This window comes from Erinaceus europaeus, chromosome 2 (assembly GCF_950295315.1).
Source record: "Erinaceus europaeus chromosome 2, mEriEur2.1, whole genome shotgun sequence".
NCBI lineage: Eukaryota > Metazoa > Chordata > Mammalia > Eulipotyphla > Erinaceidae > Erinaceus > Erinaceus europaeus.
The window spans coordinates 39,087,191-39,231,369 of NC_080163.1; the positions used below are offsets into that span (position 1 = coordinate 39,087,191).

General features: G+C 43.7%; 1 protein-coding gene across 12 annotated transcripts; it reads right to left on the reverse strand.

Annotated features, from left to right (window-relative positions):
• Positions 1-19,679: 19,679 nt before the first annotated feature.
• On the reverse strand, positions 19,680-100,383 carry LOC103110724 (core histone macro-H2A.1). Of its 12 annotated transcripts, none has more exons than XM_060178295.1 (9): positions 100,292-100,383; positions 89,654-89,858; positions 60,752-60,858; positions 60,141-60,338; positions 44,334-44,444; positions 36,767-36,866; positions 29,998-30,087; positions 27,732-27,906; positions 19,680-20,427 (listed from the first exon to the last, which is right to left on the reverse strand). In XM_060178295.1, exons 2-9 carry the CDS (start codon positions 89,823-89,825, stop codon positions 20,262-20,264), a joined length of 1,119 nt encoding a protein of 372 aa, XP_060034278.1. In that variant the 5' UTR covers positions 89,826-89,858; positions 100,292-100,383; the 3' UTR covers positions 19,680-20,261. The 12 variants fall into 12 exon arrangements, 9 of the variants coding, with proteins under 9 accessions (XP_060034278.1, XP_007519956.1, XP_007519954.1 ...); XM_007519894.3 differs by lacking the exons at positions 36,767-36,866; positions 100,292-100,383 and adding exons at positions 34,959-35,049; positions 99,571-99,852; XM_007519892.3 differs by lacking the exon at positions 100,292-100,383 and adding an exon at positions 99,571-99,852.
• Between the last annotated feature and the right edge of the window lie 43,796 nt (positions 100,384-144,179).

Here is a 144,179-nt window from a genome sequence, read left to right on the forward strand (position 1 = left end):
CTTGCAGCGGGGCAGGGGGCTTCATAAGTGTGAAGCAGCACTCTGGTGCTCACTCTCTCCTCCTCTCTAGCTCCCCCATCCCTCTTAATTTCTATCAAAAGATTAAATAATTATTATTTAAAGTATTAAGAAATAGGCCCTTTTAGAGTGGCAAATAACTCCCCCACCTGTCTTCTCCCCATACAGTTGGGAATGGGGTAGGGAGAGGTTATGGCAGTGTTTTTGGCAATCTGGATCCTTCAGCTTTATGTTTAAATGTTCATTTGCCTTTATCCTACTTTCAATATTTTATAGTAATTCTTTTAAAAGTAACCATGAGTCCTTACTCCCTAGGTCTGAAACTACACCTACATGATTCTATTGCGATTTTGCTCCCCTTCCGCAGCCCCTTAATTATAGGTATTTTGAGTTAATCAGGCTTCCATGAGAGGAAAGCCTGGTTTTGTCCTTAATCTACCATGCACAACCTTAATCATGGGAGGTTTCAACAAATGTGCGATGGCCACATCCGTGATTTGATCCCTGCTCTGGGGCAGGGTCTGAAAAGTGGTGACCTTGAGTTGCCCTTGCCCTAAGAATACATCACTTCATGGCCACATTCTAGTCTGGTAGGGAAGTTGCCATTCTGTAAACCTGTGAATCCAGGCACTTTGGGATCTTCTTCTCATTTCTGGCTGCAAACTGTTCAGTTCTTCACTGAGCTTGCTCATTCTTGTAGCAGCTTAGGAAGAAGTGAATAACAGCTTACTCACACAAGGAATATCTCTTTCTCTATTTCTCTCTCTGTCATTCATTGCCGGGGCTTCACTGCTCTGAGCTGACTTTCTGTTTTTTCTCCTGCTAGAAACACTGGAAGAGAAAGATATCATAGCACCAAAGCTTTCCTCCAGTGTAGTGGGGGCTGGTCTCAAACCTGGGTCCTGATGATGACAAAGCAGATACATATTCAGGGGGAGTTATCTTGCCAGCCCACACAAACAATCTTTTATAGACCTTCTTCAGCTGAAGTCACAAATACGTTAATTGTATTTATAGTGCTTTCACCATGATATAACCAGCTGTTGTTTTTCTTTTTCTTTTGTTTTCTTTCTTTTTTTGGTTTCTCATTAATTTTAAAAAATTTTTATTTATAAAAAGGAAACACTGACAAAAACCATAGGGTAAGAGGGGTACAACTCCACACAATTCCTACCACCAGAACTCTGTATCCCATCTCCTCCCTTGATAGCTTTCCTATTCTTTAACCCTCTGGGAGTATGGATCCAGGGTCATTATGGGGTGCAGAATGTGGAAAGTCTGGCTTCTGTAATTACTTCCCTGCTCAACATGGGCGTTGGCAGGTTGATCCACACTCCCAGCCTGTCTCTCTCTTCCCCTAGTGAGGCAGGGTTCTGAGGAAGCAGGGCTCCAGGTCTGAATTTTCTTATTTTATTTTATTTATAAAAAAGGAAACACTGACAAAACCATAGGATAAGAGGGGTACAACTCCACACAGTTCCCACCACCAGAACTCCGTATCCCATCCCCCTGAATTTTCTGTCTCTCTTCTAATGTCCTTCCCACCTGCTGCCCAATCCCGAAGTCAATGCCACTTGTTATAGGTTATAGCAGTCGCCCATTTCTAGGTAGATACTAATTTCTGTATTAGTTTCTGCTTGTAGCAATGACACGTCCCAGTAATCCCAGCGATTCACAAAACAAACAAACACCCTTGCTGTTTTACTTTAGGCTCTGCAGATCTCTTGCTTGTCTTTGGCTGGGGGTCAGGGGTGGGTTTGCTGGGTATCTCTGTTCTGAGCTCCCAGCTGAGGGGGCAGCTACTCAGCAAGGCATGCTGTTCTGTGGCAGCATGTGAGCTCTGAATGACTCTCAAAGTTTCTCATTCCCTCATCCTCTTCTAGCTTTGTGCCAATGCTTGATTTCCCCTCCTCCCTTCTTTCCTTCCTTCCTTCCTTCCTTCCTTCCTTCCTTCCTTCCTTCTTTCCTTCCTCCCTCCCTTCCTTCCTTCCTTCTTTCCTTCCTTCCTCCCTTCCTTCTTTTCTTTCTTCTTTGTTTCTCCCTTTCTTCCTTTTCTTTCTTCACCTCCAAGGTTGTTGCTGGGGGGCTCAGTGCTAGCACTACAAATCTACTGCTCCTGGTGACCCCCCCTTTTTTTTTTAGTGAAACAGCAAGAAATTGAGAGAGGAGGGGAGATAGAGAGGTAGAGAGAAAAATAGACACCTGAAGACCTCCTCCACCACTTGTGAAGTATTCTCCCTATAGGTGGGGATCCAGGGGCTCAAATCTGGACTCTTGTCCACACAAAGTCCTTGCTTGATCTTTCTTTAGATCTCTTCTAGTTCTTATTTCATTTTTTTTTATTTTTAGAAATTCAGATATGCCTGGATAATACTGAAAATTTCTCTCATTTTTTCTTATTTAAATGGTCAAGTTTTTATTTCATATCTCAAATCTGCAAGTTTTACTAACTGGCTCTTGGGGCCAGTTTTGCTGCTGTTTCTCTCATGGCGGCTTCTTTCCTCAGGCAGTTGGTAATATTACATGGTAAGCACATCTCTGACTGTGACCTGCAAGATCCCTGGGCAGCCTGGGTGGGGGGCAAACTCCACCAGAGAGATGCTGTAAGAGCTTCTGTCTAGCACTCAGAGATGCCACAAACTTAGAATAACTTTAGCTCCTCCCCCACCCCCCTTAGAGATGCTCAAGTTCAGAAAGCATTGCAAATTCATACCCAAGCCTGAAAGAAGGGACTCTCTCTGGGGTTTCCTATTCTGAGCCAAGGCTGGACATGGCCAGATATCCTGGTGGCCTCCTGTGGCTCAGTTAATGGTCAAAGTCTTTCCCCGGGGCCTGGATACAGGGAGAGATCTCAATTCAGATCATCCTGTTTTGCTAGACCAAAGACATCGCTTACAAACAGAGCAAAGGTCTTGCTCTATTTCTGAGATTAGCAGATGTCCACAGAGAGCTTGTGACTTCAAGGTTTCTATGCTCTGGCTTTGCTGGGATTTTTTTATGCTACGATTTTCTCAAAATTTCTGCTTTCCTCCTGCCTTCTCCCCCTCCCTTCCTTTAGCTTTTAGAAGTTATATTTCATCCCCTTCACCCCGTCCTCCTCATGCCCCAGAGACAAGGAGTTCATAGTCCTCTGTTATATCCTCTGGAGGATGGCTGGGTAATAACATAAGTGAGTGGCCACCCTAAAAAAAAAGTTATATTTCAAACCAAAATTGGGGCTGGAGAGATAGCTCACCAGGTAGGGCATATGGTGTGTGTGTGTGTGTGTCTGAGGTTCCAGCTGCAACACAACATGAGAGGTGCCATAGCACTGGAGGAAGCTCAAGTGCTTTCATGTCTGTCTGTCTGTCTCTGTTCCTGTCTCTTTATCTGAATGAAAAAGCTGACCAAAGCAGTGAAACACAAACTTTTATACAAATAAAATAGTCATGACTGACTAACATGGCATTGGTGAACTGGGCAAAAGGGTCACATGTGTGGCAAAGGTTGGAAAGCAGATGCTTCCTGAGGATCATAATGCACTGTGTGTAGCTGTCCAATCACAGTGCTGCAGAGGCCTGCCTATAGTCATAGGCTGCTTGTTGGTGGCACTGTTGAAGGTCTGGTGTGAGAGACAAGCCCAGGCAGAGGAGGCGTAACTCAGTGTCAGTGAGGTGCAGAGTCTCCAGGGTTGCTGAGGGGCAGTCCTCCAGTTCTGGGGGAAAAAAAGTTTTCAAGCTGAGTTGGGGGAGCAGGGAGATAAAGAGGAGGAGCTCTCCCTACAGCTTCCTCAAGTACCTGGAACTTGAGGCTTCTGCTCCCCGTGCAGACAGAGTTGCTGTTCCTCACACAGGAGTTCTCCCAAGAAGTCATGGGTAGGAGCCTGTGCCTAGAGGTAACTGGGGTCTTCAGGGTTCTTTTCTGCAGGAAGGCTTCCTAGGAGCCCGGATGGTGATCTGGAGAGAACACAGTTACTGCAGGACCTAAAGGGCATTGGGAGGAAGCCACCAGGTCCCAAGCTATGCTTCCCTCAGGCCACACCTGTGACTGTGGTCCTGTGGGACCTATGAACTCAGCTGCAGAAGTCAGGGGAGCCTGGTGTGAGGGCTCCAGAGCTCTGTCCTCACCAGCATGGGTGGGTGGTGTGGGGGCTGAGCCACAGGAGCTGCACTAAGTGGCCAATAAGAGGGGGCTGCAGAGAGCCCACTCCCTGGATCGTCAGTGGCTCTATGTTGCCTATATCTGCCCTCCCCACCCTACAGCTGCCTCAAATACCAAGTGTGCATGGCCTACCTCTGGAGCCATATTAGGTGGTGCTGGAAATGCTCTGAGTGGGGTGTAGCAGCTGGTGCAGGGAGATTCAGGTTAAGTACTGGAAGCCTGGTCCCTGATCCCCACAAGGCTTGGCAACCCTAGGTCAGTCCAACTACAACAGGGGAGTCATGTGAGCCCTGGACAGCAGATGCCCTCACAGTCACATCTCTCTAGGGGGCTGGGATGCTACATGAAAAAGCAGGGCCACCAAGAGAGTGAGCCACTCTGTCGGAAGAGCTGCATGTCAGCGGCTGTGTTTTCTTCCTCCTAGTGACCAAAACAGATTCCACCACCCCTTTCTGGTGACTATAGTTCATCTTTCTCTCTGGCTCCAGGGCAGTCAGGAGTACTCATGCTCTGAAGGCCTATGAGGATGCCATCCTGGGTAGGCATGATGCCCCACAAAGTGTGCACATCTCAACCTCAGCACCAGTGGCTGTGTTCGTTTTCATGGTTCAAGAGACTCAGCAGGTAGGATTTAGTTAAGAAATATGAGATAGCTAGGTGATTCCCTGGACCCGGTATAATTCCAGGAGCCCTTAGAATGAGCAAGGGAGGCAGACATGAACTCTGACAGTGACAACAGAATATATCAGTGAGGGGGCTGGGTGGTGACACACCTGGTTGAGTGTACATGTTATAACGTGCAAGGTCATGGGTTCAAGCCCCAGTCCCCACCTGCAGGGGGAAAGCTTTGCGAGTGGTAAGGCAGTGCTGCATGTGTCTCTCTTTCTCTCTGTCTCCCTCCTACACTCTTGATTCTGGCTGTCTCTGTCCAATAAATAAAAACAATTCAAAAAATTTAAAAGTACAGAAAAATATCAGTGAGAAGGGAGCAATGTCTAAAGATAGAACTCTGAGTTTTGGTGGTGGAGGCAGAAGCAGGAGCCATAGAACACTAGTGGCCTCTAGGAGCGGGGAGAGATCTTCCATCCTAGAGCCTCCAGCAGGGATGCAGCTCTGTTGACACCTGGCTTGTCAGTATCTAGAGACTCACCACGGGCTTCTCACTGCTGCGTCTGTGAGAGGACTTGTGTTGTCTGACAGTGCTGCATGTGTGGGAAGGGGCTATGGCAGCAAAGCACAGACTAGTACAGACACTGAGAGCTGCATGTGGGTTTCCTCTCTCTTCCTTAGTGGTGGCCGACACTTCTCAAATGTCCTCCATTTTCATTTCCTTCAGACTTCTGTCTAGGAGCAAAGAGGAAGGCTATCATAACACGCCACTTGAGGGATAATCTTTGACATGACTGGACTGGTGAAATAGCTCACTTGTATGATATGCAACTTTGCCATGTGTGCAACCTGGGTTCAAGTCCAGCCCCTCCTACACTAAAGGATACTTTGGTGCTGTGGTGTCTTTCACTCTCTCCATTAAAAAGAGAAAAGAAAAGAAAAAAAAAGAAAGAAAGAAAAAAAGAAAATTCTGACTTGGTGACATGGAATGGTACCTTTTCCCATAGAATAATGACTGTGGACTTTGAGAAAATTTGTCTCCACTCAGCTGCATGTTTTTCTTGCAAGAGAAAGATAGCAGAGTACCACTCTGGCATTTGATACAGTGTAAGGCACCTGCATGGTCCCTCCCCTGCATTTCTCTACCCCTCCAACCCTCTGGAGTATTGTGCTTACATGATTTCACTGTTCCCTATGGACTTGTTATTTCCCTTTCAGTTTCAGATAGAAAGAGACAAGGACTATACAAAGACCCAGGTTTGAGCCCCCGGTCCCCGCCTGCAAGGGGAAAGTTTTGCAAGTGGAAAAGCAGGGCTGCAGTTGTTTCTCTGTCTCTCATTCTCTCCATCTCCCCCTACCCTCTCAATTTCTGGATGTCTCTATTCAATAAATAAAGATATTTCAAAAACAACATGAAAGAAAGAAAAAAAAGCAATTACACAATCCAGAAAGAAACAAGGAGGAAGAGAAGCAGAGCAAGGAATCAAGACACAACAATCACGCTCCATCGTTCATACAATTTCCTCACGGCGCTGTGTATAGTGCTCCTATGAGGTGCCAGGAGACTCAAACTTTGACCCTTGTGTGATAGAGTTTAAGATATTTCTTAGCTTTTCAGCTGCATTTGCTACCAATTTTCTGGGGCCGGGTGGTGGTGCAACCTGTATACACCCATGTTACCATGTGAATGATCCAGGTTAAAGTCTTGGACCCCCACCTGCATGGAGGGAAGCTTCATGAGCAGTAAAGCAGTGCTATAGGCATTTCTCTTTCTCTCTCCCTCCCTAACCCCTCTTCCAATTTCTCTCAATTTCCCCTTTCAATTTCTCCTATATTCAAAAATGAAAGAAAGGAGGGAGTCGGGCGGTAGTGCAGCGGGTTAAGCACAGGTGGCGCCAAATGCAAGGACCGGCATAAGGATCCCAGTTCAAGCCCCTGTCTCCCCACCTGCAGGGGAGTTGCTTCACAGGAGGTGAAGCAGGTCTGCAGGCGTCTGTCTTTCTCTCTCCCTCTCTGACTTCTCCTCCTCTATCCATTTCTCTAGGTCCTGTCTAACAATGATGACAACAACAATAACTACAGCAATAAAAGAAGGGAAGCAAAAGGAAATAAATATTTTTTAAAAAGAAAAATCACTTTAAAAACAAAAATGAAAGAAAGGAAAGAATAATGGCTTCTAGAGTTGTGGATTTGCTGTGCATGCACTGAGTCCCAGCAACAAGCCAGGTGTCAATAAAAATAATAATAAGCTGGTTCTTCTAGAAACTAGAAGAAACTAGCACAAACTGTCAAAAACACCTGGAACACTGAAGAAAATCTTAAGAGTGAGTGCCATGTGCTACCAGGGAAGGTGGGGGAGACTTTGCTCCAATTTCAAGTTAGCTTCAAAAGCCAGAACAGCAGTGTGCTCTCTGCATCTATTTATTTATTTTTTCAGAAAGACCTTTAACTTCAGTGTGCTCAGAAAACAAGTGCTCAACCAGTATCTCTTCATAGGCTTAGAGGAGTGTGTGGTTTGATGAATGACTGTGTTAAGAGAGTTTCCAGACTGTGGTGATAGGCACGGATGGGCATGGGGGAGGGCAGCTTTCTTGTCTTGCTTTATTAAGGCTTTGGGAATCTTCTATGAAGAAAGTAGTCTTTGCCTGGTGCAAGACGGGGCTCCCAGAACCTGACTGACTGCACATATCAGAACTTTTAAGGACTTAGGAAAGCAAATTAATTCTTTTTTCCAAGGAGGAATTTAACCCAGACAGTCACTATGGGATTGGTTATTTATTTATTTATTTATTTATTTATTTATTTATTTATTGGATTGAGACAGAGAAATTGAGAGGGGCAGGGGAAATACAGATGGAGATATAAAGAGAGATACATGCAACACTTCACCACTCATGAAGCTTTCTCCCTGCATCTGAGGACATCTTAGGGGTTTGAACCTGTGTCCTGTTACATAATAACATGTCTGCTCTAACAAGTGTGCCACCTCCTGACCCCAGGGATTGGGCATTTCAAGGCACTTAGGAGAAAAGCAGACATACCAAGACTGACAGAGGACTGGAAGCTGATTGTTGAGCAGCCACTCTGTACTTGGGCCTCAGTTTCTCTACCTGCTACTCCAATGGTTCTTTTGCTTGTGATTTATGCCACTGACCTATTTCAGGCTTGCACCATACCAGGCTTCTGCTTCACAGGACTTTCCACTGAAGAGTTCTCAATCTGTTCAGAAATCCAGAGAAACATTCACAAATGACCCCAGAAAGTTCTTCTAGAGAGTCAGAATTCCATAGAGGTGGTCAGCAGTGAGGATTTTGCCAAGAGAGATGAATTTCATAGACAAGAAGATGGCAGAGAGATGATAACCCTTTGAGAGAGAATGCCAGCTGACTGGACTCCTCCTGTATTCCCTCCCAGCTCCTTCCCTCCCTTTCAGAAAACTCCTAAAGTCCTGGCCTTCCTGGGATGGGATGTTGCAGGGTCTGGTGTTCAGCAGCCAGTCTGCTAACTGCCCGTGGAGTGAGGGTTTGAACTGCAGCAGCAGAGAATAAATTTGGTCCCATGCACCAGACAGACCCCCGAAGCAGGGAGACCATTATAACATGACCCCCCCTCTGCCACCACAAACACACGCCAAGGCACAGCACCAAGCTGTAACGCTGAAATAAAAAATGTTTATTTGTAGATGTGCTGATTACATACTTCTTGGTAAGTTTCTTTGCTGAGCTTTTCTCATCGTTTTTGAAGGCCTGTTTTGTTCCCATGTTTGGAGGCTGGGATTCCACTATAAGCACTTATGATTGTGGCTTTCAGAGTATGAAAAAAGTTGGATTTAAACCTAGTTTTGTTTCTTGCTCCCATGTGACCTTGGGCATGTCATTCAACTTAGTAAGTTTTGGTTTCCTTGTTCTCCAAAGAGAGAAAACACTACTCCTTACAGATTTGTTAGGGTTCTAAGTTACTATATATTGACACTTGCTAGGTCTGGGCAGATGCTCCGCATCAGTTAATATTCACAATAAGTGTGTGTGTGTGTGTTTCTATTTATAGATAAGGTGCAGACTCAGAGAAGCTCAGTGACTCATTCCAATGATAAGCTACCAAGTGGCATAGCTATAACTGGAACTCAGAGACTGAATGATCATTCCTTTAAGATTTATTTGTACTTATTTATTAGAGAGAGACAGACAGAGACAGAGAGATAGAGAGAGAGAGAACCAGAGCATTACTCTCATGCTGGGAAATTGTGCCGATGCAGTCACATCTGCCATGTTGTCCCCTTAGGCTACTGCTAGTTCCTGAGAGAGTTGGGACATTCTCAGAGTGCCTGTTCAGCCATGTTGTGCCCTCAGGGCATTGTCTATATCCCTGCATTCTCACGAAAGCTACTCCTATAAAAGCCCTTCTTCTTCCGCGCCTCGCTCTCTTGCCAGCGCTTCACTCCGGTGTTCAGATGCAGGAAAGGTTACTGCGTGAGGCGGCCATTCTCGCTACCTCCACGTGGCCCAACCTGCCTCTCTAGCACCCAACTCTGAGGTGCCAGCGCAAATAAAGATTTGTGTTTCCTCTTCGCTCTGGACCCCCTCTCTCTCTTCTCTGCGGCCCATGCACAACAACACTCTCACACATATAGTGCTGGGGATCAAACTTGGGAACTCATACATTCAATGCTTTATCCACTGTGCCACCTACAAGGCTGCACCCATTAAGCACCCTGTAACATGGAACCCAACAATTTGATGTTAGTATCACTAGTCTGTGCCTTGCACACAGTAGGTGCTTATTGCAAACAAGCTGAGAGAAAGTACCACGAATAGTATCTGTAAACCCATCCCCAAGGAGCATAGAGTGTTTCTGGCATGAAACAAACCTGATTGTTGAATCCTCGTGTGGTGGCAGCCAGGCAGCTGGCGTCATAGGGGACTGTGCTAGGGCCAGGCCAGCCATCAGGACCCCCACACTCTGGGGTGCCTGAGTCGTCTCTTCCTCTTCCTCCTGGGCGGGAAGCTGATCCCGGATCCAGGATAGGGAGATGGGCACAGGGTTGGTTAGATTTAAGGGGTAAGTTCAAAGCAGAGAGGAAGCGCTCTTAAAAATGAAGGGCAGTGTGAGTGTTGGGCCAAAGGAGGATGATTGAGAATTCCTAGTAAAAGTTTACAGCTTCCGTGTTTCCCTCCCTCTAAATCTTCCCATGAAACCGTGCATCTGGGGGGCCGTCTTGGCTGAGTGAGGGTGAGAGTCACCCCCTAGCCCAGCTGGGGAAGGTGATTGGGCTTCCTTAGACCTGCCTAGAGTCTTGTGGCTGGTGGTTTGCTTACTGGGTTCTGCTTTCTAGGCCCCCAGATGAGGAGTGGCAGGCAGAGATGTTCATGGCTGCCATCATGGCATGGACAATGCCCTGCCCCACCCCACTCACTAGACCACATCTGGACAGAGGAAGCTCAACTGCTATCCCTTTTATGCGTATTGACTTAGTAGAGTGCAAACATGTTACAAGTTCACTTTCTCCTTTATAGGAGTCTATAAAAAGCCTCTTAAACCGGAGTCCTAGGGCTTCAGTGAGACAAATGTAGGATCAAGCCTTGGGGAAGTCAAAGCCTATCTTCCGCCTTGGGCCTGGAGGTGGATATTGCTTCAGCTTGGAGCCCACTAGGGATGTTGCTACAGCTGGGAGCCTTGAAGCCTGGCAGGGAAGGCCCTATAGGCAGAGGACTCTGGATGCAGGACTGGGCCTGCAGGCTGCTTCTGCTGGGCCCCCCAAGGCCGGCTACCCCATGGGCCCTCTGGGCTATGAGAGCCAGAGAACCCTCTTTCTGGGTATGTTTCCTTGAGCCTGGGGTGGGGGGTGTCTGAGATCCTGAAATTGTTAAACAGGTAGTTTCTGTAAGACAGGAAATGTCCCAGGGCTGGATGGTGGTACACCTGGTTGAGCACACACATTACCATGTGCAAGGACCCCCGTTCAATCAAGTAGCAAAGCAGAGCTGCAGATATCTCTCTGTCTCTCCCTTTCCTTTCAACTGTTCTAAGTTCTGTCAAATAAAAGAAAGGCGGGGGTGGGGGGTGGCTGGAGAGGCTTTTGCAGTTGTATCTCTACTGCTTTTGATTGGCCTCAGAGGCACAGAGCTCACAGCTATGGTTTGCCTATGTAAAAAATATTTATTTCAAAGAGTAACTCAATAATCAGGCAATGACAGCCAGAGGCAGCCTACAGGCTCTAAGAAAACACATTTGTTATTCTTGCCTCAGTTTCTCCATCTGCCATATTGGTAGCTATCTCTGCCCTGCCTGTCAGCCTCTTAGAACTGTCATGAGGCAGCAATGGCAGAGTGGTTTTGAGAGGTGATGGGAGGAAGGTTTGGTAGCGTCGGGTCTTCAGAAGCTCACACCTGACACTGGCTGAGCTCATCTGTTCAGTGGAAGCTAAAAGGTGAATGAGTGACTGGGGGCTCTGGGTTTGAGGCAAGGAAAGCCTACTGAGCAGGTACTCTGGGAAAAGAGGGCTTGGTGGGGTCAGATAAGCTACAGTGGCCAGTAGTAGCCTCTCATTCTCCTATTCAGGCCACAGGATTTTGCACAGCTCTTGAGGACTTGAATGGCTTCCCTGTCCTCTACCTCAGGCTCAATAAACCTTTCTTGAGAGCAGGAAGAGTTCAAAGGAAAGTGAAAGGCATGAAGGGGACAGTTGCCTTTTGGAAAGCACCGTCATCTCTCCAAGTTCAGTCCAGTCTAGTCACAGCCCAGGTCAGAACGGCTATATACTTGAGGACCAGGCTGGCTTTATCTCTTCACTCTGCTTGAGTTCCTTTGTTTTTCTGAGTCCATTTAATCAGAAGTAAAATGGAGGTATGGCCCTAACTTTGAATAGTCATGGTGGGGTTTTAAAAACACAACACTGACTGAGCTTCTCAACATGATGCCTGAAACACAGACACAGTCACCACCATGGTGACCAACCACTGCTGCCACCACTGCCGGAATTGGATATGTCAAGTCCCTCTCCGAACTCTAGCAACCCCAGGTGGAGAAAGGGCTTGCCAGTGGTTCCGGCACCCTCACACTCAATAACAGTTGGGTTCGACAAATTCATAGTATTGATGACCATGTGGCCAGGTTCCCTTGAGCTTAACCCACATGGAGATAAACTGACTGCTCTCTAGCACTGCCGATAGCTAGAGTCTGGATTTTAGCCATATGAGGTACATAATTTCTAGCCTTCATGGGAATCAGAGCACAGAAGGAATTAGCTCACATTCATTAAGGCTTAGGTCCTAGCAGGAAGGGGCCAAGTCTGTTTACAGGCGAGACAGCCCAAGATCAGACATGGCGGTGAACTTTACTCATCTTCCTCTACCAGTTAGTTCCTTAGACCACAGGGCCAGTGAAATAGCTCATTTGGATAATGCACTGCTTTTCCATGTGTGTGACCCAGGTTTGAACCTGACCTTCACCACATTGGCAAAAGCTTCAGTACTGTGGTCTTTTTGACTCTCTCACTCTGCCCCTTTACCTTCTTGGTCTCTATCTTAAAAATGTTTTTTAATTTAACTGAAGCCTTAGCTATCAAAGTTTCTCAAACCACAGACATGAAGGACCAGTCAGAGTTTGTACTGACTGAGCCTGAGTAAAGAGACTCAAGGTCAGGGGCTGAAGGATAGAGATTTACTGCCTGGAGCCCCTGTCCTTGCCCATACACCTCCTAGTGCTTCCCCACTTTACAGCTGTTGGAATGGAGGCTCAGAGGATCCAGGCCTCTACCCAAGATCCCACAGGACTTTCAGAGACAAAAACTTCTGTCTCTGAACCCCCTTCTGCCACCTGACCACCATCCCTACCTTCTCTTGACTTCCTGTGTCCACTCAACTGAATGGACAGGCCAAATCCATGGGGGGGGTACATTCAACTGAACAGGACCCAGAGTAGGGTGTTCCTGCTTTGGCAGGGTGGGGTGCAATGGTGGGGGACTGACAGCTGACAGCCTTAATGGGCACATTGTCCCCCCTGCTCCTGAGCACCGCCCGGGCACTTCCTCACACACCGTGTACTGGATGAGCTCATGTCTGAGGCTGAGGGAGGCTTGGGGAGCCCTGCCTGGCTGGGCTGCAGGGAGGCCCGGCAGCCAGGGAAGCCTGCGCGGGCTGGGCCAGCGGAGTTGTGAAGCGGAACGTTGTAATGAGCGACGCCGGCTGGATTTATGGGGCTGTACACGTGTGCCTGGCCTTCCTGCGAGGGCCTCTGCATGGGAACAAAAACAAGACCTGGACCAACATCGGCGCGACTGGGACTTAACAAGAGCCCACTAATTACTGGAAGGTCCCGGCGGGGACCCTGGCGCTGAGAAGAGCAGAGCATGGGGACTGTGTAGGCCTGGGCTTTGCTGGGGCCCTTGGTCTCTACTCTGGAGCCCAGGAGGAGGCCGGAGGTGTTGTAGGAGGTGCTGTGTTTCTCCTGGCTTTTCTGCACCTGTAGAGTTGGGTCCCATGCCTTTGGAGGCCACTGGGAGGCAGGGTGACTTCAGAATTACCCTTCTCAGCTGTGTACCCTTGTCTTCCCAAACTCCTGCTCTGTGGCCTGGGCAAGTCACTTCACTTCTCTGATCCAAGCTCCCCCACCTAAAAGCAGGGATGCTTGCTTGTGGGGTGGTCAGGAGGGCTGGGTGACAAGTGCAGATTCCCTCATCTCCCTGGCTCTCACACCAATGCCACTTCCCAGTGCAAGGTCACTCTGGGATAGCCATTTGTTTCCCTGAACACAGAGGTGGCAGACGGCATCTCTATGGCCCTGGTCTCTGGTGATTCTGCCTCTGTGCTCAGGCATCTGTCAGGAGAGGGTTGGACATACATGTGCCAGCGTGGTGGCCACTGGCCTCTTTCAGCTGGTGTGGAAGCCTGGGCTGAGCTGGTGCAAGACATAGTCTTCCTGTCCCAGACCTAGTGTTCATAGGAGGTGTTTCCAGGCTTGTGTCCTGGGGCACTAGGAGATACTGCTGTTGGCCCACACAGAACATCTCCTCTGTGGCTGATGTCACTGTGAACTTAGTGCACCCAGGCCTTCTGGCAGGCAGGCACATGCTCTCTGGATGCCAGAACTCACAGAGAAACCTCCAAAAGTTTCCCTTTTCTCTTCCTTTTTTGGTCATCACCTGAGCTTCACTGGTCTGGACCAACATTTTTAGATAGACAGACAGATGAAAGACACCATAGTATCAAAGCTTCCTCCAGTGAAGTGGGAGCCGGCTTGAACCTGGGTCAGCACATGGTCAAGCAGGTGCACTATCCAGGGGAGCCATCTTGCTGGCCCTCCTGCAAACTGCTTCCCTGATTAGTGCGTATTTAGCTTTGGCCAGGAAGGCCCACATCTACCACCTTTACAAATCAAGAACCAGGAAAGCAGAAGCACCTGATACCATGGGAGCTGGGATGCAAGGAGCACTGTGGCAAGAGGGTGCTGAGCTGGGCCCTGGTGCCAACAACTGAGCTCAGTCTGAAGCCACCATGTGCCCGCAGGAAGCAAGAGACTTGGTGGGATGTCCCCTGGCTGGTTGCAGAGGCCGAGCATCAGGAATGGGCACGTCCCATCCAGTCTTTTAGCTGCTGGCTCAGAGTAAGGCATTTAGCTTGGTTCAAGGCCTTTGAAAGGCTCAGAAGGCTCAGTAATTCACTCATACAGCTACCAATTTTGCCTGTGCCCTCTGAGTAGGTCACCGAGGGCATAGCTGGGTGGATGGCAGGAACTGCTTTGTTCACTGCCACATACCTGAGGGGCTAGGGAAAGTGTGTGTGTGTGTGTGTGTGTGTGTGTGTGAATGATGCTCATGGTCTGAAGGAAGACAGTCACCATAACAGCTGTTTAGCTGTCAGTACCGTGACAAGCTGGCTATGTGAGGTGCACCAACAGAGACCACCTACACCATACCTTGGGGTCAGGGAAAGCTTCCTAGAGGAGGGAATGAAAGGGCAGAGTAAGAGTCCTCTGAGAAGCCTTGAGGTGATTGGGACACACAAGGAGGCACAGGAGGGTCCAGGGGTGAGTCATTGGGAATAGAAGTCACTTAGGTGTCATCTCAGTGGAATCTGGTCACAGTATGCCGGTTGTTTGGATCCGCCTATAACTCAATAGCTATTGACACATCTATTATAAACACTTTGGCTTTAGTGACAGTGCCTTCAAGTTGGCCCAGTCCTTGCCCTAGGTGGCATTTCCCTCTGGAGAGCATGTCATGGGGCCATGTGTGTTCTTGGTTGGGGGAGAGAGGCCCCGCAAAGTGGGAACCCATAGCCAGGGCCTCTATGGCACCTAATGAGGAGCTGCCAGGTTTCAATTATGCGCCTGGCCCAGTCTCCACGCCATTTGACTGACAGCTCATTACCCCGCTGCCATTTTGGGGCAGTGAAATTTAATCTCCCTGATGGGAAGCCAATCAATTCTTCCATATGCCGCAGCTGAGTCTTCTTGAACTCAGCTCTAATTTACTCTCTTCTGCTTCAGTTGCCTAGTGCTTCCAAGCTATAGATACAGCTGGTTTCCCCGCCAGCCTGGGCAGGGAGAACATGGGCAACGAATTGAAGGTGTCATCAGAATTGAAGGTGTCATTGGTTTGGTCCAGAGGAGCTATGGTTCTCATCAGGGAGGCCAGGTTCTCTGGTGGGATTGTTTGTGCAAGAATGAAGATGGCAGCACACCCCGAATCACTGGGATGAGAATCACCTGCCTTGGGGCTCAGGACTGGGAACTGTGGGTGAGCAGCTCACCTGGCCAAGGCTGGGTTCTGCTGTGCTGATCTGGCTTTGGTTGCTGGGCTTTGGTCACAAGATATGGAAACTGTGAGGCTGACACTCTGAGTTTCCCTCCCTCTATAAAATGTGGTCAACCGGAAGCCAATGCGGTGACCTTTCTGTTATGACTCCAGGGCAGTCTCCATAGCACCTTATGTCTGTTCCCCAGTGAACAGAGTCCCAAGATGTATGCTCCACATGTATCCTCCACGGAGACTCTAGAGTACGGGGGAGCAACCAAGGCATCCTCTCTAAGCACCTTCAAGGGGCTGTTAGCAGAAGATCCATGTTCAAGGCCATGGAGAACCACTTTGAGAACCCTCAGCTATGTTGTTAGAGACAGAGTCCATGCATATTTCTACCCAGGGAGGGAGGCTGTCTCACTGGTGCTCTTTGATTCTCCACTTTCCTAATCAAAAGCTCTTGGGTGTCTCTAGGAGTATGTAAGTATGAATGGAGTGGCACAGGTGTGATTGTGTGCATATGCTGGGCAGTGGGTGGGGCAGGCAAGGTCTGCTGGGGGGAGAGGGGGAGGAGGAAAGTGCCCTCTGTGGAGTTTCTCAGAAGCTCTCTTTTCTCTGTGGGACAAAGCAGCCCCGGCTGAGTTGGTTTTTAGGGGTCAGGGAAAGTCCAATCTATTTGCACACCTTTGCTAAGGAGCATGGAGAGGCGGTGGTGGGGGCTGAGGTTAAGGAGCAGTTTTATTGCCTCGCCTGTCAAGAGGGTCATGTGATATTATTTTGATATCAGGGGGCCCCAGAAGCAAACACAATAGGCTAGGTTACAAAGAGAAGAAAAACCAAAGAAAACAGCAGCCTTGCCCCCAGCCATCAAGCATTTCCCTTTCTTCTCTGAAGTATGCCCAGGACACCCTTCTAGCCTGAGCCCTCAGGTGGATGGCTGGGAGGGGACACCAAGATAATGGAACTGCTGGTGCCCCAGCAGTGCAAATGAAATGGCACAGTCCCTAAAGGAAGCAGACAGATCTGGGCCACCCCAGCCTCTGTGGGAGTTTGATGCACTGGCAAGGGAGCTGGCAGGTAGCTGGGAATGCCTGGGCTGCAGGGGACACAGGCAGCCCCCCATGCTGGCACTGGATGTGTGGCATCCTGACATACACCACATATTGCTTTTGCTCTCCGTTTTAGAAGATTCTAGCCTTTCTTGCAGAGTCCAGTACTAGGTTGCCTGCTCCAAGATCCCTGCTGAGCCCAGGGAGCCCCTGCTGTGTCGCAGGCAGCTCTACTGAAATGAACAGCATAGCAGCTGCCTTTGCAGGAGGCCCCTGATCTGCAAGTACCTCCACCCCCAACCCTACCAACTCCAGATCCCTGCTGGTCAGTGGATTTAAGCACAAATTTGTCTGTTGTTTATGCCCTCAGGGCTGGCATCACAGGAACTAATAGGCTAAATTTGACTCCCTATCTAACTGGAGTTAAATTTTGGGGTGCACATAAAAAAAGAGGCCAGCTTGTGGGGGGAGTAAGGTTATAGAGTGAGGCAAACTCTAACTGTAGAGTCAGACAGCTGAGTTCAGATTCCAGCCCCCACTGATGGCTGTGTGACCTTGAAACATATGCTGTACCTCTGTTGTTCTGGTTTGCACATTTGTAAAACAGGGAATTACTGATCTCATAGGGTTGCCATGAGAAGCAAATGCACACACATCCATAGTAGTTATTACTTCCAGTTTAGTCACAGTTGAAGCCACAGTGCTATTAGATCTGATGTGTTATTTATGGGGCTCACTGCAGAGCCCCGAGGAAGTTGTCTGGATTATTCAGGGCAAAGCCCAGTTGTTGTTTGCTGCAATCACTATGGAGGAACACTGCTCAGGGCCCCTCTGCTCACAAGGTACCCCCCCTGTACCACACCCAAGCTGTGAGTTAAATGAGAAACTCACTGCCAGTCTGAAACAGCCCACAGAAAGAAGTGACCTGAAGATTTTTCCCAAATCACAGAATGTCAAAATTTCTGATAACTTTCCCTAACTACAAACTTGACCCTAGAGTAGAGGCATTTGTGCATTTCAAGTGGTTATTTGCAGTTGCACCATTCCTCCAGTCCCCCAAAATAATGAGCTGTTTTTCTTTTTCCCCTCTAAACATGAAGCTGACATTGGAAAACAGCTTTTGTGATCTCAGTTTAAAACAACTACCCGGGTGGTTGAGAAATGATGGGAATCCCAGGTGGTGGGTTGGCTCTCTTTCCCTTAGTTTCATTGCAAAGAATTTCTTCAGTTAGCCCTCACCTCGGGAGCACAGTGAACTGTGGATTATTGAAAGTTTAGAAATAGTCAGGTGATTATGGTAAATAATTCAAGCAAATCCTGACAAATGCAATTTATTCTTTAGTGCAAACACAGGAGAGCAAACACTGCCCTTTCCTCCATTTACTTCCCAATCCCTTTAGCGACATCTAGTGGAAGTTCTCCGCTACAGCCAGCTGATTTGCTTCTTCGCGGTTACACCGTGGCTATAGTTACTGAGAGAGAGCCCTTCACGCCTGTTTCATCTACACACCTCAGTCTCCCAACTAGAAATGCTAACGAGGCCAATACACTTTCTGTCGTTCGCTAGAGCGTCCTACCAGGGTCTGTGTCACAGTGGTCAGCATCTCTGTTGTCACTCCCCATCAGAAGTGCAACCACAAGCAAGTTACTTAACTTGTCCTGGACTCTTTTCTGTAAAATAGTTCCAATAGGGAGTTAGGCGGTAGTGCAGCAGGTTAAGCGCAGATTGTGCAATGCGCAAGGTCCAGCATAAGGATCCCGGTTCGAACCCCCGACTCCTCACCTGCAGGGGAGTCGTTTCACAGGCGGTGAAGCAGGTCTGCAGTTGTCTTTTTCTCTTCCTCTCTGTCTTCCCCTCCTCTCTCCATTTCTCTCTGTCCTAGCCAACAACAACGACATAAATAATAACTACAAGTACAATAGAACAACAAGGGCAACAAAAGGGAATAAATATTAAAAAAGAAAATTTTAAAAAATAAAAATAGTTCCAATAACAGGACCTGCCCTGCATGATTGTGAGAGCAAGTGAAATGTCCAGCAGGGACTCAGGGCAGTTCCAGGCAACCAGTAATCAATAATATTGTCTACTTCTTATCACTTTATACTCTGTTGTTTCTACCTGTAAAAACACTGCTTACGGGAGTCAGGCAGTGGGTTAAGCACAGGTGGTGCAAAGCACAAGGACCGACGTAAAGATCACGGTTTGAGCCCCTAGGTCCACACCTGCAGGGGAATTGCTTCACAAGTGGTGAAGCAGGTCTGCAGGTGTCTTTCTCTTCCCCTCTCTGTCTTCCCTTCCTCTCTCCATCTCTCTGTTCTATCCAACAATGATGACATCAATAACAACAATAACAACAACAACAAAAACCAAGGGAATAAATATATAAAAAATGCTTAGGGGGTGAGTGGCCCCATTGTATGGCTTTTCCAAGCAGTTTGTAGATGATATTTCTGAAGTGAAAATTACTTTTAAGATACACCACTTCAGAAAGGCAATGTCAGCCTTAAATTTCTTTCTTCCAAACTCTAATCGAGGTAAAAAAGTAAATTGTCTAGACGTCTACCAGTAAAAATCCTGGAGAAAATGTTAAAGGTTTAATAATATTATAGATAAACTTAGGAACATTACTGTTGAGGTTTGAGTTAGGAGCAGTTTGCCTTTTTCATTGACAGACTGGTTATGTGATGACTCAGGACCTTCTATTTTGATTTCATGAGGCTTAATTTGGGCAGGAAAGACTATCTTTTCCATTCAGTCATGATATACTATGCACTATATATTTCTTCCTGCTGCTGTTGAAGTCCATCTTAGAAGTAGGTATATTTATTCTTTTTTTTTTTTTACATTCTTTAGATACAGAGATAAAGCAAGAGTGATAGTAGACCATAGCACTGAAGTTTCCTTCAGTGCAGTGTGGCTGGGCTGTAATCTAGGCTGTTCACATGGCAAGTCAGTACACTATCCAAGTGAGCTATTTTGCTGGCCTCACATTTCTTTTCAAAGAGATAGAAGCAGGGGACCAGGTAGTGGCACACCCAGTGGAGTGCACCTCTTACCATGTACAAGGGCCTCCCCTGGTCCCTCTTCCCTGTGATGGTCATCCCTTTGGAAACAAACCAGTCACAACAACAGTTTAACATTTTACTAAATCAATTCACACAAATTCCAAAATGCAAATATAATTAAGAACAACAAGATTCTGCTCTTCCTTTTAAATCTTCCATCTTCAAATCCATCATTAAGACAAAAAAAGTAAACAAATTCATGATTTTTTTTTCTTTGTGGAGGAGAAAAAAAGAAGGAACATTATAGTAAAAAGAACGCCACTGGGTGTACAATAAAGCACCACGACACAGGGTTACAAAATGGGGCTTCCTGGATGCTGCCACACGTAGAAGACGCTGCTCTACATTGGGCAGGACTTCATTAAAATAAAACTATAAAATCTCCTAGTTTATGCTAAAGTCAGACACGGTCTGGAACACAGTGCTTAACAATAGTAATGTCAACTATCAGTGCTAACGTAAAAACATTTTAGAAGGTCAAAAACAATTAAACTGGGAACCAAAACCTTATTTTTCCTAGATGAGCAAAACTGAAAACAAAAAGGGCTCCTGCCTCCTGGTAGGACTGAAGGGGATTTTTTTTTTCCTTTTCTTTCAAACTGGAGGCAGGGGACATAGTGGGGGCTGATTCTTAGTTCCTCAGCCTAGTTGGCATCCAGCTTAGCCATTTCCTGTACATAGATGCCTATACTCTCACTGTCAAAAAGCACAAAGTACACTGTTTTGATGGATGAGGACATTGTTGACACGAAGTAACTGGAGATGGCCTTCAGGATCAGCTGTGCTGCCGTTTGCTTGGGGAACCCATTCCTGTGGGAGAGGAGACATGTGCTCAGTAATCAAAAAGGCCCTGGACATACCCACTCCATCACCTCCCTCCAGAAGCCCGTCTCAAGGCCATCCATGCTGGCTGCCTCACTTGGGCTCAGTGTCTGGAAGTGGGGTCCTGTGGCTGATCTCATAGGGTGTAGGAAAGCCCACTGTTCACCAGACAGAAAGAGGGACAAGGAGGCAGAGAACCAGGACCTGCAGAAGGTGCTTTGTACTTTCAGAGAAAGGCAGCTAGGATCTTTGTTGTGATGGGTGACGTGCACTGAGTTTCCCAAGGGCAGTACAAGCTCCTGTGTCTCTCCTTGACACCATGGACAAGCATGGGACCTGGGACAGAGTCCAGACTCCCAGAGCGCCCTGTGAGTCTCAGCCCCAGGGGTGGGCTGGTAGTGAGATTTCCTCGAGGGAGATCCTGAGTCCTGTACACATAAGTACAAGAGTTACATCCTTCATACTAGCTTTTAGATTCTCTCAGAGCTGGGTTGAAAACCAGGAGCCCACACCCCAGGTAGATACTAGCTTGTGCCACCCCCAAAGCAGGGGTGTGGGAGTTATGAGGGCAGGGGAATAATTTCAAGCCAAACTAGTGTGAGTTCATACAGCTTCCATGAAAAGTAAATGCACATGTAAGTTGGAGGTGGGAGCTCAGAACTGAAGTAAAAACCTGAACTCAGGACTAGAGAGTTCACATGTGTCCAGGCTGTTCCTGGCTGGCCCTCACTACAGGTTCCTGAGCCAGGACAGAGGGAGAGACGTGGGAGTGGCCTATTCTGGCAAATTCTATATGGACTTCAGTGCTGGTGGCCCTGGATTCTGATCCTTTGCTGAGCCAGTTGGTAGTTAAAGTAGTTAAGGATGGTAAAGGTGTGGGGCCACTTTCCATGAGGATTTCCTTGTTTATTGACAGAGCTAATCTGTAGCCTGTCTGGAGCCTATGGACCAACTGGCATCAAAGACTCACCTTCAGATGACATGCCTGCCACAAGGTGAGAGGTTTTTAGGGGCAAATGGTGTGGTTGTTTTCTTTGGGGGGTGGGGTGAGGAGGCAGGAGCATTGGGATCAATATGGGGATTCCATGCCTGCACAATTCCTCCACTCCTGGTGGACTTTTTAAAATTTTTTTTATTAAGATTGAGGGTGAGAGACAAGGGGAGGGAGAGACACCCCAGAACCTCTCCACTGCCATGAAGCTTCTCCATGTAGGTATTCCCATATGGAGGCCAGGAGCTCCAATCCACACCTCATGCATCAGGTAAGCCGTCACCTGGCCCCCATTGTGGGGCTTCTCTGGCATATCCCTAGCCTTACTACTACATGCCTGTGAGTCCTGAACTACTTTAGCTGGCTCCCTTGGAGAATCAAATTTATCCTGTTGTTAGGGCACACAGCCTGTCAGAGCCACAGGAGAAACCCATTCTTAAAACCTGCTTTAGATCACACAGGACTTCATCCAACTTGATGGCAAGCCCCTAGTAATGTCTGAATGTTTCAGAAAGGGAGAGCATTCCTAAGACAGAGGTGTCACCCTCAGCTATATCCCCAGCTTGTGCAGAGGAGACTGTGGGTGACAACGGGGTGTGGGTGGGTGGAGGGCCAGCAGATCTTCCTGCAAAGCAGTCAGTAGTGAAGTGTGCTGCTCACGGCCTCTACCCTCCTGTGTTTGTCCAGTCTGAGCTGGTCCTGATGGGTGGAGCTGGGTGAGATACAGTGTGATGCAGACACCCTGGCCCTATGTCAGTCTCTCCGGCCTGTGCCCACCATACTCAGACAGAGACCTGCTCTGCCTCAGACCCCTGAAGCAGTATGACTGGGCAAGAGTGCTCCTTCTGTTCCTCCACATCACTGACACTCAATTTTAGCCTCTCGCAGGATCACAGAGAGCTGCTGAAATGCATGTTGCTGGGTTCCTCCCAAGGAGTCTGAGTAGCAGGTCTGGGCACCCTCTCTGAGAACCACTGCTCTGTAAGTCTTTACCACGCACCTATAATCTTAGCTTACTGTGTGTGTTGGGGGGGGAGGGGTAGATATCACAGGTTGCAGGCTTGCAGGGCCTTGTCCTTCAAGGGTGTTGCTGGGGGAATGTGTCCCTAACTTGTTTCCAGTAGAGCCTCTTATTGGCAAGCCCAACCTCTGTCCTCACAGCTACAGAGCTGTATGTATCCTGGGCCGTGGAGGAGACTGCTTTCCTGATGTGTTCAGGTAGGACCCCAAATATTTGCCAGTAGCCACAATTTGGAGCATTTATGATCAAAGGGAAGCATCAGCAGATGCTCTCAGCAGAGCCCTGCACCCTTTAGACAGGAGCAGTCCCAGTCAGGGAGGCACACAGGGCTGGAGTGCTGGGCCTGCCCCGTGCCTTGTAAAAAGAGTAGGTGGTGAACGAAGTGCTTATTGGGGGTTGGGAGAATTGTGTATTGAACAAAATAATGGAGAGAGGGTAGTCAGTTTATCAGTGGTAAGGTGAGTGGTTTCCAAGGGTCTTCTCAAAGGCTTACCAGTGGGAACTGCCTGTCTCCCCCAGGGTCTGGTGGCTACTGTTGTCATTGCAGTTGGCCCCAGGTAGCTGCTGAGTCTCAGGTGCCCAGAGCTCTGGAGGCCAGTCACTCACCCTCTCTTGTGATGCCCTTGTTAACTGCATAACCAAAGTAACATTGAACATCCATGCCTGTGTGATCAAGTCTTTGTGCCTTTTGTCCCCATCTCAGGCCTACTGCTCTGTGCCTACTTTCCAAGAAGGACTAGGTGCCATGTCCTCCAAAATATAGTGGAGAAAGGGGGGTCAGGGCTTCATTTCTAAAGTCAAGATTTTAGCCTGATTCCTAGCTGTTCTTGGGTTAGGGGTGTTTGCCTCTCTAAGCACTGATGTCCTTGACTGAAAAGTAGGTGCCTAACAGGCACACATGGTTCAAATGACAGTGGTGAAGAGGCTGTGTTGTCCCCAGAGCTGGGTGTCTTCAACTTTCACTTTTCTCCTTGCCTCGAAAAAATTAAGGGAATGTCTAAGTTCCCTTTGAAATCATTGCAATTGTGTCTCTTTTTTTCTAGGCAGGTGCTGGGGGAGACCCTGTGAACTCTCTCTATCTGGTGGCCTCTGGGTGTTCCTGCTTCACCCATTATCCCATCTGGATGGCAGTGATTCTGGATTCATCAGGGCATGGCACAGAGAAGGCTCAAGGGAGATACCACCTGCTCCCAGAGGGTAATGTAGACACACAGGAGCCCAGTCCAGGAGCTGTGCTGAGCAGCCCACCTGTGACCTGGTGGGTCCCTGTGGGGAGAGGCTGTCGCCTGGGGCTGGGAAGGTCCAGGTAGATTTTCTGGAGAAAACAGACTGGAAGCTGGCCCTTGAAGGCTGGGTAGAAATAAAAGTGGACTCAAGATAGGCTTTAGTTTTTCTACCAGGTCAATCTGTCTAGATGGATAGAGACCCCAGTAAAGAAATTGCTTGTGCTCTTGGGCCTTCTCCATTTTCCGATTCTGTCTGGCTTTGAAGTAACTACCTATCTGAGGTCACCTTAGTTAAAGGTTACCATTTTCAAGGTAAACATGAGGCCACTGGGAACCTGAGCCAAGAACAGTGGATTTCCAGAGGGAGAAGCTAGCATTCAGACAGGAGTAATATTAGGCCCAATGCCTCCCTCGTGGATTCTGCCCCTTGAAGCTAGAGAGGAGCAAGAGCAACAAAGCCAGAAAGTGGTCTCTTACTTTTTCATACTCAAGGGCTCATGTGTTTTGGGCTGATGAATTGTTACAAATTCATTTTAATTCTGTCCTCTAAGGGCCCTGGGGCTGGTCGTTATTCCTAGACAGGTGGGGGAATCCTCTATGCAGTGAGATGAAGCAGGTCTAGTGACCAGTGCAGACAGGAGACAGAGTTCTTTGAGTTCTCAGTGCTGAAGTTGAGGGCCTCCATCAAATAGAAGCCGTGTGTCCTTAGATGACTGATTTAATCCCTTTCTGCTCCCATTTGTTTACCTGAGTGGAATTAATACCAACATCCACCTTCTAGGGTTGTAGTGAAATCCAGATAAAGAGTTTAGCACAGTGGCTGGGACTTAATGAGTATCCACTAATAGAAGCTTGAAGGGAAGAAAAAAAATGCTTTCCTTTTAAACTCATAAATTTAAGGAGAGTTTAATCAAAGTCCCAAACTAGCTACTCCCTGTATATGCCCCTGCAGAGAAGGGTCGTCCTTAATATCAACCAGAGCTCAGGGGGCCAGGCTATCCATAAATATTGTGACCAAGTGCCCAAGGACAGGATGTCCAGATGCCAGAGGTGGTTTCCCAAAGCTGGGGTCAGACCTCAGGGTCTCATTTGCAGCCAGTGGGCTCTGAGCTGGGCCAGGCAGGGAGAGTGTAGGGCTGTGGTCACCCTCCACATTCAGACACAGGCACTCAGCTGAGAGAAAGAGAGGCCATGGCTCTTTACCAATATGTTCACCTGTATATTGTTTTAATTCCAACTGACTCTTATGCTGGAGACACAAACAAACCACAAACAAGCTGCTTTAGTTCCCCTCCTTAAACCCACTGTGATTTACTGGCTGGCTTTGGTGTGATCCCATTCTTTCCTCATGAAAGGAAGGGCAGCTGTTTACACAGCTCTCTGGGGCAAGGTCTGCCTGACAGATGTGGGGCCGGGTGGCTCTGTACATGTGCTTGCCTTTGGCATTCTGCCTTCTTAAAAGCTTTCAATTGATTATTTTTTAAAAGTTTTTACTCCATGAAAAATGTAAATAAGAGGTAATAACAGATGCTCTTTTAGGGGAATTACTTTTATGCTTCAATTAAAAATTTCCCAATAGCCATATGAAAAGAGCGTGAAATTATTACCTCCAATAAAGGCTCCTATTGCTTCTCTCTTCAGAAGCAACTTTCATCAGAGTAGATCAAAGTGCATCCAAAGCACTAATTAACTGAGCCTCTGAACCGTCTGTAGGGAAAGGCTGTCCCCATAACTTCACTCACTGATAAGGCTGCAAGCACAGAGAGATTGAGTCATTTACCAAAGGTCACACAGCAGTGTGCCAAAGAACAACCCTGCTGTGAGAGAAAGGGGGCACAGGATAAGTGAGGGAAGCAGAAGCTTGGGTGTTGGTGCTGATTCAGTGGCACTTTGTTAAAGATGAGTCTTGAATGGACCCTTGGACTGACCCTGGAGCTAGCAGGATTTATTATGTATTGAGTTGGCTTTTAGATGTTCTTCTTCTTTTTTTTTTTTTTCCTGCTTCACCTCTTATGAAGTGACCCCCCTGCAGATGAGGAGCTGGGGCTTGAACTGGGATCCTTATGCCGGTCCTTGTGCTTTGTGCCATGTGCTGCTTTTAGATGTTCTACTCCATTAGCTTTTTCTTCCATCCATGTGCATTGAAATGATATTGACTTTAAATTGATGTTCAGCATATGCTCTTGGCAAAATAGAGTGGACTAAAGCAGAAGCACAGTGCCCAAGAACAAAGGCAGAAGAACACAAGTGTGATCTATCAGCTCTCTGTACTTTTGTGGTGAGATGGCACTGAGAATACAGTTCACAGTCAGCATGGGTGTGCACTGAGGGCAGGGAGGGTGCTAGCATGAGCTTCCCATGGTGCTCTTCTCATACTCCTCAGAATGTGGCTGGTTTGTTATTCTAGTTTCCTCTTGCCAGTAAGACTGAGGAGAGAGAACTGAGGCCCTCACTCAGAGGAGACTACACCTGAATGCAATCAGGAGCTGCAAGGAATGGACAAGGGCTCCAGAGACTGAAGTTCGGGTATAGAAACATTACTTGGCTCAGTCCCTCTGACGGGCTCTGCATTCAGACCTCTGGGGAATAGTGCTGATATCTGTCTGCTTGTGGAGACAGGCTGGGAATCCTGTCCAGCTGTATCAGTCACTTGAGGCAAAGACTTTGCTGATGGTGGTGTTTGGGGAGACAGGTTTAGGAGCTGTCCTAAGGTAAACATCACAAAATTCATTTGAAAGATCAGCTTGCTTTAAGTATGTGAGGATTGTGACTCAACCAGCTCATCTGAGAGGAACTGGTATGCTGCAAATCCACACTGCACAGCTCAGCCTTCCTAGAATTCTGGGAAGACTGAAGGCAAAGGCCTTAGCAGTCTGGCTTGGGATACCCAAGATGCCAATAGCTGTGACCTCTGAAGGTCAGCTTCCTAGAGCAGGCCCTGACTATGACAACTACATGACACAAGCTCAGTGTAGTACTGTCCTAACAGAAAGGGGCCTGATGGATTATATAAATGTACTTAAATATTATTATTATTATTATTATTATTATATTTTATTAGTGATTTAATATTGATTCACAAAATTACAACAAGGGTACAAGTCTGCACCATCCCATCACCAGCATTCTGAATCCCCAACCCCTCCATTGTAAGCTATAGCAGTTCCCCCCAAGGTTGCAGATATAGGTCAACTACTATTTTTTCAACCATCTGTCTATATTTAGCCTTTTTTTTTTAGAGGGGTTCCCATCTTCTCTTCCTTTACAAGTCACATATATACCTATTATTACATCCAAATGTCCCTGCCTTTTTCCTCTTCTCTCTCTGGGTTCCTGATGGAACTGGAGTTCAGAGTCTTCTGGTCATCTTCTTATCATTTCTCCCCTACTGGGAATATGGATCAAAAGTGTTTTGGGGGTGCAGAAGGTGGGAGTTCTGGCTTCTGTAATTGCTTCTGCATTAGACATTGGCACGTGGATCCATATCCCTAGCCTGCTTCTGTCTTTCATGATGGATTGTATTTGATGGTGCCTGGGGGTGAGGTGGTTCTACAGTCCAGTATATGCTAGTAGCTACTGAAGGATGGAACTCTTCTAGTGGGGGCCCACTGGGTTGCCTGTCACAGGGACTGTTCCTCAAAGCTAGGAGGTAAAAGGCCCGGCAGCCCCTTTTCATTATCATGGAACTGCCACTCAGCTTCAACAGGGAAGTGAGACCAAGGCACAGCAAACAGGTTTTGGAGAGAGAAAAGTATTAGGGGCCCAAAGAATGCTGTGGTTTGGGAGCCTGAGGGTGTTTCCTGAGTTAGTATCCCTGCATTCACACCTGTCCACGTACCCTGGTGTTCTTCAAGTACACTGAGATCTCCTGTGATGACATCTGCTGTCACAAATGAAGTTTTGGGCTCATGCCCCCAATCTCACCACCACTTAGTTTTCACTCTTCTATTCTTTTCCATCAAGGTAAGTGCTTGGAATAGGCAACACAATTAAGGGCCAAATATGCAGAGAAATACATCCATAACTGATGTAGTAAGAAGCTGTGTGTCCTTACCTGCCACTGCCAATGGATGGAAATGCGATGGATTTTAGCTTCTTATCATCTGCCAGGGCCAAGCAGTTCTTCACTGTCTTTTCCAGAAGCTCTTCACACTTGTCTGAACCCCAGACAGGACTGTTACAGTGGATCACAAACTTGGCAGGCAGGCCGTGACCTGCACTGACAACAGCTAGAGGAGATGAGACAGAAACAGTGAGTTCTGGCCCTCCACAAAACACAGGACGTGAGATGCCAAACGCAACGCCCCCTTCTAGCCATAGAATGTCTTCCTGGGCCCTCCAAAGGCTGGTGTCCAGGAAAGAGGTAGGCAGCTGCTTTGTAATGCTAACATGAGCTGGAGCATAGTTATCACTTATCTTTGTGCTGAAGGGGGTTATAAGCTAAGGTCTGCTGCTGGAAAGTTTGCATCACCAACCAGTAATTTTAGCCAAGATTGTAGCAAGTCTTTACTCTGAGAAGACAAATACTTACCTATCTCACCTGGACCAATGCTTCAGAATGTTAGTACTTTGAGATGTATAATGTGCAGATTATTATAACTACAATTCTCCCAGACATAGTTCACGATAAACCTGGTAGGCAAACAATCTGACTGGCATCTCTTGCCTTCTCTGTAAGTAGTCCTGCTTAGTTTTGACAGTGGTTTTAGGATGGCACTGTTGTATTTCCGGCTATACATCTCCACAGATTCACTCTTTACCCCTTGTCACATCTAAGAACACTAGCCTTGGCTTTCCTCCCCTCCTGGAAATGAAATGTATCATCCCAGTTTCCCCCAGAGTATGTTGCAAAAGATGTAATGAATTCCAAGACAAAATTTCTGGGTCTGCCTGCTTTGGTAAATGCCCCCTGCTGTGCTTTTAGACAGACACACACTGCTAATACACTAATTTTTTTTCTGTTTCATTATTCCCTATGTCCATTTTGTGTGGAAGACTCACTAGTACCATTGAAGAGTTAAGACTGTATTACCAGTACATGCTGAAGTGCATCATGTAGACCATGATAATCACCTATGGACACATGAGACTGGGGTGGGGGTTACTTCACTGGTCTGTCCACATGAGAAGCTACTGCTAAACTATGTATGGAAAAAATTACTCTAAAAATGCTAAGATTATCACTGAGTAGCAGAACAGGGACATATCTCTCTTCTTTATGTTTTTAAAGCATTTTCTAAAATAAATCTTAAGAGAAAGAACAAAATGGTACTAAAACAAGTAAACATCTAGTCATGCAAAGTATTATGAACTCACATCAGCTTTGGGCTTGCCCTCTATCAGACTCCAAGCTGAGGGCCATAAAATGATGCACTAAAGGAAAGGGCCCAGAGTCTGCTATGGAAAAGCCAGGAGTCCTTGGCTGACTGTCCTGATTCAGTGTGGAACATCCATGGACGTGTCTGATAGAGCTTTATAAGTGGTCTCTTTCCCTCACTAATACCATAATTCTTGGAGGGAAAACAAATGGCAGAGCCAAGGGACAAAGGCATGACAACAAAGAACTCTGCCACCCTACTAGAGTCCAGGATGGGTGGTCATGTGTGAAGTCACTGGGGAAAAAGGAGTAGGACCTGCAGCCCCTCAGAGAGTGGACGAGCATGGACATTACATAGAAATTGTTGATGCCTGTGTCCAATAAGCATTCTTTTTGAAAACAGAATGGACATTGAGAAGCATTGAGTAAGAAGAGAAAAGGGGCCTGGGAGGAGGAAAAAACAGCCTTTGAGCAGCCTGTGAGCTGCCTTAGCCCATATGGGAACTCTAGGTTTTCTGTCCTGCATACTATGCTCACTCAACACCTAATTAAACAGAATTCTGCCCTGGAGCAGCCAAGAAGACATACTCTGTTTCTTAGCAAGGATTTGCCCCACATCAGATTCCAAGTAGAAAGGTGTAACTGACAAATGTACTTTTTTTTTTCCATTAAAAAGACAAACAGTAAATGGAAACGACTTACTTGTGCTTCCGGCCAGCTCATTCAGTATCACTAGAATGTTTAGCTTCTAAATATTTGTTTAGACCTCAAATTTAAGAGCTATTTTAAGTAATTAAAAAAAAAAAAAAAAAGGAAGGCTATTTGCACCACCAGGAAGTCCCCCAAGCCATTTTCATGTGATATTAGTCTAGGTTGTAAAGCTAACAGGCTTTCTTCTGCCTCATATTGGAGATGTAGTTGCACTGCCACAGACCTCTGGAGTCCAAGCTGTCTCATAAAATTATTTTCCACACCCAGATCAGCACATCACTTCTCTACTTACCTCCAGCTACTTCCAAGGGCCCGTTCTTTTTTCGAAGCTCCAGAACAGCTTCTACAAACTCCTTGCCGCCTTTCTTCTCCAGCGTGTTGCCTAGACAAGGGTGGAGTGAGGTCAGACTGCTGTTCTGGTGTCTTGGGGGCACACAGACACTTAGCATGTCAGGTGATTACATATTTTAAATGACCTGCCCAGCTGCAAAACAGGATCAAAGCCTTGGCTGGATCTGTAAAGTGAGATTTAGGAGGGATTCTTCATTGACCAGATGCCACTAGGGCACTGCTGCTTCACTGAGCTGCTACTTATCTAGGGCAGGCTCTGTGTTCTGGAAATGCCAGATGTGAGGGAGAGGGAAATGCCTGCTCTTTGCAAGGACACGTGTGTAGTGTGCTTTCTACTGGCATGAAAAAACAGACGGCACTGGTTTTCAAAGGCAGATGCCACCCCTGGATTTTTTTCTGTCTCCAAAGAGAAGCCCCAAATAAGAAGGCTGCAGAAGCAGCTAGTTCTTGGCCAAAGACCCAGAAGAAATCATCAGACCTGTGCACCTTTGGGCCAGGCATCATCGCCATACTTAGTTCCTATTTTGCAGCTTTGGTGTCGTATGAAAATACAAAAAAAAAAAAAACAAAAAAAAACAAAGTGGCCTCAGACAGTAGTTCTTGAAATCACATTAATGATTCAGAATCATTTTAAGTAAAGGAGAGCAACATCCGAAGCAGAGCTTAAAGATGAACTTATACTGTATATAAATTTGGGAAGAAAATGGCTAATTGCTCAAGATCAGCTTTTTAGAAAAAAAAAATCCACTGCAGGTTGAGTGTACTGTGTTGTGAAAGTCATGCTTACAAACAAGATAACCCATACCTAAAGGTTTGGGTTAAGTGCTGTACATGGGACAATATCATCCTTTAAATTTGACCAGAATTGGGTCTGGGTCTTCCTTAAGCTCTGGTTCCTCAGTTTTGCACATTTTAAAGTACTTTCCTCACAAGAGGATATATACTCCCCTTAAGATTTACCATCTGTCTTGGAAAATTCAGGGTGCATCTTGCACATTCTAGTATGGATCAGTCAGGATGCTCTGGAATGCACCAGCCCAAATTCTCATTCATCCTGTTAATGTCTGTGGATGATTATCTTAGAGAAATCTGTCTTTATTTGCAGGCTTGTTCTAGAGGGGTACACTAAATCCCAGGAAATGGCTAGAAGAAAAAACTGGCACCCTGGGCACTGTCAACTAGTAAGAGAGAACCAGAACTAATAGAAGGAACTGACCTGCAAGCCACTCCACTGTAGAAGTCTGGGGGGTATGAATGAATGTGAGCCACAGGGTACTCTCAGCTGAGAAGGCCTGGCTTTCAGAGGGAGAGGATTTTAGAAACCCTGAGGTGGGACCCAGAATCCCCCCTCATTAGCCCATTAATCATACCTTCATGCCTTTACCTATCTCAGAAGAGCATCAAGGAGAGTTTTAAAAGGCAGAGGTGTCAGGAGGGAAAACACATCCACTCCAGAAACTTTTCATGCTGCTGTAGCAGTTTTATGATGAAAAAAACTCAGCATCAGAAACAGCAGGTCCCTGGGCTGGAAAGAGCCACCCACAAGGAAATAGAGACTTTGAGGCTCTAACTCAGGAGGTGTGAGACTGGATTACAGGTTCACCCCAAGTATTCAGGCCACTGAGGAAAGCGTGAAGTCTGAATTTGTTGCATCTCACACACTGCTGTCCCACTGTGCTTGTATAGTCTTCCCTCTTGACCTGTTCTCATGCTTGAGGACAACGAATTTGCTCTATATAAGATAATTTCATGTCCTCATTACTTACTTCTTGGTGAGAATGGGTAATTTGAAAGGTACTATGATTAACACTACCAACTCCTTTCAAGAAAAGAAAATATTTAAGAAAATGGGCTGATTTATAATGAATATGCATAACAGTAATTATATATTGATATATATATATAATCTTAGGAAGAGTGTTTACTTTAAAATTTTTACTTATAATTAAATCTTGTTTTAATTAGAAGTGATATTTACAAGTTAAAATACACTGAATGCATTTCCCAAACTTAAAAAAATTTAACCCTAGATTACAAGCAATCAACCCAGCCAGGACTGGACTCCTACACACACATATGTATGCACATGTTCATGTAGACACACATGTACTTTTTAACAAGAAACAGGCCCATTTCAACTGTATTGTCAACACTCGTAATGTCAGGCTCTTGCTTTTTAAGCTTAACTTCAGGGTTAATCATAAAGCAATTGGCTTATTTGCCCCCAAGCATAAACGTGTTACTCCCATGAGAACAAGGACATTATTTCATGCTTAGAAAGCAGGCATAAGTATCAGTGTTCAAAACAGCCTAAGCGAAAATTTAGGCTTGGACAAATGTCAGGCTAAGCCTGTGGTCTATTTCACTGTTAGAAAGAACTTCGGATGGGTAAAAGTTAATCACTGGGGCTAAGCATTCCTGCACTCGCATTCCTTCTTCCAGCAGTCTGGGGACTCAGGAATTCACACCAAGTATGAGAAATGGAGTGATTATCCTTGTTTCCTTTTTTCCCCCTCTCACACATCAAAGAGGGAGCTGGAACCAATCAGAGACCATAAATGAATCTGGTTTGTTATTGTTTTGGTACTATAAAAGCTATCTGGGTCCAGTCCTAGTTTGGATGGTTCACTGGGCAGAATAAGCACTGAGGGCAGCGCTGGGAGACCTGGTTCTAGTCCTGACATAGTCTTTCCCTCCTCGGACACTCGGGGGATCTGGGATCTGGATCTTTTCCCCAGCGACAGATATGTGTGTGGGAGTGATATGTACTATGACATTGGGCCAGTTCAAGGACCCATGTTACTTGTATGTCACTGAAGCTAATCCTGCACATCAGTGTTCTGAGGGCAAGTATGTCAGGAGGAAAAGCATCAGTCCTGTCATTATTCAGATGAGAACAGCTATATTTATAATGCAGAAAGGACTAAGCTCTTCCAGGAGGATGCAGTGGCTCCTGCCCCATGTCAAAGTCTCCAGCTCTATCTCTTGGCGTGGCTAATCCTGCTGAACATGTGACTTCTCAGTTGTATTACATGGGCCAACTCCCTCTTTTCTCTGGGCCTGTGCTCTTAAGATACTTTTGCCTGAGAAGTTTAATAATTTCCAATTCACCCAAAGTCCTGGATGGCAGGAAGAACCCACACTTTTAGTCATTCCTGGCTGAAAGATAAGCCCTTAGCTGCCTGCTGATTTATTTTTCTTGAAGTATTTCCTTCCCACTTACTTTTCATTTGGTTAAGAAAGCAAGCATCTTCCTCTTAAGCTACTTGACTTAGGAGCGCTTAAACTCCTCCAAAATCTTGTGAATGGGGAACTTAATTGCCTGCAGCCTGATTTCATTTTGTCCTGGCAGACTTGGTGAATCCTAACTTTCCTTCAATTTTGTCTTTCCATCTGTGTCTGAAATCCAAAATACCCAGGAGAGTAATTAGTCCAAATCACAGTGGCTGGCACAGGCTGCAAAGTAGTGACATCTTGCTAGTAATACTAACCAGAGGTGGACAGCCACAGACTGCTGTGCTATTGTACCTCCCGTGCCCTGGACACTTAGAAGGGCCCAAATGACCTCATCCTTCAAGAAGACTTAACTTTTGTGCTTGTTAAGAATGTAACCATTCTCTTTGGAAGCTGATGTTTGAATCTAAACTCAGAATACTGCTCTCAGGGTCAGCAGATCTATGCTAGGAATCATATATGCACACATGCAAGTAAGACCATATTATCATGCAGCTATCATCAGCCAGACTCAAACATGGTGCTCTGCTTACAATACTTAGATCAATATTCATCACTACTACTGTTTTTACAGAAAAGGAAAGTGAAGCATTGACTTTTTCAGCTCTCCAAACCAGTAAGTGATAAAACTGGGACTCAAGCTTCTTTTAACCCAGCTTCACATTTGTGCTTTTATTTTTTTGCCACTGTACCAAATACCACTTCATTATACAAGTACTTCACCATGTTGATAAGCAGGGTGCTATCTGATGTTTGTGCTACAAGCATAGCTTTGACACCCTGAGCACACTCTCTGCTGTATCAAACCCGGACTACACGGTACCAGAAGCCAACTGATGATTCACATCAGTTGCCAGGGGGAGGGAAAATGCTTTCTGGGCCTAGAGGAGTATTGCAGGACGTTCTGAAAGTTTTTTTTTTATATAAGTTTTTTTAAAAAATATTTATTTATTTATTCCCTTTTGTTGCCCTTGTTGTTTTGTTGTTGTAGTTATTATTGTTGTTGTTGTTGGATAGGACAGAGAGAAATGGAGAGAGGAGGGGAAGACAAAGAGGAGGAGAGAAAGATAGACACCTGAAGACCTGCTTCACTGCCTGTGAAGCGACTCCCTTGCAGGTGGGGAGCCGGGGTTCGAACTGGGATCCTTATGCCAGTCCTTGTGCTTTGCGCCACCTGCGCTTAACCCGCTGTGCTCCAGCCCGACTCCCCTGAAAGTATTTTCATTTTCACTGAGGTTCTAAGGCTGTTTCTGGGGATGAGCATGCTAACACAGGCATATGTGGAGCAGAGAGCTGTGCACAGGCCTCCTGGTGTTTCTGGCCCACAGAATACCACTGGCTGCGTCTCCTGGCTGCTGAAATCATGTGTGAACCCAGTCTCCAACAAAGCTGTGCCTCGTGAGGCAAATGAAGAAAAATGATAAATGATGTAGCTGAACCAGATTCCAAACCAGAAGTGGGCCCACCTGAGAGTTGCTGAATTGCCCTGGTCAACAGCTAGCTGTAGTTCTTACATTCACAACCCAGGGACAGGAGACCTTGGGAAGGTCAGGACAGCTGGAAGTGTGAAATGAATGCAGCCCTGCATAGCTGTCAAAGGATCAAGCTGTCTGCAGCGGCCGACTGACCATGCACACACACACTCGGCAGCACCCGGCTAGGCATTACCTACTTCACCACCGGTGTAGAAGTCAGTGTTTGTCGGGTGAACGACAGCATCACTGTCGATCGAGGCAATGTCAGCCTGTACAACTTGCAACTATAACAGGTAAACAAATGTATATCAACTGTGTTGGACTGAGACCCACGCACAGGCACATTTACTAATGCCCCAATGGCAGGGCTGGCCTACCTGGTCGATTCCAACATATGAGCCAAAGAGGCAATCAGTCCACGAAGTGTGCGCACATGTGGATGGGGGTGAGGGGAGGAGGAAGAGGAGGAGGAGGTGAAGGAGGAATATCAAATGTGACATGTTTAAATTAAACATTTGAATGACAAGTACAAAAAAAAGAGAAACACACGCATGAGATCATTTTCAAAGGTTAAAAGAAATAATAAAACAATGAATGCCCATTTCACTTTGTAAGAACCTATGAAACTGGCACCCCACTGAGAGAGCTACTCAAACATGGCATCTGTTTTTAAAGAAAATATGGACTATCAGGCCAACCAAAATAACACGTTTCTCCATTTTGTTGGCAGCAGTCAACTTCCAGGCTTTGATTTTTTTTATTCTTGTGACTTTCATCACTTTGTCTAACTTCAATAGCCACCTCTTGAAAACCCAGAAAACAGTATAGGTATGCAAAGAAGAAATATTTTTCCAGGCCTCCCTCTTATTCTTGCCAATGTCTCTTCTATATACTTTATACATGCAAAAAGAATGTATGTATTCTGGATGAGTTACTTGTTTTTTCTAGCTGGTGCTTTTCTTTTTAAAAGAAAGCATCTGTATAAGCAGTTTCCCAACTCTTAAATTCAAGCAGGACATTCTTGAGTCCCAGTTCCATGTCGTAGACAAAGTACTCAGTTTGTGTGGGTTGGGCCGAGATCGGGAATAAGCATCTCTCCCAATAACAAAATCTGCCATCTTACAAAAACAGGGAGAGGGAGCTAGCAGAACACATAACATACCTAGCTCTGCATCAAGCAGGAAACTACCTGGTGGACAACTCTTGTAGCCTGCTGGCCTTGGCAAGGCTCATATCCAAGCAAACAGGAGTCTCTGGCCTGACCCTGAAGAAGTTCCTCTTTGCAAAGACAAAGCCACAGAGTGGCTAAGGGGCACCCCCTCCTAAATAGTGAGATACCATGGCTCTGGGGCTTGTTCTAGGAACTTACTTAGTAAAAAGGTACTGCCCTTCTATTTAATATAATCCCCTAGTCAAATAGCTTATGCAGGTAATACTTCATTGTATACTGTTTTCAGTTGTAGAAAGCATTGACAAACTGATAGGAGGTGGTAAATTTGGGAAAAAAACAATTTGGTTGTGAATTAAAGACATCTCAATGCCACATTAATGTAGCTTAGTCCTCTCCCTTTTCAAGTACTTCCAAGTTTTATTTCTGGGTCATTTCTAATTAAAGGCCTAAATGGAGAAATTATTATTTTGTAGTCACCTGAGATTTTTTTTCAGATCTAAAACAAAACAAAACTAAAATAAATAAACAAAAAGACATTTATAAAAATGTCCCCCCCATGTAACCAGCAGTCAGTTTGATCATTATGGAAGAGAATTTAGATGGCAAAATATTTACAATCTGGGGAAAGCATCCAATTGTACTTAATGAGATCATTTCCATTTGGGAATGGCTTGGAATAAGTGGACATTCAACATCTACATTCAAAAGTTCATCTTAGATTTGGAAATTTGGCTTGACCATCTGATGTTTAAGATGGTGCAGGGCCTAAATTCTGGGTTCCATAACTTTTCATCTGACAGCTGGTGGTGCCAAGCCCCAGCCCCAATTACCTAGGTCATCTTTAAGGTCAATGTCAGCATTGGTAGGATTGATTATGGCCTCCACCTCAAAGCCGGCTAAATTACTGATTTCACTGTGAATAAGGTTCAGCTGAAAAGAAAAGCATGAGGTGGGAAATAACAGGACAGCCGGGAAGTTATAGAGAAGTGAGCCTTGGCATACAGATGAAAGGACACTCCATGTGCACTGAGCACAAAGGGGGATAAGGGAGTAGTTGGCAAAAATGAATCCATTTCAGTCAAAAGACTCAAATGCCACATGGGCTGCTGAATGAAAGCAGTTGAGCTGTGGGTTCAGAACCTGTTGGGTGATGCCTCAAAAAAAAAAAAAAAAAAAAAAAGGAGGGGGAGGCAAGAGCCATAAAAGGTTGTTAACTTCCCTTTAAAAGTCTAAGTTAAGCAGCTATCTGGATCCAGAATCAGTATCCTCTACTGGGCACAAGAAGGAACATGTCTTCTTCTTCAAGTGCTGGAGTGATGCAAAAGTCCTAGCTGGTTTGGTTTTGGTCTGTTGCCTAGAAACATCTCATCTTATGTGCCTATTAAGTAAAGCTGAAGCTCTGGTGAAATTGCAGGAGTCATTCTCAAGCAAGACAATATGGCTTTTAAATTGTTGTCACCTTATGGGGAGGTTACTCCCAGCAGGTTTATTTTTAATATAAGTACCCAACCACCTGGCTCTTTTGGAATAACCATTAAAGGTACATCCTCCTCAGTTAGTGTTTTGTTTGTTTGTTTTGTTGTTGTTGTGGGTTTTTTTTTTTGTTTTTAATAAAGGAATCCCTAGTATTAAAGGGATCCTAAATTCCAGCTTCAGCTAAAGACTGCTGTTCTGGGTCCTACATGTCCACTTCCTGATCTCAGGTACAAGTGCCTCAGCAAAGAAGTTTTCTCAATGAAACTCATTCTTCACTGTCATAAATTCAAGGCTGTAGCAAAGTGCAATGTCCGAGCAGTCCCCAGAGGAGCTGGTGGCCAGGACTGACTGGTGCAGGCTGAGAGGGTTGACTGCAGCCCATAAGGCCCATCAGGCAGAGAGAGCCCTTATCCAGGCACTAGCAACTGAGCTCCATGCTGCTGAACTTTTGGGACCAAGTATCTGTGGAAAACAAAAACCTGATATTCTGTAGGCATCAGAAATATACACCCATATTTTCTGATTCCCAGAGACAGATGGTGGATGTTAAGAAAATAATAAAGGGGGGTGGGGGGAACCTACTTAGACTAAAAGTCATCCTTTGGGAGAAAGTAGTCATGGGACCAATCATGTGGCCAGAAAAAGGACTCTGCCTGCTGAAAAGCAATGAGTCTGGCCTGCAGTTAAATATTTGAGTTAGATAAAAGGGACAAATTTTCTCTGGGTTGTGGCTCTTATCCTTGCAGAGTGATTTAGGATCACCCCTATCCTGAGCCTGTGGGGTGATATCAACACAACACAGTTCTCAGAAGCACAGGGTGCCAGAGCGAGAAAGAGAAACAAGCAAGGAGCTAAGGTGCTACCTGCTATACTCAGGGCAAGGGGGGTGGGTAGGACGGCTGGAGGTCTCAGGGCAAGGCCAGTGAATGTTCAGGAGTAGGAAGAAAGCAAAAGGTACTTCCTTCAGGTCCCAACAAATTCCATTTATAAAAACTCAAGGTCAGTCAATACTCCCTGCCCCCACTCCACCATATATACATTTGGGTGAAGTGACGTGCTGTTGATGGGAAAAGGAAAAAAAAAAAATGAGAGGACATTTAGTGTGGCATGGATGTATATATTTTCCAGTCGTTTCAGAGATTTCCTTTTTATTGTTAACAAGCCATATCAGGACTGGTGAGATAGGTCACCTGAGTGAGCACCTGCCTTGCCATGCATACAACCTAGGTTCAAGTCCTGGCCCTCATGGCAGTGGAAGGAGCTGGCAGGAATTTCAGTGGCGTAGTCTCTCTGTCTCTGTCTCTACTTGAAAAAAAATGGCCAGGAGTGGTGAAGATCTAGCAATGACCAAAAAAAAGTCAGATGCTTCTGCATTTGTACTTAGAAATGCCTCGGAAAATCACTATTCCCTGAGCTCTGGTTTGGCTAGTTGGGAAGAAGACCCCGGGAGACTCTCTCTGACTCTTCCTGAGAGAGCCATACCTTTAAGTAAATGGGCTTCCCTGGGGAAGCTGTGGGGCTTCATGGCTTTGCAGAAGTGAGGCTGTGATTACAAACAGCATTCACATTCCTCTGGGAATTCCTAGTTCCCTGACTCACTGTCTTCCCTTCTGACCAGAGGCAGCAGCCTCCATCCTGGCACACACAGACCACAGCATGCCTGGGAGTCATTATGACCAGTAGTGAGAGTCCCAGCTAGCCAAGTGCTGCTTTGCCCTCTCCCACACCTAAGCATGGGGCTATAGCTGTGCCTTTCTTACTCTGCTCTGCTGTGTTGTGCTGAGCTAAACCCAGCAGGAGTACTCAGGCCAAGCCACAGTTATATTTTTCTGTTATTAAATACATAAAAATACTTTTAAAAATCTTGTCTATATAAGCATGAGTTGGGAGAGAGAGTGCCTGTGTATATTTCAGAGGGTAGGGGAGGGCAGAATACACTGCTTTAGGTAATTTGGAGAGACAACCAGGTAACCAACTTGGTTTGGGCAGGCTAGACTAGTAGGCAGAAGCCAACAGTGAGATTCATGAACAAAGATGGTAACTTCTTGAGACACGAGGAAAAAAATTCGTGAGCATAAGGTGCAAATGGGCCATGTATGTATGTGCATGTCTGAGCAGAGTCCTGTAGTCCTAGAAGGTCCTAAGCCCCTCACACCTGATCATGGTCAAATCCACCTTGTCTCTCAGTCAGAGGGACATATAGTTGTGTGAAGCACACAGCAGAGTAGGCTACAGCCCACAGAGCCCACCAGGCACAGCCTTTGTCCAGGCACTAGCAAGTGAGTCCCGTTATCACTGAATATCTAGGAAAAACCTGAAACTGTGTAAACATCAGAAATATATACCACATTTCTGATTGCCAGAGGCAGTCAGTGAATGTTCAAAAAAGGTGGGGGGGGGCTACTTAGACTAAAAGTTATCCTTTGTGAGAAAGCAGTTCTTACAACTTTCTTATGGGGCAGAATAGTGTATCAGATTTCTGGGAAACTGAAAATTCCCAAGTCTGAATTTCCAGGAGGAGGAGGTGCATAATTCTCTACCTCATCATTGATTTAAAAAAAAAAAAATTAAATTTTAAACAACAGCAAGAGGAATTTAAAGTATCTGTGAATAAAAAAGTGGCCAAACTGTACACAGAAAGGTGCAAGACCATGGTTAGAAGAAAAGGATGTAACCAAGTGCCCTTCAAGAGCCCTTCTACCACTAGGATTTGAGATCTACAGTACCTAAGTCTTCCCTTTAGCTGTTATGCCCATAGGAACATGTGCTCTCTGGTCTTTGTGTGATTACAGAAGCAGCTCCCTGCAGACTGAGTGAGCTGCATCTTAACCCTGAGTGCCACAGTATGGCTAAGACAGGCTTCTCTAAGCACATAACTAGAACTGAAATTAAAGGCCAGATATCAGTGCATAACTGAATATAAAATGAGCATCTTCCTGACCTTAAAGCAGGCCGAATGAAAATTTCAGAGGTCAGGAACTGGGCTCTTGGCCTGGCTAAGACAAGAGGAAGCTCAAAACCAAGACAATTTTTTGGAAGGGAGGCTGGCACCCACCATTTAGGGTAGGTGAGAGGACAGGAGGACCTGGTGTCTTGGAATTACTGGACAGACATCCAGGTTGCCATGCCCTGGCCCACTTGGCTAGAAGAAATGGTACAATGCTTTATTTTTGTGTGAAGTATGCTTATAAATTTAATACTAGGAAATGAAGAGGCAGACACAATCTGAGTGGCATGTTGTTTAACCTGTATTTGTCAAATTTGGTGTGTCTTTTTTGCTAACAGACAAGGAAGGAAGTAGAATTTCCTGGTCTCATTTCTCTGTGCTACCTACATAAAACGCAACTCTTTTCCAGTTCTCAAAGGCCACTTCCACTAAGGAGGATGGCAAGGGTGGTGTTTTCAATAGAACAATTTCTAATGGAGGACCATGTTTACCCCTGAGGCTCACCTTAGGGCTTACTCCTACCCTGCTGCTTCTGGGGCCCCTAATCTGTGCTGAGCTGCTCACTCTCCTAGCCTGAATTTCCTCAGAGACTCCAGTCAGACCTGGCAGTTGCATCTGGTGAGTCTTGGGCTAGAATGTGTACACAAAGATTTAGACACATGGGGGGCAGGAACTGAGTCACTCTCCATGGCTTCCTCAGTTTCCTGAACTATCTCAGAAGCTAACTGTCATCCACTAGGTAGAAAGGGAAGGGGGGTGACCTTTCTTCCTCAGTGCTGCTTTAAGCCCTCTCCTTCTGTCTCCTATGCCACCAAGACCCTGGTGTACAGTGTTTGGGTCAGAGAGAGAACACCCACAATCCCCTTCCCCTCTAGTGGCCTACAATGCTAGGGTTATAATTCTGCTGCTTTGGGAGGCACAGACTCACTCACACCTCCTTCCACAGTCTTCCCTACTGCTTCAAATAGCACTGGCCCTACCAAGGAAACTGAAGTCATTTATAACAACTGATACAGATTTATAGACATACACATTGGAAGTGTTTTTTGAAATAAAACCATTAGGTTTTTAAATCTCTAAAAAGGACAAGCCTCTGTTCCTTTGAACCACAAAAGCAAAAGCATTGAGTTGATTCAGATTCATAGCTCTGCTTTCTTTCTGAAAACAATAATGTGTGTGAACACTGGGTAAAACCAGAGAGTAATGAGGCCGATTACTCTTGAGGCCCCAGTATGTGAAATACATCATCAACAACAACAATTAGATCCCAGGCTCCTAAGCTCTGGGCCGGCTGCTCTTGCAAGTAGCTTAGCAACCATGCTTTACAGGGCTGGAGCCAGACAGTATCACCTTTCTCCAGCCCAGCTTGCTTGCAATAGTCAAGCATTGGTTTCATCGTCACAGATGGAAAAATAAGATTCAGAGAACACAGGGTACCATACATTCATCATTCTAAAGTACCCTTTCTGAAACATTTCCTAAAAGTCAAGTCAAAATTAATGTTGGTAGTAAAAACATTTTAAAATTGTGCTTTGTATAAAAATTCATGTGTATCAGTCTAATGGCTCATGGTCCTTTTGCACTTTCTCATGGTTTTCATCTGATAGTAATAGTCAATAAAGGGTCAGAAATTACTGCTTCAAAACAGCACTCCCAAGGATAAATGTTCCCTTACTCTCATGCTGCAGGGACAGCACAGGGCTTCAGACAGTGGCGAGCAGACTAGTGTCTAGCACTGGTGCCCAGGCAGACTAAGACCCTGCTTTACCCTGTGACGTCACGTTTTAGACAAAGGCAATTTCTGAAAGGGTGCCTGCAATGTTAGCACAGAGGGTACCTGGGTCTGGATTTGTGATTCTTGGGTCATTAAGTTTGAGGCACATTTTATGAGAAGGGCAGTCATGGTAGCTTGCTTTTTTTGTTTTCACCACTAGCACTTAACTGTGTGGTATGGGATAGAAAGTGAGTGGTCAGCCTGGTTCTATACTCAGCCCTTCCTCTTACAAGTCACTCATTTTATACTGAATTCCACCTTCAACCAATCCTTTCAGAATCTCTCACCAAAAGTTGAGCTATTAAATAAGCACTTCCTTGCCAAGCCCACTTCTATTTTCCTCTATTTCTTAGATAATAGTAGATGCCACACTTATACATTATCATAGAGTATACGTCTCTGTAATTTTCTGAACTTCCTCTCTCCAACCTTAAGCAGGGTACGGTCATATTGATTGGATTTAGACTTTCTGGTACTTCCGTTTATGTGTCACCCGAGACTGGACTCTTGAGATGACCTGTGTCCAAAATGGAGGAGACAGTGCTATCTGATTGCAGAGAAACCAGCAAGGTATCTGCGGCCTTTGCTGCCTCCCCTTCAGAACTCACGGTAGCAGAGCCCAAACCACCCATGAATGAAGGGGTGAAGAAGGGCACCTGCATGTGCACATGGACAGTTGTGTGGCTGACTGCTGCTCCTTTGGAAATAACTGGTGTTATTGAGCAAGTCACTGTGAGGAGTTTTGGTCTGAGGGTGACTTCGGGGTGGCTGGCAAGAGGGAGCAACAACAAAGGTAAAGGAGAGGTCAGGGCACCCAAGGAAGTTGTGGGGGAAGGAGACACAGAGAGAGGACAGCCCCATGGACTAAGCTGTTCTGTGTCTTTAATAGGCTTTCAAGAACTGGTTAGTCATCTACATTAGGAATCTAGAACACATGACCTAGCCCTAAGTAGCATAAGTTTTTCACACTCCAGTTTAAACCAAAGCCATTTAGATGACAGGTCACATTAACTTTCAATATACTAATATTAATCAAAAGACATGAAAAGGATTTTAAAAGGAGACCCAGGTTGTTGCCTTCACTGCTGAGTTGGAAAATGTTTAAATATATACAACAGTTTAAGAAAAAAAAATTCAAAGCCCCAGACCTTAAGATGACAACTAGTGCTGCTTAGTATTTCCATTGGAAAGTACATACAAAATACAGAGAAGGGTTATACAATGTAAACTGTAATGGTTATTTGCTGGAACAGGGTCCGCCACAGGAATTGCATCATGAGAGCCTGAGTGCAATTAATGACAGGAAGAGGAGATGGGGGAAGAGGAGCACTGGCAATGACAGGAGCAGGACGACTGTGTCACTAAGATGCAAAACAAAATTGACAGTGAGGTTTTAAAAATGATGCAGCTTCAGAACCAATTTGACCACATTCGAGTCAAGCACAATTTACATGGAAGGAATATTTTTTCTTCAAATATTTAAATGCCAGATAAAAATTAAGAAAATTCTAATCCCTCTCCCACCTACCCACCCCCACCCCCCACCTATCCTTCTTTTACTTTTGGTGTTCATAGAGCAGTATTTGTTAATGCTCATTCTTATGTCTTAAAAGCCTTTGCATCATTTTTATTTTCAACAAAAGTGAATCATCTTTTACAGAACCATGGCATCCTGGCAAAGCTCATCACAGGGGTGGCTGGAAATATATTGCCCGTGGTTAAAACAAAATAAACAGTCATCTTGAGGAGGTCAGGTAGTTCTGGGCACCTGTCAGTATGTCCAGAAACAACCCCACTCCCTGGCCCAGGGGTCTATCTTTAGTATGTGCCCCCCCCCCAACTAGAGCTTTCCTTTTCTAGGACTGGGTTTTGACTTCTGTCTTACTGGTCAATGTTGTATGATGACCAGGTTATCCCATATAAACTGCTACTTCCATAGATAACCCCACTGTGCCCCCCCCAGCAATAATGTCCCCATCTTTACCATTATTACCTCCCCCATACACTCACCTCACCAAGTCCCCCTCCACCCTGTTTCTCCCACCACAGACCTCTCTATGACCACTAAAGCCCCTGTTGTCCACTTTGTCCACCCACACTGACTAGACCAGCAGTGGCCTCCAGGAATTCCCCAGAACTTCCTCCTGGCATAGACCACCTACACCCATTAGTCCCAGGGCACAACTGTGTGCTTGCCTACCTTCTGGCCAAGGAAGAGGCTCTTGGTGGAGAGGACTGTAAAGCCATCGGCAGGCGTGCCTTCGGTCGTGCTGTCGGCACTGGCTGCCTTGCTGACTTCTCCCTGTTTCTTCTTGCACAAATAAAACGATATGAGGCCCACACAGGCAGATGCTGAATGAATCTGGGCTTGCCTAACAGGGGAATGGCCCTCAGACCTTACCCATAATACTTGTTAAAATACAAAACCAAACCACAACCAGTTTTCCACATTTCTCAAAGTGGGGCTGTGGGTTTATTTTGAAGTCCAATATTTTTATGAAGTTAAAATTGTATTTTTGTCACTTTATAATGTTAAAAAATAGAAGGCCAGGCACCCCAGTATACTGCACATGCATAAGGGCCTAGATTCAAGCCTCCTAGTTCCCACCTGCAGGGAAAAGCTTCATAAGTGGTGAAGTAGTGTTGCAGGTCTCTCTCTCTCTCTTACACACATACACACACATACACATACACACACACACACACACACACACACACACACACGTCTCAATCCAGTAAAAAAGAAAAAAAAAAGTTCTTGGGAAACAGGCACCAAGGCCTCTTGCAATAACCCTGGTGGAAAAAAATCCAACAGAAAACTACTGGAAGTTATTAGGCAATATAGCAAGGTGTCAGGCTACAAAATCAATGTACAAAAATCAGTGGCACTTCTTTATGCAAACACTAAATCTGAAGAAGACATCCAGAAATCACTCCCATTTACTGTTTCAGCAAAATCAGTCAAATACCTAGGAATAAAATTGACCAAAGAAGTGAAAGACTTGTATACTGAAAACTGAGTCGCTACTCAAGGAAATAGAAACTGATACCAAGAAATGGAAAGATATCCCATGCTCATGGATTGGAAGAATAAATATCATCAAAATGAATGTTCTCTCCAGAGTCATATACAAATTTAATGCAATACCCATCAAAGTTCCACTAAGCTTCTTTAAGAGAATAGAACAAAAACTACAACCATTTATCTGGAACCTGAAGACACTTAGAATTGCCAAAACCATCTTGAGGAAAAGGAACAGAAATGGAGGCATCACACTCCCACATCTCAAACTATACTATAAATCCATCATCATCAAAACAGCATGGACTGGAACAAAAATAGGCACACAGACCAGTGGAACAGAATTGAAAGCCCAGAAATAAATCCCCACACCTATGGACATCTAATCTTTCATAAGGGGGCCCAAAGGATTAAATGGAAGAAGGAGGCTCTCTTCAATAAATGGTGCTGGGAAAACTGGGTTGTAACATGCAGAAGAATTAAATTGAACCACGCAGAAGAATTAAATTGAACCACTTTATCTCACCAGAAACAAAAATCAACTCCAAATGGATCAAAGACCTGGATGTTAGACCAGAAACAATCAAATACTTAGAGGAAAACATTGGTAAAACACTTTCCCACCTACACCTCAAGGACATCTTTGATGAAATAAACCCAGTTGCAAGAAAGACTAAAGCAGAAACAAACCAATGGGACTACATCAAATTGAAAAGCTTCTGCATATCCAAAGAAACTATTAAACAAGCAAAGAGACCCCTCACAGAATGGGAGAAGATCTTCACATGCCATACATCAGACAAGAAACTAATCACCAAAATATATAAAGAGCTCAGCAAACTTAGCACCAAAAAAGCAAATGACCCCATCCAAAAATGGGCAGAGGATATGAACAAAACATTCACCTCAGAGGAGATCCAAAAGGCTAACAAACATATGAAAAACTGCTCTAGGTCACTGATTGTCAGAGAAATGCAAATTAAGACAACACTAAGATACCACCTCACTCCTGTAAGAATGGCATACATCAAAAAGGACAGCAGCAACAAATGCTGGAGAGGATGTGGGGACAGAGGAACCCTTTTACATTGCTGGTGGGAATGTAAATTGGTACAGCCTCTGTGGAGAGCAGTCTGGAAAACTCTCAGAAGGCTAGACATGGACCTTCCATATGATCCAGTAATTCCTCTCCTGGGGTTATACCCCAAGGACTCCATAACACCCAACCAAAAAGAGGTGTGTACTCCTATGTTCATAGCAGCACAATTCATAATAGCTAAGACCTGGAAGCAACCCAGGTGCCCAACAACAGATGAGTGGCTGAGAAAGCTGTGGTATATATACACAATGGAATACTATGCAGCTATCAAGAACAATGAACCCACCTTCTCTGACCCATCTTGGACAGAGCTAGAAGGAATTATGTTAAGTGAGCTAAATCAGAAAGATAAAGATGAGTATGGGATGATCCCACTCCTCAACAGAAGTTGAGTAAGAAGATCTGAAAGGGAAACTAAAAGCAGGACCTGACCAAATTGTAAGTAGGGCATCAAAGTAAAAGCCCTGTGGTGAGGGGTAGACATCAGCTTCCTGGGGCAGTGGGGGGTGGGAGTGGGTGGGAGGGATGGGTCACAGTCTTTTGGTGGTAGGAATGGTGTTTATGTACACTCCTAGCAAAATGTAGACATATAAATCACTAGTTAATTAATATGAGAGGGGGAAAATCAATTGTATGTCTCAAAGTTTTTCAAAACACAAACTGAATCTTTTTAATATATAGGCTGTGTATTTGATATGCGGACTCTCTCAAAAGCCTAGACCAAGTAGATTAGAAGCATCCAATAGCACAGCTATATACAAGATACTGGGTACTGTACAGCAAACCCTAACAAAAGGACTTTTCAAAGTTAACCCAATTACCAAATAATGTGATGATAACATTAACTATCGATTGTCTTTTTGAACCCTAAGACAGCAGGAACCTCACATCTCCACTATAGAGCCCCTACTTCCCCCAGTCCTGGAACCCTTGGATAGGGCCCACTTTCCCATATGCCTCTCCCAATCCATATCAAATAATATTTCATCCGCCGATCACAACCTAACCAACGCAACAATTGCCACCTCAACATGCTTCACCTCAGACTGTGTCCAGAGACTTCACATGTGGAATGACAACCCTTCAGCTTCATTACTCGGGTGAGACCTTTCCTTTTATAGTACACTTTAATTTCATCTCAGGTAGTTCACTTTCTAACAAAGTCCCAAAACCTAGATATACACCAGTTTCTGTGAGAGAGAGCTTATGTTCACATGTATCCATAAACTACTGCAAAATATATACCTGAAAGCAGAAGTACACTAGAGTTTGCAGTGAGTACCTCCCTAACACTTCCTCTCCACTATTCCAAGCTTTGGAATAGTGGGTCCATGATTGCTCAACAATTTGTTTGGCTTTGTATGTTAACTCTCTTTTCAATCACCAGGTTCCAGATGTCATCAGGATGCTAGCCAGGCTTCCCTGGATTGAAGACCCCACCAATGTGTCCTGGAGCTCAGCTTCCCCAGAGACCCACCCTACTAGGGAAAGAGAGAGGCAGACTGGGAGCATGGACCGACCAGTCAACGCCCATGTTCAGCGGGGAAGCAATTATAGAAGCCAGACCTTCTACCTTCTGCAACCCTCAATGACCCTGGGTCCATGCTCCCAGAGGGAAAGAGAGTGGGAAAGCTGTCGGGGGAGAGGGTGGGATATGGAGATTGGGTGGTGGGAATTGTGTGGAGTTGTACCCCTCCTACCCTATGGTTTTGTTAATTAATCCTTTCTTAAATAAAAAAATTTAAAAAAATTAATTAATCAATTAATTAAAATAAGAAAAATAAATCATTTAAAGCCAAACTTTAAAGAAATTATTTCAAACAACCAAACACATCTGGAGCAAGTGCATGTCTCTGAACATTTTCATACTGTTCAAATTTCAGGAAACAAAAACTATTGTAGGTCACTGATTCTCGAAAAGCTAAAAAGAAGGTCAAGGATCACAACACTCCAACCCTCTCCCACTTCCCCTCAGTGAAACTGTCTTATAGAAGGGTCCTCAAGGTAGAAGGTAATGAGCCCACCTGCCCCTCTGGGGTCCTCACCACCACGGTGAGCTGTCAGCATGCTCTAGTGTCTTCCCAGCATCGTGCAGAGTGAAGTGTGTGTGCCCTGGCATTCACAAGAGCCTCCCAAGGAGTAACCGGTATATAAGTCTAATTACATGAAATTCTAGATCTTCAGCTTCCCAAATGTACCTTCTTCTAGGAAAAAAACAAAAACAAACAAACAAAACCCCCCACCTGATCTGCGTTATAAGACTCATTAGCCTGTAGTCAAGGTTTTGTGCTGGGTCTCCTCTCAGAAACTCCCTTTTCTCCCACTTCCCAGAGTAAAAATGAGTATGGTGACCTGCCTGAGAGAAAGATGCTATTGTCTTTCCCCGTCTTGTGCACTCTTCTGTTAAGGTTGAAGCTTGTATTAGAATGAATATTTGGGGGCTGGGTGGTGGCACACCCAGCTGAATGCACATGTTGCCATGTGTAAGAACCCAGGTTCAAGACCCCAGTCCTTTCCTTTGGGAGTGAGGGGGGTGTTTCATAATCAGTGATATAGTACTGCAGTGATATACTACTGCAGGTGTGTCTATCTTTTCCTCTCTATACTTATTCTATCTCAATTTCTATCCTATAAAATAAAGTAATAAATGATTAAATTAAATTAAATTTAAAAAACAGATATTTTGGCTCATGAAGGGGATTTTCTGCATTCGGAAACACTGTTGAATGAAATAGTAAGAACAATGACATTTTTTTGCTTAGGTATTTCACCTTTTCCCTCTATTTCCCAACTATTACTGAAAAGCCTGTCCTTCACAGAGGAAAAGTGAATTGGGAGGCAAGTCAAGAAAACAGGGGATGAGAAGTATGACAGGTGGCCACACATTTCATTATGATAGAAACTATAAAGCAAGGAACATGCCTGTCCATTTGCCTCTTTAGGATTCAGATTCATTAACAAATTAATGTTTTCACTTATATTTAAAATTAAGATTAATTTTGCTGATGATTTTAAGAACTCCTTTGACATTCAGGTTATATGGCTGACTTGGAATGCCTTTCATAAACTAATGAGCTAAATCTGAAGTGCCAAAGTTTTTTATTCAACTGATTTAACAAACACTTTACCAAGAAATATGGTATACACAAAACTGTATTAGAATTAACACTATTTTGGCTTTCCTAATACTTTGAGTGTATCAGATTTGACAAGTGAAAGAGAAACAGATATAATCAACAATTACAGAGTAAATCTTAATAAAGCTTTTAAAGCTTTCCTTATATACTTTGCAGGAAACAAGAAAGAGAAAATCTGGATGACAAATCCTTTCATAAGTCAGATGTTTCTAATTCTGTGCTTTCAACAAAACTAAAGAAATCACAATTTTAGTTAGTCATTGGTGGACCATTAAAAAACTGATGGAGTCTACATAAAAGAAACATACCAAGACTGGTTTCTTAATTATGATGAATATATCAGGGTTGTAAAAGATGTTTACAACAGGAAAACTAGATGAAGGATACTCAGGAACTTTCTGTACTGTCTTTGTAGCTTTTCTATAAATCTAAAATTATTCTAACATAAGACATTTATTAAAATGAGTTGATGACAGATTACTATGTGATTGTTGGCACGTAACTCAGAATTCAGAGCACTGTGTGATGTTTCTATAACAAAATCCTTTCCATTTCCATGTAATTATTTTTGTGAACAAGATTTTCCAGGCACATATAAAGCAAAACAGAATGCTGAGCCCTGTCTCATTTTATCAATAAGTACTACTCAGCTTACGAGACTTGAGTTAAACTCTATCTTCATCAATTCATTCCAAGATATAGTTCCATGAAATGTTTACTTTCTTCTTAGTAAAATGTGTATTCACAAGTATGATTATTATAAGGTAATAATAAATGTGAAAACTATATAATCCTGAGTAATCCCTAATATTTAGTGCTCTTATGATCACAAAAAATCTTTTTCAAAGTAAATCTAAGTTCCTATATATCTTCTTATTCACAGAGATCAATAAAATATGTTAGATTGGGAAAAAATCTTGTGGGTCAAGAGGAAAAAATAATATAAAATTTCCAACTGTTATCATTGGTCAGAGGCAGATAGTGGTATGGTAAAACCCTAAATTTACTTCCTCCCATAGATACACCTCCCCATGGAAATGAAAATAGTTAAAACGCCCTTCCACAACAGAGAACAGACAGACCGCAACAAGACTGATAGGAGAAAAAGGTGAAATCACCATTTTTTTAAAATTTTATTTTATTTATTTATTTCCTTTTGTTGCCCTTGTTGTTTTATTGTTGTAGTTACTATTGTTGTTGTTGTCGTTGTTGGATAGGACAGAAATGGAGAGAGGAGGGGAAGACAGAGAGGAGGAGAGAAAGACACCTGCAGACCTGCGTCACCGCCTGTGAAGCGACTCCCCTGCAGGTGGGGAGCCGGGGTTCGAACCGGGATCCTTATGCCGGTCCTTATGCTTTGCGCCACCTGCGCTTAACCCGCTGCGCTACAGCCTGACTCCCGAAATCACCATTTTTAATAGATGAGTAGTATTTCATTGTGTATATAGACCACAGCTTGCTTAGCCACTCATCTGGTATTAGATATCTGGGTTGCTTCCAGGTTTCAGCTATAACAAATTGTGTGCTCTGAACATAGATATATACATCATTATAAGGACTAAAAGGACTATTAAGCTACTTCTTCTCTTCTGAGGTCTGGCACTAATTTTTCTCATCACCTAAGTTTAGAAGTACCCTATTCCCACAACACCCACAACTAAACAAGAAGACCACCAAACTCACAAGTAGGAAAAGGACTTGAATAGGTATTTCACCCTAATATTAAATGACCTATAAATACATAGGAAGTAATTCAACACCATTAGTCATTAGGGAAATACAAATTAAATTAAAGAAATATCACCACATGCCTACTAGGATGGCAGTAATAAAAATGTAGGAGTACTGAAGAGGATGCAGAAAAGAACACTGAGCAAATGGTTGGTGAGGAGGGAAAATGGAGCAACCATAAGAGTTGTGGTTCTTCAAAGTTAAATATAGTCCAGTAGTTCTACTCTCAAGTATATTTCCCAAATAATTAAAAACAATGACTTGAACATACCTGTACACTGCTGCTTACAACAGCATTATTTATGATATCCAAAAAAGAACCAACCCATGTCCACTGATGACTGAGACTATGAACATCTGTGGCAATACACACAACAGAATACTACTAAATCATAAAGAGGAAAGAATTTTTTATATATACTACAGTAAGGGTAGACCTTCAAACATTATGCCTAATTAAGTAAGACAAGGATACTATGATTCCATTTACGCTGAGTACCTAGAATATGCAAATTTATAGAAACAGAAACTAGAAGCTACCAGTAATGGAGGGTTAATGAGAAGTTAAAGATTATGTTGGGGATGATGAAAAAGTCTGAGATGTAAATAGTGATGTGATTACACAGCACTGTGACTGAATATAATGCTATTGAACTGGACACATTCAAATGGTTAAAATAATAGTTATATCAAGTATACTGTACCACAGTAAAAACTTTTTTATAAAAAAGACTGATAGGAGAAGCAAAGATATCACCTCACTGAGCACCCTGCTCCTGGTTGCTCAAAAACCCTGAGCTTCTCCCTGAGAAGGGGTTTGTGCCCTGTATCAGATACTCCAACCTTTAGGACCTGGAGAAAGAACCCCCCAAAATGTCTTGACTATGAACGCCAATAGAATATGTATAAAGGAGAACCAGGGCTCTGGGTGACAGAGAAGCTCTTTTTGAAGGGCCCATCTGTGAATATGTTCACCCTAGGACCCAGCACAGAGGCAGCAGTTTGAAAAAGCAGCAAAAATGTGTATAAGGGAGTGCATTTGCTGATCCTGGAGAAATTTCTGTGAGTGGCACGAGCCAGGTGGGATTCTTTCTGAGGAAAAAGGGTGTTGGCAAACACTATCTTTTCTTTACACTTCTCTCCATCTTTCTGGTGATGGCAGGTAGGTGGGTGCATGAAGACCTTCTGTTAATGGTTAAATTCAGTCAATGGAAGCTAAAGCTCTCAGATGTACAAGTCAATGCTAAAGTCGACAGTGAGCCTCACCACCTATACTCACTGACCACTCCTCTTGCTAAAGCCTAGAGCATGTCAGACACCCATGCACTAGCCTGCAGCATAAGCTAAAGCTTCAGGTGCAGCAGTTCACACACAGGATACCCTCTGATACACACCAGACAGCCAGGGGGACTTGTGTTCCAAGGCCCTCAGGAACCAAAACACTAGAAATGTAGCTTTTTGTTTATTTTTGCCACCAGGTTTATTGCTGGGGTTCAATATCTGCACAATGACTCCATTGCTCCCAGCTGCCATTTTTTTCCTTTTAATAGAGGATAAGAAATACAGAAAGAGAGAGAGAGAGGAGAAGAAGGAGGAGGAGGAGGAGGAAGAGGAGGAGGAGGAGAAGGAGGAGAAGGAGGCAGAGAAGGAGGCAGAGGAGAAGGAGGAGAAAAATCTAGAAGGGGAGATACCTGCAGTACTGCTTTACCACCCATGAAGCTTCCCCCTGCAGGTGGGGATGGGGCCTGAACCTGGGTCCTCACACAAGGAAATGTTTGTGCTCTACCAATTATATGACTGTCTGACCTGGAAAGGTAGCTCTTACTGTCAACCTCATTGCACAGCCAACAGAGACCCCCATCCACCATCCCACCCTCATTTTACTTTGAACAACAAAAGCCTGTTGCCTGCCCTGGAACTTAAAGTCTGCTCCATAGACTTCAGGTTTGCATGCAGCTAGAGCTTACAGAGGCACTATCAGACCAGAGGCAGGGAGACACTCTCACAGCATTGTGTTCTGATGCTTGGTCTGCCACAGCTCACTAGTACCTCCTAGGGAAAACTTTCACACACAGCTGCGGTCCTGATTTTTCACCTGTTACCCAGTGGACTCCTCCAAATATCCAGCACGATTTTATGGCTACGGCTCCATAAGACTAATTATTTACATGCTTTTAAAAAGCCTGTCTGAGGGTCTGGTAAGTCATACCAACAGCCTGAAACAAAGTGATGACCAAAGTTTATTCTTTGAATGAATGGAGGATATCTGTACATCATCAACAACTGTAACCTTTCAAAAATAAATCAAGCTGCTTAGCCAATACAAAGACAACCAAAAGCAAAGACAAACTTGAAAGATAAGGCTCTTCTCCTACAAAAGTCCATTCCTTCAAGACTGAGAGAGGTAACTATTTTGTACTAAAAAAAAAAAAAATGGAAATAAAAAGTTAAGCACAAGGGGCCAGGTGGTGGTGCATCTGGTTAAGCACACACATCACAATGTGCAAGGATCTAGGTTCAAGCCCCTGGTCCCCACCTGCAGGGGGAAAGCTTCATGAGTGGTGAAACAGGACTGCAGTGGTCTTTCTTCCTCTTGCCCTCTCTATCTCCCCCTCTCTTCTCAATTTCTCTGTCTCTATCCAATAATAAATATATAAAATATTTTTAAAAAGTCAAGCAAAATGAGGAACCAGGGGAATAGATTCCAAACAAAAGAATAAGACAGAAGATAGTATAATGAATGAAAGCAACACAAAAGCCCCTCCATAGAGGACTGGATAAAGAAGTCATGGGCTATATAAATATATACACAAACTTTTTTTTTCAATGGAATATTACTCTGTAATTAAAGTTGATATTGTACTCTTCCAGACAAAATGGATGGAACTTTCAGGTGACTATACTTAATATAGAGGTGAGGAAGTGAAAGATAACTGTCACATGGTTTTATTCATTTGTAGAACAAAAGAACTTGCAAAAGAAAAAACCGGAAGAGCCAAACTGACTGTAAAACTTTGTAGGAACTATAGAGGTTATGGGGTAGGGACAGATGAGCTTTGGTGGTGGCTATATCCCTGTCATCTTATAATTTTGCAAAAACCATTATTACAGTATCTCCCCTTGCAGGCAGGGACTGGGGTCTTGAATTGGAGTCCTTGAACACTGTAACATGTGCATGCAACTAAATATACCACCACCATAAAAAGTTTTTTTATATCAGCTTTCATTACATGAAAAAATTACCATTTGAAGATAACAAATATATTTTGAAAATGTTAACTATCAATTTTTAAATGTGTAAGAGACAAAAATGGTCAAGACTTTAGAAGGTATATAAGCAAAAAGTCTCAAAACCACTACTCTACCCAGTGAATGTCATACATGCAAGTGGCGTTCAGTTAATGCTTGAGAGTGGCATATAGTTGATAAAACAAAGATTTAGTGCTTCAGTTCAAGGACACCCAGATTTTAAGAAGCAAGCCCTAACTGACAGAATTTCAAGCATCCAGGTATTGGAACTGGTGACTGGTATGTGCCTGAGAGCTTTCTTGTGTCCTGTACAAGTCAGCAGCCCAGGTTATAAGGCTGTTCAACCTGGGATGTTAGCAGTGTTTTTAGTGATTCATTTGCATGTGGTCTCCTCCTTTAAAGCCGATGACCCCACTCACCCTGCAGTCTTTCATCATCATAGCAGAAGGGCTTCTTCTGCCAAGGGAGTGGTTCAATCACAGAATGTAAAAATATGTTTGAGCTTGGACATTCTGCATCTGAGTTGGTGGCTCTCTCTCCAAGTGGTATGACCTTAGGAAAATGTCCTACCTCTCCTAAGTCTTAGGTTTTTCATTTAGAAAATGAAACTAAGGTGAGAGGACCCTGATTAAATGAATGACCAAGACAGAATAAAGGTAGCCAGTGTGCAAACACAAACTATTCCCTTCCAGTTCTCTGTACTTGTTCTACTTGTCAGATAATGCCTGTCTCTGCTTGTTCCCTGAAAGGTCCCACCCACAAGCAGTGGGTTGTTTTAGGGCAGCACTGTCTTGTGTGATGCCACTTTCCAATATATTAACTGTGTCCTGAATTTCTCATAAACTTAGGAATTATGTCCCCTCCTTACCTGGCACCAAACTGCCCTTTCTTTTATGAAATGGTGATATTATCAATAAGTGATATTCTTTTCATATCCTGGCTAGCAGACAGGGATGAGGGGATTGATAGCAATATTCTGTTGATCATCAAAAAAAAAAAAAAAACAGAATTCTTAGAATTTTATGTTTTACAAATCCCCAAGCAAACAATACACTCACCTAGCTGTGTTTTAAGCAGCAGAAAGCCCTTAAAGTCAGAGTCAAGGACTCTGCATATGACCCAGGCTCAAGCCCTGGAATCCTATGGGAGGTGCTATCATAACAGTGGATAATGCTGTGGTATCTTTTCCACCAATTCCATACGGTGGGTTTTCAGGAATGTCATATATATTTTTGCATAGAAAAGCATGGAAAAATTTTTCATGACTATTCTGACAACCCAATACAAGTATACAAAAATAAAGTGACCCAGAGTGGTGACACTGTTCATGAGTAAAGCCCCAATTCTAGAAAAAATAGTAGTTAATAGTCAAGCCAGCATCAGTGAGAGACAGAAGAATCTGCAGAACTAAACATTCAAAACATCTGTGACATCATCAGCACACAACTGCATTTGCCTATCTCCTTCACTCTGATGTTTGAACTGCCAGAAATTTCACTGAAAACCCAGCAAACTTTGTAAGGAAAGCAGCCTCTCAGAACAATCTATTCCTCTCTCTAGTATACCTTACCAGACTATTAACCACTCAATCTGGAGCTTAAATACTGATTTTGCAAAAAAAATTGAGAGGTACTCTAACAAAGTCATCTTTGGCTTTTTGCTAGCCCATGAGCTAGCAGAACTACGTGATCAGGAGGATGGTTTTCATATGGAGACGGCGGTAGTTGGAATGGTAGTGTGAATTATATTTGAAAAATTCAGCTTTTTGGCAAAAGTTATCTTCCTGGTGCTCCACTACAAATTATCCCATGACTCTGCCATGTCTCTGACCCGGGTGAGCCCAGTCCCTCCCTTCCCCCCATAGCACTGAAGGAAGTTTTGATGCTGTTTTTTTTTTTTTATTCTGTCTCTGCCTTTAAAATTACATATATTATCCTATGACTTTTAGTAAACACCACAACAACTAGATTTTAATCTGGGGAATTTAGGCATGGTTCCATTGAATATCTGGTAATTTAAGCATTTTATTTGATAAGGATCCCCAGACTTCTGACAAATTAACTGGACATGTTTCAAGCACCACAACCAAATCATGTGATGTCCTCTCTGGGAAGGGCCTGGCATGCTCCTACTTCATAGGCCCAGCTGCTCTTCTTCTGGGTTTTTTTCCCCTCCATCACTTAAAAGACACATATGCCTGATTCCTTTTATTCCACTGTCACCACCTTCTTCCCTGACTGAGTCTCCACCTCATTTCACCCTCATCACTGCCACCCTCCCGTCTACAATGACTATTCAGTCCTCTAGTCTAAAGTCACAGGAAGGACAGCCTTTTATTCACTGCTGCCGCCTTACTACTGAGAACACTGATGAGCACATGGAGACTTCAAATGAATTCATCTTTTTAAAATACCTCAGTGTTCAGTAGTTTAAAAAAAAAAATGAGGAAACTTTTGAATTTTTTTTATCAGAACACTACTTAGTTCTGGCTTGTGTAGTGCTGGGGATTGAACCAGGGACCTTTGGTGCCTCAAAAGACTTTCTGTATAACCAGTGTGTTACCTCCCCAACTTTTAAAACTTAATCGAAAAAATAAAAAACTTCTTAATGGAATAAAGCACTAGATATGTGAGCAATATAGAAGTCACAAAAACATATTCACCTTGGCAAGTTCCACTTGATTTAATGTCAATCACTAGAAACCTTAAACAGTTAAGTAGCTCTACATGTAGAGATATGGAAGAACCTCCAAGTCAATAACTGCATTGGCTCATATTTGTGCAGAAAACTGTTCTGTTCACTTTCTATGTATTCTCCTGTAAGCCTCCCATACACTCTGTGTTCTATCTCTACTTTATAGATGAAGAAACTGAGATGCCAGCAAGTTAAATGGCTAAGGTCATACACATTAAATGGCAGCACTGGATGTCAGAGTCATGTGAGCCTGCACCCTTACCCAGTATCACACTACCAAAGGAGGTAGGCTGAGGAAGGCTTTATATGTCCATATTCCTTCATGTGCACTAACTTTGTGTGTGTGTGTGTGTGTGTGTGTGTACACCAATTTTTTGTAGTGGTAAATAAATGTTCGGTACAGAGACTGCTCTGGGGAAGGGGGAGACTGCAGCAGGGCTACCTTTTACTGCACACGCTTTAGTAGCATTCAAATACTTACATTACCTCATCAAAAACCAGTTTTGTAAATATGTAGTCACTTAGTTATGATACTGGAATGGATCCCCATCAATTTATAGGGTAGGGAAACTAAGGCACAGATGGTCTGAGGCCACCAAGGAAGGAAGGAAGGAAGGAAGGAAGGAAGGAAGGAAGGAAGGAAGGAAGGAAGGAAAGAAGGAAGGAAAGAAGGAAGGAAGGAAAGAAGGAAGGAAGGAAGGGGCTCTTAACAGACTGCCTAGGATTTGGACTTCCAGCCCCTAGTGGGTTTCATTGCCTTCTCTAACTGTTTCCACTATAGCTGACTGAGCTGTCACAACTGGAGACTTTCAAAACCTTCCAATTACACAGAATTGGGGTGGGGGGAAGATTGTGACTTGGAATTCAAGTGTTGACACTTGAAAAATACCAACTCCCTTTCACTACAAGTGTTTTAGCATGTTACGAAGGCTTTCTCTGCATGTCTCTGGGAAGGTTATTTTCAGAACATTCTATTTAAACCTGGAGATGCGGGGTTCTCCACTGTTTCTGGAAGCTGACACCACAATTTACATTAAACAAATGTTTTGAAAATTAGCTGTTCACGGTTCCAATTTCAGCTTCCCCCAGGGTTTAATGTTAGCCAAATACTCGTACAGTAAGCAGACAATGTGTTTTATTGTGTGGAAGAAAAACAGACCACCATAACAGACATCCTGCTTTTGTAATCAAGGGAAAAGTTGAGTGTTCAAGTGATTATTGACATATGGCTATTAGAAACACTGAGTTCCAGATATAGCTAAGAGCTAAAGACACACACACACACACACACACACACACACACCCCTCCCTCTATATTTCAAGTCTAAAAAAGAAAAAGCATTTCTAGTATTTGATAAATTGGAAAGTTCACAGAGTCATGGGGAAGGAGAGGGGCAATAGGAACAAGGTTCAGGCCAGGGCAGCTGGAGACACTGGAGTTGCTCATACATAGCAGACCTGCGTGAATCTGGGCCATGCCTCTGCCCAAACCCAGAGGAGAGCTGGGCCAAGGAACATGACTTTGCTCCTCCCAGCCTCAGCACCAAACAGCAAAGACCCTGCTCTGTGGCCATCCAGTTCTCTAGAGCCCATTATCAAGCCATGATGAATTGCCACCTTGCCATTTTTTAATACTTAAAAGGGATACACAGTCACTTTCCCCCCTTGCTCTGTCTTCCCTGTCCTGCCCCTCCTCTCAACAGCAAAATGTTCAAAGCTGGAAAAGAAAACAGCTCAATCTGCTAATTTTATACTTAGCAGGAATGAGTAACTGTGCACTTTGTGAAATTCCTGCCTGGCCCTGTGCCTCCTCTAGGACTTGTGAACTCAGTGGTGTGTGAGTGCCTGGAAATCACTTACTGGATGCTCTTCAGTACCAAATTGCCCTCTCAAAGAGCTGAGAGTGATTCTGGGTCCACTAGGACAGAGTGGGGGATGTTGGCAAAAGGTGTTTAGATTATGTGGTTTTCAGAAAAATGTTCACACCCAGAAGGGTGTCCAAGAGATATAGCTTTGTCCACCTCAAGTAAAGATTTCCCACAAATAGTGTGGATGAGCAACGAGAGAGATCAGAGGAGGTGTGCTTGGGTGGGGAGGGCTAGTCCCTCTGAGACACCAAGGGGCCAGGCCTGATCTCCTGACTGACAATAAGAGAACTGACCTACTGGGAGAGCAGGTAGCATGTAGGTCCTGGCACCAATTCTAGGAAGCAGCTTCATCATCGCACTCTGGGGAGAGACTTTGGGTTCTGTCCCATCATTGTATCAATACCTCTTACAAGGCATTTTCAAGAAGTTACTATTGACAGCGTTACAAACTTGGGAGACCAACTTCTGTCATGGGCAGTGGCTTCCTAGTCTGAGGGGGTGTTGCAGTGCAGGGCAGATTTAAGATCTCATCTTAAGATGTCCTTCAACAGCCCTCTCCCTAGTTTATGGGCCTGAAAGGCTGTGACAACAGCTGGCAACCCAGAGCCCAGAAATGAAGAAGCACAAAACACGTGTTCCAGTTGCCCTGTAGTTTCTCTGTAATTCAGAGACAGATGAGTGCACCCACACAGGCCTGTACTGTCCCCCCCCCCCACGCCACATACATTATGGCTCCTGGCAAGCAAGGATTTGTTGGCCTCCTCCACCCAAGAAGACACTAACGAGATGGTTTCACTCATCACAAAAAGCACCTAGGACCTACACTTAGCCCAAGGAGGGTGTGGCAGGAAGCATCTGAATAACGCACCTGTTTGCCTCTGTAACAAGGCAATCATTCCAAAGAGCAGACTGTTCAGAGGAGGATGTAAGCCCATGGCAACATAACGGCAGTTCTGAGAGCATCAGTGGCCCTCCACCAGGTCAGATGTGGGGGCTTTTCAGTCTGGGAATAGCTGCCCCAACACCCCCTACACACACACTCCCTGAAAGTCTATCTAGCCCTCAGCTGTGCAAGTCTCTATGCAGTCAGCTCTGCATCACCTGCTCCTCCCTCAGCCCCCTACACTACTGGTGTGGACACACAGCCTCATCACCCCACCTCCCTACACCAGCTATCTAGCCCACATGTCCTTGCCAAATCACATACCTTGGATTTCCTGGCCCCTTTCTTGCCTCCTGCTTTCTTAGACACAGGCTTCTTCTGGGATGGAGACTTGGCCTTTTTGGCTGGGGGTGGTGTGATGATGGCTTCCAATTTCCCTTTGGATCCTCGTTTCTTTGCTAGCAACTCGGGGTGGATGTTGGGTAACACCCCCCCACTGGCTATGGTGACTCCTTTTAGCAGCTTTCAGGAAAACCAAAGTAGCAGATGGTGAACTAGACCATCCTTTCTCCGACCTTTAAGAAACCAACCTACTCTTGCTTATGGGTGGTACAGCTGCTTCCTCCATGATATCTACGAGGGTGATGACTAGACCCAGGCTCTTTACAGGGAATGAGTTCTCAGAATCACTCACTCAAGTGGAATTTGGATAGTAACTTTCCTCCAAATAATTTTAATACCTTGATTCATCTCTCCTTCCCCACCCCCACCTAATAATGTCTTCAAAAAAAGTCATGGGGAGAGGGCAGGTAAGCTGCTAATAGTCTGTGTTTTTGTTAACCATCCAAATGCTACAAATGCTATTCTCTCTCTACTCAGACAGCATGACTGTCTGTCCCAGTATCTGGGAGACAAGGTGGTAAGGGCTCCCATACCTGATTTAGCTCTTCATCATTGGCCACAGCCAGCAGGATGTGTCGGGGTGTGACCCGTCCCTTCTTGTTGTCTCTCGCTGCATTGCCAGCCAACTCCAAAATTTCCGCTGCAGGGAGAAGAGGAGAAGATCATATATTAGGCTGGCACACCAGAGGACTGTACGCATCCCCACACACCCCAACTATGGCCCTTACCCCTTACCCACTCTTACCCCTGGTGAGAGTGGGCACCAGCAAGCAGCTTCTCTGAGATGCAAAGTTGGAAGGCAGTCAGTTTCACCTCCCTGTGGGCTGGGCTGAGTCACAGCCACTAAATAGCAAAGCTGAGTGGCAGCCCCTTGGCCAACTCCTTCATGTAGACATAAAGAGACTGAGGTTTAGACTGAAATAGGGGCCAGCTAAAGGTCACTCAGCTGGAGCTGAGATAAATCCATTTTCCATAACAGGGCTGTCTGCAGTCGCCTCTGAAAGCCAGCAGGACCAACCCTGTGGAACCCACAGAGTGGCCAGAGTGAACTACACACCCATCCTGAGCAACCCATCATGCATGGGTTTGTGGGGCCTCAAGGGGAGGGGGCAACAGTGAGGGGGACTTGGTAAATGTATTGACAGACCCAATATTGAATGCCTGCACACTTGGATTCACAGCTAGAAAAATCCAACACAATGTGTCAACCCTTGATGGGCTCCTGCTTACAGACAAAATACTATAAAAGTCATTTTGTAGATAACTGAAGGGACCTCAATTGGCTGTTTTCTTGAGCGTGATAATGGTGTTGCTGCAGGGAACATCTTGTTATGAGGAGAAACATGCTGCAGTAGTAAGAGGTAAAGAGTCCTGATGTCCATAATTTACTCTCAAATAATTCTCAGTCTATAAATTAAAGCAAATGTGGTGAAATGCTAACAGTTGTTAAATGTAGATACAGGGTAGAATACTGTGCCTCTTTCAGCATTGTGTTTGATGATTTTCAAAATAAGAAAAGCTAGGAGGATTTAATTCTGACCCACAGTTGGTGCTAAGTTGTAGTTTAATTATTTGTCTATCTGGACAGGGTTTCACCAGACAAGATGACAAACCTTCCACAAAAGGGGAAATTAGTAAATGCCTTTTGGCAAGAGATTTTCTTTTTCTCCCCAGTGGGACATTTCTCTTGCTAACAGTCAACCTCAACCCTGTGGCTTTGTTTTCTCAAAGAGGCATGTAGACTGTTCCACAATGTATTTTGCATCCCCACTTCTGCAATTCCACCTATTCCATGGTCCCATCTGTGACAATCTTCTGAGCACAATTAAAACTTCTTTAGTAGCGGGAAGAGGTCACTAAAGAATTTTTAATATCCTAGGTTATGTTGTAAATACTATGTCTCTAGCAAAATAAAAACTCAGCATAGTTATAAAATAGTCAAGAGGAAAACTCTAGCTACATGTAAAGCAGGTATTTGGAATTTACAAGGTAACATGGCATACATTCTTTAAGAAATATTAACAGTTGTACCCGATGCCAAAAAAACTGCTTAATTGTAAAGTTGAAAAAGATTCTTGGCTATGCTTGCAAATTCTGTTGCCAGGAGGGAGTCAGCCACACCTGGAATAGAAGATGTGCCCTAAATCTAAGGCAGGAAGACTTACTCAGTCACCACACTGATGACACATGGACAAACACCAGAGGTACCACAAGGCCCTGCCTGTTCCATGATTCTTGGCCACAGGGCTCCTCGCTGAGATTTCATAGAGTCATAGAGTTTGTCCCAGGGAGAAAGGACTGATTGGCATTTTCCACTATCACCCATGAGTCTCAGCAGTGCTGCTATACACACAGCCTCAGTATAGGCCAGGAAAGGTTGAGGGAGAGATGGCCCACCTAGCAATGTCACTGCAGCTTCCTAATAAATACTCTTGGTGGTGTGTCCCAATGCCCAGCAGAGATGACTCTTTCCTGGCCAAGAGAAGAGTTGAGAGACCTAAGTAATCTTGGTTCCCCAGAGTCAGGCAAGAATACAGAAATGTCTGCTTGGCTTTCATTCTCTCTGTTTAGGGAAGAGTTAGCACATCAGCATTATAATTATCCTGCTCATAGCCTGCAGAAGTCTGAGCTGACACAAGTACACACCCTGGGCACACAGGAAGGAGAGCCAGTTATAGCTGGCAGGAAACCATGAAGGGGCAGCTGACCTCTCAGAACTGCAACCTAATGGCTGCCTTCCTGGCCTCCACCCTCCTGTCTACCTCCCCCAACTCAGTGAGATCACAGAATGGCACAGGACTCTCTATATATAGTTAGGATATAAAGGAGGTAGCTGTATATCCTTTCCCCTATAATGTGACAGTAAAGCTTTACCTAGCCCTCCTTAGAGTCATTATGAAGAGACACTAACACCTGAACTCAATGCAAGAGAGAAATCCCAGTGATATATGAAGCCAACCCCTTGGCAAAAAGAACATTTGAGATTATGGTTTCTCAGGAAGGTGGATATGGTCTGCTTCCTCTTCCTGCTCAGTGGTAGTGGAAGACTCTCCCCCCGCCCCCGAAAGGGATCGTGGCCGTTGGCCATGGGGCCAGAAAATAGGGATGTGGTCTTTTATTTCAGGCACTGATGCTTTAACTTTTACTTTTGTGCAAGGAAGATGGTAATGCTGAGTATAAAGATGTGGACAGCAGGTCAAGTGTCACCAGAACTCTGTTTGGGCCCCCTTTTGGGTGGATGCAGGCTGTCTGTTACACTAGGAAATATAGCAGTGGGGTAACCCAGAAACTAGCACCATGACTGGAGTGATCTGAAGATCAGAAATTCACTGGAAGATCAGAAATTCACTGGAAGATCAGAAATTCACTGGAGTGATCTGAAGATTCAGAAATTCCCCTTGACCACATACATATGCATGCATGTATGCACATAAGAATCTTTTTGTCCTTCCTTTGTGACTGAAACTTGGCTGGCAAGAGTTTCTCCACCTAGGAAATTTCAACGGCTGCATCCATTTAATATTAATTCCAAAATGCCAGACTGGATCCACATGGAAGTGGCAACAAAGTGGCTGTGAAGGCCTGAGGGAGATGTGTGACAAGGGGTGAGGAGCAGCTTCAGCTGCTTGAAGAACTGGGCAGAGGTGTATTTTTCTGCTTCTAGGACTCCTTTTTTGCAAAACCCCAATGAATCTTTATGAGCATGAAGAAAAAAAAATCCCTCCAGTCCTTTACTACTAAAGAATGGACTCTGGGCTGTACAGGGAGGGGTGGGGGCCTGTGTCATGTGGGGAAACACAGAGGGGCAGAGAGCCACACTGAAGCTAGCTGAGTAAGCAAGTGCCTTCTCATCTGTTTACATACGCGGTTTCCAGATGGATAGTTACCATAGTAACACCCCCATCAAGGGACACACAAGACAGAGCACCTCAGAGACACACCTTTTATGAGAACCATGCCCCACACCCTGCCTCTCCCCTGCATTGCAGTAGGCAGAAGTTGGGCCATTCCCAACAGCCAAGAAAGCTCTCAAGAACCACTGTGCCTAACAAAAGGAAGCCGGAGCACCAGCACAGGTCTTGCCAAGTATTCAGCAGTACCCACCCTTTCATTTTCACCCACTCCAGCTTTAGAAATGGCAGTTGTAAAGGAAGGGTTTTCCTGGATCAGCTGGGACTGCCTGCTGCAGTGGGAGAAGAGATCTGCAAAATGTCTGTTCTTCAACAAGACGGAACAATTCTAGTCTGCTCTCTGGGGCATACTGGAGGGAGGAAAGAGAGGGACAGACTGCAGAGGAATTGAGGCAGGGTCCATGCTACTGGAAAAGACTTCCACATTGAGTTTCCTTCCTAGTAAGTGAACCTTCACTTTACTATGATAGCCTCCACAAAGTCGGTGAGCCAAGGCTCAGTGCAGGCTGTCCACTGATTCCCTGCTCTGTACTCCATGCATGCAGAGACGGGCCTCATACCTTCCACCCACAGTGGGGTGTGGTGCCTCCTGGGTTAGGCTAGAGGTAGCCTGAGCTCTGCCTCAACCTGAATGGAACCCATGGCTTCCCACACAGGAGAGTTCCCTGCATTCAGTTCATTTCAAATCTGGGAAGGATTTGTACATCTCTATCTTTGTGTTGTTTCTAGGTAGTTTAAGAGAAAAGGAACTCTGAAAGCATCAGATCTGCAGGTACAAAGCCTTTCCTCCATGATAACCTCATCTCAGCACTTGGACCCTCCCTTGAAGGGAGCTTTCAGGAGCCATGGTCCTGGCAGGCAGTGGAAACCATAAGAAACCTCCAGGAGCAAAATGGGAAGGAGCAGTGGGGAGGAAAAGAAAGACTGCTGGTTCTTCACCCCTCGAGGTAAGTCTTCCTGTCCAGTGTCAAGCTAACTTTGCTACCAATGACCAAACACTGGACTGGTTTGGAGCCCAAAGCATTGGGGGTCAACTCTGGAAGACTGTCAGCATGGTGAGGGTGCCCTAGCTGAATAAAGGGGGGTACTGGCCAGCTCATACACTCTTTTGTGTTTGTTTTGAGATCTTTTTGTTTAAGACCTAATTTGCAAAATACACAGCTCCCTAGCTGGGACGGGTCTCTGGCAAGCATGAGTCCCTGGCTCCACTGCTGGCGGTGGCCTGGCCCAGCCATGTGACCTGGTTTTCTTGCCTGAGAGCAGCAAGCACTACAGAGGCACCCCTGCACCCAACATTCCCCAGCCTCATTGAACATGATTGTTTTAAGGCCACTTGACAAAATTCCCACAGCCTTGAATAACAGCGTTATTTGGCAGCCTTTTCAGCTACAGACCAGCTGTCTGAATGTGAATACCTTTGACAGGTCTACTTTCCAAGTTCACCCAGAGACTAAAGGCTGAGACTCTCTCCTTCCACCCCCCGCCCCCCAACATCTTGAACTAAACCATATCTGCTGTATTGAAGCCCTCTGTCTATCTTCCTTTAGGGAGATGATGAAGTCATGGTTTGCAGAATTAGAGTCCTAACAGCTAACAGGTGATGTGTGGAGGCTGTGCCAAACTCTAAACAGAGACCTTGCAAAGGAAAGAGTCAGGGGCTTCCACAGAACTGTTTGAAGCATCTCCTTTAACAAAAGAAATACTGAAAATAACAACCAGAAATCAAAGAAAAGCAAATATTCTTGTAATCCCAAGGAGAAAACAGATATTTGCTACAAAGCCAACGACATGACAAGGAATCTGTTTATTGTATTTCTTTCAGTTCATCAGGCTTCCATCAGCAGTTCATTGAGTTCAGAGCTGGTTTATACCATTCCAGAAGGCCTTAACCCAATCAACCCCAATCGGAGAGTGATTGCTAAGAGTTTCCTGCATCCTGACTACACCACCATTTCCTCTAATTCCCTCAGCAGCCCAGAACCCAAGAGCCATCATCCCACCTCCTCAGCAGATGAGTGGCTGGGTCTGGAGCCTGCTGAGCCATCACTTCGGAGCCCCGGCCTCACACGTGGGCCACAGCACAGCGCTCCAGACCACTTGTCCTGAGGACCTCAAAGGAACCAGAGATTCGGGGGGGGGGGGAGCACTTATGGCAGTCATGGAAGGTGGAATTTTCTGTGCAGGATACAATATATGTTGTAGAATCCAGGTTTTTCACACTTTATGGCTATCCCAAATCTGACACAAACTCTCCCATTGTTGTTTAAGATCACATTACAGATTCTTCCTAAGGACCCAGGAAGCACACAGAGTCTAACTCCCCACTTTCCATCCAAGATAGTTTAGTTTTGAAGTATCTACAGAAACCTGACCATGTTTCATAAGTCAAAGCAATAATTAACTTTCAATTCTGAACTTGAACAAAACGGAGATATGATTGTTGGCAAGCATTACCTCCATCTCACTTGCCAACCCATCTCAATGCATAAAGCCCTTCCTGCTCCAGGAGAGCATCTCCTGGCTCCCCTTAATCGGCAGCACCCCTGTCTATACTTACCTCCTTGCTCTTTCTTTAGTAGAGGGCAGCAGCCACAAATAAGACCTAAGCACCTCACTATGGCTAGGATTTGGGTGCAGTTATTAGAAGCTAGGCGAATCCCTAGTTTGCCTCTAAATTTGGTAGATATATACAACTATGAAACTACAACCACAAACCGTAATTTACAAAAAGCAAAGAAGGCTTAATTTCTAGGAGAAGAAAATTATGCTTTCCTTTCCTCATTTTCCTATCAAAATAACTGGATGGGCAGCTGAATAGATGTGAGCACACATGAGCCAGGAGGAAAAAGCAATAGGAAAACCTGGCGTTTCCTCCCCCAATAGTTTACTCTTTGCTGTTACACTTAACAGTTTACACATGTTTGAAAAATGCACTTGAACCCGATTAACCTCAGTACTGCCAGACTTGTCTTGACAGAATGCAGCACCCAGGGCGGCCCCACAGGCAGTCTCTGCTTGGGACAGGGTCTGGGGTTTTTATCTGACCCCAGCAAAGTGCACCCTGACAGGGGCAGGATGGATGCCAGCTGCTGAGTCCAGCCCCAGGGAAGAGGGGGGAAGGAGGAGAAACTTGCTCTAACCCAGGGCCTGCCTGACAGCTGGGCAGGACTCTGTGCCCTACTAGTAACTAGCTTTCAAGGACTCTAAATTAATTTATAAGGAAACGGTTAATTGGTATGTTTGTTTTGATATAGAAAACCGTAGCCATTTATTCTTAATTTGCTTCAGGAAGAGGTGAACAATCAGATACTTCTGAGAATATAAAGAGGAAACTCGTGTAAAGAGCCCTGGTAAAATGTCATTTCCCAGATGGACCTTTAAAGTGGGGAGAACAGTGCTTTGGGGAAGCTGCAACTTGGCAAAGTCGGGGGAGAGGGCTGGAGGCAGTGCCTGCCATCACCCTTACACAGGTACACCTGAGGGAGACATTTTACTCTGCCCTCTTTTGTGCTGCTTAGTTGATTTTGTACACATTTTATCTTTTCAAAAATGTGAAAAAGAAAAAAACCAAAAAAGGCACAGTGAAAATGCAGAGTAAATGAGAAGAAGCAGCTATGTTATATGCAGCCCCACTGATGACACCATTCCATTTCACGGCACCTTCCTGCCCAGACATTCCTTCCAGGGACTTACTCCTGTTCTCTCCTCTCCTCTCTCTCTCTCTCTCTCTCCCTCTCCCTCTCCCTCTCCCTCTCCCTCTCCCTCTCCCTCTCCCTCTCCCTCTCCCTCTCCCTCTCCCTCTCTCTCTCTCTCTCTCTCTCTCTCTCTCTCTCTCTCTCTCACACACACACACACACACACACACACACACACACACACACACACGGACCTGGGTTCAAGCCCCTGGTCCCCACCTGAAGGGGAAAAGCTTCACAAGTGGTGAAGCAGTACTGAAGGTGTCTGTCTTTCTCCCTCTCTATCTCCCTCTCCCCTCTCAATTTCTCTCTGTCCCTAATAAATAAATAAAGATAAATTTTAAAAAATGTTCTGAGCATGGGGAGATTTTAGGTTTTCTTCATGACTACTTTAAAAGTAAAATGTTCCTACTCATGACCACAGAATGTGAGCTCAGATCTACAGGGATGCAGAGGTCACATAAGCTCCTAAGATGATTATGGGCCCCAGACCACATCAAATCTATGGGGTTTACAGTCAACAATATTTATACCCCTTTCCCATATTAGTGAGCTACTCTCTTCCCTGATGCAGCTTTCTGTCCCTTTTCCCAGCCATGCCATTATCTCCCCAGACAATAACTTGGATCCACCTGCATATCAGATTTCAGGCTCAGGGGAAAAAATAAAATAGCATAGCCACAGGCCCTTTGGAATATAACTAAAATATGCCTACTAGCTATCTACAAAATGAAGGACTCCACAACACTTCATCTGCACTATTCCAGCCTTTAGGTTCATGATTGTTCAACAATTTGTTTGGCCTTGTATGTTAACTTTCTTTTCAGCCACCAGGTTCCAGATGCTAGCATGATGCCAACCAGACTTCCCTGGACAGACAACCCCACCAATGTGTCCTGGAGCTCGGCTTCCCCAGAGCCCCACCCTACTAGGGAAAGAAAGACAGGCTGGGAGTATGGATCGACCAGTCAATGCTCATGTTCAGCGAGGAAGCAATACAGAAGCCAGACCTTCCACCTTCTGCATCCAACAATGGCCTTGGGTTCATACTCCCATAGGGATAAAGAATAGGAAAGCTATCAGGGGAGGGGCTGGAATACGGAGAGCTGGTGGTGGGAACTGTGTGGAGTTGTACCCCTCATATCCTATGGTTTTGTTAATGTCTTATAAATAAATAAATAAATAAAAGTAAAATGAGTACACCATAGCAGGGGAGGGCCTCAACAGGGGCTGCCATGCCTAGGGTCGTGGTGCTACCCTACCTGCCTAAGTGTGTCCTTGGCACTGATGGCCACTGTCTGGATCTGCCTCAGCTCTGCCATCCAAGATGCCATCTCCCCTTCACTAAGGACAATGAAGCAGCATTGGGCAAAAGGCATCCAGCCCTCTAGTCCATCCTTAGTGATGCTAACCTTAGTGACACAACTCCCCACACCCACTGGGCACTGTCTTCCCCTCTCTGAGACTCTGTAGCTCCTAAGGCACCTCTGGTCATCCAGGTGCTTCTCCCTCCCACCCCCAGAAAGGCCGGAGCCAGCACTTGGCCCCTGACACTGAGACTGTGCCCTACTTAACTCCTATCATGCTCACAACCACCTGCCTCCACTCTCCACTTTCCTCCTCTCTGGTGGTGACTGCTTGCCTTCCAGAGCCAGCCCTGTAGAACCCATCCTGACTGCCCACATTGGAACACAGAATCATGCCTGGTACTGCAGGGCACTACCTGTGGCTGCTAGGCCTCTGCTCTGAACTTTTTATCTGTCTCCTCCACTAGGCTGTGGCTCCAGGAAGGACAGGAGCTTGGAGGACGGGGCAAAGGCCAGCCCTCCTGAGATGTCCATTGAAGACAAAGGACATGCAACATGGATGTCTCTTTTGAAGGAAATGGGGCCTCATTAGTTTCATCTCCCCCCTTCACCACTAAGGTTTCAGCTCTAGATAAGAGTCTGTAGGAAATTCTCTTCTAGAAATAAGTGACTGTGCCTAAGTGACTTTGGAAGTTATTTTTTTTTTCAGTTTTATTTATAAAATGACAAGACCATAGGATAAAAGGGATACATTTCCACATAATTCCCACCACCAGAACCCTCAGAGGCTATTTAAACCCTCTGTCAATTTCTTCCTAAACAAAATAGGTATTTGCAGGAGTCAGTGGGTTAGCAGATGTAGAGTACTTAAACAGTACCTGACACATATTAAGTATTCAATACATATCAAGTGTGTTGAGACTTAAACTGCTTTTTGTCTCTGCCTAGTAGTCAAAGTACTGCATCCCTCAATACCCTCCCCTAAGCTAACATTACAACAACAAGTTACAAACTGAATCTGGAATGGAGTCTGCCAATGCCTGAAGTGGTAGAGAGGCAAAAAAAAAATATATATATATATATACACTACTCAGTTAAATCCCCCCTTTCTGAATGAACAGAAGATACTGATTTTCAGTAGTCAATATTCAGGTTTACAGAGGCAAGGGTTAAATAAAGACTACCTCAGTTACTAACTATAACAAGGAGCATTAATCAGAATATCAATAGCCAGGGAACTGCTGGGTTAGCCTTTTCCAGAGACCCTGGACTTCCACATGGTTCCCATAGTACTGACGGTAAGAAATGTTGAATTTTGGCTGGTTGCAGGCCTCTTCTAAATGTCCTTCTTATGGAAGGAGGCCACAGCTTCTATAAAGGCAGTTCTATAAATGTCTCCCTGCAGACATATGGGGGTGACATCAGTCTCATGTGAAGACACCTTGACATTGGGTACCACTGCAGGCCTCTAAAGTACCAGGGACACACATTGGTCACTAGATGGAAGGTACATGCCTAAAAAGGGAGAAGGCAGGGTGGGATGTGAAGGCAGAAAGAGAGGGAGGGAGCTAAGATGGAAAATGAGGTCAGAGCTGCAGGTTGGGCTGAGCAGACTGGCAAATCCCAAAAGGGTTTGTGTCAACTTCTTGGCAACCAGAGCTGGAGAGGGTGGTGGGAGGAGACCAACAGAGATCTGGGGGTGGGGGGGTGGGTGGGCTGACTGTGGTTAATACCTTCTGGGCTTGTCTTCTTGCTAGAACTTATTTATAGCTCTGAGGAGTGGCTTTTTGCTTTCATGACATTTTATTCTGGGTTGACTAGACATAGAAACCTTCAGGCAGGGAATGAAAGGAAAAGACTTATAAATATACTTTACTGGTTGCTGGTATTTTAATAAAAAGATATTGAGAGAGAGATGATGTTTGTAGAATTTTTAACCAATAACTTCTCTAGGTTAGCAAGTAGCTCTTTGAAAGCTATTCTTGATGGTCATCTACAGACAGACCCTCAGTTGCCCCTAATATCCCTCTTGGGATGCTGCTATGTAACCAGCTGGATAGTTCCCAGTTTCTTCAGCTTCTCAAGGTATAACTGAAACATCTGCGGCTTTTGTGGCAGAAGTGAGAGCGTGGTAGCTGAAGAATTTCCTTCTTTTTTTTTTTTATAAAATGAAAACATTGACAAGACCATAGGATAAGAAGGGTACATTTCCACACATTGCCCACCCCCAGAGCTCCAAATCCAATCCCCTCTGAAGCTTGATGGCCTCCCTATTCTTTATCCCTCTGGGAATATGAACCCAGGACCATTGTGGGGTGCAGAAGGTAGAAGGTCTGGCTTCTGTAACTGAGTTGAAGCATTTCTATGCCTCCCTATCTACATCCACAGCTACACTGTCAACTTGTCTCCTCAAGCAAATCTGCCCCATCAAGCCCTGGTATTAATCCTAACTATGCTTCTTTTTTTAAAAAAAAAAAATTTCACAGCTATATACAAGATGCTGGGTATTATACCCTAAACCCTAACAAAGAGACTTTCCAAAGTTAACCCTATCACCAAATAATGTGACGATAACAATAACTATCCATTGTCTTCTTGAACCCTAAGACAACAGGAACCTCACATTTCTACTATAGAGCCTATATTTCCCCCAGTCCTGGAACCTTAGGGTGGAGCCCACTTTTCTGCATGCTGCTCTCAAGTCAAATCAAATAATATTGCATCCGCGGATTGCAACCTAATCAACACAACGAGTGCCACCCCAGCATGCTTCACTTCAGACTGTGACCAGAGACTTCAGGTGTGGAATGACAACCCTTCAGCTTCATCACTCGGGTGAGACCTTTCCTTTCATAGTATTCTCTAATTCCAACCCAGGTGGTCCACTCCCCAATAAAGTCCCCAAACCTAGATATAGTCCAGGTCCCGAGATAGAGCATAGGTTCACACGTGCCCATAAACTAGGTGAAAAATATATACCTGAAAGCAGAGGTACACAAGAGCATGCAGAGAATACCCCCCAACACTTCATCTGCACTATTCCAGTCTTTAGGTCCATGATTGTTCAACAATTTGTTTGGCTTTGTATGTTAACTCTCTTTTCAGCCACCAGGTTCCGGATGCCAGCAAGATGCTGACCAGACTTCCCTGGACAGACAACCCCATCAATGTGTCCTGGAGCTCCACTTCCTCAGAGCCCCACCCTACTAGAGAAAGAGAGAGGCAGACTGGGAGTATGGACCGACCAGTCAACGTCCATGTTCAGCGGGGAAGCAATTACAGAAGCAGACCTTCCACCACTCTGCAACCCACAATGACCCTGGATCCATACTCCCAGAGAGACAGAGAATGGGAAGGCTATCAGGGGAGGGGATGGGATATGGAGATGGGTTATGGGAATTGTGCGGAGTTGTACCCCTCTTATTCTATGGTTTTGTTAATGTCTCCTTTCTTAAATAAAAAAAAAATTTTTTTTTTAAATTTTTTTGGCTTCAGGGTTATCACTGGGGCACAGTGCCAGCACTACGAATCCACTGATCCTAGTGGCCATTTTTTCATTTTTTTAAACATTTTTAAAACTTTATTTATTGGATAGAGACAGCCAGATATTGAGAAGAAGGGGAGACAGAGAGACACCTGCAGCCCTGCTTCACCACTTGTGAAGCTTTCCACCTGCAGGTGGGGACCAGGGGCTCGAACCGGGGTCCTTGTGCACTGTAACATGTGCACTCAGCCAGGTGCTCCACCACCCGGCCCCAATATTTCTTTTTCTTTCTTTCTTTTTTTTTTTTTTTACCAGAGCACTGTTCAGCTCTGGCTTATGGAGGTGCGGGGGATTGAACCTGGGACTTTGGGGACTCAGGCATGAGAGTCTGTTTGCATAACCATTAGCTATCTACCCTCCACCATTTTTCATTTTTATTGGATAGGACAAAAAGAAATGGGGGGGGAATAGAGAGGGAGAGAGACAGAGAGACACCTGCAAACCTGCTTCATTCACCACTTGTAAAGTGACACCCCCCCCCCCCGCAGGTGGGGAACTGGGAACTTGAACCAGGATCCTTGTTTGGGTCCTTGTACTTCATACTATGTATGTTTAACTATGTACATAACCTATGTATGTATGTATGCGCCACAACCCAGCCCCCTTAATTTTTTTAATATTTATTTATTTATTCCCTTTTGTTGCCCTTGTTTTTTTTTTATTGTTGTAGTTATTATTGTTGTTAGTGATATTGTTGTTGTTGGATAAGACTGAGAGAAATGGAGAGAAGAGGGGAAGACAGAGAGGGGGAAAGAAAGATAGACACCTGCAGACCTGCTCCACCACTTATGAAGAGAACCCCTGTACATGGGGAGCTTGGGGCTTGAACCAGGATCCTTTGCCGGTCCTTGCGCTTTGAGCCATGTGCGCTTAACCCACTGTGCTGCCACCCGACTCTCAAAAATTTTTTATTAGTGATTTAATAATGATTAACAAGACTGTAAGACAACAGGGGTACAATTCCAAACAGTTCCCACCACCAGAGTTCTGTGTCCCATGCTTCTTCTGAAAACCTGGGTTTGGTGTCAGGGAGAAAGCTATGCAGGTAGACCACCTGTCTCCATGCCTGAGGCCCAGGGTTTCATGTTTAGCATCACATGAGCACATCAAAGGTACAGTTAAGTGAAATTCCTATCATTCAATTAAAAAAAAAACACTAACGCTTATGGTAAAAGCTGAATACAAGAGGTGAAGGAGAGACGTTAGACATAGGCCCAGCCCTGGAATCAGTAATATGGCCTCTGATATGCCCAGCCCATCACAGACTCACAAAAAAAGAATTAAAAGAACAGTGGTTCTTTTAATTCACCAATACCCAGTTTGGCACCTGGCACCTAATCAGGACTTGGCAACTCTTTCACAAATAGGTCATTACAGATGATTATGAAACAAGTGAACCAAGTATTGCCACATACAGACTGTGATGGAGAATAGAAGTGCAGGGGGCAGTCTCTAAGGTACTGGCCTGGTTTCATGTATTAGAAAAAATAGCCAGGATCCGTGTATGCTGTATAAAGTCTACAGCTGTCATTAAAGATAAGAACAACCCCAGGATATCTTGAGAGGCAGGCTTCACTTTATAGTCTTAAGTCAGGACTTGAGGTCAGTTGGGGGGACATGGATGTTAAGAGAAGGTTAGGAGCAAATTAAAAGATTTGAATTATCCAAACCAAGATTTTGGCTCAACTATAAATGTCAGTCTTTGCATAAAATATGTACCAGATACCCTGATTCACCAGTTTGAGGATATTTTATTTTCTAGATTTACTTTGAAATAAAAAGGGAAAGTGAAAAATATATAGGAAACAAATAACTATGATTGTTTTCTGGGTGAAGAACTAGGCGAGCAAAAGAAAAGGGATGGAAGTGTATGTCTAATGATATGTCTTCTAGGATTATATAATTTTTTTCATGGACATATATTATTCATTAAAGAAAATAACTACTTTCCACAAAATTAAATTCAATGGAAGACCTCCTGGATATGAGAACTATAAAGTATATAGCTGGACAAATAGATCAGTGAAATAGACAAATAAAGTCCAGAAATATCCCTAAGTATCTAGAAATGTCACATATGATAAAGGTGGTACCTCAGACCACCAGGAAAAAGTTGGGTAAGTCAGTTAACTATGTTGCAATAATTGAGCAACCATATGGAACAGAATTAAGTTGATCCCTATTTCACATTATATAACAGGATAAATTACAAATAGGACAAAGTAAAAAAAGTTAAACAAAAAAAGAAATTTTAATTAAATTATAAAGAAAAAGCATACAGCAATTCCTTTGCAACCTTCCATAGAGTAGGCTTTCTTAACAATGACTCAAAATCCAATAGAAATACTCATAAAGAGAGCCAAGAGGTAGCGCAGCGGGTTGAGTGCACATGGAGTGAAGCACACGGACCGGCATAAGGATCCAGGTTTGAGTCCTGGTTCCCCACCTACAGAAGGGTCGCTTCACAGATGGTGAAGCAGGTCTGCAGGTGTCTATCTTTCTATCCCCATCTCTGTCTTCCCCACCTCTCTCCATTTCTCTCTGTCCTATCCAACAACGACAACATCAAGAACAAAAACAATAAAAACCACACCAATAAAACAAGGGCAACAAAAAGGGAATAAATATTTAAAAAGAAAAAAAATAAATTATCATAAAGACTGCTTATGTAGGTGTTAGGCGGTAGCACACTAGGTTAAGTGCACATGGAGCAAAGCACAAGGACCAGCTTAAGGATCCTGGTTCGAGCCCCCATCTGCAGGAGGGTTACTTCACAAGCGGTGGTGAAGCAGGTCTGCAGGTGTTTATTTTTCTCTCCCCTTCTCTGTCTTCCCCTCCTCTCTTGATTTCTCTCTCTTCTATCCAATAGCAATGACAATAACTATAATAATAACAACAACAATTATAAACAACAAGGGCAACAAAGGGAAAAAATAGCCTCCAGGAGCAGTGGATTTGTAGTGCAGGCACCGAACCACAAAGATAACCCTGGGGGGGGGGGAGACTGCTTATGTTAGAATTATTCACATAAGCTTGGAAATAATTCTGCAACATAGGTATATATGCATATCATGCCGAATACTATGAAAATATACACAGTATTCATAAATATATAATTATGAATATAAAATATACATAGTATAAATATAAAATATACATAGTATGAAAATATACAGTTACATTTGTTCATTACTCCTTGATAAAGTTGGACAATTATCTATAATCTATTTAAAAGTTATTTTGAAAATGAAAACAAGAGCGACCAAATTTTTTTTTTTAATTCTTTATTTTCCCTTTTGCTGCTGTTTATTGTTGTTATTGATGTCGTCATTGTTGGACAGAACAGAGAGAAATGGAGAGAGATGGGGAAGACGGGGGGAAGAGAAAGACAGACACCTGCAGACCTGCTTCACCACCTGTGAAGCGATTCCCCTGTAGGTAGGGAGCCGGGGGCTCGAACGGGGATCCTTACGCGGGTCCTTGCGCTTGGCGCCATGTGCGCTCAACCCGTTGTGCTACTGCCCGACTCCCGACCAACTTTTTTTTTTAAAGAACCAAGTGCAAGCTTCAGACATAAAAAGAATCAAAACTGAAATTTAAGTCCATGGTACAGTTAAATAGCAGGTAAGACAGAGTTGGAAAGAGAATTACTGAACTGAGAGGTAGTTATAAAAGACCAAACAGAATTTTTCAGAAAGTAGTTCAGAATACAGACAAAAGAATCGGCTGCTGAAGTCTTTGTGAATGAGATGAAGAACCTGAGCATGTATCATCAAAAGATTCTCTCTATATGAAATTCTGAAGGTATAGTTTGCTCAGAAGCAAAGTGACCCCCAATGAAAGGTCTGATAGGAAAGAGATAAACTTAGTTTTGGCCACATTGTTTTCCTTGCCTGAATCCAGAAATAGGTTTTTTCACTTATTTGTTTTACTTCCACCAAGGCTGTTGCTGGGGATCCCTGACTGCTCGATGAACCCAACACAGCCATTTTTCCTTTTTATTTGACAGGTCAGAAAGAAAGTGAAGGGGGAAGGGGAGACGGGAAAAGAGAGATACCTGCAGCACTGTACTGCTTCACTGTTCAAGAAGCTTCCCCCTGCAGGTGGGGACCCAGTGCTTGAACTGGCATCTTGGAGCATGGTAACCTGTGAGCTCAACTGGGTGCACCACTGCCTGGCCAAAATGGGTTTTATGGTGCTGTGTTCTTTTCCACTGGCCCAAGTAAAAGCAGAGCCTTTGATATGAAACTTACTTATTAATTTGCAAAGTTCAGTGGCAGAAGTGAAAGCCGCATGCTACTCTTCATAGGGAGACAGTGAAGTAACAGTGAGATCCCTTGACTATTGAGTAAGCACTGATAAAGCAGTAAGTGTTCTGCTTTTCTGATCCCCCTACCCCTTGGAAAGCAAGGAGAAACAGAGTCATGATTTTATGGAGTGGGCCCAGATCACATTTACATTCTCCTGGACTCTTGAATGAGTAGGTGACCAGCTAAATAAAAACTCAGGTCTTAATTCACATTCCAAGGAGAGTATGTCCACATACTATGAAGCTAGCTTCACATCCTTTTGCAGTGAGCTACTGGGGAAAGGCTACCTCTTGGTGGCTTCTGTGCTTCAGCCTCAAGGCCTGAGGTCTGCCAACTTGTTGGCCATCTGATACTACCCTAAGGAAATGTGAAAGGTGCAAGATGTGGAACTGCTTCTTGCATGTTCATTCACTATGGAGTCACCTTGTTCCCTTATGAGACTGAAGGAGGACGGACAGTGGAATATATGCAGGAAGAATCTCCTTAATTATTAGGTTGTCAGAAAAGTCACAATGTTATTTTTTTCTATGTAAAAATGTGTTATGAGTTTTCCAACAACCCAGTATGTCATGACTTGCTTTCTAAGATTATGTATAGTGATGGCTTTCTGTGACTGGAGATCAGTGAAGATGATCAATATCAGATGTTAGTAAAAACAAATAATCAGGTTATTATCTACCTCTCTTTTGTCCACGAATTCATCAAATATAAAGCATTCAGTGCCAGCTGCTTGCTCTGGGCAGTGAAATTAAAAATGAGTTTTAGCTTCTGAAGTCTTCAAGCACAATTCACTCACATAACCAGAAGAGGGAACATGCATTTAAGTATGATCTATACACACTGGACTTGCACTTCAATGTTTCCAATTATTTTATTTTATTTTATTTTATTTTATTTTATTTTATTTTTTACCAGAGCACTGCTCAGCTCTGATTTATGGTGGTGGTGGTGATGGTGGTGGGGGGGGGGGTTTGAACCTGTGACTCTGGAACCTCAGGCATGAGTCTCTTTGCATAACCATTATGCTATCTACCCCCCTCTCTTATTTCCAACTATTCTAACTGCAACCCTCTGCTTCATTAACACTCTTAGTTTAGTGGGGTTTTAGTAGTAGTAAGAGTAGTAGTAATTTAATAATGACAGTATTAGTAGTAGTAATAATTTAATAATGATTAACAAAATTATAAGATGACAGGGGTGTAATTCCATACAGTTGTTCCACCAGAGTTCTGTGTTCCATCCCCTCCACTGGAAACTTCCCTATTCTCTATCCCTCTGGGAGTATGGACCAAAATTCCTTAGGGGTGCAGAGTCCTGCTTGTACTCAAGAAAATGCAGCTGGTGAAGAGCTTTGCAGAACAATGAGCCCTGTGCTGATAGCCCCAGTGCAGTGTGAATGACAAAGAAGGTGCTTGCAGGAATCCACTGGAATTTGCCCTGAGTGTTAGTCTCAGGCAGGAGTGGTCACATCAACAAGCAAGGGATACATGAATTCAAAGGGCCTTGGCATATCCAGGAGCCTCACTTAACTGACCTCTCCTTCCTGCTCTATTTTCAGCTGTTTGAGTACAGGACACAGCTAGGTGTCCTGGATAGGAAGTTAGTAAAGAGGCCAAGTAAGTGACAGGGCCATCTGGAGACTCTTGCTTACCCCACTCTTCCAAACTGATCAGGTCCTTACCTCCCTAGACAAGAAATGTCAAGTATGATGGGAGTGTGTGAAATAAGTATTTATATAACTGATGTACTGCTAATAGGAAAGGAACTTGTTCTACTGCACTTCCAGGAAATGGAGGGGTGAGGGAAGTATGAGCCAGTGACAAACCACAGACATAAAACTACAGATGAGAACTCAAACAAATTAAAATTTGCAATGACCATAATCATCTTATTAGACAAGGCCAGATAGTAAAGTATATTTTTAACGATTCTTTTCCCTTGAGTTTTATTGCAGGGTGCAATCAAGTCAAAGGCTGGGCTCATTTTGTCTATAAGTGGTCTATAAAACCAGTCAGGGGCCCTGCTTTTGCCCAGGTTATAGCTGGAGCTATAAACTTCAACAAGTTAGCAAGGTACCTGCAGGTGGTTTTAGACTGCACACCTGCTGTGAAGTTTGCAGTGCCTCTGAGGGACCTAGGGTCAGGGAGGGGCAGAGATTGGGAAAGTGGAAAAGGAATCAGAAATAAATAATTTGCAAATTTGGGACCAGGGAAGTGGTTCAGTCTTGGCAGTGCATGCCTTGCTGAGCAGTGTTTTATTATTTTATTATTCTCCCGCTGTCTCTGCTTCTCTCTCTCTCTCTCCTCTCTCTTTCTCTCTCTCTCACACACACACATATACAATTTTATATAAATTTAAAAAAGAATATTCATATTCAAAGGTACTCAAAATTTTGTAATTAGATTTCAATAAAACAAGAAAAAAATATATAGCCATTCTCTTGTCCTGTGTAAATACAGACAGGTGGAAATGACACTAGCTTTTAAATAGACCACAGTCTGAATGTCCAAGTGAGCTGAGTTCTCACTGTGATCAAATTACAGGGTCTACACTTACTACCAAAGTGTCAACATTTAGTTTAAAAGTTAGTAGACTGTGCTTTCCCTCCTTATAGTTGAGGAAGTCTCTGAGAGTAGATGGGAACTCTGTAGAAGCTTGAGTTGTAGGAAGTAAGTTAACAAAACAAAATTATCAGGAAAGTTACCAGGCTATGTAACAGGGTTTTTTTCTTTTCTTTTCTTTTTTCTATACACCCCCCCCCCAAAAAAAAAAAAGAGAAGAAGGACAATGGAAGGAAAAGAAAGGAAGGAAGGAAGGAAGGAAGAAAGAAAGGTAGAAAGAAAGAAAGAAAGAAAGAAAGAAAGAAAGAAAGAAAAAAAGAAAGGAAGGAAGGAAGGAAGGAAGGAAGAAAGAAAGAAAGAAAGAAAGAAAGAAAGAAAGAAAGAAAGAGAGAAAGAAAGAAAGAAAGAAAGGAAAGATGTTCTATACCATCAGAAATCTTTTGAGGCTTGATGCATAGAAACCAGACCTACTCTGTCAAGAACTGGGGAAAATTGGGAGTTGGGCGGTAGCACAGCGGGTTAAGTGTAGGTGGTGCAAAGAATTGGGGAAAATAAACCCAGTGTCCCACCCTTCCAGGGTCAGTCCCTTCAGCAGGGACTTACATGGCTCATCTCAGTGTCCAGTGACTCTGCTTAACAGACTAAATAAATGGTGGACCCCAAAGTCACTACCTTACCTAATAACTGTATGTGCTAGACCCTGTCTGTAAGAGGAAGACCTAGGCCTCCTATTTATTAGCCAAGCTTTGGATCTCAATGCCACAACACACCAGGCCATGACAAACCAAAGGTCATTTTCTTCTGGTGGCTTTTGATGTTGTTTCTTATCTTTGTGGCTTTTCTCATGTGTATAGCTGACAGTGTCCCCTACCTGTTGGTATGCTTCTAATTCTGCTTTTAAAAACCCCTTCTTGTTTCATTTGGTTTAATCCCCCCTGCATTCTATTTACATAACACTGTATTCTATTTACATAACCTCTGTTAACAAGCACCACGCTCCCTCCAGGGCCTTGGTGGTTCAGTGGTAGAATTCTTGCCTGCTCCGCCCCCTCTCCTTGTCATACCCTAATTTTCACCAGTCACTTTTCTCTCCACCCTCTCTGTGTCAAATCCTGTTCCCACCCTACTGGGCTAGTATATTTATAAGGACAAGATTGTTTGTAGTTTTTAGTTTTAGCTTAGCTCGGCTTAGATTGTGCTGGGTCCTACATGAATAAAGAGATACTGCGTGCAATCCAGCCATGAGTCCCGGGTCATCTGTTACCCACCCGTGAAGCCAGCCCAGCGAAAACAACATATGGCGCCTACAACGTGGGACTGGACCTGCCCAACTCCCAGATAAGTGAAGACTTTGCCTACCTATACACTATGGTCTTCTCTTCTGCTTACGAAGAGGTTTGCCAAAGCCTCTACTGTTTCATCATGAGACAGTTACTCTGTCTCTGCAACATTTTTCTCTGGGCCACACTTTGTTTCCCTGACCGGGAACTTTGGTTTCTTGTGACCCTAATCATAGAGCTTGGGAGATGAACTGAGATTTCTCCTTGGACTTTCTGGATTCCCTCTCCCATGTTTCCTGAGGAAAAGGACTACATTTTGCTCTGGGCCACAATTTGGTTCTTTATGACCGTGATCGTAGACCTTGGGATATGCATGGGGATTTCCACTGGGACTTTCTGGACTTCTTCTCGAATGTTCCCCATGGAGAAGGACTACTCTAATTTGAGGAACGTTCTCCAGTACCCTGGAAGTCCCCAAGAATGGAGACACGTGGTTAGTTCTACTCTCCTGACTGGATTCTTTCTTCGATGGGAAGACACTTTTAAAAATGGGTGCCTGAAGCAATCCAGCAGGAACAGTCAGAAGCACCCTAAATGGAATTTCGAGGAGCTTTTTGGACTAGGACGCCCTCCGGGGACTCTTGATGCTACATGGTGAGATCTGTTTCATAAGAAAGTGATTTGAATGACTGAATTTTTGTATGGCATTGACTTAAAAAAAAAAAAATGCTAGACGCAGCCATGATTTCTAGAGACATCCAGAAACAATCCAAAAAATTGTTTTTTCCCTCCTTTGATTTCTTTTTTACGGCTTGGCATAAACCTGAAACGTTTAATCCTGAAACGGTATGGGCTATGGGTGGGGCAGATAGTGCAATGATTATGTTAATTATTCTCATGCCTGAGGCTTTTAACTGTGATTCTTCTGTTTACCTTTCCACATTTTATTGAGTTTAAACTGTTTCAACAACTTTGAAATCATACTAGAAAGGACTTCCAATTATAATGGAGTTATCAATTATAGTAAACTTTTAATCTGCTACAAGTTTTGTTTGACAAGTAAGTGAATTTCAGCTGTCAAGTCTTCACATGAAAAAGCATCTACTCAAATGGAATTCCTGGAAATCCATTTGGATCCTGTTCTCTGACATCGCCCACAAGATGGAATGACTATAACACACACCCGGAAACCAATGATGTGACCTGGCACGACCTGAAGAAACAGATTCACAGACTCCAAAGCTCACTCTCTACAGAAAAGCAGAATTCTGGTGGCCGACATTCCCCATCGAGACAGATGTGCAGCGTTTCATCCCCCAGCATTTTCTTCCATGGTCATCTACTTTGGACTGACACCTCCGTCGGACTTACAGGTACACGCTGCTGTGTTTCTCAAAGACTAACTTCAGCCAATTGCCATAAGACTTTATAGACCATGTCCCCTCGCCTGCAGGCTCTGATCCCAGAGGTAGAAAACTCCCCCTCCTTATTAGGTTATGCCCACAGAGGTAGGAAACGACCTTTGAGGCAAGAGATGCCCCCAGAGGCATGAAGCGCTCCCAGAGGCAAGAAATGCCCTTTCGCCTGCTAGGCCTTGCCCTTTGAGTCAAGAAACATTCCCCTTGGCATCAAATTGGTTATTGCTGCTCACCTATTTTGTTTTCCATGTCTTATGCCAGTTCTTTTGAAAACGCCTGTATGATATAGGTTTCTGTTCACCCCACAATCCTGATACTATGGCCATTAGTTAAAAAGAAAGGGGGGATTGTTGGTATGCTTTAAAAACTCCTTCTGTTTCATTTGGTTTAATCCCCCCTGCATTCTATTTACATAACACTGTATTCTATTTACATAACCTCTGTTAACAAGCACCACGCTCCCTCCAGGGCATTGGTGGTTTAGTGGTAGAATTCTCACCTGCTCCACCCCCTCTCCTTGTCATACCCTGATTTTCACCAGTCACTTTTCTCTCCACCCTCTCTGTGTCACATCCTGTTCCCACCCTACTGGGCTAATATATTTATAAGGACAAGGTTGTTTGTAGTTTTTAGTTTAGCTTAGCTTGGTATAGATTGCGCTGTATCCTACATGAATAAACAGATACTGCGTGCAACCCAGCCATGAGTCCTGGGTCATCTGTTACCCGCCCGTGAAGCCAGCCCAGCGAAAACAACAATTAGTTTAGTTTAGCTTAGCTTGATATAGATTGCACTGCGTCCTGCATGAATAAAGAGATACTGTGTACAACCCAGCCATGAGTCCCGGGTCGTCTGTTACCCACCCGTGAAGCCAGCCCGGCGAAAACACCTACCCTGTACTGTGAGAGCTACTCACAGGTGGTCCTTGGGGTTTTGTTGCTAATAGTTTGGGAAAGAGGACATAGTTGAGTGTCCTGGGTATGAAGTTAATAAAGTTACTGCATATCACTTTTTCTTCCTTTGGGGAACACAGTAGCACAAGTATAGTAGGGGCTCTAAAAAAATCTTATAAAAAAAGAAAGCTATTTCTTAGTAGTTACCAAACTAGAACAAGTTTCTTTACTGAAGAGCTCTCCAGTGATTCTTATATCCATCTCAATTAAGTAAATTCTCCTAATTTTAGTCTTTGAATCCTATTTGGGCAATCTTTTGTTTATTTATTGTCATCACTGGACTTCACATCACAGGCTTACATTTTCAGATAGATAGATGGACAGACGGACGGACGGAAGGACGGACAGATGGGGAACAGTACCAAAGCTTCTTCCAGTGCAATCAGGGATCGGCTAGCACACATGGAAAAGATGGTGTACCATCCAGCTGAGTGACTTTGCTAGCCCTGAACTATCTCTCAAGTTTCACTAAATACCTAGGTTCTGCTACACATGGCTGAAGCAATGCTGACAGAAAGCCTAGACCCATGAATTGTGATCACTGAATCACAAGTCTGCTTGCTATTTTTTCTTCCACATACTACTCATTTACTCCCATACTGTGGGCCTCAAGTACTTTCAATGTACCCCTTATCTCTGCCCTATCCCCTTCCTGATCTGTGGATCTGTGAGTCCCCAACATCAATGGAAATTATAGTGAATCAAAAGTCATGTCGTGGGGCCAGGGAGATAGCTCAGTGTGTTAAAGCCCAGGATTTGCATACCAGAGAGTCCAAGATAGATCCCTGGGAACACTACATGCTAGAGTTAAGCAGTGGTCTATTCTCTGCCTCTCCCTGTCTCACACACAAAGTTTTTTTTTAAAGGTCTGTCATGACATTCTTCCATCTTCCAACAACATTCAATGCTGTCTGTCATAGGCACAGATGACAGACTCCAAAGAGGCATTCTAAACTGAACTAAAGCAAGTTCCCTTTAAATAATATTTTTTTAAAAGGTATCATAGTACTATGGGGACAAAAATGATGGCTGAGCAGAGGCTTCCCCTGAATACCTCCATTTTTCTCATGGTAATACTTATTTTTCTCCACCATATATTGACTGCTTACTATGAATTCTGGCTAAATGCTTAAGATACTGTATCAATCCTTACAGTAATCCCAAGAGACACAGGCAGGCCTGAGGCACTGAGACTATAAGCATATAGCATCATATTCCTTAGGAAGAGTTCTGGGAAGAGCCAGGCATGGGTGTAGGGACAGGCACACAGAGAGCTGGGGAAGGACCTATCTGGCCACCAGGCTTGTTCCAAATGCCGCCTTTTCCTTTTAAGTGTGTAGATGATTGGGCTCTGTGTCAGAAAGGAGAAACAGATGACACTTCTGAGTTTAAGGAGAAGAGGTAAGTCTACAATTTCTATTCCATAACCACCCCAAGCAGACCCTCAGAAGTGAGGTGCCAGGAGTCGGGCAGTAGCGCAGCAGGTTAAGTGGCACAAAGTGCAAGGACTGGCATAAGGATCCTGGTTCAAGCCCCCGGCTCTCCACCTGCAGGGGAATCGCTTCACAGGTGGTGAAGCAGGACTGCAGGTGTCCATCTTTCTCTCCTCCTCTCTGTCTTCCCCTCCTGTCCAACAACAATGACATCAATAACAACAATAATAACTACAACAATAAAAAAATTTTAAAAAAAAAAGAAGTGAGGTGCCTCACTTCTGAAAACAGGAGCTTTTGTAACTAGACTCTGATGGACCCAAGACTGCTTTTGTGCTAGTCTGAGCTTACCTCCAGCCTAACACAGGATCACAGCTAGAGATACTCAGTTTCCAGATAACCAGAAAATTCTTTTTTTGGACCAGGAATGTCCCCATGAGCTCAGGACAGAGTGGTCTATTTTATCAGACAGAAGAGCATAGTAAAAGGGCATCTTTGTATTGAGGGTGATAAGTGGCAGTTTGAAACAAACCAGAAGTAATAGGTAGAAAAGATATTTCCAAGATATTCTTGTAGCTGGTAAGGACCAGTGAATCTGACCACTTCAAGGACAACACAAGAGTGGGCAATTACAGTTCCCATCACCAACACTAAGGAAAGTCACGTCAGCAGGTAAGGCAGGACTACTAGGGGCTCCTTCTTCTGCATTAAGCCTTATGTTAACAGCATTTGGCACTTACACAGTGCAGGCCTAGAACAAGTCCTTCACATGCATTATCTCACTTTGGGCTCTGAAGAACCCTGTGAGACTTTTGCTGTCACCCCTATCTTATATATAATAAAACTGCAACTCAGAGAAGTGAGTGGCTATTTAAGTGCACAGTCAACAAATGACAACTCTAGGATTGGGAGATAGCTCGTCCAGTACAGTAAAGTATACACCACACTATGCACAAAGCTCTGGGTTCAAGCCCCAGCACCACATGAAAGTATTATGGATAGCAGTGAGGAAGCTCCATGGATGGTAGAAAGATGTTGTGGGTTTTCTTTCTCTCTCTCCAACTAGAAAAAAAAAAAAAAAGGCCTGGCAAGTTGCTCATTGGTATTACACAAACATAAAGTACTGAGCTGATTCCTGGTTCCCAATTAAGGAGCTGCCAGCTCTGACACGTAGCTCCACACTGTGACCCACTACTGCCTCTGCCTGATTTCTAGTGGGCATGCCAGCACCTCCATGTAGTCACAGAGTTACCGACCGAAGAGACACTAGCAACCTTTTCCAGAGCCGCCTAGTCCTATGCACAACACCTAAGCATCTAGTCCTTCCTCATCACTCCCACAGGCAGCATGAAGAGGGGCTTTCTTAAGACAAGAAGCCCACCCCATTTCAGATGGGCATCAGGCGGCCTCCCTCATCAATTTACCTGGAACTGTAGCTGTCTGTGCCTTACAGAGAAGAAAAAAGCCCCACTGGCCCTTCAAGTGACCACTGGACAAATAGAGTAACTCTGGTTAGCTGGCAAAACAAGAGTCCTCCAGGAAATGCTCCCTGAAACACTCAGAGCATATGTGGTCCTACATCATCACCTCCTTTCGCCTCTACACACTCTCTGGTCAGAGAGCTCTTTGTGATGAGGACAGACCTGCTGTGGCATGTATTCAGGTGCCATATGCTTCACAGCTTTCAGTGAGGGTCTGCAGAATAGTGGCACTGCCTTCAATGCCTGTGTGAGCCCGTGTTATCTGGGTCCCCCTGTTGGCTGGGCCAAAGCTGTTTTTGTGCTTGACTCTGGATTCTCCCTCTTTTCATATCTCCCCACACTCTGGGAAGAGGCTAATGCTCAGCAGGTACAGAGGGTACAGGTGAGAGGATGGCAGATATCCCCCCACACCCCCAATCAGTTCTTTCAGGCTGGTGAGCTCTGTCTCCTGCCCCAGGTCTCAGTTTCTCTTCCTCAAACCTTCCTAAGCCTGCTATGTCTGACCCTCTTTTGACTTTTTCTCACTCTGCAGGTCACTTCTCACAGGCAGGAACCTTCGTGGTTGGTGGATTCTTTCTCCCAGCCTGGACTATAAGCTCCACAGAGCAGAGGCCACTTCCCCTGAACCAATTCCTGTGCTCTCATACAGAGCCTAGTACAGTGCTTGGAAAATAGCCAGGACTCAGTGCTGCACAGAGACAGTGGAAATAGCACAGATTCACTTAACTGTAGCTTTGCTGGAACAACCTAGAAAAACACGTGTGTGTGTGTGTGTGTGTGTTTACACACATATACTTTTTAATGTACAGAAGTTAATGTAGTAGATGCTGGAGTAAGAATCTGCTTTAAGCTACCTTTTTGACTTTAGGGATAGGCTACCCTAACAATTCCCACTTTGCATTGTGCCCAACACCACACACCCATAACAGCTGGGCATCATCAGCATGATGGGTGTGGTGCAGGCAAGGGCTCTGATTCCATGAGAACAAACCCACAAATCTGAAGCTCATGAACACTGTGTTCAGAGTCAAACAAGAAAAACAAACAAATTTTCTGAGTGACACACATAGCAGTTGTCTCAGATAGGATGGAACGATGGTATTCCTCCAGCCGTTTGCCCTGAAAACTAAAAAAAAATTTAAAAAATATGAAGTTTGATGGAAGAAATAAAGCTCATGTTACTTAACCTAATGGCAGTATTTGTGAAGACCTCAGTGACAGGGACAGCATGGTGATCAGAAACCAGGAAACATGGGCTGGCTGGGTTTTCACAGCATGTGGGCTTCCCATTATAGTCAAACAAGACCCATTTAGCTCAGAGTCTAAGAAAGGTAGGGCAGAAACAGTTGTTGACATTTGAGTTATAAATTGGTAACCACAGAATTGAATGAACTCATTTTGGACCACATGGCATATAGACTGCCAGTAAGAACTAAAATGTCTATGGCTTTCTATATAGTGACATCTTCCCTGGTTCCTCTGGCTACCAGGGTTATACATGCTTTCCTGGATCACATCAATTCTAGACCTGTTTCTTCATTTATATAGTAAGAAGAATCATACATACCTACTCAGAATGTCAGATATTCCATTTATATAAGTTTCTGACAAGCAGAGAATCAAAAGCCCCATAATATATACAAGTGCCCAACAAGTCTAACACACCAATTATTCTTTTAGTACAGACGCTTTCAACAGAACACAAAAACCTTGTATCCCTCATGACTGTACTCTTCCTCATAGAGGAGTCCTTGTCTTGCCTGAAAGGCAAGAAGTGACCCAGCTCTTCTGCTGCCCGAGTGTACATTCTGGGAGAGACACCTCATCTAGCTGAGTCTCCTTTTTCTAGCTCTCGGAGAGATAGCTACAAGAATTAAGTGCCCCTACAGCCATCAATGGACTATATATGAAGCAATAAAAGTGTTATAACTAGACAACAGAATCTCAAGTCCATGCTGGTCACATGAAACTGTAGGGAAATCCTTGTATGCTTTGAAGGTGACTTTCTCATCACTAAAAATGGATAGTATCCCTGCATTCCACAACTACTATGGAGTCAATAATAACATACAATCTGTTGAAAAAACTAAGGACTACCCTGAAAGATGGCTAATTCTAAGACTTGAGCCGAGTAAGTGAGCAAGTTCAGGATGAGATTAGACCACCTATTGTGTCAGAAAACAAAGAAACGTACAGAAATCAATGAGACAGAAGAGCCAATGTGAATGAAAAATTTGAGATGATTTAATATAAAACAAGTAATGGCATGAGAATGTGTATATATAATCCATTAAATGTTTTTATACCATGAACACTGACAGTATAAAAAAAATAAAGATGGATGTGCAGAAAGTTTCTTTTTATAGAAGAATGTTAACCAATAAATAAAGAAGAAATGACAGGAGACAAATCACTATTTTATAACAACCATAGTAAAAACTTCAAGAAAGATCAAGGAACATTAAAGCCACTGAGTAAGTGACTGTGCTTCAGGAGTTGCAGAAATCTGACAGACACACACAACCTTCAGTGAACAGCCAAACTGAATGCCAGCAATGAGATGAACCCACGTCAGGGGCCTCCTGACATGATACCAGAAAAGGACCTGCCATTATTAACTCTCCTAACAAAACATTTAACCTGAACCCAAACATAAACCCAATCCAAATTAAAGGGTATAGTTAAAAAGAGATGACTTAAGAGTCCTAAAAGTCTATGACATGATTTATTAAAACAAAAAGTTGGTGAATTGTTATAGATTAAATAATACTAAAGAAAACTGACAGTAAGCCCCATACCTATAGAAATCTAATTTTTGACAAGGGGGATCAAACTATTAAATTAAATGGAGAAAGGAGAGTCACTTCAACAAATGGTGTTGGAAAAATTGGGTTGAAACATGTAGAGGAATGGAACCAAACCACTGTATTTCACCAGACACAAAAGTAAATTCCAAATGGATCAAGGACTTAGGTGTTAGGTCAGAAGGTTTTAAATACTTAGAGGAAAATATTAGCAGCACTCTTTTCCATCTAAATTTTATAGGCATCTTCAATGATACAAACACAATTGCAAGGAAGACACAATAAAAAATAAACCCATGGGACTACATCAAATTGAAAGTTTCTGCACAGCAAAAGAAACCTCAACCCAAACAGATAGTCAAACATAATGTGTGATCCTGAAATAGATCCTGGACCAGGAAATAAAAACTAAAAAACCCATTATATAGGTCATTATTGGAACAAATGGGGAAGTTCAAAATGGACTGCTTAATACATAACAGCCAAAAATAAATGTAGTAAACATTCATATGCATACACGTGTGCACACAAGATACATATATAAATGGAATGGGGAGAAGTAAAGCAAGTGGGACAAAATGTTAACAAATGGTGAAAATAATTATTGTACACCTTCTGTAACTTCTCCATAGATTTGAAAAGCTTCAGAATAAAAAGAAACCAAAAGACCATGTGGGTCCTTGTAAAGCTGTCAGTATGGCTGCAATCTGAGACATTGGTGTCCACAGGCACACTCACCAGTCAGGTACTCCAAGACAGCAGCCATGTACACAGGCGCCCCCACTCCAATCCTGTACTTGGGGTGGCCTTTCTTGATGTACCGAAGCATCCGCCCCACAGGGAAGATGACTCCTGCCTTAGCAGACCGGGAAGTTTTGGTGGACTTCTTCTTCCCACCCCGGCTCGACATGATGGTGGTCCTGGAGGTGGATCAGTAAGCACACTGTGGAGGCAAGAGGCATCCCTGTCAGGATCACAGGAGATAGTGTATCAGCCCCCTTCTCCCCATTTTCCAAATACTCTGGCCCCCAGGAGGCACAGAACCTGTGAGCAGATGCCACTGTCTATAGCCACTAAGCCCTCCAAACCCAGCTGATAAGCTCTGCCAGAATATTTCGACCCCTGGAAAGAGAACCACTTAGCTTTCCACATTTTATAGCATGACATCAATTTTATTGGCCACTTCCATTTAAACACTGTTCTGACAATGACTGTTCTTAAGAGCTTCACCTTTATGCCACCTGGCATAAAAGAAAATGGGATTTCTAAATGGTTATATTCTAGACAATTATTCAATTGCATTTTCATACACTTGAAACTGAGCTGGCAAATTTATTTCATAAAAGAAAAAAAATGTCACCTTCCACTGGAATAAAGATGTAAAACCAGACACCTAGGGAATTCGAGGAAAGTGGTGTCTCTACATCATGACCCTTATATATGAGAGCCAGAAACCAGGATAGCTCCCAGGTTAGACTAAGAAACCCTCTGAATGCCCCCAGTGTGCTACATGAAGCAGTCTTTACAAAAGAGGAAGGAATGTCTTCCCTTTTTTGTAGTTCCTCCCACTACCCAGCCCCCATCCCAAGTCACTCAGTCCAGAGGATGGACTCTCTTCCACACCACTGGTGGAGTTCTCACCTCTCCACACTCACTGGGACTAGGCCCAGGGCACCACTACCTAAGTCAAATGATCCCAAATATATATGGATCCCAAATGTCTCCTTGAAAAGGTCTACCCACTGCTGGCCCCATCCCCCTCTCACTCATCTGTCCTCCAGGGGCAAGACGATTGTTGCACACACAAATCTAAGGAAGCCAAGACCCTTGTCAAAGTTTCCCCTGGCTCAGTGATTCTCAAAATAACATCATCATCCTTGCACTGTCCTAGAAATCTAAGTCTAGCACACCTATTCAGCTCCACCTTGTGCTACCTATGTACTAACCTCAAGCACTTTTCCCCCAAATGCCCATCTCTACAGTGGACCTCCTTTTTCCTACCCCTGCACTTTCTGCTTTCTGAGAACCCTTCTCTGAACTCTGGCATCCAGTGCTGTCTTTTGGACTCCCATGGACTTCATGCCCCTGCACTGATGTGCACAGAACCAGCTCTCCCATCAGACAGAAATTTCAAGGAGGGCTGGCTCTGACTGTATTCCTAGTGTAGCACGGAATACACACGGTGAGGTCTCAAGTCATAAACACTCACATCAGGAGATACACAGGAAATGGAGAGAACAGTGTACACGGCAGAGGCAGAGGTGGTCCTGCTCCCTCAAGCTGGTGGTTAAGAGAACATATAATCCTATGTTCATTTAGGAGCATTTCAAAGAGCAAGTTCCTGATACCAAAAGAGGGCATTTGAAGTCTTCAAAAGAAGACATTTGTGTTCAGACCACTGAACCAAATGGGCATCTTTAATTACTGGTAAACTGAGCTCAGATTTCTTAGTGTGTGGATCCCTTCGGTTCTGAAAGATCACAGAGGGCACAGGCCTAGGAGTCCTTGTTACACTGTAGCCCAAACCTCTCCTCAGGACATGCCTTGTGTCTGTGACTCACTTTATCTGCCTGACAGAAATGGCTAAGATAGACAAGGACAGAATGCCGACAGGTCCAACAGAATTAAAGTGGCTCAAACACTGGTTCTGAGAAGATGTTTGGGGTGAGGTGAAGGGAATTATGGTTTCTGTGATAAGATTCCTGTATATCACCCTAACAAGGACACACTGAATCCAACTAGTAACTGAGTAATGCAAAAGAGAATTCCAGAGCTGAAGAAGTCGCATGATGAGTATGTAAAAAGATTTTCATGACTGAAGTACCTAAGTACCAGCTTCAATCACAAGCAACACCATAAGCCACATTTGAGCAGTGCTCTGGTAAAATAACAATTAATTGGTAAATTAATAAAACTCCTGGGAGTCAGGCAGTAGGTAGCACAGTGGGTTAAGCGCATGTGGCGCAAAGTGCAAGGATCAGCGTAAGGATCCCAGTTCAAGCCCCCGGCTCCCCCACCACCTGCAGGGAGTCGCTTCACAGGCAGTGAAGCAGGTCTGCAAGTGTCTATCTTTCTCTCCCCCTTCTGTCTTGCCCTTCTCTCTCCATTTCTCTCTGTCCTATCTAACAGCAACGACATCAATAAGAACAACTACAACAACATAAAAATCCATAAGGGCAACTAAAGGGAAAATAAATAAATAAATAAATAAATACTAAAAAAAAAAAAAAAAAACAACCTGTGTGTGTGTGTGTGTGTGTGTGTGTGTGTACACACTCGTGCACACACATGTGCAGACAGGGGAAAGCTGTCACTTGGTTTCCCAGCAGACCTGCTTTACTAGTTCTTAGTCCAATGCTTCTGGACTAAAAACTTTCAGATCTGATCAGATTAGAGTGTTTTCCTCATCTTCCATTAGAAAAGGCCTCTGGTCCATGAGGATTAACTGCAGCTCAGCCTCATCTTTGGGCCATGGGCTTCAGCTGTATTCCATGAGACTGGTTATGTTTGGGGCTGCCTGTGTTGCAATCAGCTTCCTGCTCAGAGAGAAGCCATTAGCAGTCAGGCACCTGGCAGGTCCTGTATTAACTTCTTTCTGAAACGTGATGCTGCTGGTGCTCCCCACAAACTAACCAAGAGTCCTTACAGTGCCACGCTGGCATCACCCAGGTCTCTTCCTCAGTGTACACCTTCCTGCTGAACTCCAGACCTCTCCAAAGACCCCCGAAGACCTTTGTCTTTTCTGTTGTTTCTCCATCACCAAGTCAGCCACAAACAGCATCCTTCAACTACTGCAGCAGAGATACTTCCTGCCACCTGCCTTCCTGACTTGTGCTGCTATGTCCAGAAGTCTTTGCACTTGCTATTTTTCCTGCCTGGGACATTCTTTGTCCTCTTGCCAACCTGCTGAACTGATACTCACATGCCTGCCTCCTCTTCTCAGACCTGACCATGAACTGGAATTGCTCACTGCTCTGTGTGGCTGCCACACATCTGCTCATCTACCTCCCCAGCTAGAATGCACTACAAGCTTAATGCCAGCCACAAGAGCAACACATCCTTAGGCTTCTAGATCCTAAGAAACAGCGTAAGCATCAAGGATCCTCAGATGCCACTCTACTGATAAGAGGACCTTCACGTTTCATTGTTGAGTCAGGCTTGCCTCTGATAAAGCAGTCTCTCTCCCCCCCACACAAGAGTTGTCCTGCAGCAATTTTGTCCCTTTCCTTCCCATGTTCTTTCATTATGTATTGCTAAGGTCCCCCAGCTGCAGCTACTGCTACAAAAGAATTCTAAACCATGCCACTTCATGACATCATTCAGAAAATCACCTTGCAGTCATGTAGTCCTCAAAAAACTTGTGAATGTGCCAGATCAACTCTGCTCTTCAGAGACCTCTGGGATGTGGGCATGGCCAGACATCAATGCAGGGAGAGAATGGCTGACGAGCATGACAGTTTATAACTTGAATACCCACAGACTAACCTGATTCAAGCCTTAACTCTGCCACTTAATGCCTAAGTATCTTGGAAAAGAGACTTATTCTCTCTGGCCTGTTTTACTATCTGTCAGGTGGAGATGATGGTAGGCTGGACCCCAAGCTTAACAGGAGACCTGGAAGTACGTGTGGATGTCAAGAGCATACTGATGCTCCCTCAGTGCTCTGTAAAGTTAATGAAAATAACAGGAATGTAGATTTAATATAATAAGGCCACCTTTTTCAAGAACTGATCTTGGATATTTGTATTGGTGAGGGAGGCAATAGTTGCTGTGAGAGGTAAGTCCCTACAGCTTACTTCTCACTGATGAGAAGTTCAAAGCAGATTTCCAGGACTGGCTGGTGATCCCACAGGTTTATTCATGGGTTCAGACACCACCTACCCTTCAATGAATGATTCCCAGGCTTATAGCAACAGACAAAAGGCCACAGCAGATAACACATGGAGGTTGTCAGGGCAAATATGAAGACTGTCACGACTGACCATGATCCATCTGTTAGGACTGGGACACATCTAGTTATAAGAAAAACAGGGAGATGTCCTCTAGCTATTCGCTCAGGAGAGGAAACAGTCAGTGTCTCATAACAAAGCAATATAAAAGCAAACCCTAAAGCCAGTGGTTGAGGGACCAGTCAAAACTTGCTGGGTACTCTTTGATATACTGCATCCAGCCTCTCTTGAGAGATGGGCAGTCCTCTATCACAGAAAAAGCAATGTCTTGGGCACTCAGCTTCTCTTCAGGATGGCCAAGTTACTCACAGGGTTAAAAGCTAAACTATCTTGTCCAACTGACAAAGCTATATCCTTTCCTCCTGGACTTATCATCCATGAGGGGCCCCAATCAATAAACCAGAAGCTCTCAGTTCTTCAGAGGGTCCAAGGCCTGGGTACTGGTGCACCCAGCTGAGCACACATGTTATCTGAAGAGGGTCCAACATGCCCTGAAGGTCTTCAATCACTTTGGCATTCATTGATCACTGTACATTAGCTTGACTGTCTTTTTGGACTGTAAGTGAGCCAGGAAATTAAGACTCTATGATTTCTCCTCAAGGAATTTCTGTTGTCTTCATCTCTTCAATTCTTCCGACTACAAATCAATCACAGTAACCATGAATCTTGCTAGCAGAAACTCATAGCTTACATAGAGACATGCTATTGGAAAGGAACCATACAGAGGAAAGCAAAGCCTGAGGAGCAAGTTTCTGACTGCAGGCTTCTCGATAACCAAGATAAGACTGGGACAACATGACCTATTAGGTCACTAACTAGAAGCTTGGTTTTGAGGAACCTGTGAATAAGATGGACCTGAAAACAACAAGTCCTCTACCATAGGTAGCAAGAGAGGTAAGGAGCAAAGGGTCATTCTACCTACCACCACATCATTCAACTCCTCTCCAACAGGGTGCTTCAACACACTCTTCACTGTTGCAAACCACCTTTGCTCCAGCTTCTACATTTGGGTACATAACCAGTGTTCAGTTCTGTCTGAGGCAAACCTGCCTAGCGGTGTCCATGTTTTCCCCAGTGATGCAGGTCTATCAAAGGGCTCTTTTCTCTGCATTCCTGCTATGGTCGTGCCTTGTGTCTCCCTCCATTCAGTCTCATTTGGGGCATCCCCATACCTAGACTTCAGCCCTGAACATGAGGTCCTGCTGACTACTAGCCCAGCTCTCCCTAAAGCCAGCAACCAGTGCCCCACCAGGCTGAACTACAACTCTAGTTCTAATAGCGATCAACATTCTAAAGCCAGTTATCCATCTTTAGCACTTGTGACACTATGTTACCAATATCTACTTCATTTTCTATCTTGAGAAGTTTGCTCTACTTGCCACAATATCTCCAGGAACCCACCAGCCCAGCCTGCCTGAAACCTGGTAGATTCTCCAATGCTGCCTGACTAGGACTAACTAGTTGGCATTTACAATGTGTAGGGTTCTCTCGACAAAGTCAAGGGGAGCATTTACAAAAGCCACAGGCTCTGAAATGTAGCTAGTAGGACAGCAGGCATGGAGAGATCTTCTTTGGAGCCATTCATACATGCATACCTGGTCAAATCCTTGTAAATGCTCAAAATCCAGGAAATCTGTAGACCTACCTCAGAGAGTCCCAGAAAGGATCACCCCAATTGCCCTGGCACTGAAGGGGAGCCACACAGTGGTCCTAGGATTCCCTGGCAATTCAGACCTCATTTCTTCCTACAAAACTAGCTCAGTAGCACAGACCAGAGGAAAATACTTGCCTTGCTCACATCTGTTTGAGACTGGCCTCTGCTATAGTCATGGCATGGAAAAACCCCTTAAATAACCTAGTCTAGGGGCTTTACATTGGGGGGGGGCACTCATAAACCTACCAGAATAATCAAACATAAAATCATTTATTATCTAGGCAATGAACATATCGATAATGATCCTGAACAAAATACGGATTAGAACTGCTGGGGAGTCAGACAGCCCTATCTCCAGAACCCAAGCTTGGGAGAACCTGAACTCGGTGCTCAACTCAGTATTGCAGAGGAAGGACTCCCCTCTCACCCCCATTCCCTAAAACTGGATAAATGCCTATGTGTCTACATGCATTTGTCACTTTCCTTTCAACTCTAATCATGAAGGCAAGCCTGAGACACTTAATTCTGAAGCATAGGGCACTAATTCTATTTATAATGTTCTCTCCTGTTTACTCATATCACAACAAGTGATTAATGGTGTCACTGCCATCATGTCCCTAGAGGCCTGTGGATATACTACACTATACTACATAGCTCTCACTCACAGAGCTGGGGTTTACAAGCTAGACTCTAATTGGCTCAGGGAGGCCTGCTCTCATACTCTAGCCAATCAGGGAATATCTCTCTCCATTCATAAATCACTACATCATAAAAAAGCCAAATGATTAAAGAATTTACAGTCCACCCTCACAGAATCAAGAGACCACAAGCAGCGAGAGGATAACTGAGTCAGTAAGTCAATCTTAAACTGCACTCTATTCCAGCAGACCTATCTATCTTGTGTGCTAGGTTCTGGTGGTGGGAAAAAAACAAAACCCTAACCACAAAGAGAAAACAGTTTGCAGGAAGTTAGTTTCAGATTAAAATTTCATCTCGGCAGCAAACTCACTCACTCTATGGCGTGCTTCCTGAGCTGCCATATCTGCCTCCTTCACAAGAAAAGCTGCTTCTAAAGGTTCTCCTTTGTAAAGGCTACATCAACTCTTCCTGTGTGTTTTGTCATCTCCAGGTTATTACCACTTTGGGCTGACTTTTTCAGATAGGAGTGATAAACAGACAGAGGAATAGAGAAAAAGTTTCCTCCAGTGTGGTGAGGGCCAAGCTTGAACCTGGACTGTGTGAAGTCACAAAGCAAGCAAATTATCTATGTGAGCGATCTTGTTTACTCAAGGCTGTACCAAATCTTAAGATAACCACACCAGTGGAAGGTCATCAAAGGAAAATTTTAGTTGTGAGATTCAGTAGTACAGGGCCATGTTGGGGTTTGGCATTCAATATGTGTTGAATGCATAAGAAAATCCCAATAAGACTAAGGAATATATGACCCTATCGCTCATTTCTGACCTTACAATGAAGTCTAACACCTCAGTGTGATTCTAAACAGGAGTTGGCCCATTTGGCCCTCTATCTTCACCAGACTCCCTATATCACCCTGAGCTTTTAGCAATGCCTTCATCCGACCACTTTTACCATTGGTTTAAGGCTCTACATGTATGGTTCCCCAGGTTTCAAACACTTGTCCCCAACTGCCCTCCGGATTTGCCCCGCCAACTCCTATTACTTGGCCTCCCTATGCTTCATCAGAATGCACCCTGGCTAAGCTACCATTCTGGGACCTACTATGACCTGCTCTGACCCCACAACAACCACTTATTCTCTGTATTCTCTTGTATCAATTTCTGGAGGACAAATCTTGATCATGATTTGTCCCCAGTGCCTGACCCAGAATTGATTCTCAGGCAATATTTACTGAAAGGCTACAAGGCACCAATTTGGCTGGCTTGATCTAAGCAAACAAGTTATACAAGTCTTTGGGATGAAAAGCTGACCTACTTGGAATCGCTTATAAGAGATGAAGGGGCCCCAGTGTACTTCTAAACCTATAGAAGACATTGGTGCACACAGCATACATGAGTCCCCTCTCACCCCTGCCCCTTTGCCATTCCATGAACCCAGCAAGACTTGGGCTCTGAAAAACTCAGCACAATCCAAATGGACACTCAGATGAATGCTGCTACTTTCTCATGAACTGTACGGACTCTTGTTCAGTTTTGTCAGCTTCCAATTTTCTGTGTGTTTTGTCTGTTTATTTAAGTAAACCTCCTTTATATGACCTGGGGCAGCATAGCCCTGCAGGAATATGTACCCCAAGCCTCTCTGCAGAGAAGGAATGAGGGTTCCCTGAGTGTTGTACTGTCTTAGAAGCCATAAAAATGGCAGGTTGAGATGCAGCACTCCCTCACCCTGGTCCATTACAAACAGTCACATACAGTTATGGGCTAGAATGTCACCTGTGATGTTTCAGGCAACTCAGTGAAATGTAAACCATCTCTTCTTCATGCTAAAGCCCCCTACCTCAATTTTCACTTACTACATAACTCCTTCCCTTCTCCTGAAGGACTTTACTTAAGAACTAGCATTAAAAGTTTTAGCCAGTCTTAACCAGGCTGGAGGAATTTCTCATTTTCCTAAAACTAGTGGTGGGAAGAATTCACAACCTTGAGAAGTGTTTTGCCTTGTCTTTAAAGAAAAGCATGCTCATCTTTGTTATTAGCCAACTTTGGTTAATCGTGTACAGTTGCCGGCATGAGGTCTCTATCTCAGTTTATAATTCCTGACTGCAGGCTATTACCCTCAAGTGTAGTATATTATAATTCCACTGGATTTACAACTAGTGTCTCCCACTCAAATCTAAGGCTGTTCCAAGCTCCCCAAATCCCTAGATCAGAAAGCCATGCAACAAAGCACCCCCTGCCCCCGGCCCAATCTTTTGTGGAAAACCTCAAACCACAAAGGTGGAAGAAAATGAAAAGCTAACAGCAATGTCCTTCTAATAGTCTATTCTTGAATACTGTTTATTAGATCATTAAAAACTTACAAGGTCTTTGAGGTAACTGCAATTGTTGAACTCAGCTTACTATGTTTCCACTGTAAGGAAGGGAAGTCTACCACTTTCAAACTCAGAAATCTGTCCCTAACAATATATCTAAAAGAACCTTTCAACCAGTCTACTGACAAGATCCTAGAGTGATCTGGGGTCCCTGTAGGCGGTGTATGTGTGTGTGTGTGGGGGGGGGGGGGTCAGCCATCCTGCACACCTGTTGTCAGGTGACCCGGCCAGCAGCATCCTGCAAAGTGATCTCCCCACCCCATCCCACCCCACCCCACCCCACCCCCAGCCAGTCTCACCCCACTTCCAGCCTTCTGCACTCTGGGAGCCTACAGCCTTCTGTAGTTACCTTCAGAGTGGGGGGGGGGGGGGATCTCCCAATCACAAAGCAAACAAAAGGCCCACAAGGAGATGAGCGAGAGCTGCGAGTCTCCGCGGCCCCTCTCCAACCAGCTAGCTGCTGGACACCCCCCACCCCGCGCGCGCCCCTTCCCGCGCCAGCCTGGCTACAGTTTCGCCGAGCCCCCCCACCCCCACCCCCTGCGCTTCTGCACCGCGGCCACCCGGGTCTCCCTGGACTCATTGTGCCTGGCCGCCGGGCGCCTCAGTAAGTACAACTCGGCGCAGCGCGGCTCCCGGGCGCCCAGGCCCAGGCTGACCAGCGCGGCCTCCTCCTCCTCCTCCTCCGGCCCGGCCCGGCCCGCGCAGAGGAGGGTCGGCAAGACAGGGCCGGATCTCTGTCCCCACAAAAGCGCCCCGGCGCGGGCGGGAGGACGCGCTCCTCAACGAAGTTGGCTTCCGGGTTTGCTGGCTGAACAAAACCAAAAGGAATCCCGCGCGGCGCGGGCAGGGCCCGAGAGGGCGCCGTGCGCTCAGGAGGCCGCGGCGCGGGCCACGCCAAGCCCGGAGCCCACAGCCCGACCGAGCGCCGCCCGGTGCGCGCCAGGCCCCGTGGCTCCCCGGCTCCCGCGGCAGGAAGAGCGAAGCGGCGGCGGTGCCCGGGCGCCCTGGCGACGGGGTGAGGGAGCCGCCTGGCACTTACGGGGCGGCTTGGTGGCGGCGGCGGCGGCAGCAGCAGGGTGTCCGGCCTGAGCCCTCTCGGCCGCTGGCGCCTTTTCTCTCCGCGCTTCTCGCTGGCCCGCGCGCCCGCCTCCTCGCTTCCCGCCCGCGCGCCCCACTCTGCCCCCTCTGCCGGCTCCGCAGCCCAGTGAACTGGAACCAGTCGCCGCGGCCCCGGGATTCCCACAATGCACAGCGCGCCGCTCGTCACATCCCATCCCGGCCCCGCGCGTCCGGCCACCCTTCCCGCGCCACCCGGCCTTGACCCCCGCTCCGCGCGCTGCCGCCGGGACGCCGGTCGGTCTGCCCTCCCCAGTCTCCTCGTGCGCGCGCGCGCGCGGCCCCGGCTGCACCGAGGCCCTGCTGCCCGGCTTGGGGCGGGGGGGTGGGCAGGGGATCCTCAGGCTGGGGGGAGAGCCGTGCCCTAAGTTCTTGGAAAAGGAGTCCGCGCGCGCCCGTGTGGGTGTCCTTTAACACAAGCTGAGCACCTACTGTGTGCCTGCCCCTGAACTCGAGCCCTACGTCTCCCAGAAGACTTCCCGTTCAGCCAGGAAGGGAGGCATGATGCCTGCTATCAGCTAGAGGTTTCCCGTCCCTCTCCAGCCTGTGCAAACCGGCCCCGCGCAGCTCGGAAGCTCCGTTGTTGAATTGCAAGCACCCAATCCACCCCATGCCACCCCCAACCCCAGGACTAGCTCCTGCACCTCTGATTCTCCTCAGGGGCTCTTCTTGGTCACCGCCACCCGCTCCCCAAGTCTAGACCAGTTTTGAACTTGGAAGCGGCTATCTGCTTTGATTCAGCAAGCGTTCCCTAGTGGTGCTAAGTTGGGGGTTACTAATATAAACAGTACCTTTTTATATCACTCTCACATTTTTTTTATAACTGCAGACTGGCAGGAGGAGGAGAAGAAGGAGGAGGTGGTGGCTCTACTGCTAAGCTTATCTGTGCAATCCTAAATTGATTTCATACCAGAAGGCATGAGTGCCCTATCCTGGACTCCTTAGCTGTACACCTCAAACCTCAGCCCACCTACTCCTGGAGGGGAGATACTACCTCAGCATCCAGCTGTGGACCAAATCTGGATAACAATACTTTGCCTGCTTCCTAGGGCCAAGGCAGCGGGAGGCAACCTCCTTCCCTAACCAGGATGCCTTACCCATTCCTTTAAGTCTGCAGAACAGTGTTAGATACAGGCGGTGCGTGCATTCAATTTAATTCAGTTTAATTCAGTATGAAAGTGATGCACTAATTTGAGTGATGAAAGTGAAGCAGTAACAAAGCAAACAAAAATTTCTACCCTTCTGTACTTTGCATTCTAGAGAAAGACAGGCAATAAACCAAAGAGACCAGGAGTCAGATGGTGTGGACACTGTGAAGTGAAATAAGGTTGGCAAAGGATTGGGATTGTGAGGTGATGGGGTGGAGTTTCAGATTTGATAGAAGAGTTCCCTGAGACTATGACATTTAAGCAGAGACCTAGAGACTTTGAGGGAGCAAATCATGTAGAAATTTTCCAAGGACAGCTGAATGTAAAGGTATTCAAGTGAAAGTATCACAGAAATGACTAGGAAGTATTTTCTCACAGGGAGAAAGAGAAGAAATAATAACCATGAAGTGTTAACTAATGCTACAGTGGCAATTATATCACCAAATGTAAGTATACCAAAGTGACACATTGTACACCTTATATTTACTCAACGTTTTGTGTCAAAAACATTTCAGAATGTTTGGGGCTGGGCAATAGAACACCTGGTTAAGTGCATGTATTACAATGTACAAGGACCAGGCTTCAAACCCCCCCAGCCCCCACCTGTGGGAGGGATACTTCACAAGTGGCAAAGCAGTGCTGTAAGTGTCTCTCTGTCCTCCATCCCCTTTTCCTTTCAGTTTCTCTCTGTTCTGTCAAATTATATAAATAAAGTTTAAAGAAACATTTCTCATAGGACTCCTTAATTTCATTTCAGGTGGCACACTTCTTAACAAAACCTCAAAACCTAGATATAAACTAGGGCCCATGAGATAGGGCAAATGTACATGTATCCATAAGTTAGGGGAAAATACATACCTTAAAGCAAAAGTGCACAATAGTTTGCAGTGACTCAATAAATAAATAAATAAAGCAAGCAAGTAGAAAAGCCTAAAAAGACACCTTAAAGTACCTAGTGAAACAGTTTCTCCTTAGACCTAGATACTTTCTCCACCTACCTTCTATTACACGTCCCTTAATCGTTCCAAAGCTACTTTGTCAGACAAAGTAAGGACGACAAAAACTGGATAAGGGCAAGAGACTGGCAGACTTTAATAATGACTCTTTGGTCACTACGTGGCCACTCCATCACCTGGGGCCCTAGTCAGGGAGTCCTGGGATTCCCACAAAGACATGATGTGCCTAGACCTCTAAGAGATCCCTCTCTCCACTATCACTGGTCATCTCCATCAGGAACAACATAATGGACCCCTTTGTGGGCCCCTATAGGACCCTGCCCTCAATGTGGATCAACAATGGTAAGGTATGTTCCATTCTCTGAAGGGAGGATGGACAACATACTCTACCTACTAACTGAGGAAGATGGGTCCTGAAATTAGTGCAGCATGGAATATTCCTAACCGGATCACAGAATGCAAGCTCAGACCTACAGGGATGTAGAGGTTACATAGGCTCCTGTGCAGAATATGGGCCCCAGATCAAATCGATGGGGTTTATAGTTAATGATGTTTGGGGTTTACAGTTAACAATGTTTATATACTTTCCCCATATTTGGGAGCTACTCTCTTCCCTGATCCAGCTTTCTAGTCCTTTTTCCAACTGTGACACCATCTTCCCAGACAATAATCTGGGTGCACCTGCATATTAGATGTCAGGCACAGGCAAAACCTAGTAAAGTCACAGACCCCTTGGGATGTACTTAAAATAGACCTACTAGCTTTTTCCAAAATGGAGACCCACCCAAATCTTCATCTGCAATATTCTTGCCTTTAGATTCATGATTATTCAACAATTTGTTCTGCTTTATATCTTAACTCTTTTTCAGCCACCAGGTTCCAGATGCTACCATGATGCCAACCTGACTTCCCTGGGCAGAGGACCCCACCATGTGTCTTGGAGCCCTGCCTCCCCAGAGCTCTGCCCCACTAGGGAAAGAAAGAGGCAGGATGGGAATATTGAATGAGCTGTCAACACCCATATTCAGTGGAGAAGCAATTACAGAAACCAGACCTTCCACTTTCTGCATGCCGTAATGGCCCTGGGTCCATACTCCCAGAGGGATAAAGAATAGGGAAGCTATCAAGGGAGGGATCTGGGGGTGAGAATTGTATGGAAATGTACCCCTCTTATCCTATAGTCTTGTCAATATTTCCATTTTATAAATAAAAATAAAAAATTGATATCTTTAAAAGGTCTAAGTGGGGTTGGAGTGGAAAAAGTGAATAGGAAAATAAAGGAGATGAAACTAGAGAATTGATAGAGAAAATCTTTTTCCTTTTTTTTTTCTTCTTCATTTGACAGAGTATAAAGAAAATGAGAGAAAATGGGAAAATAGAAACAGAGAGAGAGACTTATAGCACTACTTCATTTCTTTTGAAACTTCCGCCCTGCTGATGGAGACCAGGGACATGAACCCAGATCCTTGCACATGGTAATGTGTGCACTCACTGAGTGTGTCATCACCTAGCTCCAGAAATTATTCCTTTCCCCCAGAACCATTAAAAATGTATGAGAGAAACACACCACACACACACACACACACACGACCATGGAGGGACTTTAGGAATGATAGTGCAGAGACTGCTCCCCCTTGTTATCTTGTTCTTTCCTGGGTCTTTGGGTGAGTTTCTGCCTAAGCAGCGACTAGATGAATCACATCAAGCGAGAAGGATGCCTGGCTTTGCTTATTCACTCAGTTAACACATGCTGAGCACCTGTGATCATTCTCAGGCATCCCAATCATTGTCAGGCTCCTTCTTGCAGAGACACATCTTGTAGGTGTGCTGTTGTAGGCCTTAGTTCAAAGTGTAAGCAGAATTCCTGTGATCCTTAACAAGGGCAACTGTGTAGAGAGGAGACTCAGACTTGTGTAGACTAGCCCTGTCTGGGCAGTGAACACACTGATTCCTTCTTCTCATTGGTGATGATCAAACCTGATGAGAATGATTATCCAGTAAATCCCAATCTGCAACACTGAATGGCCCAGTCACTCACTTAGTTCTATCCCAGCATTTGTTTCTGACCCAACTAATTTCTCAGGTGACTTGAAGTGATCAATTTTTGTTCTTTATCATATGCATGTGTGCCATGTGCCAGCTCAAACATACCCCTCTCGTTTCACCTTCACAGCAGCCCCAACAAACAGGCTACTTGGGCATCTCTACACCATTTTACAGATAAGGACACAATATGTAGATTGAGGAACGAAGGAAATCTGCCCAAGATCATGGAGAGGGGAAGCTGGTATTAAAGCTTAAGCCCAGCTTTGTCTGAAACCTATGCTCTCCTGGTTGGGGTATGAAGAGAACCCTGCGGGGACCTTGGCTTCTTCTGCACCCAACATCCATCTCTCATTCACCCTGCTCCATCCCAATCTCCCCAATTCAGAATGACTTTTAGTGTCCACTCACTCATTCATTCCAGACTGTCCTTGGATTAGAGTCCCTCCTACTGCAAAGGCTGACCTTGGTTCTATTCCCTCTCCTTGTCCCCTCCATGGCCTGCTGTGTTCATAAGTCTCCCTAGTAATGGTGTTCACAGGCAGCTTTTAGCCCAGTGGCCCATGCCTAAACTCTTACCAGAAAACTACTCTCCTCTCTCCATTTTTTTTTCTTTTTGCATTTCTAGTTCTTCCACTGTGGTGACCTGCTTTCTTCCTAATCTAGTTCAGGATGTTTCACCAGGCATTTTCCCCCATTGCCAAAAACATATGCAAACCTACCATGAAAAACTTGGAAAATAAACAATTACCCTATAAGCACAACTTAAAAGAACCACTGTTGCCTCTTCTAGCCTTAGTATCTAGATATACTAATATTAAAGATACTTGGGTGCTGCTATGGTTAGTGCTTTCTACCTGTTATTTAAAATGTAATAGTCCTTTATAAATAGTTTACCAGGTGGGTATTCTAGAATTGAAATATTTTCACACTATTTTAATTCAGAAATTCCTTTACTTTATCAAAATTGTTGAGGATCACAGAGTTTTATTTATGAAGCTTATAGCTACCAAAGTTCACTCTGTTACAATTTAAAACAGGGGAAATTTAAATATATAAAAATAAAATATATAAATTTATAAAATTTAATTTTCAAAATTTTATAAATATTAATTTAAAATTTAAATATTTTTATTATTATCTTTATTTATTTATTGGATGGAGACAGTTCCCCCTCTATTGAGAGGGGGAAAGGAGATAGAGAGGGAGAAAGACAGAGAGACACCTGCAGCCCCTGCTTCACCACTCATGAAGCTTCCCTGTGGAGGTGGACCAGAGGCTCGAACCTGGGTCCTTGTACACTCAACCAGGTGCACTACCACCTGGCCCTATATTTAAATATTTTAAATAAATATTCATTTGTTTTTTAAAGTGATAGCAAGAAATGAGTCATATGTTAGCATAATGTATTTATATGGAAATAACTATATTTTCTAAAAAAAAATATTACCAGAGGGTGTTATTGTTTTATATTGATAATTTTGTTCATTTGTTATCTTTGTCTTTAAAGAATATAGTTAGCAGCTGGGAGACAACTTGCCTGGTAAATCACATAGTTTACATGCACAATGACCCATATCTGAGCCCCAGCACCACAAGGGAACACCAGATGTGTGTTTTCTCTCTCTTCTTTTCTCTCTCTTCTTCTTCTGTCTCTTTCTTCTGTCTCTTTCTTCTCTCTCTCTCTCTCTCTCCCTCCCTCCCTCTCTTCTTCTCTTCCTCTCTCCCTTACCCTTTCCCTCTCCCTCCCTGCTCCTTTCCTACTCCCTCCTCCTTTTTCCTCTGTCTGAGGGAAAAAGAAAGGGAAGAGCTTACCTGGAGTAGTGGAATTGTGTGGTGCAGAGACCCAGTAGAGCTCTATAAGAAAGAAAGAAAGAAGGAGAGAGAGAGAGAGAGAAAAGGAGAAGAAAAATACTAGAGTCGTTTTTGTCTGTATTCAATAATTTTCTACATATTGTTTTGTTTGAAATATATAAAATTCTAGCTTTACATAGATATTTACTCATGAAAAGTTAGAGTATAAAATAGCCTTTTCAGTATTAAATAACCTATAGTCTTATACCACAGAGACCAGAAGCAACTAAATGGCATAAATCATGGTAAAGTCTTTTATGATACAGCAAATCCTAAACATGGGATTTTCAAAGTAAACCAAGTTCCCAAATAACTTGGTTACAATAATAGCTATTGCCCTCTCAAACTCTAAGACAGCATGGACCTTCCCCATTCTGTATAATACCCACTTTTCTCCCAGTCCTACAACCTCTGGGGCTTGGATCATTTTCCTGCACACTTCTCTTGATCCATACCATTTGATACTGCATCTGCTGAGCTCAACTAAATCAGTGCAACCAGTACCACATTGACATGTTTCACCTCGGATTGTGTCCAGAGATGCCAGGCGTGGAATGTCAACCCTGCTGCTTTAGTACTCTGGTGAAACCTTTCCTAGCTCATAGGACTCCTCAATTCCATATCAGGTGGTGATACTTCCTAACAAAGCCACAGACCCTAGACCAGGGCCCATGAGACAGAACACATGTGCACATGTATCCATAAGTTAAGGGAAAATATATACCTTACTGTAAAAGTGCACAATAGTTTGCAGTGACTCAATAAGTGCAGCTAGCAAATAGAAAGACCTAAAAAAAAAAGACACTTTTTATATTGGGTACCATAAAGTACTTAATCAAATAGTTTCTACTTAGACCTAGATACCCTCCTCACTTACTTCCTGTTTCACTTCCCTCAGTCACTCCAAGGCTAACCTTATCAGACAAGGTAAGGACTACAAAAACTGGACAGTGGCTATAGACTGGTATAGTTTAATGATGGCTCTTTTGGCCACTACTAGGCCACCCCATCATACAAGGTCCTAGTCAGGGAACCCTGAGATTCCCATGTAGACATGATGGCCCTAGACCTCTAGCAGATAGCTTTCCCCGCCGTTGCTGGTCATCTCTATCAGGAACAGCATAGTGGACCCTCTTGTAGGCCTCTACAGGACCTTACGCTCAATGTGGGTCAGTACTGGTGGGGACTGCCATATTCTCTGAAGGGAGGTTGGGTTGGCATACTCTGCCACTCAAGGAAGATGGGTTCTGCAATGAGTGCAGACTAGAATGTTCCTACCCATGACCACAGAATGCAAGCTCAGACCTGCAATGATACGGAGGTTGCACAGGCTCCTATGCTGAATATGGGCCCCAGATCAAATCAATGGGTTTTACAGGTAACAATATTTGTATACTTTTCTGATAATTGGAAGCTACTTTCTTCCCTGATCCAGATTTCTAGTCCTATTTCCAACTCTGAAACTATCTCCCCAAACAGTGCCTTTGGCCCACCTGCATGTTAGCTGTCAGGCTCAGGCAAAAATTAGTAAAGTTTGTGGGCCCCTTGAAATATACTCAAAATAGATCTACTAGCTTTTTCCTAAATGGAGACTCCAAATCTCACCTGCTATAGTCTTACCTTGATTATTAAATTTGTTCTGCTTTATATCTAAATGCTTTTTCAGCCACCAAGTTGCAGATGCTGCCATGATGCCAACCTGACTTCACTGGACAGATGAACTCACCAATGTGCCTTGGAACCCCACCTCCCCAAAGCCCTGCCCCACTAGGGAAAGATAGAAACAGGCTGGGAGCATGGATTGACCTGCCAACATCCATATCCAGCTGAGAAGCAATTACAGAAGCCATACCTTCCACCTTCTGCACCCCATAATGATCCTGGGTCCATGCTTTCAGAGGGATAAAGAACAGGAAAGCTTTCAATAGAGAGGGTAGGATACAGAATTCTGGTGGTGTGAATTGTGTGAAATTGTATACCCTTTTATCTTACAGTCTTGTTGATCATTATTAAATCAGTAAAAAATAGCCTTTTCAGATAATTTTGGGTTTTTTTTAACACTAGAATAACATTCAAGAAGTAGTAGTAATTTCTTAAAGATAAATTGTAATGTGGCATTTAAATCAACCAATAAACTTTTAAACCCAGTAACACTAAAATCTAATTTAATTTAGCTGTGATTATTATTATTATTATTATTTTGCCTCCGGGGTTATTGATTTTGCTTGGTGCCTGCACTATGAATCCACTGCTCCTGGAGGCCATTTTTCCCATTTTTGTTGCCCTTGTTATTATTGTTATTGTTATTGCTGTTGTTGTTGGATAGGACAGAGAGAAATCGAGAGAGGAGGGAAAGACAAAAATGGGGGTAGAGGGGCCAGGCGGTGGTGCACCTGGTTAAGAGCACACACTGTAGTACACAAGGACCCAGGTTCAAGCCCCTGGTCCCCATCTGCAGGGGTAAGGCTTCATGAGTGGTGAAGCAGGGCTGCAGATGTCTCTCTGCCTTTCTCCCTCTCTATGTCCCCCTCCCCTCTCAATTTCTGTATGTCTCTATCCAATAATAAATTAATTAAAAAGTATTTTTAAAAATGGGGGTAGAAGGATAGTCTGCTTCACCACTTATGAAGTGACCTGCCTGCAGGGAGGCAGCAGGGGCTCAAACCAAGATCCTTAGGTTGGTCCTTGGGCTTTGTGCCATGTACACTTAACCCGCTGTACTACCACCTGGCCCCAGCTGTGATTAAGTTAGTAAAATCATATACCAGTCATTTGGAAAATAGTGTTTCACTGAATTGTGAAGACTTTCTCACTTTACAGATTGGAACACTGTATAATACCAGAATATTGTGCTTCTTTGTATCACTGCTAATGTTAAATACTGGATGTTCTCAAGGTCATCATGGCAGATACAGTTTTCCTAGTCTTGTAACAGAAAGTTCAAATTTATCATTGACAATATAATGTCACAGTTATTTTCTTTGCAGCTACAGGTTCATTTCATTCATTTCCAAGAAAGTATCTACCACATATGTAAGCCTGCTTTAATACTTTCATGGGATTTAGTCATTCTTGTCTCCATGGGCCCCCTCTTCCATGAATAGAAATGTCTGCATCACTATAAATCTATTTTAAAACAAGTATTTTTGACATTACTCCATCCTGCACACAGCCAAGTCTGAAAACTCACTTGTCAGTCAAGCCCAACTTCTCCATTAGGAACAGAGCTGAGACCCACAGGACTTGATGGATGAATGAAAAGCTCTAAATTTCATCTAAAATTGCAAGATGAAAATCAGGGTTAAATCTTACAGATTGAAGAAAACATTTTTATATGTAACATTGAACACTTATTACTACAAATGCATGCACTAACCTAGATACCTCTAATACCAATAGAGTCAGAAGATATAGTTGGTTTTTTTTTTTTTCTGTATCTTTTTGCAGAGGAAGTGACAAAAATGCCACAAGGGCAAAAATGCCAAAGACCACAAAAGTATTAATGAAGATCTGTTGTTATTCAGTGTTTCAAGTAAAAATAGTGCTCTCTCTGAGGAACAAAAATGAGAGAGGGAGAGAGATATAGATAGAGAGAGAGAGAGAGAGGGAGAGAGAAGCAGCTAGTGTGGCTTACAAATCAGTCATTGCAAAAGCTTTTCCTAAAGGTAACTGTCCAAGTTTGTCATATGACAGAAGTGCTCTATGTATACTTGTCATCTGGTCATATAGACAATTTAGAAATATATCACTGTGGCCTGGCAGGTGGCTCAGCAATTGGGACAAAGGACTCACATTCGTGAGACCCCATGTTTTGCTCCCCAGCACTGCATATGCCAAAGCAGTGCTCTGGTTTCTTTCTCCCTCTCAAAATAAACAAATAGACCTCTTTTTAAAAATGCATTCTAAAAGAGTCAAGATCCAGTAACATTAATACCTTTTATTGTATCATCAAGGGCATTGTCAAAGGAAACATTTATTTCCATGAGTGCTTAGTAAAACAGAATAAAATGGTGGGGCTGCATAGTGGTAGACCCACAGAGTGTAAACATTAACTATGCACAAAACCTGGATACATGACCAGGGTCCCAACCAGCAGAGGGAAGGAGGAGTTTCATGAGCATTTGAACAGTGTTACAAGTATCTCTTACTCTCTCCTGTTCTATTCTCTCTCACTCCTCTATTTCTATGTACTAATGGGGGTGATGGGTAAAGAGAGCAGAAAAAAAATTGTCACTGGAAGTACTGGATTTGTCATGCAGGCACTGAGATCTTGGTGGCTGGAGGAGGGGGGATAGGAGGGAAGATGACTACTAGCACAATTTGTTACTGCTTCTTATCTATGCTAAGTCATCAACAGTTTTACCCACTATTTTTGCATCATTGGTGCAAAAGTTAAGATACTGGAAAAATTAAGTAATGTCTTAGCATTATTATGAAAAGTTTTTTTGACCTGATGCTGGGAAATTGTGTAGATGCAGTTACATCTGCCATGTTGTCCCCTCAAGCTATTGCTAGTTCCCTCAAGAGTTGGGACATTCTCGGACAGCCTGTTCTGCCATGTTGTGCCCTCAGGGCATTGTCTATTCCCCGCAATAGTTGCAGTGCTCTGGTTACTCCTCCCCCTTCCCATTCTCAAGAGAGCTACTCCAATAAAAGCCCTTCTTCCTCACCCGGTCCTCTTGCCTGCTCTTCACTTCGGACACAGGAAAGGTTACTGCGTGAGGCAGCCATCTTTGCTACTTCCACATGGCTCAAACTGCTTCTCTCTCATCCAACTCTGAGGTGCTAGCGCAAATAAAGATTTGTGTTCCCTCTTCGCTCTGGATCTCCTCTCTCTCTTCTCTGTGGCGCAGCACAACACCTTGGGTACTCCCGAAGTGGGTGTTAGTGACCTTCCTGGGCCTTCAGACCTCATTGGGGAAGCACTGTTCCAAATATATAAGCCTTTCTTTCCCTTTCTTTCTTTCATCCCTGGACTTTACTACTCCATACTAACCTTTCCCAGATAGAAAAGCAGAAACAAATCAGGGAGAAAACAATGGGTTTTGCAACAGGCTCTTGAGCCTCAGACTCAGAAACCCCAGGTTCAATCCCCAGGACCACTATAAGACAAAGAATAGTGGTGCTCTGGAAGAAAAGGCAGGAAGAAAGAGAGAGAGAGAGAGACCACATGCTCTGGAAGACAAGGCAAAATAAAAGAGAGATAAGAAAGAGAGGAAATTTTGAGAGATACCACAGCATGTTAGCTCCCACCCACCCACCACCCCTCCAGTAACAATAGCCAGGGGCTTGAACCAGAGTTGTGCACATAGCAAAGCAGGCACCCTCTCAGATGAATTATTCTATTCCCTCCCATTGTTTCTTTAAACAGCTCCTTGCTGTTTTTATGCTTTTCCAATTTCAGCCCTAATATATCTTTGTAAGCCTTTGATTGTTGGTAAGTTCTTAAAAGTGGGACTGTTAGATCAAAGACTCACAGTTGAAAGGCTTTAACACTGGCCAAATGGCCCACCAGAGAAGTCAGGCACACTATCCCATGCCTGTGCCCTTGGGCATCCATGCCTCTCATCAGTACATCTTTGCACTCCACTCTTACTCCTTGTTGTATGCTTTACATTGGGTTGTTCTAGCTCTCCCCCTGCCAAGAATATTGGTTCAGTCCTGCTAGTTTTGTGGGCCCGCTTGTCCCCGCCCCGAAGGAACCCCGAGAGAGTTCCAGAGTTCCAGAGTTTGAGAGTTCTTGGTGCCGCTGCGGGGGAAAGAGGCAGCAGAGTTCTGTTTGGTGATTAGTTTGGTTTAGTTTATGAATCGTTGTTCTTGAATAAAGAAATACAGCTTCCCTGCCCAGCCGTATGTCTCTGGTCGTCTCTGTTACCTGCCCGTGAAGCTAGCCCGGCCAGCTGGAGCCACCGAATTTTAACAACACTCCTTGTGTTCTCCAAGACCTTTAATTATTTGCAAGGAAAACTGTTAACAGTAGCCAGTTCTCTAGGTTTATTTTCACCTTCTTTGTGGAAGAACAGAGATCACTTTAGTTGATTCTTAAACTGTAGACTAACACATTGCTGGGAAATTGTGCAGTCACATCTGCCATGTTGTCCCCTCGGGCTATTGCTAGTTCCCACGAGAGTTGGGACATTTGCGGAGTGCCTGTTCTGCCATGTTGTGCCCTCAGGGCATTGTCTATTTCCCCGCCATAGTTGAAGTGTTTTGGTTACTCCTCCCCCTTCCCATTCTCATGAGAGTTATTATCCTATCCTGGAGTGCTATGGTTACTCCTCCCCCTTCCCATTCTTGTGAAAGCTACTCCAATAAAAGCCCTTCTTCCGCACCTCGCTCTCTTGGCAGCGCTTCACTTCGGTGTTCAGACGCAGGAAAGGTTACTGCATGAGGTGGCCATTTTCGCTACCTCCACGTGGCCCAACCTGCTTCTCTGGCACCCAACTCTGAGGTGCCAGCACAAATAAAGATTTGTGTTCCCTCTTCGCTCCGGACCTCCTCTCTCTTTTCTCCGCGGCACAAAATGACAACACATTATCAAAGCAAGAGTGTAGGGGTGTGTGTGTGTGTGTGTGTGTGTGTATGTGTGTGTGTACATACACACTAGGGAGTGGAGTGGTAGACCCCAGGAAAGAAAGCTTCCAGCCTTTTTCTTCTTCCCACCATCCTCAGCCTACCTCCCTTGCTCCACACCTCCATCCCTATACACACATACACTCACACAGAGAGGTGTCTTATGCCTTGAACAGATGCTCTGCAGGTGAAAGCCTTTATTCCTTATTGGTTTACTTCAGAGATAAAGTTCTCTCTTTGATCTGCAATGGGCGGCAACATCTGACACTATCTGTGGTTGACTACGACCCCTCCCTTTCCAGTCTTTGTTAAGCACTCAATGCCCTTTTTCTAAGAGTACAGGTGAATGTTTTTACCTTTAGTGAGAAATAACAAAGCAGAAAGGAAAACCTGCTTGGGGTGTACAAAGGAGGGGCTTTCTTACCTCTCCCCAGGCCTAGAGGCTTCTGGAGACTTAAACACCCTACTTCCCCTACACCTTTACAGCTGGGTTATAAACAGTTTAAAGAATTTAAATCACCTGCAGAACAGCATTAATCAGTGTGGTTCCTGAACTACTATGGGATCCCTGGAACCTTGTAATGGGATCTGTTGGTCAATGCTAATCTTAGCAATGCTAAAGCTTTGCTTGTCTTTTCAGTCTGTTGGAATGTGCAAAAACTGGTACCATCTCAGCACAAATCATATCAGTGACTCAAAACTTCTAAGAATAATGAGATTCTCAGAAAGAGCTTCTCTTTAAAAATGAAATTCTTCCAGGGCCTGGGAGTTGCACAGCAAGAACATTGATGAGCTTGGTCCTTGGCATCACATGTGCCATAGAGATGCTTCCTCTCTCTCTCTCTCTCTCATGTTAATAAATAAATAAGTCTTTAAAATTAATGGTTTCCTTAATTAAGCAGGTTTTATTTTTCTTTGAAAGCTTGAGTCTGCCCATATGAAATGTCATCTTCCCAATATTCAAAAAACTGTTCTGATGAAGTCATCTCCTCTGCCTCATCTTTGATGGAACTTGAAGGAATCATGGCAAGTGTGATAATACAGAAAGAGAACAAATAGCAGATGATCTCATAAGTAGAACTTCAGAAACAAGGAAAGAAATGGGGACCACAGTGTGAAATTGGACTGAGGTATATTGCGACAAATAAAACACCTGTGGGGTAGGGGAAGATAATGGGATAGAAAGGATGGTGAGGACCCAGAGCAAGATTGTTCACAATCTTGTGAACGTCATGAGGGATGGCTCATGAAACTTTCCTCCTGCAGGTAGGGACTAAGGTTTGAGCCCAGGTCCTCACACATGGTAACATTAAAGATAAGTCCCTGTATCCAGAGACTTCAGGTGTGGAAAGACAACCCTTCAGCTTCATTAGTCGGGTGAGACCTTTCCTTTCATAGTATTTTCTAATTCCATTCCAGGTGGTCCACTCCTCAATAATGTCCCCAAACCTAAATATAGACCAGGTCCCTGAGATAGAACATATGTTCACACGTGTCCATAAACCAGGGAAAAATATATACCTGAAAGCAGAAGTACACAAGAGTCTTCAGAGAGTAGCCCCCCAACACTTCATCTGCACTATTCCAGCCTTTAGGTCCATGATTGTTCAACAATTTGTTTGGCTTTGTATGTTAACTCTCTTTTCAGCCATCAGGTTCCGGATGCCAACATGATGCCAACCAGACTTCCCTGGACTGATGACCCCACCAATGTGCCCTGGAACTCTGCTTCCCCAGAGACCCACTATACTAAGGAAAGAGAGAGGCATACTGAGAGTATGGATCAACCAGTCAACACCCATGTTCAGCGGGGAAGCAATTACAGAAGCCAGACCTTCCACCTTCAGCAACCTGCAACGATCCTGGGTCCATACTCCCAGAGGGATAGAGAATGGGAAAGCTATCAAGGGAGGGGATGGGATATGGAGATCTGGTGGTGGGAATTGTGTGGAGTTGTACCCTTCCTATCCTATGGTTTAGTTAATGTCTCCTTTCTTAAATAAACAAACAAACAAACAAACAAAGATAAGTCTTGAGGATCAAGTGATAGCGCACCAGGTTAAGCACACATAGTGCGAAGTGCAAGGACACACACAAGGATCCCAGTTCCAGCCCCTGGCTACCACCTGAAAGGGAGTCGCTTTGGAAGCTGTGAAGCAGGTCTACAGGTGTCTTTCTCTCCTCTTCTCTGTCTTACCCTCCTCTCTCAATTTCTCTCTGTCCTATCCAATAGAAACAATGGCAGCAACTACAGCAGTGTAAAAACGATGGCTGTCAGGAGCAGTGGATCCGTAGTGCAGTCATTGAGCACCAATGATAACCCTGGAGGCAAAAAGAAAAAAAGCCTTAAGATTCTAAGAACTACTAACCTTTAGGAAACTTAAGGTTTAAGTGTACAATTGGACAATGATAACCACAATGATCTGAAATGACAATCACAATTATTGTAGTACTCCTTTCTTGATAACATTAAAAATAAAATTTGTGTATGAAGAAATATCAAAAGAAAATCAAGAGAAATGGCAAGCTGAAAGAAACTACTGGCAAAATATAGCAGAAATAAGTATTATTATCCCTCCCTGTTCTGATTGCTCTAAGACATCATAGATGGCATAGCTTAAAAATGGATTCTAGGAAGCTGCATGTCTACCCCTCACTACAGGGTTTTTACTTTAGTGCCCTACTTACAATTTGGTCAGGTCCTGCTTTCAGGGGAGGGGGTGGGATATGGAGATTGGGTGGTGGGAATTGTGTGGAATTGTACCCCTCCTACCCTATAGTTTTGTTAATTAATCCTTTCTTAAATAAAAAAAAATGGAATTTCCTCACAATTCTAGAGGCAGGAAGGCCTCAGGCCAAGGTTCTTTATACTTTAGATTCTGGTGAAGGCTTTCATATAGAGTAGAATGTCACTTGTCCTCATATTACCTTTCCTCTGAGCAGGAATTGGGGGGTGGAGTGCATCAAGAAAGAAAGGAAAGAGAAAGAACTCTTATAAGGACACTAATCCTACTGGATTAGGAAACCTATCTTTATGGACCCATTTAAACTTAATTACCCCCTAAGGATTCTGTTTCCAAATGAAGTCACATTGAGGGTTATGGCTTCACTATATCTTTGGGGAGGGAGATAATTCAGTCCACAGGAGATAAAAATATATCTATATATGTATATCTTTGGAATTTTTTAGGGGGAAAGATCCACCTTCTATACCCCATAAATATCTTTGGTCCATACTCCCAGAAGGATAAAGCATAGGGAAATTTCCATCGGATAGGATGGGATAGAGAACTCTGGTGGTGGAAATTGTATGGAATTGTATCCCTCATACCACAATCTTGTTAATCATTATTAAATCATTAATAAAAAAATTTCTGGGGGAAAATGCTACTCAAAAGAAGGAAAAAAATTTTAAAAGATAAAAATTAAATAACAAAATAAAAACATGTTAAACTCCATTCATTTAAAAGTACCACTAAAACAGCAGTATATTAAAAAGATTGTTCATCAAGACTAAGTGGGGTTTATCCCAGGGATGCAAGGTTGGTTTAATATACATAAATCAATCAACATGATCCATCACATCAATAAAAGCAAAACCAAAAACTACATGGTCATATCAATAGATGCAGAGAAAGCCTTTGACAAAATACAACATCCTTTATGATCAAAACACTACAAAAATGAGAATAGATGGAAAATTCCTCAAGATAGTGGAGTCAATATAGAGCAAACCTACAGCCAACATCATACTCAGTGGTGAAAAACTGGAAGCATTTCCCCTCAGATCAGGTACTAAACAGGGCTGTCCACTATCACCATTATTATTCAACATAGTGTTGAAAATTTTTGCCATAGCAATCAGGCAGGAGCAAAGAATTAAAGGCATATAGATTAGAAGAGAAGAAGTCAAACTCTACCTATTTGCAGATGATATGACAGTATACATAAAAAAAACCTAAGGAGTCCAGCAAGAAGCTTTTGGAAGTCATCAGGCAATACAGTAAGGTGTCAGGCTACAAAATTAACATTCAAAAGTCAGTGGCATTCCTCTATGCAAACACTGTTAGAAGAAGTTGAAATCCAGAAATCAATTCCTTTTACTATAGCAACAAAAAATAATAAAATACATAGGAATAAACCTAACCAAAGAAGTGAAAGGCTTGTATACTGAAAATTATGGGTCACTACTCAAGGAAATTGAAAAAGACACAAAGAAGTGGAAAAATGTTCCATGTTCATGGGTTGGAAGAATTAACATCGTCAAAATGAATGTACTACCCAAGCCATATACACAATTAATGCTATCCCCATCAAGATCTCAACCACATTTTTAGGAGAACAGAACAAATGCTACAAATGTTTATTTGGAACCAGAAAAGACCTAGAATTGCCGAAACAATCTTGAGAAGAAAGAACAGAACTGGAGGCATCACACTCCCATATCTCAAATTGTATTATAGGGCCGTTGTCATCAAAACTGCTTGGTACTGGGACATGAATAGACACACTGATCAGTGGAATAGAATTGAGAGGCCAGAAGTAAGCCCCCACACCTATAGATATCTAATCTTTGACAAAGATACCAGACTATTAAATGGAGAAAGCAGAGTCTCTTCAACCAATGGTGTTGGAAAAAATGGGTTGAAACATGCAGAAGAATGAAACTGAACCACTAAATCACCAAACACAAAAGTTACTTCCAAGTGGATCAAGGGCTTGGATGTTAGACTAGAAACTATCAGATACTTAGAGGAAAATATTGACAGAACTCTTTTCTGCATAAATTTTAAAGACATCTTCAATGAAACGAATCCAATTACAAAGAAGAATAAGGCAAATATAAACCTATGGGACTACATCAAATTAAAAAGCTTCTGCACAGCAAAAGAAACCACTACTCAAACCAAGAGATCCCTCACATAACGGGAGAAGATCTTTACATGCCATACATCAGATAAGAATTTAGTAACCAGAATATATAAAGAGTTTGCCAAACTCAACAACAAAGAAACAACCCCGTCCAAAAATGGGGAGAGGACATGGACAGAATTTTCACCACAGAAGAGATCCAAAAGGCTGAGAAACACATGAAAAAAGCCCCAAGTCTTTGATTGTCAGATAAATGCAAATAAAGACAACAATGAGATACCACCTCACTCTTGTGAGAATGCCATACATCAGAAAAGGTAGCAGCAGCAAATGCTGGAGAGGTTGTGGGGTCAAAGGAACCCTCCTGCACTGCTGGTGGGAATATAAATCAGTCCAACCTCTGTGTAGAACAGACTGGAGAACTCTCAGAAGGCTAGAAATGGACCTACCCTATGATCCTGCAATTCCTCTCCTTGGGATATATCCTAAGGAACACAGCACACCCGTCCAAAAAGATTTGTGTACACATATGTTCTTAGCAGCACAATTTGTAATAGCCAAAACCTGGAATCAACCTAGATACCCAAGAACAGATGAGGAGCTGAGCAAGTTGTGGTATATATATATATACAATGGAATGCTACTCAGCTATCAGAAAGGGTGACTTCACCATTTTCAGCCAATCTTGGATGGACCTTTAAGAAATCATGTTAAGGGAGTCGGGCTGTAGCGCAGCGGGTTAAGCGCAGGTGGCGCAAAGCACAAGGACTGGCATAAGGATCCCAGTTCGAACCCCGACTCCCCACCTGCAGGGGAGTCGCTTCACAGGCGGTGAAGCAGGTCTGCAGGTGTCTATCTTTCTCTCCTCCTCTCTGTCTTCCCCTCCTCTCTCCATTTCTCTCTGTCCTATCCAACAACGACAACAACAATAATAACTACAACAATAAAACAACAAGGGCAACAAAAGGGAATAAATAAATTAAATAAAATATTTTTAAAAGTTAAAAAAAAAAAGAAATCATGTTAAGTGAACTAAGTCAGAAACAGAAGGATGAATATGGGATAATCTCACTCTCAGGCAGAAGTTGAAGAAGATCAGGAGAGAAAACACAAGTAGAACCTGAACTGGAATCGGCATATAGCACCAAAGTAAAAGACTCTGGGATGGGTGGGTGGGGAGAATACAGGTCCAAAAAGGATGACAGAGGACCTAGTGGGGGTTGTATTGTTATATGGAAAAATGTTAAGCATGTAAAAACTATTGTATTTACTGCTGTATGTAAACATTAATTCCCTAACAAAGAATTTTCTTTAAAAAAAAAAAAAGTACCACTAAAGGGGTGGGGCAGTGGCACACCCAGTTAAGCACACATAGTACTTACTATATTTAAGGACCTCTTCAAGGGCTAGGGCTGAAGCCCCCGCTTCCTAAGTGCAGTAGGGAAGCTTCACAAACAGTGAAGAAGGTCTGTAGGTGTCTATCTATCTCCCCTTTCTTCTCAATTTCTCTCTGTCCTATCAAATTAAATAGAAAAAAAGTGCAACTAAAACCACACCAAGAGATAATTTTTCATTTACCAGACTGACAAAAAAATTCAATGGCATGAAGAGGCACAGCCTCTCAACTTCTACAGCCCCAGCTTTATTCAGGAGAATTCAACTTCAAGAAAACTATCTCTACATGTACCCTAAACCATGCAGTCTGCTTTTAGAACTTATTCTGAAAGTGTACCTCAATGGTATAGAAATACATATCCATTAGCTTCTTTGTTGCTTTAGTATTTCTAATTGTAAAATATTGGCAAATTAGTCAAATGCCCAAGGGTTGGAGACTCATTGAATAAACTGTGATAGATGTATATGTCAAATACTATAGGATTCTCTAATTCCATTCCAGGTGGTTCACTTCCTAACAAAGTCCCAAAACCTAGATATAGAACAGGTTCCATGAGATAGAGCATATGCTCACATGAATCCATAAACTAGGGCAAAATATATGCCTGAAAGCAGAAGTACAGGAGAATCTGCAATGAGTATACCTCAACACCTCATCTGCACTATTCCACCCTTTAGGTCCACAATTGTTCAACAATCTGTTTGGCTTTGTATGTTAACTCTTTTTTCATCCACCAGGTTCCAGATGCCAGCATGATGCCAACCAGGCTTCCCTGGACAGACGACCCCACCAATGTGTCCTGGAGCTCTGCTTCCCCATAAACCCACCCTACTAGGGTAAGAGAGAGGCAGACTGGGAGTATGGATTGACCAGTCAACGCCCATATTCATCGGGGAAGCAACTACAGTAGTCAGACCTTCCACCTTCTGCAACCCACAATGACCCTGGGTCCATACTCCCAGAGGGATAGAGAATGGGAAAACTATTAGGGGAGGGGATGGGATATGGAGATCTGGTGGTGGGAATTGTGTGGAGTTGTACCCCTGCTATCCTACGGTTTTGTTAATGTCTCCTTTCTGAAATAAAAAAAAGGAAGAATAAAAAAATTCTATGAAAAGTCTATAGAGTGATATTGTTATATGGAAAAAAAGAAAGTAAGGCCTGTGAAATAGCCACTTGGATAGTACACTACTTTGCCATGTGTGCCACCAAGGTTTGATCTGGGACCCTACTCCATGCTGAAGGAAGCTATAGTGCTATGGTCTCTTTCACTATCTCTCTGCCACTCTATCTCTACCTTTAAAAAATGGGGTGGGGAGCATAGTTCAAATGAGCATATGCAGTGTGCTATATTTTGGGTAAGAAAGAAATAAATTATATATATAGGGAGAAAATAGTGAAGATACCTACAAGAAATAAGGTGGGGGGAGGGAGACAGTGACATTCCTAAGTACAGCACATGGATTTTTATATAGATTGGCATTTGGAAGAATGTTTATGTTTTACATATTCAAAAAACTAAGATTGCATCTATGAGAATGAGCAGGGAGAAAATTACCAAAAGTAAAATCAAACAAAAACTAACCCACTATCCAAGAGAGCTATTTCACTAGCTCAGTCTGAGGAAGAAATTATTTTGTTTAGTGGAATGCTGAATGGCAACTTGTAACTACAGAAGTAAGGCTGGAGCTGGGAGATCAACATTTTGCACCACAATAGGAAACATTTGGCAAAAATCATTAGTAAATACTATTAGATATTAGTCTTTTACTACTGTTGTAACAAATGACCACAGATACTTTTAAGACATTGTAGTAATGCCCTTGACATTTCACCAAGAAATTATTTTTCTTTTTTCCCAATAACTTTGTCTTCAGAATATTTTAACTTAGAAGAGATCACTGTAGAAACTAGGTGGTAGCTCACCTTATACAGTGCACATTACTATGCATAAGGACCCAAGGTAAAGACCTCAGCCCCCACCTGTTGACGGGAAGTTTCACAAGTGCTGCAAGTATTTCTCTTTCTCTCTATTCTCTCTCCCTACCTACCCTCTAGCAAAGATAAATGAAAAAAAAAAGATAGGAGTGGTTGTGTAGATCACTGAGTCACAGCAACAACCCTGGTTAGAAAAAAAAAAAAGTGGGGAGGAAATAAAATAATCACCAGGTGGTTAAGTGCACAAGGACTTGAGTTTAAGTCCCTGCTTCTCACCTGTAGTAGGGAAGCTTCACTAGCTGTGAAACAGGTCTGCATGTATTTCTGTTCCTCTACCTCTTCCTCTTACCTCTCAATTTCTCTCTGTCCTATCAAGTTAAAAAAAATGGCCATAGGGAACAGTGGATTCACAGAGTCCCTGTGATTTTATAATCTTGTTAATCATTGTTAAATTACTAATAACAAATTTAAAAAAGAAGTTCTAAAATAGATAAGTATCAATCTGAGACAAAGTAGCAAAGCAATTGTTACTTCTCCTCACATGACTTCATCTGATTACCTACAAAGACCCTCAACTGCAAATACCAGCAAATTGGGGATTAAGGTTTCAACAAATGGATTTGGGGGAGACATGGATACTCAATCCACAACACACATATTTTAACATTGTGAATTATTATTATTATTAGCTTATTGTCTACTCTATTGTGATTTCTCCTTTGACCCATGTTTTATTTAATTTACAAGTATATTACTGAGTCTAGGAGAGAGCTCACCTCTCTCTCTATGAAAGTATATTATTTAATTTTTCAAATACTAAAATATTTTCTGGAAATTTTTATTTGTTTTTCAGTTTTATTAGTGATGTGCATTATTATAAAATAATAGAAATATAGTTTCACACCATCCCCACCATCAAAGTACTGTGGCCCCACTCCCTCAAGAATAAATCACTATAACTCCCTTTCTGGTAATTTTTTAAAATTTATTTTTTATTTAAGAAAGGAAAAATTAACAAAACCATAGGTAGGATGTCATCAAAGTCCAGCGCGCCAGTATGCCGGGCTAGCTTCACAGGTGGGAGACAGAGACCAGGGACACACGGCTGAGCAGAGAAGCAGTATTTCTTTATTCATGAGTGAATGTTTCAAAAAACTAATCTAATCTAATCACAACCCAAATCTGTCCTCTTCTCTCTCCTCCAGTGGAAGAGTCAGGAACCCAGGAAGTACGTAGGATAGGGGGCAGGGAAAAGAGAGGAGTGCGAAAAGGCAAGGACTAAACCAAAATCTTCCAGAGGCAGGGGGAGTGAGACCAAACCAATGTAACAGAATGACCATGTAAATAGATCACAATGTCAAGCAATGTAACAGAAGGGATCCCAGAAGCAGAACTAGAAGCATACCAACAATTCCCCCTTTTCTTTTTAACTAATTGACCATAGTATCAGGAATGTGGGGTGAACAGAAAGCTTATCGTAAAGGCATTTTCAAAAAAAAAACTGGCACAAACTTGGAGGAACAAGTAAGTGAGCAACAAGAACCAGTGTGATGCCAAGGGAAGGCCTGAGGGGGCATTTTTTTTTGCCTCTGTGGGCAAGGCTTTATCAAGATAAAGGACACTTCCTGCCTCTGTGGGCTTTTCTTGCCTCTACAGGTGTTTCCTACCTCTGTGGGCATTACCTAGCAAGGAGGGAGGGTATGGCCTATAGAGTCCCAAGGCAGCTGGCTGCAGTCAGTCTTTGAGAAACCCAGCAGCATAAAGGGAAGCTATTGTAGAGTTGTGTACCAGTAAGTCTGATAGAAGTGCTAGTTCAAAGCAGATGTCCACTGAAGAATTGCTGGGGGGTGAATTGTTGCATGAGGAAGTTCAGCCGCTGGAATTCCACTTTTCTGTAGAGAACTTGATGGCTGCAATTCACTTACTTATGAAACAAAACTTGTAGCAGGTTAGAAGTTTACCACAATTGACAACTTGATGATTATAATTGGTTTAGGTATCTTTATAAATTTGGAAGGTCTTTCTCGTTTCATTGTAAGGCTCCTTAACCAATTTAAGTGCAATAAAATGTGGTAAGGCAAAGAACCACTGCTAGAGCCTCAGGCATGAGAATCATTAGCATAACCATTGTGCAATCTATCTTATGCCTAGGCTGGTTCTACCTCTAAATGAGAAGGTACTTGAGAACTTTACATATCAATAACGTCTTATTTAACCTTTTGTTACACCCGTATAAGATGGAGACACACCCTAGGTGTGCACAGGTTTTTTAGACCAAGTTAGTTAAAATATATTGAGTTTTAACTAATTTTTACCTCAGACTTTAAATGTAAGTTAATTTTACCTTTATGAGAATTATGTTGAAAACCTTTTTCATTTAACTTTGCCTGGTAAGAATGTAGCCTTAAAGTTACATTTTTAACCTTAAAGTTAATGTTTACCAAACTTTAAACACACACATAAACATGGTCTTCAATACACAAGGAGAAAAGCCTTTGTTACGAAGACATGTCATTTTAAACACGAATTTAGATCTGTACTGTCTTAGTTGTTCAGGGTGTGCCTTGTCTGATACCTTCAGAGCCGAGCTGGGGATCTCGGCCAGGGGGCCCAGTCCTGGCAGGGAGCCTGTGGGCTCTGGGTGGTCCGGGATCTGCCCAGACTTCATAGCAGGAGGGCAGGTAGGCCAGCTGTGCAGAAGGCGAGGGCTGAGGTGCTCCAGGGCGGGGGCCAGGATGGGCTGCAGCTCTGCCCGCCATGCCCGCTGACCTGCTCCTGGCTTCCGAGGCTGCGGCAGCTGTGCCAGCAGCGTAGGCGGCAGCGCGTCTCTGAGCCCTGCCCCTCGCCCACGGCGGTGAGCAGGCTCCTAAGGGTGGGCCGCGGGTGGAAACCAGAGTGTGGCCCAGAGCAAAATGTTCCAGAAACAGAGAAACTGTCTCATGAAGAAAGGGCAGAGGCCTTTGGAAGCCTCTTCATAAGTAGAAAAGCAGCCCATAGTGGATAGGTAGCCAAACGTCTTCACTTATCTGGGGGATGGGCAGGTTAGGTCCCACGTTGTGGTGCAATATGTCTTCAAAGTCCAGCGCTCCAGTATGCTGGGCTAGCTTCCTGGGTGGGAGACAGAGACCAGGGACACACGACTGAGTGGAGAAGCACTATTTCTTTATTCCTGAGCGAACGGTTCAAAAAACTAATCTAATCTAATCAAAACACAAATCTGTCCTCTTCTCTCTCCTCTGGTGGAAGAATCAGGAAGCCAGGAAGTGCGTAGGATGGGGGTGGGGAGAAGCAAGTAGTGTGAAAAGGCAAAGACTAAACCAAAATCTTCCAGAGGCAGAGGGAATGAGACCAAACCAATGTAACAGAATGACCATGTAAATAGACCACAACGTCAAGCAATGTAACAGAAGGGATCCCAGAAGCAGAACTAGAAGCATACCAACAATAGGAGGGGTACAACTCCACACAATTCCCATCACCCAATCTCCATATCCCATTGCCTCCCGTGATAGCTTTCCCATTCTCTATCCCTCTGGGAGCATGGACCCAGGGTCGTTGTGGGTTGCAGAAGGTGGAAGGTCTGGCTTCTGTAATTGTTTCCCCGCTGAACATGGACATTGACTGGTTGATCCATAATCCCAGTCTGCCTCTCTCTTTCCCTAGTAGGGTGGGTTTCTGGGGAAGTGGAGCTCCAGGATACATGGTGGGGTCTTCAGTCCAGGGAAGCCTGACCAGCATCCTGATGGCATCTGGAACTTGGTGGCTGAAAAAAGAGTTACATACAAAGCCAAACAAATTGTTGAGCAATCATGGATGCAAAGGTTGGAATAGTGGAGAGAAAGTGTTGGGAGGGTGCTCACTGCAAACTCTAATGTACTTCTGCTTTCAGGTATATATTTTTCACTAGTTTATGGATACGTGTGAACATATGCTCTCTCTCACAGAACCTGGTGTATACCTAGGTTTTGGGACTTTGTTAGAAAGTGATCCACCTGGGATGGAATTAGAGAATACTATGAAAGGAAAGGTCTCACCAGAGTAATGAAGCTGAAGGATTGTCATTCCACACCTGAAGTCTCTGGACACAGTCTGAGCTGAAGCATGTTGAGGTGGCAATCGTTGTGTTGATTAGGTTGCTATCGGCAGATGCAATATTATTTGATATGGATTGGGAGAGGCATATGGGAAAGTGGGCCCTATCCAAGGGTTCCAGGACTGGGGGAAGTAGGGGCTCTATAGTGGAGATGTGAGGTTCCTGCTGTCTTAGGGTTCAAAAGAATAGTTAATGTTATCATCACATTATTTGGTAATTGGGTTAACTTTGAAAAGTTCTTTTGTTAAGGTTTGCTGTATAGTACCCAGTATCTTATATAGTGGTGCCACTGGTTGTTTCTGTCTACTTGGTCTAGGCTTTTGAGAGAGTCCACATATCAAATACACAGCCTATATATTAAAAAAAACTCAGTCTGTGTTTTAAAAACTTCTAGACATACAATTAATTTCCCCCCTCTCATATTAATTAACTAGTGATTTATATGACTACACTTTACTAGGAGTGTACATAAACACCATTCCAACCACCAAAAGACTGTGTCCCATCCAACCCACCCACCCCACCCCCCACCGGCCCAGGAAGCTGCATGTCCACCCTCCCCCTCACCACAGGGTTTTTACTTTGGTGCCCTACTTTCAATTTAGTCAGAACCTGCTTTTAGTTTCCCTTTCAGATCTTCTTTCTCAACTTCTGTTGATGAGTGGGATCATCCCATACTCATCTATATATTTCTGACTTAGCTCATTTAACATAATTCCTTCTAGCTCTGTCCAAGATGGGTCAGAGAAGGTGGGTTCATTGTTCTTGATAGCTGTATAGTATTCCATTGTGTATATATACCACAGCTTTCTCAGCCACTCATCTGTTGTTAGGCACCTAGGTTGCTTCCAGGTTTTAGCTATTATGAATTGTGCTGCTATGAACATAGGAGTACACACCTCTTTTTGGTTGGGTGTTATGGAGTCCTTGGTAATTTTTAATGTAGAACCAGAGAATGGAGTCAGAATCTTGGGCATGCACACTACCACTAAGTGACCTTATTTATCATTTATTATTTAGGGAGAGAACCGTTGCCCTACCATCCCATCACCCATCAGATTTCCCAAGTACCATTCATATTCCCGTGTGGTGCCAGGGACAAAATCTATTTTTTAATTTTTTATTGGGTGGTTAATGATTTACAGTTGACAGTGGAATACAATAGTTTGTACACACATAACATTTCCACCTAACAATACACCCCCTACTAGGTTCTCCTCTTCCATCATGTTCCAGGACCTGAACCCTCCACCCCACCACAGAGTCTTTTATTTTGGTGCAATACACCACAAACCTATTTTAAAAAATAATTCAGCAGAGTCAGGTGGTAGCTCAGCGGGTTAAGTGCATGCAAAATGCCAGGCCAGCGGAAGGATCTCGGTTGTAACCCCTGGCTCCCCACCTGCAGGGAAGTTGCTTCACAGGTGGTGAAGCAGGTCTGTATGTGTCTATCTTTCTCTCCCCCTTTCTGTCTTCCCCTCCTCTCTCCATTTCTCTCTGTTCTATCTAACGAAGACAACATCAATAACAATAATAATAACAACAATAAACAAGGGCAACAAAAGGGAAATAAATAAATCAAATAAAAAAATATTCAGAAAAGGACTTTTATTTATTTTTAAGATTTATTTTTATCTATTTTTTTATGAGAGAGAAAAATTTGAGCCCCATTCAGCTTCTGTGTATAGTGGGACCTGGGACTGAATCTGAGACATTTGAGACCTTACTTATGCAAGTCCAGTGCTCTCATGTTGAATTATTACCAGGTGCTTTTTCCCCCCTGGTAATCTCTCTCTCTCTCTCTCTCTCTCTCTCTCTGTCTCTCTCTTTGGCTTGGTGCTGGCAGTACAATTCCATTGTTCCTGGTCACCTTTTTTTTTTTCATAGGACAGAGAGAAATTGATCAAGGAAAAGAGAAAAGATAAAGCAAGGAAAAGAAGTAAGAAAAAAATCAAGGAAAAGAAGAGAAGAGGAGAGAGAGATACACAGAGAGACCTTCACACTTGCTTCACCCACTCAAAAATTGTCCCCTCAGCAAGTGGGAAGCAGCGAGCTGTAACTATTGTCCTTCTGCAGGGTATTGTGTGTTCAACTGTATGTTCCACTGGCAGGCACATTGTTACTGACTCTAAATTATTTCCACTATGGCTGAGATTTTTTTTTTATATATTTTATTAGTTCATGAAAGAAATAGAAGAAAAGATAGAGAACCAGTTCATCACTAGGCTACATGTGCTGCTGGGGATTGAATTAATACTTGAGAGTTCAGTGCTTTATCTACTGTGTTACCTCCCAGACCACAAGAACATCTTCTATATGATGTCAATTCTTTATAATTTGTTGACATATGCTTTATGGCTCAGCATATGTTCAATTTGGCAACTGCTCATGTGCACTACAAAAGTGCATTCTCTCATGCTGGGAGATGACATTTTGTGCATAACAATTATCTTACTTTTTTATTACTCGTTCAAATCTTTTCAATTCGTACTGACTTTTTCTCCTTGTTCTAGCATTACTGAGAGAACTATATTAACATCTTTCACTCTAACTGTAGAGTTTTCACTTTCCCCTGGAAATTTTTATTTATTTATATATCTTTAATTTTAATTCTTTACCCCTTTCTGCTGTCAAATTTTGCTGTTTAAGGCTGAGGGTATGGATCCACCTGCATTTCCCATGTCCATTGAAGAAACAATTACAGAAGCTAGAACTTCCACCTTCTGTACCCCCAAAAGAATTTTCATCCATACTCCCAGTGGGAATGAAATGATAGGGGGGAAGATGACCAGAGGGCTCTGACTTCTAACTCCATCAGGACCTTGAGAGAAAGGAGGAAAAAGGGAGGGTCAGTTGGATGTAGTAATAGGTGTATGTGTGATTTGGAAAGGAAGAGAAGATGGAACCATAGAAAACAAATAGGCAAATATATGCAAATATAGACAGATAGTTGTAGAAATGATAGTCAACCCATATCTGCAACCTTAAAAGAGCTGTAGCTTCCAGTGGAGGTGTTGAGGATTGGGGATACAGAACTGTGGTGATGGGAATGGTACAAAGTTGTACCCCTGAAATCTTGTAATTCTTTAAATAATATTAAATCACTAATAAAATTTTTAAAAATTGCTGTCTATACTTTGAAATTTTATTATGAAGCTATTATTTGAATTGAATAGTTTTAAATCAAATTTTAAAAATTTGGTGTTATCTTTATTTATTGGATAGAGACAGCCAGAAATCAAGAGTGAAGGGGGTGGTAGAGAGGGAGAGAGACAGAGAGACACCTGCAATACTACTTCATCACTCAAAAAGCTATAGACCATAGGCTGAGTCTCTTAAAAGCTTAGACCAGGGAGAACAGAAGCAACCGGTGGCAAAGCTATATACAAATACTATCAAAGACATAAATTATGGTGATGTTGTGTATGTATAGCAAATCCTAACAGAGGGATTTTTCAAAGTTAACCCAACTGCCAGGTAATACGATTATAGTAATAACTATCTATTGCCTTCTGGGATCCTCGGACAGCAGGAACCTCCCACTCCCTTTATGGAGCCTATATTTCCCCAGTCCTCAAACCTCTAGAGGGGGGCTCACTTTCCTGCATGCTTCACTTAATTCATACCAGATGATATTGCATCTGCTGACCCCAACCTAATCAACGCAAGGAGTACCACCTCAGCATGCTTCACTTCAGACTGTGTCCAGAGACGTCAGGCATGGAATGTCAACCCTTCACCCTCATTACTCTAGTGAGACCTTTCCTTTCATAGGATTCTCTGATTCCATTCCAGGTGGTTCGCTTCCCAACAAAGTCTTAAAACCTAAATATAGATCAGGTCCCATGAGATAAGGCATATATTTACATGTATCCATAAATTAGGGCAAAATATATACCTGAAAGCAAAAGTACACAATAGTCTACAGTGAGTCAGTATGAAGTTCATAATGAAATAGTGTCTACTTAGACTTACCTTCCTCACCTACTTCCTATTATACTTCCCTCACTCACTCCCAAGCTATCCTTATCAAAGCAAGGACTGCAAAAGCTGAATAAGGGCAAGAGACTGTAATATTTTAAAGATGACTCTTTAGTCACTATCAATCAGGCCATCCCATCAGCTGGGGCCCTAGTCGGGGAGTCCTGAGATTCCCAAACAGACATGATGGGCCTACACCTTGAATAAATCCCTCTTTCCATTGTTACCGATCATTCCTAGAAGGAACAACAAAACAGACCCCTTTGTGGGGCCCCATAGGACTTGCCCTCAACTTGCATCAACAACAGTAGAGAATGTTCCATCCTTCAAAGGGAGGATGGTCAACATACTCTATGCTACACCTGAGGAAGATGGGTCAATATTGGGACAGCTTGGAATGTTCCTACTGATGACCACAGAATGTGAGGTCGGATCTACAGGGGTACAGAGGTCACATAGTCTCCTAAGCTAAGCTGAATGTGGACCCCAGACCAGATCAAGTCGATGAGGTTTACAGTCAACAATGTTTATATACCTTTCCCATGTTTGGGAGCTGCTTTCTTCCCAGATCCAGCTTTCTGGTCCTTTTTCCAGCCATGACATCATCCCCCCAGAGAATGACTGGGATCCACCTGCATATCAGATTTAAGGCTCTGGGGAAAAAAAAAAAAAACTAGTATAGCCATGGGCCCTTTGGAATATAGCTAAAGTGTGCCTGCTGGCTATCTACAGAATGGAGACCCCCCCCCCACCCCCTCAACTCTTCATCTGCACTGTTCCAGCCTTTGGGTTCATGATTAGTCAACAACTTGTTTGGCTTTATGTTAACTCTCTCTTCGGCCACCAAGTTCTAGATGCTAGCATGATGCTGACCGGGCTTCCCTGGATGGACTGCCCTACCAATGTGTTCTGGAGATCCAATTCCCCAGAACCCCGCCCCACTGGGGAGAGAGAGAGGAAGGCTGGAAATATGGATCCACTTGTTGACACCCATGTTCAGCGGGGAAGCAACTGCAGAAGCCAGACCTTCCATCTACTGCAACCCACAATGACCTTGGGTCCATGCTCCCAGAGGGTTAAGAGTAGGAAGGCTATCAGGGGAGGGGAGGGGATGGGATGCAGGGTTCTAGTGGTGGGGATTGTGTGGAGTTGTGCCCCTCTTATCCTATGGTTTTGTCGGTGTTTCCTTTTTATAAGTAAATAATAAAAACATAATAAATAAATAATATATATTCTGCCTTTTTCTAATTATTTTTGGCTGGAAGATTGGTCCTTTCACAACCTTGAGTTTTAGCAGGAAATTTCAGAACTTTTCTAAATAAATTGTTGTTGTTGTTGTTGTTTTCTAGACACCTAGCTGTGCACACTGGGAACAAAAATAGGGCTTGCCCTCACATGTTTCTTCTCTTATTTTGATTTTTCTCATCATTTTCATTTTTCTGACAGTGCTATGTATCTGTATGTTTTGGTGGGAGGTAATTTCAGCACAGTTTTGCCTTGCCTCTTATTGCTGGGTCTTTGGGCTAGAAAATTTTTGTACATGCAGGAAAACAACCATAGGCTGAGTTATGCGTTGAAACAATGGCAGGGGAGATGGAGGGATAAGTACCCCGTCTCAAAACTTTCCACATTGCCCCATGACCCAAAAAGCCTATCCTTAGCCTAGTGTCTGTCTCCTGTTCTTTTCATCCACTTTGACTCAACTTCTCCCTTCTGTAAAGGTTCAAATTCATTGTTATGTGTAGCAGCTATTACAGAGTATCACCTTCTGGTGGTACAGAGCCGGTAGTCCTTGTATTGAATGTACACAGAATATGAATGCTTTTTTTTTTTTTTTCTTTTCCTGAGCTTTTGGTCAACCCAGACAAATTAAAAGAACTGCCAACTCTCATATCTTATGACAGTAACTCTTTTTTCCTTGATTTGTTCCCCTAACTAACCTGGAAAACTGGTGAGTTATTCCTCTTATAAGTGTTTCTTAATGAAAATGGGATGCATTGGATCGACCTTCCCGTGGTGCATCCCGTGAGTACCCATTCATTGGGGAAACTGACGATCCTTCCTAGCCGACTGAATCCACATGGATCCCAGTCACTTTCAAAGCCAGCAACAAGCAGCTCCTGACAGCTTTCAAGCTGTTGGTCCTGCTCTTCGAGTCCTCCAACTTAATGTTGAGGGGTTGTCCTTTGCCAAACGCATTCTTATTGGTCAATTGGCGATACAGCATCAGGCAGATGTTATTTGCCTACAAGAAACACATATAGCAGTTGATGAAGCTGCTCGATTCACCAACAGTGGATTCAATCGCTATAGAACAGGCCATGGCCGTTGCGCTGCTATGTTCCATCGCTGGGCAGCCAGAGACGACCCGAACTGCCCCTGCGACTCCAGACAGACTATGACCCACATAGTCAATGACTGCCACCTCTCCAGATTCAAAGGAGGTCTCGAAACTTTACATCAGGCTCAACCTGACGCTGTTGACTGGCTACGGAAGAAGGGCAAACGCTAGAAGAAGAATGAAAAGCCAATAGTAGCAGGCATCATTATTTTATTAAATATTTTGTTTTATTTTAAGGAGAAAGAGATACAAAGAGAAAATAACAGATAGATTGGTGTATGGGTGTATGGATGGATAGATATACAGATAGAAAGACAGAAAGACATAGGTAGTAGGTAAGAGCCCTATTTAGCTCTGACTTGTGGTGGTGGTACTGGGACTTCATCTCCCCAGTAATATTATTTTTAAGAAAACTGTTTATTGGAGTTTGACATAATGTAGAAAAAAATTCCAGAGCTCTTCATAAATAGCCCAATGGATTTTCACAAGGTGTATGTAGCCATGTGAATGATACCATGCCATAGAAAAACAAAATATTATTGCTATTTAGTTTTTTAATTCTTTTTTTAAAATTATCTTTATTCACTTATTGGATAGAGACATCCATAAATTGAAAGGAAAGGGGGTGATAGAGAGGAAAGGAGACAGAGAGACAACTGCAACACTGCTTCACCACTTGCAAAGCTTTCTACCTGAAGGTGAGCACCAGAGACTTGAACCAGGTCTTTACACATTATAACATATATGTTCAACCAGGTATGCCACCACCCAATCCCACTATTTAATTTTTAATTGTATTGTTGTTGTTATATTTACTATAATTATTACCACAGCACCATTACACAATGTCTATTGGCAGTATTAGGGACTGAATCTGAGACCTTTCACATGAAAGTCCTCTACATCACCACTGTACTATCTCTCTGAGCCTATTTTATTTTTAAATTTTCTTTATTTATTTAGAGAGAAATAAAGGGGGACCAGGCAGTGGTGCATCCTGTTAAGTGCACGTATCACCAAGTGCAAGGACCCAGGTTTAAGCCCCTGCTCCCCACCTGCAGGGTGTACACTTCACAAGTAGTGAAGCAGGTCTGTGGGTGTCTATCTTTCTCCTACTCTATCTCCCCCTTTACAATCAATTTCTCTCTGTCGTATTCAATAAAAAGTGGAAAGAAAAAATAAAATAAAACAGAAAAAAAGGTTGCTGGAGTGGTGGATTTATTGTGTAGTGCCCCAGTGATAACTGAGAGAGAGAATGAGAGGGGGGAGAGAAAATGGGGCCAGCAGCAGCGCACTTTGTTAAGTACACATGCTACCATGCACAAAAACCTGGGTTCAAACCCATGGCCCCACCTGCAGGGGAAAAGTAGAGTAACACTCACTCTGGCATATGCAGTACAAGGGATCAAACCTTAGCTTCACTCATACAAGTTTCATGTTGTACCTGCGCAGCCACCTCCCCACTTGTGTTATTACTATTTTGGAAGTCAATATGTAAGGATAGAATAGTTTCTGTGGATGAAGAAGGAGATTATTGAATCACTGAGTTGCTGGTCCCTTATTTGGTTTATAATGCCTCCTGCTTGAAAGGCTAGTTCCAAACCTGAGGACAAGATAGAGAATCTGAGGTTCTGAACACCCTTGATTCTGACTCACCTCTGGTAGGTTATGCCAAGAATCTGTATCTTCACATGTGCAAGGGGAGACATGGACTTGCAAGCCTGGAACAGTGTGATTTAAGACCTGCTTCAAGTTCCAAAAGATTGGGTGACATGGTAGAGATGCATAATGGGCCTGGAACAAATATCTTCCACAACTGCCTTGAAGAGAGATGCTCTAACCTGAACACAGTTTTCCGTAGGGTTCATCTCTGATTTCTCCACTTTGAGGACACAGGGCTATCTGGCACTGCTGTTTCACAAGCAGTATCCACTCAACTGTGGTTCTGCCATATTGCTTTGACCAGCTCTAGGTGAGTTCTGGAAAACTGACAGACTAGTAGGGACAGAGAGGTGTGTACTAGGAGCTATGAGAATATGAAGTTCTACACACAGGGGTGCCAGCTCTGCTTCTATCATAGACTGGTTGTATGACCTTGCCAAGTCATGAAATCTTTCTTAAACTCAATCCCCTTATCTGTGAAGTTCAGAGAAGCTAGTCACCTGCCTCAAAAGTCGTGTAGATAAAATGAACTAATCCTCATACTATGCCTGGCCTGACAACTGCCACCTAAGTGACACAAAGCTTCTTGTCAGTACTGTTCTTTGCACACCCTCAATAGTGATGCCTTTCAGCTCCTCTTGACAGAGAGGGAAGAACCTGTAGCCTGGAATGTTGATCTGAGGGGCAGGGTGGCTGTGATGAGTTGGGGGAAGGAGGTGGAGCTCTGCATCAAAATCCAGACTAATCACAATGACTTTTTTAAAAAAAATTATTTTATTTATTTATTATTGGATAGAGACACCTAGAAATGGAGAGGAAAGGGGAGATAGAGAAGAAGAGAGACAGAGAGACACCTGCAGCACTGTGTCACCATTTGTGAAGCTTTCCCCCTGCAGGAAGGGACCAGGAGCTTAAACCCTGGTCCTTGTGCACTGTAAAATGAGTGCTCAACCAGGTGCATCACCACCCATCACAATGACTTTCACCATTCTTTTCTTGACTCTTTCTTTTAATTCACTCATTTTTACAATTGCCAGAGTCATTACCTCTACTGTTTTAGTCTGATGACAACTTAATCTGAGTTCTACTACTAACTGCTGAAGTATTCATAATTAATAGGAATGCTTAACTGGACAGACAGTTCATTGGGTAGAGAACATGCCTGGTCCTGTAACCCCATGGAGTATTATGGCATTGAGGGAAGCGCCAATGTGGTGGTGTCTCTCCTTCCCCTTCTCTGTCTATTTCTCTACACAAATGAAAATATGTCCTAGGAAGATTGAAATTGTACATGCATGAGGCCTTGGCTCTACAAAATAGCAATTATACTTACAATATGCAGAACACTTTTTTTCTCCTAAATGCTCTAGAAAGCAGTGGATAGGAAGTGGCTTCAGAATCCTGCATACCTCCATTAACAAATAGCTCAACAAGAGACTAGGCCTCTCAGAACACAAATGAGAAATGGGCATGAGAAGCTCTTACTCTCAATCCCATCTTCCTTCCTTAGGAGGCCTATGAAGCTCCCAGACTCCCTTGCAGCTAAAATTCTGGGTGACAAATAAGTCCCAATAGTTGATACTTCTCCTGTAGGGTTTGGTAAGTGGCTCTGAGGGGGGCCTTTTTTTTTTTCTCTTGCTGAAGCAGTTAGTGAAGTTAGAGAATAAGCCAACAAAAATGGTCACCAACCTCAGGGAGGGTGAGGTAGTTCTGATAGTAGCCATGGTGGCAACTATAGCAGCTTCCTGATATCTCAGCTAAGTGATGGATTCCTGTGTTCAGAAGTTCACTGTTACCCCACCCCCTTGTGTATGAGTCCTTCCCACAATCATGTTAACATTTTGCTGTCCAGATTATCCTGGTGCTCTGTGCCTGTGGGATTTCACCACTTCTGACAAAGTCTTTCTCTTTTTTTTTTCTAATGTTAGATTGTGAGAGACAGATGGGGAGAGAGAAAGAGAGACATCACAGCACTGTTCCACCTCTCATAATGCTTACCTCATGCAAGTGTTCCCATGTTGTTGTGAACAAAAACAAAGGACTTTTGCTGCTGAGTGGCACATAAGGAACTGATTGTGGGGTGGCTGAGAATTCAAGGCTTTATTAGGGTGAAACAAGGGTAAAAGGCAAATATCTAGGTATTGCAAAATAAGCAATTATCAGCTTGGGTTGAGAACACTCTAGGCCCAGAAAGTACATGGGTCAGTTACCAGAAGTTCAGCCCCTGTGTTCATTGTTGCAGTCTGGAGAGTCCTGGGAAGCCTTAGCTAGGGTCATCGCATCCCACAGAAAGCACTGGGAAATCAGGGGTAAGAGTCGGCCAGATCATGAGAAAGGTAACTAACAAGGTTAGTTAAGCAGAGGGTTAAGCGCAGGTGGCCCAAAGCGCAAGGACTGGTGTAAGGATCCTGGTTCTAGCCCCCGGCTCCCCACCTGCAGGAAGAGTCGCTTCACTGGTGGTGAAGCAGGTCTGCAGGTGTCTGTCTTTCTCTCCCCCTCTCTATCTTCCCCTCCTCTCTCCATTTCTCTCTGTCCTATCCAACGACATCAATAATAACTACAACAATAAAACAACGAGGGCAACTAAAGGGAATAAATAAATAAATAAATAAAAATTCACATATGTCCAAGTCCTGGAAAAGAGTCATTCTCCACACCATCTCTCCATCCTGAATCTCGAAAACCATGCCAGCCACTCCCTGGCACCGCCTCCTCCCCCCAGCATCCAGTCCTCACTTGTACTTAGGGTAAGAAGGCCAGACTTCTGGCTGCTTGCAAGTTCCATCAGGCTGATACCATCTCCAGCCAATTACATTATGCAACACCACCTGGTGACTGGGGGGCTCAAACCCAGGCCCTCATACATGGTAAATTTTGTGCTCTACAGGGTGAAATATCTACAGCCCTTCATGTGAGCATCTGACTCTATACAAAAGTCCCCTTTTGCTTAAAATACCCAGAATGCTTTATGTTTCTTGCCTTGAGTCTCACTGACATGGGATGATGATACTGCTAATTTTTTAGGATCAGAAGGATTAGGGCATCTATTCAATATAAACTACCTTTCACAGAAGCACCTAGTCAATGGCAGTCACTTGTGACTGCAATAAGATTAAGTGTGTAACTGTTAACATTGTGAGGAGCCAGTTTTATAAATTGCATTTTTACCGCCCATTAGTATTAACAGAATTTCTCCCACATACTTTGCCTCTTCCAAACCACCAGTAGACCATCTCTAACAAGAAAAAAAAATGATCCTTGGATGGTGCTGCTTTGTCCTTAAGTTCTTGCCAACAATTAATGTTGCCTTAAGAGATTAGGTGGGCTTTTTTTTTTTTCCTTGTTTGCTTCATTGCCCTTCTGTCTGCACCGGGTGCATCTTGGCTGCCTAGACGTGTTCTTCTGATGGAGTCCAGGCCTGCTGCCCAGAGAGCAGGGGCATAGTTGATATCTTGGTTGTGTCTCCTACAAGTCCTAGTGACCTCTTCTTTGCTGATCATCCCTGTGCAGCCCAATGTGTGCAATTCTACAACAACAAAACAGATGCATATATTTAGGGCAGACTTTAGTGATTCAGGGATCATTGCTGGGTTCTACACACTCCCATGCTCTCAGACAATCCCCATGGCTAATGGGCAGAAGCTTTTTGCTCAGGCTGATAGGGCACTGGTAAGGGGCATCCTCTCTTCCAGAGATGTCTTTACTCAGCAGAGACTGGGTTCCTAGAACTGGAGGACACTTCCGTGACTGGACCCAAAACCTGACACCTTGCCCACTGAATGCAGTGTCACAGATTCTACTGGCAGGAAGGCAGAGGATAAACAAATCTCTCCCTGCCCCTAACCCACAGGGATTTTTACGAAAAAGCTGTGTACCATATGTACCACTGTTCATTCTCATCACACTCTTCCTAAAAGGCGGAGAGAGGTATGTTTCAGGCTAACTCATAAAACCTTGAGAGCCTGGAGAGAGGTTCTGGCTTCCACAGGCAAAAACTGGGAATAGTGGAGCTGACTGTTTCTACAGCTCACTGTCCCTGCCCTGCCCTGAGTCCAGTTCACTCACTACCTGCCCTGCCCAGTCTTCTCAGAATGAAACCCAACCCTGGAAATCTCCCATACTGCTAACTCACTTTAAGGCCATGAGATGAACTTGATGGATTATGGTTCTCAGTGCTGGAAACTGGTGTTTTTGTTTGTTTGTTTTTAATGCACTCCTTAAAAAAATAAAATCTCTTCCATTTACTTCAAGTCTTTTTCTCTCTGTTAAGTAAGAACATAACAGTTCTCCAGATTTTGTGCATGTAAGAATTACTTTTGAGCAGAACTCCAGTGAGGTATCATGTCAGATCAACTACACATGGCAATCAAAACTACAGAAACTGATTGTAATCTAGAACTGTAACTCAGAAAGTAGAGATAAAAAGCTGTTGTTAAGAAATTCTAGTATGGCTTCTGGGAGACATTCCCATGGAGTAACAGGGAACAGAACCCATGTTCCCTAAAACAATAAATACCTACAACTATGAAACTTAACAAAACTCATCAACTATAGCTGAGACATCCACAGAAGCACCACAGCCTCAGCCACCAAGTTGCAGATGCTATCATGATTCCATCCTAACTTCTCTGGGCAGATGACTTCACCAATGCATCCTGGAACCTCACCTCTCCAGAACCCTACCCCACTAGGGAAAGATAGAAATAGACTGAAAGTATGGATCGACTTGCCAATGCCCTTCCGGCAGAGAAGCAATTACAGAAGCAAGAATTGTTACCTTCTGTACCTTCCCAAATTTTTGGTTCATACTTCCAACAGGGGAAAAATCTGGAGTTCTGAACTCCAGATCCATCAGGGCCTGGAGAGAGAAGAAAAAAGGAAGGATACTTAGAAGTAATAAGAAGTGTAGGTGTGACTTAGAAAGGAAGAAAAGACAGGGCCATAAAAATAGACAAATATACACAAATACAGACAAGATAGTTATAGGAATAGTAAATACTAGTTAGCCCAAATTTGCAACCTTGGGAGAACTACCATAGCTTCCAGTGGAGGGAATGGGATACAGAACTTGTGGTGAGAACCATCTGGAATTATACCCCTATAATCTTATAATTTTATAAATCAGTATTAGGTCTCAAATTAAATTAAATTAAATTAAACAAACAAAAAATTCTAGTTACCATCTCCTATTGCTAAGATAGAAACTTTGTTCTATATCTACTATTGTTTATTAGTGTTTAAAAAAAAAGAAATTTTCTTATCAAAGCAAGGACTGCAAAAGCTGAATAAAGGCACGAGACTGGCATACTTTAATGATGACTCTTTAGTCACTATCAGGCCATTCCATCATCTGGGACCCTAATTGGGGAGTCCTGAGATACCCAAACAGACTTGATGGGCCTAGATCTCAAATAAATCCTTCTCCCCATTGTTACTGGTCATTCCTATCAGGAACAACAAAATAGACCCCTTTGTGGGCCCCCATAGGACTTTGCTCTCAAGTTGGATCAACAATGGTAGATAATGTTCCATCCTCCAAAGGGAGAATGGACAACATACTCTATGCTACATCTGAGGAAGATGGGTCAATATTGGGGCAGCATGGAATGTTTCTACTCTTGACCACAGAATGTGAGTTGAGATCTACAGGGATGCAGAGGTCACATAGGCTCCTAAGTTGAATATGGGCCCCAGATCACATCAAATTGATGGGGTTTACAGTCAACAATATTTATACCCCTTTCCCATATTAGGGAGCTACTCTCTTCCCTGACCCAGCTTTCTGGTCCTTTTCCCAGGCATGACATCATCTCCACAGACAATAACTTGAACCACTGGCATATCAGATTTCAGGCTCAGGGGCAAAAAGAAAACAGAAAAAAAAAAAGCTAGTATAGCAACAGGTCCTTTGGAATTTAACTAAAATATGTCTACTAGCTATCTACAAAATGGAGGATCCCCCAACTCTTCATCTGCACTATTCCAACCCTTAGGTCCATGACTAGTCAACAATTTGTTTGACTTTGTAAGTTAACTCTCTTTTCAGCCACCAGGTTCCAGATGCTAGCATGATGCCAACCAGACTTCCCTGGACAGACAAACCCAACAATGTGTCCTGGAGCTCCACTTCCCCAGAGCCCCACCCTACTAAGGAAAGAGAGAGGCAGGCTGGGAGTATGGGTCGACCAGTCAATGACCATATTCAGTGGGCAAGCAATTACAGAAGCCTTCAACCTTCTGCATCCCACAATGACCTTGGGTCCATACTCCCAGAGGGTTAAAGAATACGAAAACTATTAGGGGAGGGGATGGGATACAGAGTTCTGGTGGTGGGAATGAGCAAAGCTGTACTCCTCTTATCCTATGGTTTTGTCAATGTTTCCTTTTTATAAATAAAAATAATAAATACTGACATGCACACTTAAAAAACGAGAAATTTTATTTATACCTATTGGTGGTAGAGGAAAAGAACGCTAGTCTAAATAACATTATTGTCAAGAACTGTAGCTTGAATGTCTATTGGGACTGAACTTCTATTTTACTATAAAGAAAAGACCTGGTTCCCAGAAGATGGCAGACTGAGAAGCTGCTAGTGGCTTGAGCTCTGACCACATCATCCGGAAACGGTAGGATTTTCTGCCTTTAGTAGGCCAGTCAATAAGGGGTCCTAGCAGTGACACCAAGGAGGTGACTATAACTTAATTTGGGTTAAAAAATAGAGTAGGGAAAAAAATTTTTCTTTCAAATTATTAATCCCAAGGTGCACCTCCTTCCCCTCCCCCCCCCCTGCCATAACCAGTCCCTGGGGACGGCTCCTAGCAGGCTCCCCTGCTGAGCTTCTTTCTTTACCAAGATACCTGTCCCACCAGGGAGTATTATTCATTCTAAGTCTATTCTCTTCTGAAACCTCTGGCCTTTTTTCTTTCTAAGTGGCCAACCCCTCCACCCCACCCCACATAGTTAATTAAATAATTAAAAATAAATAAATAAATAACTCTTTTCACTGCTATTTTATTACTGTTCTTTTTCTTATCTTTTTCTTTTTTCTCTCTCTCTTTCTTTTTTTTCTTTTTTCTTTTTCTCATTCTTGTCATCCTTTCTTCTTTAATCCTACAGCTTCCAAAGCCACAGGCCCCATCCCCCACACCACCAAACAGTGTGCTTTCACTGAATCACTGATACACGTTTGGGAATTGTTTTGGGGAAGAATTCTCACTCAGAGTGGACTCTCACTGCGAGTATATCTGCTCAACTTCCCTTCCTCCTTTAGCTATCCCTAGAATATACAGTGGATAGTAGATTTGCATAACTGTCTATTTCAGCTATCCTTGTCTAGTCCTGAGGTTTTTTTTTTTAATTAAAAAATTTTTTTTTTCTTTCTTAACAATCAGCTGCCTCTGATCATGAGGTTTGAGGTAATCTGGGACAGGGTTTATTTTTTTACCCTGCTCTATTTTATTATCAATATTATATAAAGGCATATATCTTCCCCCCCTTTAGGTTGATCAGAATTGACTCTTAGGGTATCTTTCATTGCTAGGGTAGTGGGCATCTTATCTATTGTGGGAGGAACTTGTCTCTTTATTCCTACCTCCTCTACAGACTCTCCCCTTCCTCCTCCTCCTAGCTAATTAAAAAATTAAATTAAATTAAATTAAAAATAAAGTAATTAAAAAAACTTTCCTTTCACTGATCTTTAATTACAGCTCTTTATCTTTTTTTTTTTTTAATTTTTTATTTAAGAAAGGATTAGTGAACAAAAACATAAGGTATGAGGGGTACAACTCCACACAATTCCCACCACCCAATCCCCAGAACCCACCCCCTGCAATGGTAGCTTTCCCATTCTCTATCCCTCTGGGAGCATGGACCCAGGGTCATTGAGGGTTGCAGAAGGTAGAAGGTCTGGCTTCTGTAATTGCTTCCCCGCTGAACATGGGCGTTGACTGGTCGGTCCATACCCCCAGTCTGCCTCTCTCTTTCCCTAGTAGGGTGTGTCTCTGGGGAAGCTGAGCCCCAGGACACATTGGTGGGGTCTTCAATCCAGGGAAGCCTAGCCAGCATCCTGGTGGCATCTGGAACCTGGTGATTGAAAAGAGAGTTAACATATGAACAGCTCTTTATCTTATCGTTTCTCTTTTCTCTCTCTTGTTTCTTTTTTTTGTTTTGTTTTCTTTCTTTTTTATCTTGTTATACACTTCTGCCTTCCTTATTCTTTGCCTTTCTAAATTTGTGAATTATTTTGGGGAAGAAATCTGACTCAGAGTGGACTCTCTATGTGTGTATCTCTGCTCTAGTTCCCTTTCCCCTCTTGTTACCCCTAGAATATACAGTGCATAGTAGATTTGCATAACTGTCTATTCTTGCTATCCCTTCTTTCTTTTCTCTTTCTTCTTCACTGGGATTTGGTTACTATTTTTTCACGGACTGGAGACATTGTTTGGCTAACTGGTAGTGATTAAACTGCTTCAATACTTGCTTCAGTTGCTATTGATGGTGAGTGCAATTATCATAAAGGTATTTAGTATAGTGTTGCTTGTACTCAAGACACAACAACTGAGGAACAACAAAGCATAAAAAAAGAAACACATAAATCAAAAAAATGGGTAGATCAAAAACAAATAAAACTGCTACTCCAATGAATGAAGACAAGAACCCAAAAGAAACTACAAATCAGCCAGAAGTAACCATAGATAAGAAAAGTAAGCAAGCAATAATAAACTTATTAATCACAGAAATGAAAACAACATTGGAGGAAAGGAATGGCAGTACTAGGGAAACAACAGATGAGACCCCCAAGGAAAATACTGATTATCTTGAGGCAATTAGAGAACTGAAAGCTGAAATAGCTGTAATGAAGAAAGAAGCTGAGGGAAGGGAAAGCAGACTAACAGAATTAGTCAGACAAAGGATGAGTTAGAGAAAACTAAGAAAGAGTGTTGGGAACATGTGTAAGCCTGATAGAGCTTAGGGAGAACCACCCCCATCTTTGGATGGAGGTCTGAGAAGATAACCCTTGGTAAGTCTCTCTCAACTGAGGTGAGCATAAGGGGGGAAACTCAGACTTGGTTCTTTCCTTCTTGACTCTCAGGCCCACAGATACCCCAGTATTTCCCTCCATTGAATGCAGGCCACATGGCCACAGATTCACTTATTAAAAGTCACTTTCTGATCACAGAAGAAAACACCTTATCACACACTTCATCACACACCTCAGACCCCAGACAAGAGAAATTCCAAACTATATGGCCTTTTGATATTCATCTTCTCTCTGTCTCACCCTATGGGTTTAACCCCTATGCTTCTCTCAAATACCTTTGAATAATTAAGTTGCTTGTGTCATGGAAAATAACTGTCTTGTATCTCATCAATTCCTGTCATACCAGCCCCCTACCTTAGGGGCATGCTGACTATTAAGAAACCTGTAATTTCTGTCATATTTCAACAATAATTAACTTCATTGCTTTTCTATTTAACTCATGTCCACTTTGCTAATAAACAGATTCTAGAATTCTGGGATTCTAGGACTCAGATTCTAGGCATGCTAAGAGTCCCCTGGTATCTTCTACTTCGTGTCACCCCTGTCGTGAGTGAGAAAGAACCAGCCCGTTACCTTTCCCCTGGAGACCACCCTGCCGGAGAGGGAGAGAGATACCCTGAAAAAAGAGGTGAAAGAGCTCAAATAGAGATTGCAAGACACTGAAAACAACAACAGAGACATATGGGATGATCTCAAAAGAAGTAACATTCGTATAATTGGCCTGCCAGAGGAAGAAAGAGAGGAAGGGGAAGCAAACATTCTAGAGGAAATCATAGAAGAAAACTTCCCAGACCTGAATAACAGAAAGGACATCAAGATTCAAGAGGCCCAGAGAGTTACAAACAGAATCAACCCAGACCTGAAGACATCAAGACACATCATAGTCACAATGAGAAGGAGTAAGGATGAAGAAAGGATCCTAAAGGCTGCAAGAGAGAAACAAAAAGTCACATACAGGGGAAAACCCATAAGATTATCTGCAGACTTCTCCACTCAAACTCTAAAAGCCAGAAGAGAATGGCAAGATATCTATCGAGCCCTGAATGAAAAAGGGTTTCACCCAGGATAATATATCCTGCTAGACTTTCATTCAAACTAGATGGAGGGATCAAAACCTTCTTAGACAAACAACAGTTAAAGGAGGCAACCATCACCAAATCGGCTCTGAAAGACCTCTTATAAACAAGAACATCACTATAATACTTGCAATATATCAGTGCTAACAAAAATTTTTTTTGAACAATGTCACTACAATACGTTAAATCCATAAAATCAATAAATGTCAATGGCTTAAACTCACCCATTGAAAAGCACAGAGTGAGGGGATGGATCAGAAAACATAACCCAACCATATGCTGCTTGCAAGAATCCCATCTGACACAACAAGATAAACACTGACTTAAAGTGAAAGGATGGAAAACTATCATACAGGCTAATGGACCACAAAAAGGGCAGGAACATCCATTCTCATCTCAGACACAATAAATTTTAAATTAAATAAAGTAATAAAAGATAGGCAAGGACATTACATAATGATTAGAGGATCAATCAGCCAAGAAGACTTAACAATTATTAACATCTATGCACCCAATGAGGGACCATCTAAATACATCAAGCACATACTAAAAGAATTTCAAAAATACATCAATAGTAATACAATAATAGTGGGAGACTTCAATACCCCACTCTCACACTTAGACAGATCAACAAAGCAGAGAACCAACAAAGATACAAGAGAATTGAATGAAGAGATTGACAGATTAGACCTCTTGGACATTTTCAGAGTCCTTCACCCAAAAAAACTGGAATACACCTTCTTTTCAAATCCACATAACACATACTCAAAGATAGACCACATGTTAGGCCACAAAGACAGCATCAATAAATTCAAGAGCATCTAAATAATCCCAAGTATCTTCTCAGACCACAGTGGAGTAAAACTAACATTTAACAACAAACAGAAAATTATTAAAAGTCACAGAATTTGGAAACTAAACAACATACTCCTTAAGAACCACTGGGTCAGAGATTCACTCAAGCAGGAAATTCAAATGTTCCTGGAAACTAATGAAAATGAAGACACAACCTATCAAAATATTTGGGACACAGCTAAAGCAGTACTGAGAGGGAAACTTATAGCCATACAATCACATATTAAACACCAAGAAGAAGCTCAAATGAACGACCTTACTGCACACCTCAAGGACTTAGAGAAAGAGGACAAAGGAACCCTAAAGCAACCAGAAGGACAGAAATCACTAAAATTAGAGCAGAAATAAACAACATTGAAAATAAAATAACCATACAAAAGATCAATGAAGCCAAATGTTGGTTCTTTGAAAGATTAAACAAAATTGACAAACCCATAGCCAGACTCACCAAACAAAAAAGAGAGAAGACTCAAATTAATAGAATTGTAAACGATGGAGGAGATATCATAACTGACACCGCAGAAATCCAGAGAATCCTGCAAAACTTCTATAAAGAACTATACTCCAACAAACTAGAGAATCTGGAAGAAATGGAACAATTCCTAGAAGCAAACGCCCTTCCAAAAATGAACCAAGATAAACTACAAAATCTAAATGCACCAATCACAGACAAAGAAATTGAAACCGTTATTAAGAATCTCCCC

Bases quoted from the DNA above. Each gene is read 5' to 3' on its own strand.
- LOC103110724 (XM_060178295.1), bottom strand. From the start codon at position 89,825: ATGTCGAGCCGGGGTGGGAAGAAGAAGTCCACCAAAACTTCCCGGTCT. The intron at 27,907-29,997 runs GTAAGTAGAGAA...CATCTCCTCTAG, and splicing joins GCCCTTGGAAGTAGCTGGAG to CTGTTGTCAGTGCAGGTCAC. The intron at 20,428-27,731 runs GTAAGGACACAC...CCTCTCCCACAG, and splicing joins CCATCCATTGGCAGTGGCAG to GAATGGGTTCCCCAAGCAAA.